At 37.5% G+C, this 116732-nt stretch overlaps 3 protein-coding genes across 6 annotated transcripts; 1 reads left to right on the top strand and 2 right to left on the bottom strand.

Moving 5' to 3' along the window:
* Positions 1–8788: 8788 nt before the first annotated feature.
* Positions 8789–9962, bottom strand: MS3_00000931 (uncharacterized protein). Its single transcript, XM_051208499.1, has one exon. It carries the CDS (start codon positions 9256–9258, stop codon positions 8860–8862), a length of 399 nt encoding a protein of 132 aa, XP_051075240.1. The 5' UTR covers positions 9259–9962; the 3' UTR covers positions 8789–8859.
* A 4052-nt stretch (positions 9963–14014) lies between these two features.
* On the top strand, positions 14015–45487 carry MS3_00002202 (uncharacterized protein). The gene is made up of 5 exons (XM_012943915.3): positions 14015–14125; positions 19613–25304; positions 30379–33139; positions 34243–35492; positions 45191–45487. The coding sequence occupies exons 2-4, from the start codon at positions 19624–19626 to the stop codon at positions 35302–35304; spliced, it is 9504 nt and encodes a 3167-aa protein (XP_012799369.2). The 5' UTR covers positions 14015–14125; positions 19613–19623; the 3' UTR covers positions 35305–35492; positions 45191–45487.
* A 716-nt stretch (positions 45488–46203) lies between these two features.
* SIK2_1 (Serine/threonine-protein kinase sik2) lies at positions 46204–73575 on the bottom strand (the record flags this gene model as incomplete). Of its 4 annotated transcripts, XM_051209776.1 has the most annotated exons (12): positions 46204–47553; positions 49441–50004; positions 52254–52325; positions 52555–52934; positions 57320–57495; positions 57524–57675; positions 63057–63180; positions 65637–65764; positions 68975–69136; positions 72431–72494; positions 72527–72643; positions 72681–73575. In XM_051209776.1, the coding sequence occupies 4 exons, from the start codon at positions 52909–52911 to the stop codon at positions 47326–47328; spliced, it is 1221 nt and encodes a 406-aa protein (XP_051075237.1). In that variant the 3' UTR covers positions 46204–47325. The 4 variants fall into 4 exon arrangements, with proteins under 4 accessions (XP_051075237.1, XP_035588296.2, XP_051075238.1 ...); XM_035731203.2 differs by lacking the exons at positions 57320–57495; positions 57524–57675 and having other exon boundaries at positions 72681–73043; XM_051209777.1 differs by lacking the exons at positions 57320–57495; positions 57524–57675 and having other exon boundaries at positions 65637–65787; positions 65826–69136; positions 72431–73575.
* Between the last annotated feature and the right edge of the window lie 43157 nt (positions 73576–116732).

Genomic DNA, 116732 nt, shown 5'->3' with positions numbered 1-116732 from the left:
ATATGAAAACCATGGAAAGAGTACATTTTCACATCAGACCAAGAGAGTCAAATATAGGAATTACTCAGAAGAAAATATTCAAAATATGAAAAACATGTTTCGTGCGACTAACTGAGAATTATTTACAGACAACTTACTGGGAAACACGACTGATGTCGCTTGTCACCTTGAAGTTTGTTTTGATATTTGTTGTCACACTGAAAACATGGTTTTACGTTTTGATCGACTTGTATCTGCACAACTAAAGCAACTACGGAGGTTAAAAGAAAGAACGTACAAGGATAAAAACCCTGTTGAAGTTTCCAAGCCAAATGTTTTAATAAACCCAGAGATTAGTCGTCTCAACTCTATGTTTACCCTAAAAATCATATTTTGTAAAAGCTCTCAAAATATGTGGAAACTCTTTAAAGAACTTATAAGTGACAGGATTATTAGAAGGGACAACCAGCTGAATGTTTGTGACTTAAATAAGTCTTTTGCACGCCAGCAATCTGATGTCATGCTCTCTATATCCACAGGTTTGAAGAGTAGTTGTGTTCCCAATTTCACTGAAGCTGATGTCCGAAAATAACTCCGCCTGTAGCTCTACCAGAGTTACTGCCGGTCCTAAGCCCGGGCAAAGGAGGAGGGTTGGGCATGGGGTTAGCGACCTCATCCCGTAAAAAACCAACTCGCTAAAAAACGCTAACCAGAAAAATAATTCAAGCCATTTAAACCCTGTCCTGAGAGTTAGAAGGTATTCATTTAGAAGAATTATGACGCTTCATGGTGAAAGCCGAGTTCCTTCGGAAGCCGCGAGGCCGATGCCCCTTCTAACAACCACAGCAAAAATTTTTATAGGTACATGAAACGTTCGAACAATGTGGGAAACCGGGAAGACCAGTCAAATAGCAACGGAAATGAGGAGATACAATTTGGCAGTACTGGGAATCAGCGAAACCCATTGGACCTAAGCTGGACAGAAAAGGCTAGCTACGGAAGAGATGCTGCTATACGCCGGTCACGAAGAGGAAAATGCTCCACACACTCAGGGAGTTGCTCTAATACTGTCCAAAGTAGCACGAAATGCACTTGTAGGATGGGAATCTCACGGATCCAGAATCATCAAAGCATCATTCAAAACAAAGAAGGAGGTAATCACAATGAGTATTATCCAATGTTATGCACCCATCAATGATACCGACGACGACATTAAAGAGCAATTCTACGAGCGACTGCAGTCAATCATAGAGAAATGCCCAAGAAAGGACCTCACCATTCTAATGGGAGATCTAAATGCCAAAGTCGGAATAGACAACACCGGATATGAAGATATCATGGGACGACACGGACTGGGTGAGAGAAATGAAAATGGAGAAAGATTTGCAAATCTGTGTGCATTCAACAAATTGGTCATAGGAGGCACAATATTTCCGCACAAATGTATACACAAGGCTACATGGATCTCGCCAGACCACACTACAGAGAACCAGATAGATCATATTTACATCAATAAAAAATTTAGAAGAACAATGGAAGATGTGAGAGCCGAGAGAAGAGCTGACATAACTTCGGATCACCATCTTGTTGTGGCCAATTTAAAACTGAAGCTAAAAAAGAACCGGACAACTGGACAAACAGCACTACAAAGGTTCAATACAGACTTCCTTCGAGATACTGACAAACTCAGTGAATTCAAGATAGCTCTCAACAACAGGTTCCAAGCCTTACAAGATCTACTGAAAGAAGAAGAAACTACTATGGAGGACAACTGGAAAGGCATCAAGGAAGCATTAACTTAAACGTGTCAAGAGGTTTTGGGTCTAAAGAAACGCCATCATAAGGAATGGATCTCTATAGAAACACTGGACAAGATCAAAGAAAGGAAGAACAAGAAGGCAGCAATTAACAACAGCCGAACACGAGCAGAGAAAGTCCAAGCTCAAGCTGAATACATAGAAGCAAACAAGCAAGTGAAGAGGAGCATTAGAGCCGACAGTAAGAAATACGTGGAAGAATTAGCAACGACGGCGGAAAAAGCTGCTAGAGAAGGAAATATGAAACAGCTACACGATAAAACGAAGAAACTAGCAGGGAAATACAGTAAACCAGAGAGACCGGTCCAAGACAAAGAAGGCAAGCCAATCACTGAAATTCAACAACGGCGGAAGAGATGGGTAGAATACTTCGAGGAACTCCTGAACACGGAATACAATAGACAGCTCAGGACCAGTTAGACGATTTGAACTTCGCAGATGGCCCAGCCCCCCTATCCCATGCACACGAACAAATGCAGATAAAGATAGCCAGTTAGCAGTAGTCTCTGCATCAGTAGGCCTCAGCATACACAAGAGGAAAACCAAGGTCCTCAAATACAACGCAGAGAATAGCAATCCAGTCAATCTTGATGGCGAAACTCTGGAAGATGTAGAATCCTTCACATACCTGGGAAGCATAATCGATTAACAAGGAGGATCTGATGCAGACGTAAAGGCGAGGATTGGCAAAGCTAGGGCTGCATTCCTACATTTGAAGAACATATGGAACTCAAAACAACTTTCAACCAATATCAAAGTCATAATCTTCAATACCAATGTCAAGGCAGTTCTACTGTACGGAGCTGAAACTTGGAAAACTACTACAACCGTCATCAAACAAGCACAAGTATTTATAAATAGTTGTCTATGCAGGATACTCAACATCCACTGGTCGGATACTTTCGTGCCTTAAGGTAACCCTCGTGCTATTGATAGAAGAAACCAGAGAAGTAGTGAATATGTCTTTATTTCGATCTTCGCGCAGTCACAGTGGAGCGTGGGATTATCTGTTCAGACAAACAAAGACTCTCAACATTCAAGATAATAGGGAATATAACGCTTATAAAAAATAAGGAAGTAAATGAATACTTGAACAATACTGTTTTGGCATAAGCTTGGTTGTTTGGGGTCAACTCTTAACCAACCAACCTGAGCTGTTACAATACCATCAGCAACAGCCTTTTGTGGGAGAGAACAAATCAGCTTCCAGCTGAAGAAGAAATTAGGAAAAGACGATGGAAATGGATAGGACATACATTACGCAAATCATCAAACTGCATCACGAGGCAAGCCCTAACTTGGAATTCTGAAGGGAAGCGGAAAAGAGGAAGGCCCAAGAACACACTACGTCGGGAAATAGAAGCAGATATGAAAAGGATGAACAACAACTGGAAGGAGCTGGAAAGGATTGCCCAGGACAGAGTTGGATGGAGAATGCTGGTGAGCAACCTATGCTCCTCCACGAGGAGTTACAGGCGTAAGTAAGTAAGTGATGTCCGAAAATGTCACCAGTCACCTTATTCATCCCAACGTTTATGACCTGATGGAATCTCAAACCTTTTTTAAAAATACATGCTGACGTTCTGTGCTATCCATTCACGAGTATCTTGAGCAGTTCCTTTTCAACTAATCTCATACCGAAAATGTGGAAAAAAATAAAGATACTCCTTATACTTAAGAAAGTATCTGGCGATAAGAATGTGAAATTTGGACCCATAGCAATAACTTCGCCTTTCCTCAAAACAATGGAAAAATTATTATTACTCCCACTTCAATCTTCAATAAAAGAGCAAACTATTCCGTATCAGTTTGCTTACAAATGCAAAAGAAGCAGCTTAGATGCTGTTGTTCTTCTGCAATACGTTATAGTGTTCAGATTGGAAAAGAGTAAATAGCATGTTCGATGCACTTTTCTGGACTATGTTTCCGCTTTCTATTCTACCTCAAGGCAACTTCTGCTTAACAAGTTAATCAGCATCAACACTGACATCTGTATAGCTAATAGGCTATATTCCTATCTTTCTGGAAGAGAACAATGTGTTTTGAGGAAAATGTTTAACGATTTTGATGGAGTTTTGTTCTCTGATCTGGGTGGTCGGATAAGAAAACTCCATCAAAATCATACACCTGAGCTACAAATCTTCTCCACCATCTCAAAACGTTAAACGTCTCTGCTGTCTCATGAAGTTGTGCCACAAGGAGCTGTTCTTTCACCTCTTCTTTTCTCTTTTTCTGCATGATCTGCCACGTTCCACAGAAAACACTTGTCAGATATGCGGACGACTTCATTGTATGTATGCCGATTTCTACCGCTTTACATCCCACAAAAATGAACGTGTTTTTGTCTCGTATTTAATGATGGTCTGTTGCTAATGATCTCATACTTAGTCCGTCTAAATGTCAAGCTGTTAACTTTAGCCTGAAACATGGACAGCATCTAACCACCATTTCGAGATCCCATAATGCTTGTGCCATTGGAAAGTCTTTGGTAAACACAGTGTCGAAGGTTAATTATCTTGGTATTACTTTTATCTCTAATCTCTTTTGGTTTTCCCATGTTTTGCTGTTATTAAAGAAAGGTTTGCGTCCATGCACGCAAGCAAAAGTATAAAAGCTCTATAATACCTTACCTTGTAAATATACTCTGTGACGAACAGGATGTTAGTTAAAGTAGTCAATAGCTTATATTCTTAAACATGTATCTAATTTGAAAATTTGTACAGATTCAGATATTTTTCACATTTTTCCTTTCCTTTCTCGTTGTTTCTGTTTTGTTTTTGTAAAAGAAACTTGTTGAAATACATCGTTCTGAGAATTCTATATTGAGCCAAAATATAGTACTGAATATATGCATTTATAATAATCATAATACTTCTGACGGTTCATCACAAACAGTAAATACCAATCCAGGCTTCAGTCGACCTTGTAAAAGTACTTTGCACATTCCAAGTGCACGTGTTCATACCAGACCAACGGAGATTACTTGCCAACCCATTAATTAAGGATTGCATAGATTGATTATCATCACACAGCAAGACAAATTCATACGCATAATGAGGGTTGAAGTCTTCACCTAGATAACGAGTTACATCACCACTACTTATTTTCATTAGAGCTGTTTCCAGGATGTTGTCGACAGTGCAGTTGAAGAGAAACATTGAGAATGTCCTCACTCTCCCTGAGGTTGGTACACAGGACCTTCAGGATGTTAATAAACTTCTCAGGAACACCCTTTTCCACAAGACAATCCCAGAATAGTCAGTCCTGTTTAACGAATCGAGGTAAGGTACTATACAAATGTGCATAAAAAATGTGATACATGTTCCTCTTGATTTCCACATTAGAATGCACAAGACCATTTTTTAGTTATCAGATAACTGTGCTCAAAACGTACCTTATTAATAAAAAATTAGACTAAGCAGTCCAACCTTCACTACTTCACTACAAATGTCTCAATTTCAATATGCATGGACAATGTATGCTTAGCTTCCCGTTCTTTCTTTTTCTTACCCTCTTTTTCAGCCTTCTCAAGATGACTTTGTCCTGAGCCATCATTAACGCCTCATATGTTCCAAAGAAATATGTGGTCACAGTTTACAGACGCTCTCAAATTTACGTGGATTTACTCCTGACTATCAGTTGCACGTCGCAACGCAACCCCCATCAAGCCCGCCAACTGTCATATTGACAATACGGATCTTAATAATACTATTTACATTTTTATGTGAGAAGTATAACCCCCCATAATTTTATGATCAATGTACATTATAAAATAACAAACTAAGTGACCCACCACATTGAAGACTGTATCTTCTGTAACAATTTGACCTTACCTGTAAACTGGCACTCTTCATGTAACAGACTGTTAATTGAGAATAAATTGTTATCATTAATATTATGATATATGTGGTCAACACATGTGATATATCAAGGCTTGATTCAGCTGCAAAACAATAAAATTGAAAATATTCGTCTGCCTCATACTCATCAAGATAATCTTGGACTCGACTTGAATTGTCTGTCTGTAAAAGCTTCATGTCTAGGCAGTCTTTTCCTCTCATTGATTAGGGAAATCTTGCCATCCCCTATGATTCATCACACCACTATCTAGACACATATTGGTTGTGAGAATATCCAACAGCTGATACAATAATATCAGATTTGTGACCAGAATTCGACTAATTCCGAACATATTTGTCACATTCGTTGGGAATATCACTAGAGATAAATCTAATATAGGAAGAAAATAACATCTGATACGACAAAATAAGGACTGTAATCAGATTTTAAATAATTTAGAACTTGATCCACACATTTAATTAAGATTTCAACAAATAAAAATCAATAATTAGGACAAACCTTATCTGGTAAAATAACATGAAAAATCCGATAAACAGCTGATTGACTGGAAGCTTTTCTCTCACAATAATTATGTTATGTCTTTTTATTGGTTGTAGTGACTGATATGTCAGAAGAACGAACGTGCAGTCGATAGGTCGTATGGAGGACATATTTTCTTGATAGCCTGGATATTTTCAGGGTCACGGCGTCATCCAGAAGTATCAAATATAAACCCAAGATACTTCACAAATCTTAGATAGAACTAACATTGTTCTGGTCGCAACCTAAAACCGTGCTCCTTTATGCGCTTCAGTGCGACTGTGGTTCGGTCACATAACTCTTCTGGCGATGTTTCAACTGAGTATATCGTCTAAATAAACTGTTACACCTGCAGTACCAGTTAATATAGTATCCATTAATCGGTGGAATATCGCTGGTGCCGTCTTCACTACAAAAGACAGTCGATTATATTGAAATAAACCTCGATGTGTGTTTATTGTCAGTAATTCACGGTATGAAGAGTCGACCTCTACTTGCAGATAGCCTTCAGCTAGATAGAGTTTGACAAATTACCTACCACCGTTTGAGATAGTAAAATGGTCATCTGGAACTAGTAAAGGATAATGATATTGTTTTAGAGCACCATTTAATCCCGTTGGGAAGTTTGCACAGATCAATAGTGTACCAACTGGTTTCTTAATGACTACTATAGGAACTGCTCAGATTCAGAATGAAACTGGTAACATAACATCTTGTTTTTCTAGACATTGGAACCGTGTCCACATTTGGTAATGATGTATAAGGAACTGGTCTTTTTGGCCGAAACACTGGACTTGCATCTGTTTTCAAGTGAAGATTTAGCTTCATTGTAGTATAATTCCTCGAACCTTCTGCGAACACGTCAGCAAATTGTTCCATGATTTTTGTGATGTACTGCTGTTTTTCATCTCTACTTACAATTTTGTTGCATACGTTTCTCAATCGAGCATCTTGAAGTTTGATACTACCAAACCAGTCTGGTAGAATTATGATCTACTATGATATTAGTACTGCTCTAATAACAGACCTGATCCTAAAATTGTGGATTTGTCATGATATAACTGCCTAATCTATAAGATTTCACATGGAAGTCACGTCACTGTCTACACCAACTCATTGCACTGTAACAATCACCAATATATGGTGGAGAACAAACTTAGGCTGGAGATGGAGCAATATATTTAATATGAATAAAAGATTATGCTACAATACTCAAGGTTGATCACGCCAGCAAGGTCGAGCCATGCCGTCCGATCAATCCGAATTCACTGTGTTCATTCTTACAGCCTTCTCCATCGTTGGGCTTTTCTCCGCGCTAAATATTGAATATCTAGTTTCCCAGTTGTCTGATGTTCAGCTTTAAGGGTTGTGTGGTTAGGCCCCAATGCCTCTGCAGTCTGAACTTAATAAACCTAGGTTATCACCTGACATGTAACGTATTCCACTTATAGTCATATCTTTGCGTGCTACTAAGCATGATAAAACTCCGATAAGCGTCAGTTTATCATCTGTTGCGCTCACCGCAAACTGACTTGTAGGCTGAAGACTTGGTTTTCCCATCTTAATCCATGTTTTTCTTGAAAGGATAGTTATGTTTGAAGGGGTACCCAATTGTAATTTTGTCAAATGGCTGTTTGTCAGAACTTCAATAAACTAAAAACATGACAGCGAATCAAAGGGCAAAGGTCATGAGGGAAGTCGAATAAGTAAAACGTATGCGAGCCATTATTGTCCCAGTAGTGATCTTAGCCCTTCTAAAAAAATCTGTCTATCCCGTCAACCGCCTTAGCAGATTGTGACTTTCAGCTGCTTCTGGACTGCTGTATGATTTAATACTGTTTTTTGAAATCGTGGAAAAAATGAATGATCACTGAAAACACTCCACTTAATAGGATCGGAATTAAAAAGTTTAGCATTAGTTGCAGTAAAATGAACAGTAATATTACAAACTGACTAAATGTGTCCGATTTCATCACATTTAAATCGTTTGGCATTACAACATATACATGTGTTACACGAGTGAAATTTGCCTCGTGACAAACATTTACCAAACTTGTGTTCATGCTCGTGACCTCCTTTCCAAGTCCTCAACGAATTTTTATCTGCACAACATTGAGTGTGCATCGGATTGAGATAACGTACCAAAGTAGTGAAATTCGTAATAACCTGACGAAACATTTTGTGAAAACCTCCTCATTTACAACATTCGAAATTTGAAAACTTTACGTGGTCTTGAAGTATTTCCTTGAGAAATGCACAAGAAAGTGAAACAGGCTTTTCTGGAAATGCGGAAGATTTTAATAAGCTGCAGGCTTCTTTACCTATGAGAAGATGAGCCACAATGAATAATAACAGCCGTTATTCAGGGAACGTTACCTACAATCTCCTTCCGGGATTACTTAACTGCGCCTGTTACCACTCGTCGAAGAGCATAAGCCGCCCACCAGCACTCTCCATCCAACCCTGTCCTCGGCAATCCTTCCCAGTTCTTTCCAGTTGCTACTCATCCTTTTAATGTGTGCTTCCGATTCCCGAAACAGTATGTTCTTCGGCCTTCCTCCTTCCCACTTCTCTTCACGATTCCAAGTTAACGCTTGCTTCGTGATGCAGTTGTCTATAGTGTGATGCCTCTGTAGTTGTCACGCTTGTTCAGATATTCTTTCATTGTAATCTTGACGAAGTTTCATTTTTTCCAGTCTGTCTGTGGCACTTGTTCTTCCTCCCAAATCTTCCTGAATAGAATGTGGGGAATGTTTGCAGTTACTTCTATTTCTGACTTATGTGCTTCCGCTGGTATATTGTCTGGTTCTGCTGCTTTCGCACTCTCGACTTGTCTGATGGTCATGCTTATTTCTTCGATCGTTGGTAGAGTGACATTTACAGGAACGTTTGTGTGTGCTACTTCGATGTCCGATGAGTTCAGTGGCACTGGTCTATTCAGGAGTTGATCAATGTGCTCTACCCATCTGTTCCTACGTTCGTGAATCTCAGTGATTGTCATGCCTTCTTTGTCTTTGAAGGGTGTTTCTAGTTTACTATATTTCTCTGATAGTTTCTTCGTTGTGTCATATAATTGCCCCATACTTCATTCTGTTGCAGCTTTTTCCACCGTCATTGCTAGATGTTCCACGTATTTCTGCTTGTCGGCCTTAATGCTCTTCTTCACTTGCTTGTTTACTTCTGTGAATTCAGCTTGTGACTAGAATTTCTCTGTCTTTGTATGGCTGTTGTTAATTGCTGTCTTCTTGTTTTTCATTTCTTGAATGTTGTCTGGGGTTTCCGTAGAGATCCATTCGTTATGATGATGTGACCTAGAACCTTCTGCTTTGTTGAAGTTGGTGCCTCTTTGATTCCGATCCCGTTGTTCGTCATAGTAGTTTCATCTTCTTTGAGTAGATCCTGTAAAGCTTGTAGCCTGTTGTTGAGTGCTATCTTGAATTCGTTGGGTTTGTAAGTATCTCGTAAAAAGGTTGTGTTGAACCTTTGTACTGCTGTTTCGCCATCTGCCTAGTGTTTCTTTAGCTTCAGTTTTATCTTGACTACGACCAGATGGTTGTCTGAAGCTATGTTAGCTTCTTTCCAGGTTCTCACATCTTCCATTGACCTTGTGAATTAGTTAGTGACGCAAGTATGATCTATCTGGTTCTCCATGTTGTGGTTCAGTGAGACCCATGTAGTTTTGTGTATGTGTCTGTGTGGGAATATTGTGTCACCTATAGCCAATTTGTTGAATACACATAGACTCGCAAATCTCTCCCCGTTTCCGTTCCTTTCTGCTAATCAGTCCATGTCGTCCCATGATATCCTCATATCCCATGTTTTCCATTCCGACTTTAGCTTTCGTGGCTCTCATCAGGATGGTCAGTTCATTTCCTTAGCACTTCGCTATGATTGATTGCAGCCTCTCATAGAGCTAATCCTTATTATCGTCGTTGCTATCTTTTGGTGAGTTCAGAACTCTGCAGAACATTTATCATGATTCCCTCCTTTGTTGTGAATGGTGCTTTGATGATTCTGCATCTGTGAGATTCCCATCCAATAAGTGCATTTCGTGCTTGTTTGGACAGTGTTAGAGCAACTCCCTGAGTGTGTGGAGTATTTTCCTTTTCGTGTCCGGAGTAGAGCAGCATCTCTCCCGTATTTAGTTGTAGATCACCAACGTAGATGATCTATGTCGAAATGATTGGAGGCCGACTCGAGTTAGACGTGAATGGTGTGACGAACCAACTAACGTCGAAGTCACACCTTACGTGGACTACCCCCATTGACGTAACAAGGTACTATAGATGCTTTGAAGACTGTACAACACAAAGGACGTTATTACAGAAATATATTAGTTAAAGTAGATACAAGCGAAAGTAAGACCACTGCCGCATGGGCCAGTCCATGGCGTATGATTAACTAATGCGCGTTGGTTGTACATGACCTTGGCAGGGAGCGACGATCTGTTCGACATTCAGTGATCCAACTGTCGGATGATTTGGCTAGGGCTCAGTGACATTTCACTGGCCCTACAATACTCCCCACCAGATTCAGCGGCCGTTTGAATCGGTACCAAACATGTTGGGAGCAGTCGCGCGCCGGAGAGTGCCAGACGAATATTATAAATCCTCCAGGTATTGCTTATCTGTAAAAGAAATGGAAAGGAGGCGGCAGAAACTGGTCGCGAAACAGCGAGTCATAATATGTTATTAGGACGTTGGTTAAACGTAAAGCGATTAACCATAGAAATAATGAAAAGAACAAAACGTTTTATTGTTCTATCAAGTCGCGCTGAAATATATAGCCTTGACAAGTAATTCAGTTCCTCCGATGACAAACGTTAAGTCTGCCGCAAGAGTAATGATGCTATAGCGATAGTAGGATAAGTGTATTATCAATCGATATCCATATTTGTACTGTCATTAGTTTAAAGTTGTAAGTCGGACAGTGTCGTTGACAGCTATTAATTAGTGTCAAATTCTAGTTATATCTATATCTAACAGACTAACCGTAAGTACAGAAGTATAACAGTGAAGAGTGGTCGTGATTTCGTTGTGCGAAGCTATTGACCAACTTGTAGTCACAGTTTGAAAAGTCGATGACTGCTGTTACAGTCAGTAAGGGTTGAAGGCTACAAATCGACAGCAAAAGGTGGCACGATGAAGTCTCTAAAAGATGATAAACGGTGAATGCTGCGTGTTTGTTCGGTTAGTGAACAGAAAAATATCGAAAAGAACATAAGAAACCAAGAGTGTCACTCTGGACTCATGTCAATGATACCCGTGAAAAACGCTGTCAGTGTTGGGATAGAGGCGACAATATCGTTTTCAGTTTGCAGGAGATTCGCTCGACTGCATAAACTGATGATTCGCGCGAATGATGTTGTCGTCAGACCACCAATTGAACTGGACAGGTTGCAAATCGTCGAGTAGTTGAACAGCCGATTGATGTACCGGAATCATCTGTTAAACAACAGCCACGAGGAAACAATACTTCATAAAATGAAGTACGGCATCGAAGTAGAACTACAATAGTTCAGATGTGTTACAATGTCAAGTCTAAATAACATCGTTCTTACGTATACTGACAGTTGCACTGAACGTTCGCTTAGGTATGATTAGCGTAACAGTTGGATGTGTGAATAAAAACATATACGAAAACTATGGTTGGGTTCGTGGAGAATTTTCGAGGACGTTTAGATATTTTCTAAACCCGTATCGCATGTAAATAAACCGAAAATAGAATTAAAATGACTGCTGTGTAATAAGGAAATCGAGCCATGATTTACCGTGTGAATTATTAGCAAATACAAGGGGTATAATAAACATTAATTAAAATGGTAACCACCAATGTAACTAAGGTTTAGAGGGTCCAGGTAACGTGGCCATTTCGTAAAAGGATGATACAAAGAGCTTATTACCTAGCATTAAGTGACATATTAAGTACGACAACATGTGTACTTGGGGTATGGACTAAGCGTGCTCGTGTACATGCAATATGTTTTACCACAGTATGTCGACTAACGAGTCATAAATGTACATGATTTCGACTAAAACTTGACGGCAGTGACAGAATATATGACTAGTTTACGTGAAAGCAACTACGAAATGTTATCACGCATCACAAATATAGTACGAAATAATCTAATGAAATTATGAAACTCGCCTGGGTTACTCTTGCCTCTCAGTAATGAAGATATGAAGTAGGCAGTAGTTTGAATCTGGATTATGTACGAGGTACTGTTGATTAAATTTTTCGATTAACACAGCATTGTAGACTGACGAACAGTCTAAACGAGATCTAAGATCGCAGGAAATTTATAGTTCAAACTCACCGTAAATTTATAGCATTCGTATCCTCTGTTTGGCCATGGAACTCAGCAATTGGAAATTAGGCAGGCAGTGGTAAAAAAAAGCAGAACATTCTAGTGGGTAGTGGTTAAGCAGAAACATGAATTTATAGTCGATAGTTATTCTTGTCTTATTTATACCAGTGGATAAGGTACAAAGAGATATGCGTTCGTGTTGCCTTGTGGCTATACTCACGAGTGGTTGATATTTTAACAGACATATTACACAGGAGCATTTACATGCTGCTAATGCTTGTTAAAGAACCACGATAGCCGATTATAATCGTAGTTGATTGGTTAGTTCTGTCGATTGAACGAATTATCTAGGTTTAAATGCTAATCAACATTGACATGAAGCAACGAAAGTTCACAGTAACAGATTAACATAGGCGATGATAAAAATGAAAAAGAATAAGTATAGAATACAATAATAAAGATTATAGTGATAGGTTGCGTTATTCGAAGTCTTGCTCACCAGTGTAGATCACCAACGTAGATGATCTATGTCGAAATGATTGGAGGCCGACTCGAGTTAGACGTGAATGGTGTGACGAACCAACTAACGTCGAAGTCACACCTTACGTGGACTACCCCCATTGACGTAACAAGGTACTATAGATGCTTTGAAGACTGTACAACACAAAGGACGTTATTACAGAAATATATTAGTTAAAGTAGATACAAGCGAAAGTAAGACCACTGCCGCATGGGCCAGTCCATGGCGTATGATTAACTAATGCGCGTTGGTTGTACATGACCTTGGCAGGGAGCGACGATCTGTTCGACATTCAGTGATCCAACTGTCGGATGATTTGGCTAGGGCTCAGTGACATTTCACTGGCCCTACATAGTCTTTGTTGTCCAGATTGGGTCCAATGGGTCTCACTGATTCCGAGTACTGTCAAGTTGTCTCTTGATTTCCACAGTTATTCAACTGGTCTTCTCGGTCTCCCACATTGTCTGTATGTTCTGTGTACCTATAAATATTGTTGTGGTTATTAGAAGCGAAATCGATCTCGTGACTCTCGGAGAATTTCGATTTTCGCCCTAAGACATCATAATTGTTCTGAATGAAGATCGCTGAACTCGGATCATAGAGTTCAAGTGGTTTAGATTATTTGTCCTGGTTAGTGTGTTGTTAGCAAGGTTGTTTTCTACGGAACTGGGACCGGCAGTATCTCTAGGAATTCTACAGACGGAGTTTCTTCCGGGATAACCACCACAGATGAATTCACACGTTTAACAGACGTTTAGAAGACATTTCAACTCATAAATTAAAGGATAAATGTTTATTCAGTATCACTCCGCATTTTCATTCACTTACATTTATACGTTGATGCATTATCGTTTGGTGCTAAATATGTAAGCCTGTCGAGTGGAAGATTTGTCCTTATCCCTCATATTTATGTAAATCAGTTCAGAACCGCTATAAATATGTCACACTTTGTAACGACATCTAATGTGATGGGGATTGAGTAAAGTAATGAAAGATTGTTTTAGTGCGTCCCAAGTTCGCCTATGGCTTCTTTTCAAATGTTAGGCGCACTTTAGTGTTTTACAGATGTTTTTTATCCTTCTGATGGCTTGGTCACAGATAGGAGACCGAATTCATCGTCCGGTAAGTTATTGTGGTTCACGTGTTGTAGTTTGTCTATGATTTTTGACTTCATAGCCATAGAGACAGTTTGGATAGTTGATAGATTTGTGTAATGACGGGAGGCTTACGGCATTGGTATTCTTTTTCTATTATGCTTCTGTAAGTGTCTTAGCTCCTATTGAACCAGTCAATAAAAGATGTGCTCACCACTTCGGGTAACAGGTTTCAAGAATTGATGACCTGTATGCCACGGGTATTTTGTTCGTTCTTGGTTTTTCTACTTGCCTATTTCATCCAAGATGTCCAGATCTAGTGAAAGAAAAAGAGGATATATTGGGATCAAAATCGGATAACTTAATCTGCGATTAGACAGTGAAGATTTCTAGCTTCCCAATTCGTTCATTGTATGGCAAACCCCAGAGTTCTGGAATTGTACGAGTATCTGTCCGCCGTACTTTCTCAGAACATCCGGGTCACCTAAACAGAGACTTGCAACCTGGACGCTGTTTCGAAGCTTAGTTTTCATTAAGGTTGTGTATATTGTAGTAAACGTGGTAGTCTCTAACTTGATGAATGTCCACCTTAAAGCTCATAAGGTTCTAAACCCCTTAGCTGCGACCTCCCGTTAGTAAACTGTGGTCTTAAAATCATGACTCGCTGTCACCCCAAGATCGTTGTGAGATCGGAGCACGAGTACAGGTACTTGTGCTATGCTATACCTATTTATCTTAGTATCCCCACTATTTACTTATTTAAACAAATATTGGTACAAAGGGAAACCGATTGCATATGCGCCACACAAGTCACTTGATTTTTGTGTCAGCTGTGACACTGCCCGGGTGCCTAGACCGAGGCAGGTGATTTTTTAGGGGTCACATTCCGAGCCTTTGACCTGCAGGTGTAATCCATAAGACAGTGGAACAACATTAGGAGATGGAGTCCCATGGTAGCCAGTGGCCAACAACAGGTTTATACGCCATTTGTTCGCCCAGGATCCTAGAGCCCATGCATACCATTGGTTTGGAGTCAGGGTTTTCCAACTCCCCTATGTGTATCCTCTATATCTACCGACCCAGTTAAAGGGTCGGATATTCTCTTTTCGTCCTCTCAATTTCGTAAACAACACTCCGGCCTCGAGAAAGCTATGAGCAGGGTTCCCTGACAGTGGCTGTATACGCGTGGCTATATGAGAGCATTTAGATGGGGAGAACTGACTTACTTCACCCACGGCCGTATCAGGGCATTTGGGAGGGGCACAATCATAATCAAGTTATGCAATCCTCAGTTAATCAGTTGGCAAGTAATCTCCGTTGGTCTGGCATGAACATGTACACTTAGGACGTGCAAAGTACTTTTATAAGGCCGACCGGAGCCTGGATTGTTATTTGCTGTTTGTGATGAGCCGTTAGAAGTAGTTGAGATGTTTATAAATTTGGGTAGTTGTATAAGTAATGGTGGTGGTTTGACAGATGAAATTAATCTACACATAGTGAAAAGTCAGACTGGTTTATGCCAATCTGGGTCACCTATGGTACTGCCATGATGTTAGTGTGACTATGAAACATTGAGTTTACGACACGTCTGTGAGAGTAGTTCTACTCTATCGTTGTGAAACCTGGAGTTATGATCTCTTATTACGACCCAGCTACTGTTGTCGCTTAGTATTCTTCAGACACCACTTCATTCTACAAGTCCCTAAATCAGAACACGGTTGAATAGGAACGTAGTTATATTCCAAATAAACAAGGTAGAATGGGAGTAAGAATCAAAATCGGAAAAACGTTAGTATGTTTATAATTTTACACGAGAATATTCTAGTGTTGACTAAGAAATGGGCAATCAGCGTGCTCCAACACAATCCTGCACGGAACATGCTTTGACCCAACCTATATCCCGCTAACACCTGGCCTTTGTATTTAGAATTTTCGGTGACTCTGTGTTCAACCATCGTTGTCTCCAAAGAGTGACTGACATTCAGTGGCAACACCATGTTAGCCATGATAAGGTTCAGTAATACGACAACTCAGCTGGTGTCACCATCTTAAGACACCGGCTTTGATGACCTGAACGTTTCATGAGTGCCATCCCAGCGGCTTCTATATCGTGGTTTGTTTGCCAACTCTCGGACTAGTTGAAAAAGTCGAAGTGGGTAGTTTATAACGCCGAGTCGTAGTATGAAAGGAAACTAGAATACTGGCATCTATCAATCCATCACGACCCACTGGTTGTGGTCCTAGAGATAGTGCAGCTCAATAGTCGGAGATGTTATCAGATATTGCTCATGGTAGAACTCGATAACGATCTTGCTGTAGGTTCCTTTTACATGCTTCATAAAGTCGAGAGGAACTACCCTAACTGGAAGAAGTCTACCTCGGTTGTGCTGTTAACTGAACTGTATCTCGTGTAATATACTATTCTTGTTCGTTTTTGATTGTACTACACCTTCATATTTTCACAATGTTATCCCTAAATTTTATGTGGCCGATAGACTTGTGGTTCTTAGTTGTATCAATGTTTATGTTTTTTTGAATATGTGCATTTTTGATGACTAATACTCCCGTTTAGCCTGGTGGTCAACGTAGTTGAATGAAATCTTAAGGTCAGGAAATAAGACTAAGATTGAGATTCCTTAAGGATACCTATTTTTCGGAATCTGACGACAGGTGCGTATATGATGAGTATGTCTACGTCGAGGTTTGAAATTAGTTTAGTCTTCCTTAGTTTGCTTTGCACAAGCTCTCGTTAATGGTTAGACGGTTGTTGAGGCTGATACTTTACACACCGTATTCGACTGATTCCCATGTGGTTTTCACGAGGAGATTTTAACTTTTCCATTTAAGCTGGGACAGTGAATGATTGAGATCAGTGAGGTGGGATTACAGAGAGAGTAATTTGTATTCGTAGTGGTATCATTTATATAATGTGAAAGTTATTCCATGATTTGTCCGTTATGCATTCTGATGGTCACAACAGTAACAGCACTCAAGTAAGAAATAAAACCGAGTACACGTGAATTCATGGTACTGAGGGTAGGATAACACATATCAATGTACAAAGCAGTTATCATTCTGTGCAGACATCACACGTTTTCTGTTATAATCTTCACAAAGTTGGGAGGATACCTTCAGTATAAAGTGTCCGAAAATATCTAGGGAGTCGGTGCCGATTTGACATTTCTGAATATTTACAATAATGCCGTGTTTTTGTAGTCGTTCATAAACCAGGTCTAGATTTTTGAGATGAGATTCTCTGTTCATACACGTGATCGAACAGTCATCTACATACGCGTGTATGAAGTTGATGCCTCGAAAGACATGGTCGATGAATCTCTGGAAATTTTGCACAGGGTTTCTTAAACCGAAAAGCGTGTGCAAAGATTTGTAGACACCGAAGTGGGTGGTGATGACGGTTTTATGAATGTCATCTGCAGCCATGGGAGTTTGGTTACATGCTTTAAAAAGTCGATTTTCTAAAAATTGGCTGTACCTTTCAAGGTAGCTCTCAAGTCGTGAGTGTGAGGCAACGAGTAACGATCAGGAATGCTTTCCGCATTCAGTCGCCGATAGTCACCAGTTGGACGCCAATCACTGCTGTGCTTTTTGGGGACTATGTGTGAAGAAGATTTACATGAGATGTTTGATGGCCGAATGTTTCCTAAATATATCATATGGTCGAATTCGTTTTTAATCAACCTCGGCTTTTTGGGAGCTAGTCGGTGCGCTTTCGAGAATACAGGTGGTCCTGTAGTGGTAATGTGATGTGTAACATTGTTGGTTGAACACAGCAATTTTGGTCGTGTTTGGTACAGTTCGGGGTACTTGTCGAGTATCTGTTGATAGAACGAATCGATTATGTGATTAAAATGACTGGGGATAACCTACAGCCAGAAAAAGAGATTACTTAAACAGACAAATTAGCATTCCCGTCTACTAACCTCCTTTTGCGCGTGTCGATGAGTAGATTATGATGTTGTAACAGGTCTATGCCAACCACTGGCATAGAAACGTCTGCCACAACGAAAATCCAGTGAATGAGTTTGCGTAAACCTGCGTTAAGGTAAAAATATCTTCTACCATATGTGGCGATCGGTTTACCACTTGCCGCCTGTAAGTTGAAAACTTCTTCGAGCAGTCGGTCGTTAAAATTTACAGGAAGAACGCTAACTTCTGTGCCAGTGTCGATGAGGCAGCAAACTTTCGTCATTACATCAGTGACATATAACGGATGGCTATGCTCGCCGGCTACGGTTGCCGTTAACGCGTGCCGGCTGGGAGGTTTCCCGAAGTGTTTTTCGTGTCGGTCAGTTTAGAGCTCGGAAAATTGTAAGGTTTCCTGAAATTTTGAGGTTTTCCGTATTGATTATGGCATCAACACCAATCAGGGCTATCCGTCTCTCGTGATCTAGAGACCGGTCGTCTTCGTGAGGAACTCGTTCAAGGGGTTAGGGGCGTCTACTGTCGTGTTAGAGTAAGACAGAGGTCTGTGACGTAATTTCATGTCGTTTGAGGCTTTTCTCTAACTGAATAGACATCGACGTTGGGAGTTCTGGTGATCTCCAGAATTCAATCGGCAGATGCAGCCGGCTCGTCTACAGGGTTGTTTTAAAATGAAACAAGCACTGCTTGCACCTGTTGAGGAAGCCTTGACAAGAACAGCTATCCAAACAGGCCCTCATCAAGGGTTTGTTGGCCAGTGACCTCTTGCATACGTGGCAACATTTATGTTTCTGAGCCACGTTGTACTCAAATGTTGCTGAGGAGTTAGTCTAACCGTTGTCGATCGGTTAGGTCCCTACACTTGAGAATAGCCTGGTTTAGAGTTCCGTAAGGTTCCGAAACATCACTAGTAAAGATACTAGGTGTGACGTACAGCGCAGTAGTGCTTTCACCACTGAGAGGGATTGTGCACATGGGTCTGTCACACCATTCTCGTGGAGGTCAGCTTCTGAGTAGCAAAACCAGACTTCGATATTGTCGGACCAAAATGGCATTAGCAGAAATAAAGGAGGCGAAAGTCCTAATCTGTCCCGTCATGATGAATATAAAATATATCAATGAACGAGAAAAGATATTAAAATTTTTAAAAATATCACAGTATGTGAATATGTAAGTTTTTGTTTAATTCATGTTTTTTCTCTTCAAGTAAACTCGCTTTTTCTTTGCAATTAATCCCTGTATTCTGTGTGACGCGCTCCAGTTTTAACCTACATTTTTCCAGGTTTTATAATCTTCGAATGAATTTATAAATACATTCAACCCATAAATGTTTTCATTTTTACCTGGATCGGTATGGCAGCTAGCGTATTGGGACGGGATTCATGTTGTTTTTGATCGTGGTTTCCATTTATGAGTGGAGAATTTGTCTAAGATACTATTTTTTTCGAGATGTTGGTGAATTGTTTTTTTCGAGATGTTTTTATGATTATAATAAATCAAATCCTAAATATTAGTGTTTTTAAAGGGAAAATAACCAACTATATTCGCATCTATTTTTATTCTCTTGTTTTAGTTCATAAAGCAATGAATGAAAATCCTATTGTCATATGCACACCCACTTCGTGCGCAGCTGTTCCCAATCCTAGCTGCGGGTCTTCATTTGAAGCACCCGTTTGTCATTCAGGTATCTCACCTGTCGCTGTTCCAATCGTGTCTAGTTTGTCTTCAAATGTTCTATGTTCTTCTGCTTTATCTATTACTTCATCAGTTTCACCTAACCCGCCTTCCTCCTTGTCGCTGACGTCTTTGCAAACTCCTGTCAATAGCTTGAACTTAAACGTACCTTCGTCTAGTCACAACCCAATAATTCTACCATCATCTGCGTCATTGTTAATTCATTCAATCAATTCCTCAAACAATTCAACTTCTGGAATTCGTTCGGTCCCTCCAATTACTAGTAGTTCCTTAGCTATAAATGGATTGGGAAATCCAAACATAACCGTTCCTATGACATGTAAAAATGAGTTTTTGTGTTCTACCATAACTAATCCTACTTTTTCGTATGACTCCGTGCTGCCAGTTGAATCATCTACGATTTGTCCAAATCCAAGTTTTTCGACGATCGCTAACCAAACAGTTGAAGTTATTGATCCAACACAAAATTTGTCGTCTTCCATATCTGGGTCCACACCAGTCACGTTAGCTTTACAGTCTAATATGTTAAATTCCAACCATATGCATTCAGAAAATGTTTCAAGTTTCAATGGAGAATGTGGGATTCGTCCTATAAGCAACCCACCTTTACCACCATGTTTTCCTTTGAATTTGATGCCAATTAGTCCAAATGGTGACTTTCCAGCTGCACAAATTAATTTTCCAGGGTTACCACCGGTTCTTCTTCAAGTCTTACCATTACCAGGTGTTAAAATGGGAGAACATTACACAATCAACGTTCCGACGCAGTTAATTTGGGATGGTATATCCAGCGCGTTAGCCAGTGGAGGGACTGTCAATGGTGGTCCAATAATCTTATCGATCACACCTACACCTTTACCGTCACATTCAGTGTCTTCTATGTCTACAGTACCCGCTTCCTCTTATACTATGACAAACCAAACATCCACACCTATCTCTTTATGTGGGCCATCTAATGGGTTTATTAATCCAAGTCTTCCTCAGGTTGGAGTTCCCGTTTCAACAGTGATCCCTTATTCTACACTTTCTGTTGGTCCTTTAACTACAACAGTAACTACAACCAGTGTTATCAATACTAAACTTCCAGGAGTTAATATTAGTCCCCTGCTTTCCAATCCTGTCAGTGCTGTCGGGGGAGCCAAACGTATGAGAGCTATCGCTCCCAAGCCATCAAACGTTAGTTCTGTTGCTACTTTGGGGGTAAAACCTACATCTGCTTCTACTACAATATCAAAAAGTGGGACAAAGCGTCATGGTCTAGTTACTGCTATTTCAAGTGTGAATGGAATTGTATCACACAGCACTTCCTCGCAAAGTAATCATGCTAGCATTCCCAATATTGGAGCAATTACTGGAGTACCAACACCTCCGAAACTGTTGCATTCAGCTTCTAGAAAGGTATCGCTACCTTTAGTTAACTTTAGTTCCTCTTTTGTACGGTCGGGTCGAGGTAGACGTCGCTGTGCTGTTGGGCAACAATCTGTTTCTACCACGTTTGTTACTAGTGCACATGCTTCGCCCATATGTATAACAAACTCTGTTAACTCAGGGATGGGGATCAGCACTGATACCAGTAATGTTTGCTCTTTGCAGACCCCAGTTTCCTTACCATTAAGTAGTCAATCTTCATTATCATCGTTTTACAGCACACCACCCATTTTGGTACCACCGACTACGAATCCCGGACCAGTTTTACCACCTGGACCCATTCCACCAACATTTCTTTTTGGTAATCCATTGCATAACGCACCACCTATTACAATGCCAAACGGCGTGGCTCCCTTTCTTTTTCAACCACCTCTCCCTATATCTAACAGTTGCTCACAATTTCCGAATTCTGTCTTTAGTCCTGTTACGTGTACTGTCTCCATTTCTCCGTCAACGTCATGTCCGTTAGCGGTTGTTCGGTCTCTTCCATCTGTCAGTTCTGCAAATATATTTGCTGCCAATAATGGACCAACAATGGCTTCTCTCGATCCTGCTACCGGGCTTTTAACATATTACCCTTCATCATGCATTCCTATGAATAACCCATATCCCCCTACATTATCTTCTAGTGACTCACCGTCAATCAATATATCAACTGTGTGCTCTCAGCCGAATCAGACAATGGGTATTCAGCCTTCTTCACAATCCGGGCCGGTCATGTATCCTTTTCAGACGCAACATCTCCTTTCCAACCAAATTGTCCCAACTATTTTCCCAAATATACCTACTGATATAGCTGGTGCAAATACATTTACGGATCATACGGCATTCTTACAATCATTTGCACCTAGTTTGATGGATAGTTCTTGCATATCGTCTAATGTACATATATCTTCAGAATCCACCATCGTCCAGAGTCAAATGGCTTGTCAAAATGCTTTTCTTACGTCAGCGGGTAATTTTCATAGCAATGGTAATAGTGGAAACATTCCCATTTTCCCATCACTACCCGTTTCATCGATTGCGTTACCCAGTTTGGAAGTTAGCACAAGCATATGCGAAACCAACGGAATTGTAGAGGACGATGGTTGTTTGGCTAAAGATGACCTCATTAGTCTTGCTTGGCATCTAACACAAATGGAGGATGACTTTGAGACTCACGAAAAACAGAATCCAGATGTTCTAATAAACCAAACAGATGATGAGAATAATGGCATGTTCGAAGATTTCCTCCAGGTTTATTCACAAAATGCAACAGCTTTTAACTTCAATACGGATTTGGGTTGCCAGACTCATATTCTAAATCCGTCTTCTGTTAACCCTGATTCCGACGTTTTAGATAAAGATGTAATTCTTTTGGATAGTGAACCAGAATATAGAACTGATTTCGAAAATCGCGATGATGGTACGCAGTTGTCTTGTCCAAACGAAGAAAGTACAGGAAATGCTGATATTGATGCTTTACTTGCTGCAGCTGCTATGGTTGGTGCTGCGAGTGGAGTTGGAGATGCACAGTCAGCTGTTGCCGTTCCTTTACCTTCTTCTTCTCTCGCATCAGTAACTCACCAAAATACACTTTCCTCAGAACGCGATTCTTCTCATCCGGAAAATAAAGATGATGTCCATGGCGATATCCATGTAACCTTCAGTAGTTCTTTGCTACCAGCTCATTCCACTAGTTGTAAACTTTCACCACTTCTTGATCCTATTAATGTTGGCGACTCAGTTAATGGCTTAAAGGAAACAAAGCCCGACGATCTCTTACCAAGTGATTTGTTTGATGATTTTCCCAAAACGGAGGTAAATGATCAGTTCGCGAATGAAACATCTGATTCAGTTAATGAATTCGATGATGGTTATGAACCCACAAGTTTGGCAGCAGTTCTTGGTTGTAATGCTGAAGATGCTGCGGATTTAGAGTCAGTTTTAGGTCAGGAAGCTCCAGATTTATCCGATGGTGGAGGTGTTTCGGATTCTTTTCTTCATTCCCTTGTTGGTCCTTCACCTACAGTGGATGATTTAAATGTACAGAATAATTCAGTTAATATTTTTGATAATGATTTTCACTCTCCGCATGAATCGAAACAAGAAACCGAAAACGATTTAAGTTTCCATTCAGTCGATGATTTTCCTAGTGATATTGCTTGCGAAATGGTTGGAGATGCAACAAATACATTGCCTGTATCAAGACAAGTTAGATCCTTACTTCGTGATGCCAACGCTATTTCGGTGTCTTCACGCTTTGGATCACCACCGGGAGGAAGCAAAAGCTTCAATCATTTCTTTGAGGCCACTTCGCGGCGTCTTAATAGGTCATGTAGGTTCACATCTGATATTGACGACGATTTCATTGGTGTAGATTTTTCTGATGCAGTAAATGAATGTACAACAGCAGAACAGTTCGATGAAGCCCTAATGTTGTTAGGACCTCAACCGAATTCACCCATTAGTCAGTCCGAAATGCACAGTGAGAATACAATTCCTGTTTCGGTTACTGATTTCGTTTCTCACATAGAGGACAAAATGAAACACAACGAAAATGCGACAAAAGATAAAAAACTGTTACATATTGACTGCACAGATCTTAGAATTGTTGAACCCAATGATATTCAAACAGCTCAGCCTAGAAATGCATCCCCACAACATAAGACCGACAGATCTGTAAGGAGTCCAGTTCTAGTTAAAGAATCTGCTCAACAGGAAGAATATATCCCTTCGATGCTATCATCTCCAGTAAATGAGGTCGAAGAATGCACAATTGAAAGTAGTTTAAGTCACGACATTGCCGAAAATACTAAAAGCCATTTGATCGACTCCTTAGGTAGTAGCGATCCAGTTACATTGGTAACTGCGGAGTCTCAACAAACTGCCATTGACGATAACATTAAAACACATACCAATACCACAATCAATAAAAATGCAGGATTTTTGTCGCCTGACAAAAAAACTGAGTTAGTCGACTTAATTCCATCTATATTGGGAGAAAAATCTGTATCACCAAATAGCTCAACGTTACCTTTACAAGATAAACTTGATACTCAGAGCTCTGTCTCAATGGTAGACACATTTGATAGTTGCCACTACGATTTCTCTAAAATCCCTTCACCAACAAATCCGGTTTACTGTGATCTCACAAGGCGTCCTCAATCTGTTAGTCCGAAGTTTTCATTTGGTGTAGGGGATATTTGTTCTGAATCTGGTTCCAACTTACCACTCCGCCCTCAAAGCTTGCCTAATTTAACTTCGTTTTCACGGTTTGACATAGTTCAAGAGACAGAAAACGTATCAAAATCGTGTGCTTCTAACCCATTTTCATCTTGTGACATTGCCACCTCGACAATATGTTTGTTTAAACCAGATATTTATTTCGACAATAAGGAGCCATCACCAATCTTTTCTTCTGACCAGAATATATCAGTAAATACAGAAGATATGGTATCCAATATTTCTATTCTTGGAGTTCTTGCTTCATCATCTGCCCTAGTGGAGGCAGTTGCAGACTTGGAAGGTGATTCTGATATTTCGCCCATCAAAACAAGCATAGAAGGATTAGCCTCACTTGATCGAATGTTAAAAAGTTGTCAGCGTCGTAGTCAACAAACTTTTGAGTCTACGAAGAATACTTCTAGCGGTTCTGAAAGCGTTATGGTTTCATCTCAAACCTCAAGTATATCTCAAAGCTCAGCACAAAAAACAACAGACACATATGAGACTTCAAATAGTGATGTGTGTAATTTTGAGTTTTCGGATTGGAAAAATGTGGGTTTTTCCAGTGATTCCAAAATAGTTCACAGTGATGGTATTCCTGCAAGTACTTTACTATCAGTTAGCAGTGGTCACTCTTCTAACAAAAGTCTCAATTTCGGGCAGACGCGATTCAAAAACTCAAATAACGTGCATTCCAAACGTGGGAGACGAAAACGTGCAGGCAATAAGAAACCACATTTATCCTACTTAAAAAGGAATCCAATTAAAACCAGTTGTAAATCAGATCCCTCTGCCCATGAAATAAGTTCTTCTCAGAGTGTCACTCCGGCTATAAATGAGTCCCATCATTCTCAAAACCAACCAAATAAATTTACCATGGATATGACTACTAACGATCTTTTAGAACTGGCTACAAGACGTCCTCACTCCTTTGGGTAAGTACAACTTATTTTAGATTATATCATTTTTAAACGGTGTTGTTAGTCCACCCATGGAATTTCTATCAGTCAGTCAGTCAGTAACAACGTAGAACTTCGTACGTACGTACATCAGTTCGAGTTGCCACGCCACATTAGCACAGAGATACAGTTGTCGATTCAAATCCCATAGTGGTAGACGTAATAAAAGTATAAGCAGTAATCGGGAAGATTAGGGTTTGGAGATGTAATTTAAAGAGTATAATCCAGTGAAATAAATTTGGAAAGAGGAAAAAAATGGACATGAAGAATTCAGAAGATTAGAATTTGGGAGAACACAGAGAGTGGATGCACCTGCGCCATTGCAAACGATTTTGAGCCATGTCAATCAGGGTCTCTAACCATCGGTTGCTATCATCTCGCGGTCCCCAACCAGGTAGTCTACACCTACCAACATGACTCAGTCCACTTGTCAGTGACTTCATGGACTTGTGCCATGTTTTGGTTTGGCCGCCTCTAGCTTTCTTCCAACCTACTCCTATACCACTGAACATCGCACGTCGAGGCAGTCGGTCGTTGGGCATACGTAACACATGACCCAGCCATCTCAACTGATCAAGTTTCACTACTTCATCAATTGATTTGCCATCCTTACCTAGTACCCGTTTCCTAACAACTGCGTTACTTACTCGATGGTCCCATGATATACGAGCAATGTTTCGAAGACACCTATGATCAAATACTAGTAACCTACGGATATCCTCTACTCTTACCGGCCATGTTTCACTGCCATAAAGTAGGACGGAACGAACTGCTGCGCAGTAAACACGTCCTTTGGTTGATAGACGGATATTTCGCCTACGCCATAAATGACGCAAGTTGGCAAAAGCTAGTCGAGCCTTCTGTATCCGTGCTGAGATTTCGTCACACACCAGACCACAAGGGCTGATGAGACTTCCAAGATAAGTGAAGCGGTCGACACACTCAACTACTTCACTCCCTATCACTAGTTCGGGTGTCGATGTAACCCAATCCTGAAGCAACATTTTGCATTTCGAGGGAGAGAATCGCATGCCGAACATGCTTGCACTGTTGCTTAGAGTGGTCAGAAGACTCTGCATTTTGCCAGCGTCTTCACCAAATAAAACTATGTCATCTGCATATTCCAAGTCAACAAGTGAATCTCCTGGTAGAAGTTCAACCCCTGGAAATTTAGATGAGGAGAGTGTTATCTCTAAAAGTACGTCGACCACAAAGTTGAACAAGAATGGGGAGAGTGGACAGCCCTGACGAACACCACTTGAGGTAATCAATTCTGATGACAGTTCGCCATAAGCTCTCACTCTACCAGTTGTGTTCGAGTAGAGAGCCTTTATAAGGTTAATGTACTTCTTTGGTACTCCTTTCAGTGACAAACACTGCCATAGAACCTCACGATCAACAGAGTCGAATGCCGCCTTAAGGTCGAGAAATACTACGGTTGTGGGGCGTCTGAATGTGTGTCTGTGTTCTAGAACCTGACGTAGTGTGAATATCTGATCTATACAACCACGTCCAGGTCGAAAACCGGCCTGGTTTTCTCTAATCTGCTCTTCACGAGCTTTGATTAGGCGTCGAAGTATTATTGAAGCTAATATTTTAGACACTATATTAGTCAAACTGATTCCTCTGTGATTGTCACAAGAGGACTTTTGTCCTTTCTTATAGACTGGCACAATCAGTGATTGAGACCAGTCAGATGGGATTACGTCCAGTTCCCAAATTCTACCTAAGACCTCGGTTAATCTCATTGCTAATACTGGACCACCATCCTTAAAAATCTCAGGAATAAGCCTGTCAGGGCCTGCTGCTCTCCCTCGTTTCAGATTTCCTATGGCTTTTTCAACTTCGTAAAGGGACAGAGGACCTACATTAACTTGCCATTCAGGTTGACTAGAGATCGTGGGAAGCCGAAGTGTGGCTGAAGGCCAGTTGAACTGATCCCTAAAGTGTTCTGCCCATCGATCCAATCTCCTGGATTGAGAATGAATAATATGTCCATCATTCTCTGAGATTGTTTCGTTAACGGTCGGGTTCCTAATTCCGGTTTCCTTAACGAGTCTGAACAATTGTCTGCTATTACCTATTGCCGCTGCATTTTCCATCTCTCTTGCTTTCGCTATCCACCACTGTTCGCGATCATTGCGTAGGCTTCTTGTCAGCTTGCGCTTAAGCTGACTCCGCTCTTCATTATGTTCAGAGCCAGGTGGAATGAGTTTCCGAGCATCTATCAGTGAGATAGATGCTGCTGAGATCCAGTGTTGCTCCCTAACCTTCTGGTTTACCTTACTAGCAGATATCACTGCTGTTTCCACAGCTTTTCGGATATCATTCCATGCTGCCTCGGGGTGGGCATCACATACTTGGCTGCCTAACTGTTTTCCTAGTTGTTCCTGAAATATACTCTTAGCTTGACTATCATTAAGTAGGCCCCTAAGAGGTTTCCTTGCAGCGTCTTTCCTACGTCCAGTAAGACGCAAGCAAATACGCGCTCGCACTAGAGCATGATCTGAATCTAAGCATGTGCTCCAGAATGAGCGACAGTCTTCTATCGGGCCCCTCCATCGGTGGCTGATAGCGATGTGATCTATTTGGGTCCAACGTTGGGACGAATTAGGGGTCTCCATGTTAAAAGATGTTTTTCCTTATGTTTAAAGTTAGTATTTGCAAGGAACAGGCGGTTATCTGAGCATAGCTGCAACAGACGGTCGCCATTATCTGTTCTTTGAGCCACGACACCATAAGATCCACCTAGGTGTCTTTCCCCATCGCTTAGTTTACCTACTTGAGCATTAAAGTCACCGGCCACTATTACTACATCCGAGCGCTTGGCTTTTCGGAGAAGATCCGAAAGCTTTCTGTAAAACTCATCTTTTACATCATCTGAGCTGCAGTCAGTGGGAGAATAGGCAGAGACGACGAAGAGGCAACGACGAGTGTCCCTATCTTTCCGGATTCTTACTGTTCCGTTCAGTCGGACAGCGCACAAACGACTGTCTACTGGGATCCACTCTAAGAGAGCTAGTTCTGCCCTAGGACTCAGTGCTATACCTACGCCGGCGAGGCCACGGGAAGCAGAATCAGGGCTTCCAGATACACGAATTGTGAATCGTGTTGGTTCTTTATTTTGGCATGGTGAGGTCAAATGAATGACGCTACTTGGATCCTGTATGCGCGTTTCGGAGACGCAGCACACATCGATGGCGCGAGATTCTAAAGTTTTAGCTAAGGAAGCCTGCTGTCCTATTTGGCAAAGTGTTCGTACGTTAAAAGCTCCTACGTGTAGTTTACAGCGTGGTTTCAGGAGACCAGGAATGGCGTTCCACGTACTCGAATCGTTTGCCCTAGCGGTGCGAGGTGATAAAGAGACGTGAGGAGGGTTAGTCGAGGAGATAAGAGAGGTATTAGAAGGTGTAGGAAAGATTTGAATGTGACCATCTTGGTCTCTTGTGCTGTCACGGGTATGAGGGCTGATATCACTTCCCGGCTGCCCACACCGTGGAAGGGTATTTCTTGAGGAACCTGAAAAGGAAATTGGATTAGTGTTGGTCTTGACGACCTGGGAGCGTGACCGCAGAGCCCAAGGGACAACTGCTTGAGGCCGGTCGCGCACGGCCTTTTTGTGGAAGGTTTTTGACGTGTTAGCTCCGTTCTTCAAAGGGCCTTATCGCCGGAGACGGAAATCCGTGAGGTAAGGTGAGGTGTGACATTTTTAGGGTCGACCTTTTCTAACCCCACCCCTCGTTGTGGGAAGGCAGCATCGCTGCAGATGCTGGTTGTCTGAAGGAAACACCTTGCTGCTGTCACACCCCTCTACAGTCAGCAGTACGACTTCGCCCTCAGACCTTGAGTTGCTGCTTTTAGTCTTACCGTTCACCAATCGACCTGCCTGGCATGGTAGAACCTGCAGGAACATATGTTCCAGCCAATATAGCTCGGTTGGGTCATCACGATAGGCAAGCCCGACCACCGCGTCAAGGTAGCAGCTTCGATCGGGAATTTCTATAGTTAATAATAGTCATAAGATGTAGATGATCAAAACAGTATGTTCACATTGATATTTTCAAACCTTAAGTTAAGGAGCGTTAAAATACAATGTTATGTAGACTTGTTTTTTATGTTATATAGGGAATAATGTAAGTTAGAGATTTACCTGCTCGTTTTTAAGTCTTGTGTATGGAGATAAAAAACTCTACCTGAGAATTAGATATTTGCGGATTTAATCCCATGTCTTATTCGTCAAAACTCATTCGTTTGTATTGATACATACTTTATTGGCTGATCGGTTTTGGCATCGACCTGGAATAATAATATCTATAAGCCAGTTTTGGTCCTGAAAATGAAGAGAAAAATGTACCACTCCCACTTAATAAAACCCCAAAATCAGACAATTCATTTATCATAAATTCCGTGAAGCCAGTGGTACTACCAAAATTGAGATAATTTTCGAGGATTTATTACTGAATCTTTTGTCTTAAAATCTGTTTCATAAAATTTAGAGCTATATGATGAATTACATTTGAATCCTTATCAGTACCGAATGTATGTTCGTAATCCATTCATTTCTTCGGAATTATGGGGCCCTCATATGCACTGGTAAGATATTAATGCTCCCTAACTCTTGGACTTGAGTTTTATGAAGCCATTCAGGAACTTCTTTCTTTTTCATCGAAAACTTTCAGCACGTAAAAATGAGACGTTTTTAAAACTTCGTGCCTCTGTACTATTAAGTTTGTCTATCTTAATAAAATCACAATTCTTAGTTATAATAGGTTAGTATAACGTTTATGGTTAGGATTTCATGCCTCAAAATACTCAACTTAATTTGCATAGTGGGATTGTGGACCTAAGGTTTTTCATCACGCCTCTTCCGTAAGACTTAATTATTTAGGACTGCAGATACTAATCACAGTCTACTTGTCTTTGAAACGTTTATTAGTTGTAAGTGTAAGACATTTCAGCATTGTGTTAGCATTCGAAATTAATGTTACCCAATAAACGTTCATTCATGTTGCATGGTTATACGTTCAGAAACGTGTCTTATTTTATTTAGGTTATCTTTGGCGAATGGTGAGTTATCAAATGTTCCTAATCCTCCCGTTTCTCCGGAGTTCGAATGTCATCTACCCCCTTTGGTACTAGCTACTGGAGCGTCCTTATTTCCAGAGTCATGTTTACATTCTGATGCTTGTTCATCTGATGATTCTTACTCCACGATCCCATCTGTCCGTAAGTTTAAAGTTGAACCAGATGAAACAGCTGTTGTTAAAGCTAGTCATGACGAATATATTGTCTCATCTTCAACACCTACACAACTTCATACTCAAGAGTCTCATAAACGCAAAAAACGTGGAAGACACATCACTGGAATAAAGCCTCATGCCAAAACCCAAGTTGATTTGTCTACAGTAACAGAAAGACATACAAATCACTCGCGTTTCGATTTTGATAAGAATAATTTTATTGGAGTGAATCCTAACTTTTTGAAGCCATTCGAGTCACTGGGTGAAGCACCCTTTGAACGTTTTTTACACGACACAAAACTACAAACTTTTGCTACATTAAAGTCATGTACTGGTGAAACTGTCCGCAGCCTAAAGTCTAACTTTAATTCTTGGTGTGAGCCAAATCAAAATGTTTTGTTATTTAGTAAACAGTGCAATGAACAGTCTACCTCAGGAGACTGCGATTCAGTCTCTACTCAAAATCTGGAATCTGAAAATCATTTCAATGATACCCGGTCTACGACGGAAGAGGTTCCAGAAAGTTCCTCAATCTTGTCGTCGGAAACCAATGGTAACAATCATATTTTTGACGAGCCAGTTTCGACGAGTTACGAGTCAAGCAAAAGTTCTATAGCTTCTCATCAACTGGTTTTCTCCACTCCCGTATCACATACCTTCAGCGCTCTTCCTACACTTGCTTCGTTCTGTTCTTTACCTAAATCGCATAGTCCTTTCCAAAGTCATATTTTGTCTTTACCAATTACCACAGCAGTTAATCAGTCGAATTCTTTGTGTGATAGTAGCTCAAGTCACTCACTTGAAAAAGTGTTTCCAACTGTTTCACCTTTACCAGTTAACAGAAATGCAGGGATCGCTGGTAGCTTTGCTGGGGCTGCTGCCTTCCGAGCAACTAGCTTTAGTGCATTAGCAGCTAAAGTTGAAAAGAAAAATGTTGGAAATGAATTCCACCTTAATAATACCTCGGAAACTCTGTGGAGAAATGTGACTTTCGCGGACTTGGCAAAGTTCGCCTCTTCAGAATGTAAATCTAAGGAAGTTTCACAAACTCCTAACATCGCTACTTCGCTATCGTGCAACTCCTCTTGGTTCATTGATAAATCTATGCAAATCGATGCTTCTGCTCTGCAACCGAAACCATTATTTCAACCCAACCTTCCACATTTAACATCAAGTAAGAGCGCAGAAAACTCGACTTTGCTTCCAGCCACTATCTTTTCGTCTCCACGAGCTTCACCAAATCACTTTAGTAACCAGCTTCCCTTCAATGATGTCAGTAAATCGTCAAAATCATCACCATCTAAGTCTAATGTTTCTGAAACTCTTAAAAAACGTTTAAAACGCATTTCCTCGTTGCCAAGAAAAACGTGTAGGCGTAAACGATCGGCTGGGAAACGTCAGCGACGTCCCTGTACATCCCTTAGGAAGTCTACTACTGAGGTCCTCTTGCATAACTCGGATAATTTTTACACTGAAGGAAATAATTCTGTTCCCAGTATAGATGATATTTCTAATCACTTTGTTACAACAGTAAATAACGAAACTCAACACCATTATTCTGACTCGGAGAAGCCCTCTGTGGATGAGTGTAATAAATCCGAAAAGATTCTTTTTAGCCCTGTTTGCTTAAAACTTGAAAGTACAAATGCACCTTCAGATTTTAGTGTAATAGGACATTCCACTTCTCCCACAATTATTATGACTAATTCATCGGTAATTTCTAATGCAGGAGCTGTGGTTGTTGATAATGCAGATAAAGATAGTGGCAATCACATACCCTCTGCTTCTCCTAGTGTGCAGTTAACCAGTGTTAACTGTGAACAGTCAATAAGCGTTTCTGCTGGTATTGAAGATAATTTATCCTGCTCCGAAGTTGTTTCTTCCGTTGATGAAGGTGGAACAGATCCAATTTATAGGTTTGTGGGTATTCATTCCGAAAATACAGCAAGTAAAAATTCACTCCAATCTGATGTGCTTCAAGATAAAAATGTTGGTTCTTTATTTCCTGATTCAACTTCTGAGAATATCATGACTGACAATGACAAACTACTTTCACATCCCCCAATCAGATTACGTCTTAACCTCAAGCTAGCTGCGCTTAAATCTAAGTCAAAGAAAAAGAAGCGTAAGAAACTCCATATCAATGATCCAGTCATGGAAACTAAATCCAACCCAGTTGTAGAGATGGTAGATGATCCCTCAAATTGTTCGCTGAGTATTCGTCTTGTAAACAAAGTCCCTGTCATTAAAGAAATATCCAAATCCAACTCCAATAATTCAAGCAGAAAAAGAAAAAAGAACGAAAAAACAAGCATCCATTGTAAAGGTCATAGAAATCTTACTATTATAATGGAAAGTAATCTTCAATGTCGAAACCCCCCGAAGTCCTCACGGTTGCATGAGGCATCATCTGTTACTCATAACGTTCATATCACACAATCCACTCAAGCTTATTCACTATCTAGTGTTCTTCCTAGTGGCACGGTAAAGAATATACCTGTGCATTCCTTGTCAACTAAAAAGATTTTCTCAACTGCAAGACAAGAACGTCGAAGTAACTACGCTCAATTGGTAAGTCGACCATGTTCTGTCTTTGTATTATCTCCGTTTTTTGGAAAATGAGATGTCTGTGTGACTGTATTGTGTCATTCATATTTGCTTTTAAAACCTCATCTTTTATTTTAGATAATGTCAATGTTCATCATAAAACTGAGTAACAAGAATTAGTAGTAGCTTATTACTAGTTATTATATTTTAGTAATATTTTCAAAACGAGGTTATGATTATTTACTCTAACTCAATTCACTTTAATCTTTCAAGTTAACATAGATGCACATTTATCGATTGTAACTCATAAAAGTACAATCAACTTTTGCTAACAACTCTTGAGTCTGTACCAAATAACATCACACGAGATTATTTTCAATAGAACTGCTATCCTCATAGTTAAGGATTAATTTCGAATGTATGATTCAGTCAGTCAGCTACAACGTAGGACCAGGCACATATGTGCATCGGTCCAAGTTGCCGTACCTCATTAACACAACAAGATGGACACCGGATTCATAAAAGTAGTTAATTCAGAGGTGGTAATATATAGAAGAAAGATTTCAATAAAGATATAGTACAGGAAGAAAGAATTAGTTGGTAGAAAGAAAGATATGAAGCGATTTTAATCTCTTAGTTTAAGGAAAGATAGATAGTGTATACACTCTCTCTATATGATTCAGAGTTTTTCATAATATATAGTATCTATTACCCCGATATATTGGTTCAGTTTTGAATCCCTAATTTAATTACTGCATTGATAGCTTTTTTCGGATCTGCAGTGTTGTGTACTTTAAGTGCTGAAAATGATTTTAAGGGGTTTGTAAAATACTGTCTACCGGATTTTCAGAATCAAATATACCACTAAGGAAAAAGTAGTGAGAATATTTAACAATTATCTCTGAGTTGATAAATTCCTTTGTTTTTTGTCTGATTTGTCGGGTACCCTCATAAACTATAACATAACGAGTATTACTCCAAGCTATAGTACACAAACATTTAAGCATTTACTTGGTGGATATTCAAAATTGATAAAGGTTTCCTTTAATATTATGCAGTTAGATAAATTACACAATTTCAACTATTCTCATTATATAATTTGAGTGATGTTTATGATTCATTTGTAGACACGGCCTTGGCGTGCTAATCTCTCAACTTCCCCTCGGAAGCGAAACACTGCCAGTTTTCGATCAGTATCTGCTCGTCGGCATGTTGCTAATGTAGCGCGACCCCGTAGCCATTTAATTAGTGCTTGTAGTGATGCATCACTAGCTGACAGTAAGCAGCTGAATATTTCATGTGCTCGATCAATAATTCCAGAAAACGTATTTAGTAAAAAAGCCTCAAACAATGATTTTGATAATTGTTGTGATAATAGTCAATCCTATTCCATCACGAATCTTACTGGTGTACATAAGGAAATTCCTAAAATGGATCGTCCAGAATCTCACCCTTTACGTCTAGTTATTCGTTTGGGTAAGCCTGTGAATGGATCGAAGGATGAACTTGTTTGTCAATCTGTAGTTTCTCCATTAAATGTCCAAGTACCTTCTGATATGTCTTCTAATTCTTCTCAAGCTTCAAATGACGTAGATCATCTAGATGAAAATGCAAGTCTTTCCATATTACCTGAGGAGTTTAATGTTAAAAACGACAGTTCTGTTCAGGAATTAACTGGATTTTGTGTTGCAAGCGAGGCAGAAACTTTTATGGATCCTAATCAGTTTCAAATTCATAGAATCCTGAACCGAGCTCTTCCAATGAGTTCTGGGCTTGTTGGTTTGTACATACCGTCACCTAGCGAAGATGACGATAATGGAGATGGTTGTGGTATGGTTGAGAAAGTGTTTGATTCTGAACATCGGTTACGAATGACAGATCAATCATTTCATTTTTCTCAAGTTTGTCATGAAAACGCAACTCCTGTTGCTCCTCAAATTGGATGTACTGCTGGTTTGTCAAGCAGAAAGAAGATAAAGCCTTTAAAAGGTCACAGACGTAACAAAAGAGATATTAAAAGTACTCGATACCGATGTGGAAGACTTAAAAATACTTCGACCGATGAACGCAACTTGGATCATTCATCGAGATTGCGTGCTCAGTGCATAAAGAGTTTTGAAAAGCATAGTGTTTTAGACATCAACACTGATCTTGACTTCCTTCATGGTCAACCTCTAACATGTGCTTAGCAGCTTAATTATTCGTTCAACAAACGTTTCAAAATCCAACTTTACTGTGATCAAATCTGTAATTTTGTCAAATTCACTCATTCCTCCCCTGAACCAATGAATCCTGCATAAGTTACAAAATATAAATCTGGAGGCAAATCAGAACCTACTCAAATAAATTTCTTATGGTGCGAGATATATTTTTCGAGGTAAGATCATTGATGTTTTTTATTACAATACATAGTTTTAAAAATAGGTAGACTGATTGTATTTAGGAACATTATGCCCAATTCCCAAGTGAAAATGATTAATTTATAGATTTTTGTGACAAATCTTGCCATTCATCCCTATCTATATCATTCCCAGCCACTGATAAAATAAACCGTAACCTTTGAAAGATAAAGCATTAGTTTTGCTCCCTCTCTTTAAAAAATATACCTTGATTTTCATGCCTACTATCAATTATTCGGGTGAAATTTACATCTGTTTCATGAGGTCTCGGTGCCTGACTGGCTAAATTTTCACGAAACATAACCCACTATTTGAAAATTAGGCGTACATGGAGTTTGACGGTATTAATCAGTTATTCTTTTAATGGCTATTAACATTTGATTCTAAAGTATATGTCTTATCCTATACGTGGATCGTAGAATTTACGTCTCAGTAAGCTAATTTATTATTTATTTATTTGAGCACATAAATATTCAGTCAGTCAGTCAGCTACAACGTAGGACCAGGCACATGTATGCATCGGCCCAGGTTGCCATACCTCATAAGCACAGCAAGATGAACACCGGATTCATAGGAGTGGTTAGGTCAAAGGTGGTAATATATAGGAGAAAGATTGCAATAAGGATATAGTATAGGAAGAAAGAATTAGTTGGTAGAAAGAAAGATGTGAAGTGATCTTAATCTCTTAGTTTAAGAGAAGACAGAGAGTGTATACACCGACGCCATTGTGATCGATTCTGAGCCATGTCACCAAGGGTCTCCAACCATTGGTTACGAAAGTCACGCGGACCCCAACCAAGTAGTCTGCATCTACTAACATGGCTCAGACTAGAAGTTAGTGACTTCAGGCACTGATGCCACGTTTTGGTTTGGCCGCCCCTAACTTTCTTCCAACCATATGGAAACCGAATACATATGCGCCACACAAGTCACTTGATTTTTGTGTCAGCTGTGACACTGCCCGGGTGTCTAGACCGAGGCAGGTGATTTTTTAGGGGTCACATTCCGAGCCTTTGACCTGCAGGTGTAATCCATAAGACAGTGGAACAACATTAGGAGATGGAGTCCCATGGTAGCCAGTGGCCAACAACAGGTTTATACGCCATTTGTTCGCCCAGGATCCTAGAGCCCATGCATACCATTGGTTTGGAGTCAGGGTTTTCCAACTCCCCTATGTGTATCCTCTATATCTACCGACCCAGTTAAAGGGTCGGATATTCTCTTTTCGTCCTCTCAATTTCGTAAACAACACTCCGGCCTCGAGAAAGCTATGAGCAGGGTTCCCTGACAGTGGCTGTATACGCGTGGCTATATGAGAGCATTTAGATGGGGAGAACTGACTTACTTCACCCACGGCCGTACCAGGGCATTTGGGGATGAAGGTCCGACACACACCAGTAAGCTAATCCGAAAGTTACAATTCAAATTGCATAATAGGTGAATGTATGCAAACCGAGAAGAATTTAGACACATTACTATACACAACTATATGAGAAATATGTTGAAAGAGAATTTACGCTTTTCTACGTATCAAATTCATCATTTATCTCTATAAAAAATGACACATGCACCTTTGTATTTTGTTCTTTAAAACACGTTTGACGGTTCAAACAAATAGCAGGTATATTCAAGTATGCGACACATAAATCAATATAACGTCCTCAACCGAAAAAAAGGAGACTGATGGGTAATAAATTGATGATACTTTGTGTAAGTTTCTAGTAGTGCAAAATGAAATGAAGTCACATTAGAAGCTGTTTTGATTCTAAATAATATATCATAACTTTTTAAAACACTATATGGATGAATCTATAACACTACTATATACCTCATGGTTGTACATCGACAATCAATTCATGTTGCATGCAAAATATTCCCAATACTCGGGGTTAGCTTCATATGATCACTTCGAATAAGAGTCTCAAAATGCTACTTCATAATTGATGTCCCACTAAACTGTAAGCAGTCTTGCCTATACAGTATTAGCCAAGTTCAGTGAGCTCCCGAATATCCTCAACTGGGAGCGGTCAGGTCTCATAATTATTATACCTAAGTAAAGATATCAAGTCTCTGAACCCTAAAGCATTTCATTTGTGTAATTATTTAAAGCTACTTGTGAATACGTCTGTACCGATCCTACAAAATTCTATATATGTTCTGTAACAAGATGGATATATCACTCCTAATCACCTAATATATTTTTAAGCTAAAATCATTTCCTCTGTTCGGGGTTTCTCCATTCACACAAGTTTAGTATGTTGCATCTATACAGACGTATTCACAAGTAGCTTTAAATAAAGCAGGTAATAACATAAATTGATTAGTTTCCCAATTACAATGTGATAAATGAATAAGTGTTATAACAACGTAATGGTAAGATCGATCCCTACATATACGATGCCAAATTTGACAGTAAAATTGTCAAAGATAAGATCAATATTCATAATCTACAATCAACTCTCTGAAATGACTGAGTGAATACTGTTTTTACTGAATAATCCATCTATACCACTGCAACTTAAAAAAAAGACAAAATGTACAAGGTTTATTATTTCTACTATATATGTTTGTAAAACATCCTTTCCTAATGTATCAGTATCAAACAGAATAACCGATTGTGTCACAAATTTCCTATTACGCTTATGTTATATGGATAAAATCAGTTAATTTTAGTTGATTTTTCCACATACAATCAGTCAGTCAGTAACAACGTAGAACTTCGTACGTACGTACATCAGTTCGAGTCGCCATACCACATTAGCACAGAGATGCAGTTGTCGATTCAAATCCCGTAGTGGTAGAGGTAGTAAGAGTATAAGCAGTAATCGGAAAGATTAGGGTTTGGAGATGTTATTTAAAGAGTATAATCCAGTGAGATAAATTTGGGAAGAGAAAAAAGAAACAAGGAGGAATCAGGTGATTTAAAATTTGGGAGAACACAAAGAGTGGATGCACCTGCACCATTGCAAACGATTTTGAGCCATGTCACATACAACGATCATCTATACATAGGCTTTCATAAAGAAATCATGTTTGGAAAATTTCTCTTGACTGTTACTGTTCGTGAGAATAGTAAGTCCTTATTAATTTGTCAATAGATTGAGACAACAAATACATAAACTCGATAACAGAGACAAGTATTGGTCAGTTTAGAGTACTTCACTCTATTTTGACTTCTTAATGTCACTCTATTGACTTCATCTATGATAATATTTGACTAAAAAGCAATATTTAGGTGAAGTTTTGTTCTCCGAACTGGATGATTTGGTCTTGGAGCTTTCATTGTTATTCTGAACGGAATCCTCGGCACCAACTTCAGGTAGAAGTGAAGTGTTCAAATTTCTCCACATCACTCACAGCTCGTCCTGTCCACCTTGATCTTGATTGGTTATTTCTGATGTTAAGTCTGTCATTGTCTACTTCCTTATTGTGATTGTATCTCCCTTTTATTCGATTCTTGGCTCTATATTTGTTCATGGTTTTTCTGATAGATTGGATCGATTTCCATATGTTTGTTGACTGCTGTTTGACCGAGCTTTTAAAAATTCTCTGACGTTTTCAGTATTCCCTCTATCCAAGATCTGAACATTTTTCTAGTCGAATTTGTGTCCATATGCATTAATGTAAGCGAAGATATGTCGTGGCGTTTGACCGCTAATTGATGTTCGTGCAAACGAAGATGAGGTGGGCTTCCACTTTATCCAATGTAGTGTTTTTCTCAGTTGGAACCGTTTATTTTGTAGATGATGTTCGGTTTATTCTTTTGTCATTTCGTGCTTTCGGTTCCTTAGGATCGATTGAAGTGATTTTGATGGAATATTTGTAACTCATTCCATGTAGTATATGTAAAGTTAATACGGATGATATGTGATAAACTTATATTAAATTTTTAAAAGAGGCTTTGTTAGTGTTAAAGATTATAAAATTTGTTATCTCGTTACACAGCTTCTATTGTATTAGTTGCATAGTTTTGAAGCTTACAAGTGAAACGACTAAATGCCGACAACCACTGTTCATTAAAAGATTGGGGCCATCATCCTTTAGAAACCAAATTTAATCACGAAAGATCATGGTTCCCGGTTAAGTATACAGTTTATTAGAACTCCCTGAAAATTATAATCGGACGACCTTACCAGTTTGGGTTTTCGTCTGAAAACATTTATGCGGAAAACAACAGATATAATAATTTGCTTTTCGCTGACATTAATAATTGTATGATAAAATCGATGGACATTCGAACATCAGTTTCTGTTGACAGACTCGACTCACATTGTCTGGTGTAAATTCGCTCATGCAAACTAAAAGTCATTTTGTTGAAATCATGAAACGATCTAAGTTATACATACAAAACGTTTCATCATTGTATGGGATTCCCTAGCAATGTGCTCTCACGAATTCGCACTTGAGATTGGAGCCATGGACTCTTTTTTGATATAACACTTAATCTATAAACCATTAAACCGGCATCCAACATACTCCACAAACCCAAATCGAGAATCACCATGTGCTGAGTAATGACTGGCTTCGAGAGAAAATCTTCAGAATTGTGGTAAGGAGCCATGACCATTGTAGTTAATCCATGGAGGGTGTGAGACAACTTCCCACCAAAAACAATGGAAGGTGGTTGTTCAATTTTGTGAATTGACCGAGTCTAGATATTAACACCGTTGGATGTTTGCTCAGCAGTTTAGGGGTGATGTGTTCATGCATGAGACAAAACGTCATAGGTCCGATTCTGACTGACTGACGATTCCATTTAGTGCGGGATTGTGGATGCGCACTTCTGAGGAGTCCCATACTAGTGTGAAATAGTCGTTCAGTGCTCCTAGCTTTTTAATGACTGCCTAACTTTGATCAGTTCATTATTTCAATGGGATTCAATAATCAACTATATACAGACTGTTATTTTGATTAAATTTTGTGAAAACAATTGATCTACTTGCAATGTGAATAAGTAGTTAATAAGTTATGTCGATTTCAAATAGACCTAAGTTCAATCTTATACTTCAATACATACATCCATTTGTAAAGGCTGACTTCTGGGTTTTTGCGAAATTATAGTATATAATCTCAAATAGTTGGGATGTTCAGATATTTGTGTTTATTACAGAATATTTTGGGTTTTGTATATGTCAGTAAAAGCCACTGTTGGTTTGATTTTGTAAGGTTTCGTGTACAAAGTTTTGGACCTAGTTATTCAAGTATATACTTGGAAAATCTGGCTACCTTAAGCATAGAATGTTCAAGAGGTATCTGTGTTTATCTACCATTGTTTTCTATTGATTACACCTATTTATTTCCAACACCATATATTATTGAAACTGGGTGTTCATTTTAACTTAGTTGAAGTAATGACTCAATAGTTGTTGATATCTCGAAGAAGTGACGTTTGAATCTTGGAGTGAGAAGTACCTACCTACATTGAGATCATATAGGAAAAATCAAAAGGTAGTTAGTTTACGTTGGTTCATGGAACCCAGAATATTTGTGCAGTACAACGTCGGATCACCACATCATGAACGAAGTATTAAAAGCACCACAAGTCAGTGGATTGATCCTCTACAACTAAAACTAGTGACGATTCTACTGCGATTTTCACTTGTGTCGTTTATGGACAGTAAAGTGCATCTTCAAAATGAATAAAATTCCGATTGTCTTTAGCAGGAACTGTACTTTTCTCAAATAGACATCACATCTTTTTTCTTAGATGATTTCTCAGTTTATATATCTTAACTTTATCAACGGTTTCACTTATGTGACTGACTTCTTTATATCCTTCTGTAACAATCCTTTCTTCACTATATCATTATGCATAGATCAAAAATAGTTCAGTTCACAGACGTTTGTACCTCATAAAAGACTTTTTTCTATAAGCTGATACAACTTATTATGATTCATTTAACTAACATTCTATCGTAATCTGATTAAATAAAATTAATTTACTGTAAAGATAGAACTAAGTTACAATGAAAAATACAGTATCAGATAAGTAACCGATATAATATTCCAATCAAACACATGCCTGAACATTAACTGTATTACATTTTTCTTGTGTAATTTACATTTTTAAAAGTCAAATCACCGCCAAGCTTTGTTAATTATTACTGTGTGGTTAGATAAATAAAGAAATATTGATTTTAAGGAAGTATTGATTGGATTCTCCATAGAATTTGACCTTAGGACATGTTTATTTAATGTTATTGTTCACTCGCTTATAGTGTTGATAAATAACGTAATTATAATATATATTTGTCTAATAAAGATCATGTGAATGACCAAGGTTTATTTATATGAAAGTATTTGTCAAATAATTTATTCGAAGTGATTAGTCAATATCATTTGATAACATTCATTGATAAACTAATCATGAATATTTTGGATGGTTTTTTTTGAGGATCTTCAATTTTGTTAGGCATTACTAAGTAACTGGTAAAAGTGAATAAGAAGTATTTCTGTCTAACTATTATCGAACATTATGTAAAAAAAGATATCCTACATCAAAATTGACAGTCTGTAACCAAGCAGAAACGTGACTACCGATTTTTGTCGGGAGTGCATTTTGATTGATATCAAAGAATAGTGTTCAACAATCTAGTTCCTCTTCATTTTTGAGTTATAATTCAGGTTTATTGATTATTACTATATTATTTTTAGATGAGAATAGCTTTTTATCGTTTCCATTATTTATTTAGACACTTGGTGATGATATTCGTGAATTCACTAAACACTGATTTATTACAGCGACTTTCCATGAGGCTTCCAAAAAACCATTCGTTTTTCGATTATACATCTTTCTCAACGAACTGTATTCTAGCATAGAACATTAAAACTAAACACGTCGCAATGATATTCGCATTCAATATATTATAGATGTTAAGATACGAAATGTAGGATACGGTAAGAAGGAATTAGGAAATACAAGTAGAAAGTTCTATTCTAATTTAGAAGACAAATATTTTATAACCAGACTAAGCAGATTTAGGACGGCTTAGTGATACATAATGGCACAAAATTTAACTAAATTCTAATACTCCTTTTGCCGGATAGGAAAATTTACAACATTGCATTAGAGAGTTAATTTTCACCAAGTAAGAGACTAGGTAACAACAAGTCAAGTTATTTTAAGTTGATAAATTAGGCTATTGGAAAGAGAGGATCCTTGATCATTTTTAATGTTACTGATACTGGTTACAGCTTAATACATGTATACGTTAATTTAACACAGTGAAACGAAGAACTGCATCATTAGTAAAATTGCATAATTAAATTTGTACACAAAGTTAAGTATAAGGTATTTTAGTACTCAGACCAGAATGACTCAGTTGTGTAAATATACATGTGGTACATTCCTGACTTATCAAAGCATAGCGATCGATATCACGTCTCCCAAGTACTTTACTGGCGATCGAATTCTAGAAATAAATTTGCATTGTATTTCACTGGTCCCAGTTATTGGATATCACGTACACTATATGAAAATGCTAGGAAGTTGGAAGTAGTTGGCAGGACTCTGAAGGTGGGTTATTTAGATTCAAATCGCGCAGGGAGAATCGGCACCCCCGAGATGGCAAGTGGACTTCAGCGACGAATGCCAACTAGCATAAAACCTAGATCGAATTCTCCTGCCGATTATCCCCAACCGCCTAACATGTAAATAAGTGTTGTGAAGATCCAGCACTTCACATTAACTGGATTTAAGATGTAATAAAGTTACCAGAAGAATCAACCGTGCTGTCTATTCTGCGAAGTGTCTAATCTAAACTGATATCTCCATTTTGAATGTTTACAAATCTATTGTGTGTCAAGTCATCTGAATTAGATAAATATGTTTTTAAGAATTTGAAATTACAAAACAATTTTCTAATATTAATCTATTACCCATCGACTTTGTCGTATCAAAAATAGCAATCCTTTTTGAACAAATCATCGGGTGCTCGCAAGAAAGGTACAATGGTGTATAGTCACTTAAAAAAATCCCATGACCTGGGGATTGGTATTTTCACTATTTTTCTTAATCTAATATTAAACTTCAAAATATTCGTGTTTGTTCGACTACTTAGTCTATTTAGCCTTTTAATCTGATGTGATTTATGTAACGTTTGCCATACGTACGTAATGAAATGATACATGACGCTTGTTTATATCATAAGAAAATTCTTGTTTACATAAATATTTCACTTTTGATTTGTATTATGCCAAAAACTCAACTTATCGAAACTAATCAAGATATTCATAATTTTTATTCAATTTAGTTTGTCGAAATTAAGTAATTAAATCATTGTTATCATCTTTCTATTCAGACAATAATTTGTCAGATGAATTTAATGACAAGAAATCATATAATTCTGTTGTTATTATGAATGCATCTTGACGTCAATGTTGTTTCGATTTGAAAGTTGAAAACATTTCAAATAAATGTATGTATGTACACTTTTACCTTGCCAAACAAAGATCGCTGAATCATCTAATATAAAATCAAATGAATATTCTATGAAATCCACGTAATATACTATAGATATCTCAGCTGCTAAAAATAAATTCTAACAGCTTATCGATTATTTTACTTGTATCATACAGTAATATACTAAATTAAGATATATCTGCTTATCGATGCGATCAGATATTCTTTAGTTTCTCATTATTCTTCTTACCTGTGTGAAAGTTATCAGTAGATGGAAAAGTTGAGTAAAAAAATTTGCATTTTTGGCAAGTATTGGCTTAATGTACAAAATTTAGCACACATATTTTTCATTTGTAATTTTATTTATGCTAATAGTATGTATCTAGAATTTCCTAAGTTTTATTTAAAAGAAAGTATTCTGAATGCACTGTTCAGCTTTAATCGTGTGATATTTCTGTACGTAAATTTGGGTTCTCCAGTGGGTCCTTTACAGTTAGATTTTCCATAGCTAACATCAAAATTAGCAGTTCAAATACGACAATTACTAAAATTTTTGTATAGAAAGTGTGTTAGTAACACATTCATAATGTGTGATGAACAATCTGGTGTCCAATATATTCTACAGTCTTTTAATATCTCCATTCCACCAATTAAAAATAAGAATGTGAATAAACACTTCTTGCATTTGATGTCCTATTCACTAAAAGTAATGATGGATCAGTACAAAGGTCCATGTATAATCTACTTGGTAAGAACAACTGGAAAATTATCATAGTTGGTTTCCAATATCTACAAAACAAGATCTCATCCATTCTCTATGCTGTCGATATCGTAAAATTTGCTCATTAGACAACTTATTCCTTCTAGTATCTACTGAAAGTATACTCATATGATTCTAATGTGAAAGATAAGTTGCTACAGCTGACCAATATGTGTGTATACCAATCTACCTGCTACGCGTTTCGATGAGAACGATGTCGAATTTGGAAGCACCTAGCAGTATAACTTAAGTAAGAACAGCACAAGTTAATTACGTTATTTACTCTGTGTCATGTACTAGATTCGAAATATTTAACTCCCTTGACATCAATTACAAAAGTCAGGCCAAGGATCCCAAAGTTCACTTTCAAGCCTACTTTAAATTATGGAAGCTTTAACTGTCCTGAATTGAAAATGCGAGTTTTGTAAACAAAAACAAATTTTTATATCCATCTAGTTACCATAGTTCTTGTTTATAGTTTTATTGAATACATTTGTTCTTTTTCTTTCCTTTAGATTTTTCTTTCCCGAATTTTAAAGAATGACTCCATTTCCTTATTCATACAAACGTCGTTACTACTCAGATCTCGTGATTACCGTTCACACTTTATTTCGAATTAACGATGGACAGATCTCTTGTTTAACCTATTGATTGTACGTTTCGCATGTCCTGTAAATTCCCCCCCCTGTAATAACTTGTTCACTTGATGATCATGTAGACAAATTGCACATCACAACTGACTGGATTTTAGCAGACAAAGTTATTCATTGGACCGTAATTTATCATTCATATATATATATATATATATATATATATATATATATATATATATATATATGGTTGTACAGCCTTGAAAATGAACTCGCTAAAAAATTATTTCACTAAATACATTTTTTATGACTTATTGTGTAAATTTACATTACAAACAGTTTAGATTCATAAGTATTATTAATGAATAAATATGTCAATACTAAACACCTATAAATAAATTATTTTCACTGATGTTATCAACACCGAAGCGGTCGTCGTTATCAGATAAATCCCTAGACACCATAGTTAGTCTTATATATTTCAACGACCTACTTTACTTACAGTGATCTGACTATTCATGTCACATCAAAGTTAACCTTAGAAATTCTTGGGTTACATGCTGTTATCGGCAATAGATCACGGAATCTGCTGGCATTGCCAATGAACCTCGGAGTTGAGATTTCAAATTTAATACACATACCGAACATCTTGAATAAAGACTTCTTAAGTGACCCATCATCATAAGTAATCGCCTGGTACTTAATACATTCGAGCATCAAAAAGTGGAAACTATCTTAAAATGCTGATCATTCGCATTAAACGAACCTAAGAATTTTGGAAATATAGCTGTTCAAGAATTTACTTTCTTGATGATAATTGGCTTTATTCAAGCTATGTACTCAGTCGTCAGACAATATGGAATCGATAATATGCGTTTGTTACTTCATAACCACACTACATCTTGCTTTGATCATGTATTGAGTGAATAAAAGAAAATAATATGTAAACATATTCCGTATTAGGACTAGGATGTGAAGAGTACAGAAGTTCCGTGTGTGTGGATAAACATATGTTAAGTAAGACGCTCAAATAATAAAAAATATGGCAGTGAATAGAAAATCAAAACATAAAGCTTAGACACAATCATCCAATCAGTACAGGTATACACAATACAACTTGTTACATAATTAGTAAGCTTTACTCCGGGATTTTTCATAAAATTTACAATACACAGCTTATATGTACACAATGCATGATACATGAAAGATAGACAAATGGAAAATTAATACCAGAGTATTGAGTGAATCTATATCTCTAATAATATAATGAATAAATATATAAAGTCACACATGCAAAACATGAATTATGTGACAAGTGCTGTTTCATTAAAAGTTCAATAGAAACACGATATCTGTTATCTTATTAGTGAGTGTGAATATGTATTCACAATTTCCAAGTCAATGATAATTAGATATCAAAAAAGTAAAATGCTGTATTGAGAAAGAGGACAGTTTTTGTTTGGACAGAACAGAGAAGCGTAGAAATAAGAGCAGGGAAAAATCATGATGAGAGAAACAAAGAAATGGTCAACACTATTGTATTGTGAATGAAATCAAGTTCCACTTTTGCAGTGACAGTTTATGTAAGATGGGATATATCTAGATTCTTTGACTGAGTACATAGTTGCTTTTTACAGAGAAAAAACATGTCACAAACCAATAAAAACTATCTGTGAAACAATGCAAAAATAACGAAAAAAGCAATGAAGTTAAATGACAAAAATTGGGTTTATTATTATATCGCGAAAGACTATGAATAAATAAGGTCCAATGACGATGGTGTATATTCTCTTGTGGGTTTTTATATCTGTCTACATATTTGCTTTGCATTCATCCCATAATGTGAAAAAATAAAATTTGAGAGTAACGGATGGGGTGTGGGGATATAATTACATATTGTTGATAAAAAACAAGAATTTCCAGTGATTTTGTGCTAATTGATTACTTTTTGTTACAAATATTGTGAACAAATAAAATACAATCAATCCATCTCATCATTATTATTTCTTTAGAAAGGAATAGGTATATATATATGTTAGATACTATTTTACTATCAATAATCATGGTAAATCATCACCATCTGTAATATTCCTCTCATTTATGAGTGGTGGTTGGTGTTGTTGTGAAATCAAAGCCTGCTTTATTTCTTCTAAACAGGCTGGTGGACTGCAGATTCCATATTTTCGTCTAGCTAAAACACGATGTTGCGGTCTGCCACCAATAGTAACATTACCAGTACCACCACTGACAATTCTTAGTTCATCCTCCACAGGCAAATAAGACTGAAGCTGTAAAAATACAAAATGAATAGAAGCATGATATCTGATTTAAACAATTAGAAATTGAACTAACATATGACATATGTTAAGAAAAACTCAATTACGTGTATTTCAGGAGACTTATGAAAGACGAGAATAATTGGATGATCGCGTTTCTAACCGATCCAGTTATTTAAAATATGCTATTTACAAGTATATGCAATACTTATACCTTAATCCTGAGGAAATTTACTTCTAGTGAAATACAAACAGTTGTCTTTTGTAATTAATTAGCAGACATCCTAATGTGATCTATCCAATGGAAGGTAAGAGTGAAGAGAAATTTATTATGTTGTGTATACTAACAATCTGTTGCTGCCACTGACCAACTTTCATTAAATATGGATTTGTCTATGATACAATAGGATAAAAAGACATTATTTAGATCAATAATTTCATTATCAGTACATTACGAACTTCGATTTGGGAGACAGGTGTAAACTTTTGTTCAGTGTGACAATTGTATCCCCTACATTAATTCACGTGAACTATAGCCGGTGTGTGGTTTCACAATAACTATATATTTGCCTCTATGATATGTGCACAAATGATTGTACTTTAGTTTAATGAGGATGTGATTTCAGGATTTATTTGAAGACTTGTTTTTGGAGGGCTATTAAGTCCTTATTTCATCAGTTTTTCCTATTTCCAAGTATAAACAGTAAGTCTACGGACCCAAAAGAGTCGAGTGACGACATACCCAGATATAACATTGGCGACCAATCTCTAGACATAGTAGTTTATTATCGTCGTTATGATGCATAATTTATGACTTCCCCTATCCAATACCTTCGTATAAATTTACTGACCCTGATGATTGCTTAGTTTCAAGAAGAACACTATTCAAGTAGTATAGAGATCCGATTGAAATTGCATAAAGTGGAAATTATCATTCGACTAGTTTAATTGCCTTTAGTCTTTGATAGCTTAAATCAACCCAACAGAATTAATGTGAGGCAGTTTGCAGAGATGAACCTGCAGTACAAGCCGACGTTTTATGATAAACTTATGGGATACGTAGTAGTATTATTCCAATGGCATCTGTTAACATATACCTCCTTTCTCCACCACTCATGAATTATATTATTCATATATTTACAAAACTAACGGCTGTTTTAATTTCCTTCCATCTACTTTAAACAATAAAACACAAGACAAACATCCATGGACATTAAACATCAACTGAACTATTTCTGAATGCAAAGGTTCGGCAACGCGTGTTTGAGCACAGTGACGATAATCCAGTTGGTGTGAGCATTCTGAAACACTGACTTCGGTGGCTTAGACAGTTACTAGGAATGTCGTCACAACGAATTTGGTTGTATTTTTCTCAACTGAACTGCTTCCCATATTCTTATTTTCTTCAGTTTTATCCACTACTTCTGATTCATCTTTGTTCTTTTTTTATGCTCACCTTCCTTTCTCTATCTCTTAACAACCACATCTTTATTGTGTGGCGCATGTATATTTTGGTGCTCCCTTTTACAAATTTTTATGCTTTCAAATAAATTTCTGAACTGTTAACTCCTCATTTGAATTTTCGATTTTCCATTCCATATTCATTACACTCAAGTTTATTTTACATAACATTTTATCGGATGATTTGTGTCATCGACAAGAATTTATCGAATATCATTAGTTTTCAAGTTGGCATTTTATCAATAACTATATGTCATCATAACAGACTATAATTGTTCATCGTGTTGAATAGATATTAGAATCTTAATGTAGCTGCTATAGGACATCGCTTTTTTAATTTTGTATTCAAGTGAGATGATAAAATATTGTCATTTTCAATATAGAAAAAAAGTAAAACATTCGCTAATAACTAATGACGAATGAGTTATCAAGACTTACTATAACACGATCTGAAACAGAGTTATTAACATATGTGGACTGTAAAGCAACACCATATGCTGAATCAACAGTTAAATTATCACTTTCTGTTCTATCGATTATTTGCGAAACACTGTCCTTATGATCACTATTATCGATTGAGGTATCGGCAAAACAGTTGATATTATTTGTAGATTCATCTAATTGTTCCATAGATGAAGAGCAACTAGATAAAGGAAGGTCCATATTCATTGAATTTATGGAGGACAGTGGGAAAACTGGAGGTATACTTGTAGGTATAGTTGAATAGTTTGGTTGTGGTACGGAAATCGACGATGATAATGGTTGGGGTGATGGAATAGAATTCGGCATCATAACAGAATCAGGAGTGGTATTGAAACTTTTATGCTCAGGAGCCATAATTGAATAACATGATGTTGTTGGATGGTCACCATTAGGTATAATTATTCCAGAATCTGTAATAGGTGTAGTCGATGAATCAATGTTTAGATTATGCAAACGTAATTTCTCACCCAATAAGAGGTAAGTAGCTGTCAGATGATCGTAAGCACAACGTAGAAGTGACTGTAAAACACAAGAATAAAAATAAACAATGGGAAAGAAGGGAATTAACAGAAGGTATGTTTTAATGAGTTCTTCAGTTGCTCTGTTTAATTATGAAACGTAAATTGATAACATAACCCTAACAATAGAGCTTTCCCAAGTCATACTATGAATAAGTTGGTATGGAGAGTCAATACATTACCATATTGTTTGTTTTTGATAAAATATGGCATGCAAAAAAGATAGTGGGGGATCTTAAAGTAAAGAAATAAAAGAAAGAAAATTCATATCAGTAATCGATAAGAATAGTAGTCACTAATAGTTACAATTCAATTAGGATTTTCATTCAAAACAATTAGTCTTCACAATTGATTGATCACCACCCAGTGATCAATCAATTGTGATTACATCTCAGTCCTACAGGAGGTTGGTCACGGCTCGGATAGCTCAGTGGTAACGTCTCTGTCTGTGAAGCTGGGTGACACGAGATCGAATCCGCCAGGGAGCACCAGTTCCCTCAAGATTACAGGTACACCTTGCTGACGAGTGCCAAGTAGCACGAAACCCGGGTCCAGGGTTTCCTGTTGACTGCCTCCAACCACCATCTAAATCTCAAAACAATTAGTCTATTTGCCAAATTTGGATACTGTGATAAGAATACGAAAATCATCAGAACTATGTGATGAATGATGAAATCAAATTACTCAATAAGAGGAGATGATAAACATTCATTATCCTCTGTTGCTAAACACATAGTTGAAACAGGTGACAACAGTGATCTTAACTCGGCTCTTGTGGTTTTGTACAAAAGTGTTTAAGGACGCATATTAAGGTTTATTGAAGCTTTGGTCACACTAAAATTGAAATCCCTTTTGTTTTCAAAAACAGTATGTTTTCACTCTTAGCCTACCCAAGTAATATTGTTTTATTATCCAGTGTGGTGAGTTTCACATTGCTTTTAACATAATTTTTTCTATTATTTTTGTTTCCTCTAACCTTACATTTGTCTAGTTGACCGTTTAATTTTCCATAAATAAATGTTCCTAACAAGTATATTTGGGATCAGATTGTTCGAAATTTCATTCATTTAATGACGATTCATCTAACTGATAAAAAGTTTTTTTCGGGTGTCGAGATTATTTTAAACAGTGATGATCGAGCACACCGAGTTAACGACTACCCACGGCTGAGGCAGAGGAAGTTTAGCAAGCAAACGAAGAGCTGCTTCCACCGACAGGCTGTATAACAGTCCGTTTATGGTTTTTTGGCCTCAATCCATTTAAAGTATATTCACATAGAGCTTTACGACAGTGATAAAATCCTCAGGTATAGCATTCCTTAAAAGACAAACCTAGAACACTTCCGCTTCATTTATTGGAACGGTCGTCACCGACCAAGGAGGAGCACGGGGCAGTCTGAACGACATTGCTGAGGAAATAAATCAGGCGAACTATTCGAGGAGCCTCTGAAAATTACTAATTGGCATGCTATCATCAAGTTTTGTATAACCTTGTAAATGTAGTTAATGATAATCTATACACTTCCATAAGTTGGCAGTTAGTTTGATACTTGGTAACAATTATGGATGCAACTAATTCACTTGGATTAGTCCGTTTAGGATACAGAGTTTGTTGATTATCATAAAGTAATATAGGAATGACACATGATAAGTTATAACCAAAACCTAGATAGGATTTTTACAAGGACCAATAGTTATGAACACGCTACGCTACTGTAGCTGAATACAATTCAAACAATATGAATTACAGACAGAGGACACCAGTTAACGCATCAGCTGTAAGTTAATGCTGGTCAAAATGAAATAATAATTCACTGAGTTAACGGTTATTAAATGTGAAGATCGAGTTAATTGCTTTAGGCAAATAAAATGAAAAAGTTTAAATATTAGGGACTTATAATTACATTTTTAGACAAGATTTACGCTTATATACTTAATAAAAGAACCAAAATACTTTCCACTTAGGGTTTTAAGCTTATCGACTAAACAGAATAGGTAGATAATATTACCAATTACATAAAATATACCATAGTAAACAGACGATGTTTTAAGATGATACTCGTCCGTGTTTCCGATAATGTTTAATACCACAAGCTTGAAATACATCGCTGAAAATCGCTTGTGAAAGAAATATAAGTTATTTGATAGCTTAAGATTAGGTTCTACATATGTTATCTTAGAATCAGTTACCTAAATGATAAATAAACATGAGTATACTTTTTTTTTAAAAATCACTCGGATGATAACTCACTTTGAGAATTTGAGTGCGACACATTCCATAGGACTCCATAATCATAATAACTAATTCATTTAATTTACCAACCTTTAAAAAATAGCAACAGAATGAAGTCACGAATCGTAAAAATATGATTTAAAAGCATTAAGCGCTGTGAAACAACAAAATACAGTGATCTCGAGAATACTTAAACTTATTTACTTCATTAAGTCACGATACAATACAATGTGGACGAAATTATGTAAAAATAGTAGGGAAAAAAATAACAGAGCCAATTTAAATCAGCTTAAGTGTTAACTTGAGAAAAATGACTTACTTTCATTTCAGCCGCTAAATTAGGCCCAGGACTTTGTAGATCATCTTTACTCCATGAGAATTTCGAAGAGCAATCACAAGAACAATGTTTCAAAACAAACGTGGGTTGAACTAAATCACAGTCTGTGGATTTATTTAAAATATTTGAATTAGCACCACAGGGTGACAATGTATGTCGTAACGTTGTTGGTGTAGGGACAGGTTGATTAGTTAAATGCATTGTGGCCAATGAGTTAGACATAACATTTGCAATTAGTTTATCGTGATAATGATTATGTGGAATTGTTGATGAAGTGAACCATGGAAATTGACTGATACGTTTTGTTGTCGGACGATCGTTCGGTTCTTTCGACAACATACTACGTATTACTTGTTCACAAGCTGTAAAGCAGAAAAAGAGATGAAAGCCTATAGATCTACGGTGCTAAACAGTGCATTCGAAGTTGCAGTCAAAATTTATTTGTTTATGAGTGAAGGATAGGAAATGAATACATATTACCTACACGAACGGACAATCGAAAACCTATTTATGAAGATAACTATTAAACATTTTCAGCTACATATGAATATCCGAAAAACATAATTTACGTCGATGCCAAATCGCTAGTAGTATAGGGGAAACAGTTGGGAGAAATTTTACACTGTCTGCTGATCAATGTGTGTTTATAACTACTCTCAAATATATTATGAACATAGATCAACGAAGATGAAGTATAAACAAGATGAATAGATAAACCACTTTCTGTGACTCAGAATAACCAAATTTAACATGATAGATTGAACCGTAATTATATAAGGTGGTGTACGTAGAACAATGTGAGTGGTTACTATGTTTAAACAATCAGAAGCGAAAGTTCGTATGAAATAGTTTTACCATGAGAACAAACTTAGATATCAACAACGTACGCACAACCTATAAATAGATTTCAAAATATAAGTACGAAAAGATCCGTATGTTTCCGTTACTGATTGGGTTTTAAGAAAGTAAGACAGACGGTTGAATTTCATTGAAATCATAAACCGATTTAGGCTAGACAACCATTTAAAATCTGGAAGCACAGGACGACCGTTTCGTCCTAGTATTGAACTCCACAGCACTATTGATTTTAATGAAACTCAACAATCTCCACAAACCCAAATCGAGAATCACTATGTGCTGAGTAATGACTGGCTTCGAGAGAAAATCTTCAAAATTGTGGTAAGGAGCCGTGACCATTGTAGTTAATCCATGGAGGGTGTGAGACAACTTCCCACCAAAAACAATGGAAGGTGGTTGTTCAATTTTGTGAATTGACCGAGTCTAGATATTAACACCGTTGGATGTTTGCTCAGCAGTTTAGGGGTGATGTGTTCGTGCACGAGACAAAACGTCATAGGTCCGATTCTGACTGACTGACGATTCCATTTAGTGCGGGATTGTGGATGCGCACTTCTGAGGAGTCCCATACTAGTGTGAAATAGTCGTTCAGTGCTCCTAGCTTTTTAATGGCTATCTAATTAAATCAGTTCATGATTTCAAAGAAATATTAACGCAATGTTAAATTTGAAAAACCAACTGTCAATCACGAGTAGGTTGTTTGGAATTTAGAAAAAGGAATGTGAATAGAATCAAGTGGGTTAAACTCACACGCCCTTCTTTTCATTCATAAACTTCAGAAAATAAATTTTGTTGTATTACGCAGACAATATTATCTTGAATATTTTCCACAACTATCATCTTGACCAATTATAAAAAACCTGTTTAAAAAACACTAACTCTGTTTCACATTCCAGACGATCCACTGGTTATTTACAATCTATTTTAAATTGAAGATTATGTTAATAATTGGAAATATGTAAATATTACTACTTTGTATGTTAGCTGAAGAAAAGAAAGCAACGAAATACAATGAACCGTCCTTACTTTGTTCAAATTTGTGGCGCGAATAAATTGTAAGAACATCTTGTACACAAACCAGATTAGCCCATATGACGGATTTATTTAAGGGGTAAACGGAAAGCCCTAATTCTAAACCAACAGTGTAAGTGGACATCAGAATCTCGGAGGAATAAAAACAGCGCATGAATTTGTTTCTGATCACGGCAGATTTTGAGGATACTCCACTACCTTATTGACTAAGCCTTTAGGTTAAAGATTCGGAGAGTTACATACTAACCCAACCACCTATTTTGGAAACTCGAGTAGTACCTTACCCACACACACACACACACAAAGTTCGTGTGGCGTATACTACTTTTGGTGCCCAACTCTGTACCAAATTATATGTGAATTAAATAAATAAATAAGTAAAATAATCACTAACAACTTATGACTAAATAAATCAAAATAATTATATGATTTCAATAAAAGGTGAGGGAACTTTATATGCTTTATCACCAAGAAAACAGTGGACTGCTATAAACCAATAATTCAACTTAACCAAACTAGAATTTATTCTGTTACATCGGTTGAAAGCATCCAGTTCAGATATGAGAAACATAGTGGAAAACGTTTTCTAGTTAATAATAGCAAAGTTCTTTTAAAACAATCTTCAATACTGTAATAAGAAGACGAAGATTATCAGAATTATGTGATATATTGGCGCAATACATTTCGAACAATCTGATCACACATATACTTGTTAAGAGCATTTATATATAAAAATAAAAGGTCAACTATACTGGAAACGGAGTAAGAGGAGATAAGGATAATAATAAGAGTAATAAAAAAGCCTGTCTATATCACCTTACCATTCAGAGGTGATTCAAGTAGCCTTTTATTGAAACAAAGACGTAAATCAGTCGTCAGTAAAACGTATTGCGTAGCAAAGGTCATTATCAAAGAAAGAACAAGGTGCATGCTTCATCCAAAACCAGTAGTGTCACGTCCCACTGTGTCTACCAATTTATATATGTGTGTGGTCACACATACACAGGGAGGAGCAATCGTGATCTCAAAATTAGTGTGTGTGAACATGTACCAAAATGGCTGCAGAAACAAATAGAATCAAGTGACCCAATAAGAGCAGAGGATAAGCATCCATCCACCTTTTATTCTTATACATAAATGCTCTTAACAAGTATATGTGTGATCAGATTGTTCGAAATATACTGCGCTAATATATCACATAGTTCTGATAATCTTCGTCTTCTTATTACATTATCGAAATCTTCAATACTTTGAAGGGTTAATATGTTAACACCATTTATACATGGTGCTAAACTAAATTTTTAACTGTTTGAGACAGACATCTCGAGAAAGTATTGACCATTGATGATGTTTTTTCTCTTATATGGAACATTTGATACATCATCAGCTGATAACAGTGTATAAACTATATAAAAAAATGAGCGTAGACTTGAACAAAGAAATCAGAATACATATAGCTTACAAACACACACGTACAATGAATATAATATATAAACAAACAAAGCAGACGTTTGCATCATAAATACGTAATCACAACACATGTGATTTCATGCGTGAGCTTAGCGTGATATAATCAATAATTGAAGTCTGAAATTAGACGATTGATACAAGAGAGAGAAATACAACAGAGGGGAGAGAAAAGTATGTTAATGACAATGTATTATTACGTCATATAATTGCTTATTAGAAAACATTTTAAAACAATACACCGTTGTTCGAATATCATAAACATGTGTGACGTACGCTTAGAATAAAAATGTACATATGAATGTAATAACGATAGCCCTAACCAAAATCATTTACAGAACAAAGAGAGCAACTCAGTTGATTGATCACTGGGTGGTGATCAATGTCATGTATGTCAGGTCATTTTTAGTGCGGATCGAATCCGTCAGGGAGCATCAGTTCCCTCAGGATTACAGGTACACCTTGCTGACGAGTGCCAAGAAGCACGAAACCTAGGTCCAGGGTCTCCTGTTGACTACCTCCAACCACAATCTTAAACGTAAATGTGTGGTGTTTATACAAGACAGGCCTAAAATAATGATTCCAAATCTAAGAGTATTATGTGGAAAAAAATTGGACTATTCCACACATTCATAATAATAAGTTAAATAACAGAACTGAATGTTTATACGAATATTTGTCAAGATTAGAACGAATAGTTTGACAGAAATTGGGCGCCGAGAACAGAGAAGACATTATATGTGAAAGTGAATATGAAACTGAATGTTACTACTTAGAAACACACGACTTCAAATATTTTACGTATGTGAACCGATTTACGTTACATCCTTCGTGTAAATGGACAGTTAGAGAAGAAATCAACGAAGAGAACAACAGCAAAGAGAAAAGGAGTGATAATATCGATTGTGCTGCAAAATTAACACGATCAGGGATTGAAAAGTATGAAGTTGTAATATGCTTATGATTTAGAAGATAGACATTGGCGAAACTATATCAACACAACTGGTTTTGAACCGTGTCATTCAACAGGTTCGATCGTAGTTTACGACTACTGCATCAGCACAAACAAGAAGTTTACACAACTCATTTTAACAGTCAATTACTTCACGGGCTGACTGTACGAAATGTTGGTATTGTCACAGGATATTTTACCCTTAAAAGGTGAAAGGAGTACAGCTGTTGTAGCTTTCATAAAAGTTGTGTTTCTCAACTAAAACATGTACACTTTCTTATTAGAAATCAGTGATAAGGGAAAAACTGATCGAAACCAAGAGACTACTGATCAATTATTTGAGCATGAATTTACCCTCTTTTATAAGAAAACTAAAGCTGTTATATATATAAGTAAGAAAATTAAATTCATGTTTTTTTAACAATAACGATAACCTACCATACAAATAATTAGGTTTAACACTAATTTCATTTTCTTTATTAATTAATCGCACAACTGTTTATTGAGTTTAAGATGAACCATAGATCATAAAGTGAATTTTCTAGCAAATATAGACGAAAAATTTCATAATATTTACGTCGATCTCTATAAAGAAGACTGTAATAGATAAGGATCTGTGTACGTAAACATAATTTAGCTTACTGTTTATTCAGTGCCGCATAATATTCAGTATTATAGTGATGACCAGTTATTCAATTTCAAAAAGGTCTTGTTGATATAACTATTATCCTCTCTCAGGTGTATTACATGTTAATACGATAATCACACTAGCCATGTTATTTCAGAATCACGACCTAGAATAGAGATCCAGATTAAAACTAGATAATACTTTATTCAACATAGTTAAAAGAAGTGACATTAGATGGGTCCGGAAAAATCAGTCGGATGAAAGAAAATCGAATATTTAATAATCAGCAGACTAAGTGATTATTTTTTCTAATAATCACATTTTACTTTCGCTAACACACATTGCTAACTTGATATGCTAGAATATATATAAAATTTTATCTGAACTCCGCCAGTAGCTCTTCTAGGGCTATTGCCGGTATCAAGCAATGGTGAAAGCTGAGGATTGGCTATCAGTCAATCAGTTAGTTACAACGTAGGACCAGGCACATATATGCATCAGTCCAAGTTGCCATACCTCATTAGCACAGCAAGACGAACATCGGATTCATAGAAGCAGCTAACTCAATGGTGTAATATATAAAAGAAAGATTTCATGTAAGGATATAGAACAGAAAGAAAGATATGAAGTATTTTAATCTCATAGTTTAAAGGAAGATAAAGAGTGTATACACTGACGCCATTGTGATCGATTCGCAGCCATGTCACACAGATTCTCCAACCACTCGTTACGATAGTCACAAGGACCCCAACCAATTAGTCTGCATCTCCCAACATAGCTCAGACTAGAAGTTAGTGACTTTAAGCACTGATGCCACGTTTTGGTTTGGCCGCCCCTAACTTTCTTCCAACACCAGACAGCATTGCGCGTCGTGGTAATCAGTGTTCAGGCATATGCAGCAAGTGGCCCAACCATCTCAGTCGATGAAGATTCACGACCTCATCAACTGATTTACCATCATCCCATAATACCCTGCGTCGAACCTCACTATTACTTACCCGGTGATCTCACTAGATGTGAGCAATATTTCTTAGACACCTGTGGCCAGATACTGGTAGCTTACGAGTGTCTTCTACTGTTAATGGCCACGTTTCGCAGTCGTAAAGTAAAACAGAACGACCTGCCGCGTAGTATACTCGTACCTAAATTGATAGATGGATATCTCGCCTTCGCCATAGGTGACGAAAGTTAGCAAATGCAAAACAAGCTATTCGCATCCATGCTGAGAGGATTGACTATGGGGTCAGTAACCACACAAAGTAGAAAACAATGCTGCCAAAAAACGCGAACCAGATTAAACAAATTCAATCAATTAAACTCTTTTCTCCAAGTTCAACGATCTTCATTCAGAACAATTATGACGCCTTATGGTGAAAGACGAGATTCTACCGAAGTGTCCAAGATCAAACTGAAGCTAAAGAAGCAATGGACAACTGGGAAAACAGCATTACAAAGGTTTAATACATACTTCCTTCCACATACTGACAAGCTCAACCAATTCAACATAGCACTCAACAACAGGTTCCAAGTCTTACAGGATCTACTCAAAGAAGAAGAAGAAGAAGAAGCTACTATGGGGAACAACTGGAAATGGATCAGGGAAACACTAACTTCGACGTGTCAGGAGGTTCTGGGTCGCAAGGAGCATCACCAAAAAGGAGTGCGTCTCTACGGAAACCCTGTTTTGGATTCACGAAAGGAAGAACACGAGGGCAGAAGTTAACGACAATCGAACAAGAACAGAGAGATCCAAGGCACAAACTGAATACACCGAAGCAAACAAGCAAGTGAAGAAGAGCATTAGAGCTGACAAGCAGAAATATGTGGAACAGCTAGCAACGACGGTGGAAAAAGCTCCAACAAAAGGAAATATAAGACAACTATATGACACGACGAAGAAACTGGTGGGCAATTATAGTAAACCAGACAGATTGGTCGAGGACAAAGAAGGCAAGACAATCACTGAGATTCGAGAACAGAGGAACAGATGGGTAGAACACTTTGAGAAACTCATGAATAGGCCAGCTCCATTGAATTCACTGGACATCGAAGTAACACACACAGACCTTCCCATAGATGTCACTCCACCAACGGTCGGAGAAATCAGTTGTGACCATCAGACAAATCAAGAGTGGGAGAGCAGTGCGACCTGACAGAGGAGGAACAAGTGCCACAGACAGACTGGAAAGAAGAACACCTCACCAAGATACCAAAGAAAGGAGATCTGAGCAAATGTGAAAACTACCGATGCATAACACTACTATCGGTACCAGGATTGTCAAAGCAAGGGCAACATTCCTATAATTCTACAACATATGAAACTCAAAACAACTGTCTCTTAACCAATATCAAAGTGACAATCTTCAATACGAACGTCATGACAGTTCTACTGTACGGAGCTGAAACTTCGAGAACTATTACAACCAACACCAAAATGGTACAAGTATTTATAAACAGTTGTCTACGTGAGATACTCAATATCCGTTGGTCGGATATCGTCAGCAACAGCTTACTGTGGGAGAGAACAAACCAGCCTCCATCTGAAGAGGAAATGAGGGAAAGACTCTGGGAGTAGATAGGACATACATTGTGGAAATCACGAATCACCAAACAGTCAAATATCATTCTTAAATTTATATATGTCTAAAACTGGACGATTTTACTGGGATTAAGATAGCAAGGATAGCAACTGTTAACCATACGCTGTAATTATACGAATTCGAAACCTATTGAATCGTGCAAAATTCGGACATGTGTAACTGAGGGCTGAGCGTCAGACAGGATGAAATTAATCGTCCTTTTAGTGACTGACTGGTACTTGGTGTCAACGATTTGACTAATAAAATATTGTTTTGGATAATTATCTCATTATTTTATTTTAACACATAGATATTGGTACAAGGAGGCACCAAATACATATGCGCCACACAAATCTCATTCGATATGTGTGAGGGCTGTGATACTACCCGGGTGCCCAAACCGAAGCAGGTGGTTTTCTTAGGGGGCCACACCCCGAGCCTTCGATCTGAAGGTCTGGTCCACAAGGCATCGTAAGGAGATGCAGTCCCATGGAAGCCGGTGACCAACAATTGGTTCACACGCCATTTGTTCCCGCAGGATATTGGAGTCCATGTGCACCATTGGTTTGAAATCCGGTTAAAGCCCCGGACATTCGCTTTTCGTCCTCTCATTTTCGTAAACAACACACCCGTTACGAGAAGGCAGTGGGTAGGACTTCCCTGGCAGAGGCTATATACGCGTGGCCATGTGAGAGCATTTCGAGAGGGAGAGCTGACTCTCCCCAGTCTCGGCTGTACCAGAGCATTTGGGGGCTGTTTTTGGATAAAGTTGTGGCTAATTGTTCAAAATCTCTAGTTAATGAATCATTCTCTTGCTTTCTTATGAAATCCGAGGGTAAAACTACTACTATTATATAAAACTACGTCTGTGAATCCTAATACAGTTATCATGTGCAACATTATATATATATATATCTGAAAAATTCGTTCGTAACTGCTATCTTAACGAGGTAGTTAAACTTGTCTATGGTGAGGACTAAACCGAGATATATCATCTTTAAGGTTCTACTGAGCAAGATAGATCAGTTGAAGATAGTCGTAAGACTTAAATGCAGGATGACAATCCCGAACAACGATCGAAGGCTTTAAGTAAAATGGATTAAAATCGGACGCAGTTGCAAAGACAAATTCAGTTTGTCTTCTTTCACAGATCAATTACTTCTGTTTTTCTTTCCTAAACCATACTTTCTATGCTTAATATCTCTTTTATTATAAACAACAACAATTAGTATTATTATCATTATTTGAGTACTTCGACTCTAACGCTGTTTATGTCTAACCAACTGTAAGTTTGAAAGATTAAATCATTTATCAAGTAAAACCTAATTTTATTTTACTTTCAATTTAATATTGATGATAATTATTTTTTATTTAAAGGGAGAATACTTATTTAAGTGTTGTATCTACACTCTAAAACAACAATGGTAATAACCATAATATGAAGTCAAAATCGATTAAGTTTATATATTTGGAAGTATTAGAGTCATACTGTATGAAATTGAAGCTAATATATTTTTAATGTATATTAGCAAGACTGAACAAATCAATTAAAAGTTATCGCGTTATGTTTACTTCATAGGTCATCTAATCACATAAAAAATAACCATGCTTACTATGAATACTAGCGAATATGTCGGTGGCAACCATTTTGTAAACTTTTAATGATAAAAAATTGTAAGGTGGAGTGGAAACATTTCGATAAGGATGACGATACTACCCAGATACCATAACTCTGAACAGTAATTATTCAGTTTTCTAAATTATACCTTTTAATAATAAAAATGATTAACAATAAATTGTGGCTGAGACATCTAGACACTTGACTCATCAAACAACATTTTAAATTTCACTTCGTCTAGTGAAACTAAGGGAAATAGATATTATGCTCACTCTTAAACATTATACACAATTTACAGCGTTTTATGTGTAACTAGAACTAAGGAGTGATACGATCATATGAATATTTGTGTAAAATAACAGTGTCATCTAAAAGTATCAATAGAATGCTAATAACAATGTATATTTTGCAAACCAGTACATCAACGGTCACGGAATATGTATACATTTATATAAATAAATAATTAGCATTTAGTAAGTAGAGCTTGTATCATATCGAAGTATGTGCGGATGTAGATTAGTCCTGAAATATCATTTTAGGTTCACTAGATACGAACCATTTCAGAAATTATCACGCTTAACTACAAGTCACTTAGAAGACCCAACATTTTTCATCAGTCTTCGTTTAAGAGGATGAATATATCCCTATATTTTAATTTCATTACAGAATCTGTATGCAGGGAAAGATCCCATGGAGGTCAGAGGTCATCAATCGCACATCTTTCAACATGTCTACAATAAAGTTGGGGAGGAAGAATGACAATCTATAACGCAGAAAAACAATGTTTCAGCAGCTACGTCAACGCAGTAGTCAGTTTTGAACAAGTAAGTTGTATTAGTTGGGATACTTTTTCCTTGAGATTTTACCATAACATGCAGGTACCATGGAAAGTGGTAAAATGAAAAGTATTATGATTCATATCTGAAGGTTAAGTTTTACAATTGAGTATAGTGAGAAGGTATTTCCTATAGATAACCAGTGGTAGCACTTCATGAAAAAGAAAACGAGAGGTCAGTAATTGTCTACTGAAAACTATTCACTCGAACACAATTCGTTAATTATTGTCTGAAGTGAACTGCTGTAAGAATGGATAACACCAGGTGATAGTTAAATCGACCGGTGTTGAACCAGTAGGTTACTCTATCGATCTTGTTTAAGCCGTAATAATAACGGCGTGCGTTATGCCTGTTCATTTCCTACACTTTTACTTAATTTTGGATTTGAATTCACAAGGTGATGACTGGGATTCAAGTACGTAAATAAATGAGGAATAAACCTCGTTGACAGATGTCAGAGAATAAAATCACAAAATTATTGCCATCACCATTATTACCAAGCCTGTTAACTTACCCATAGAAAGCCAGTACGGAACACGAAAACTGGCGGAAAGGACTTGATTTTTCAAATGGGGAAGAGATTGGGCATCGAATGGAAGAGCACCACACACCATGACGTAAAGAATAACACCTAAACTCTAAAGGTGAATAAAGCAAGAGTTTACAAGTTAGGTTGGATTATGAAAGTATTTTATAGAGAATAATTCCTCATCTCACAAATCGTAAATTTTAGTTAAGAATAATCTGCTGTGATTATGAAATGAATAAATGAAGATAGAACTAAGGAAGAGTAGCTCACACTAACGGAAGAATGAACAATTTGAAGTAACTAGTTACAATAGTCAACGATCAATTAACAAGATTTTATTTATTTTTCGGCCATTCTAGTAATAAACAGCTTATTAACGCTCCATAACTCGAATTATAACAGCACTACAACAGGTAACTTAATAAGAAGAGCAAAGCTATGTTTACGTGGTATAAAACTGTAGGTTTACAAATAACACTAAGATTGTCACACATCCAGGAAGCAAAGACACTAGTCCACACACATAAGAATGTGACTCAAAAGCAAAGTCTAGTACATTATTTCATGTTATTGTCGACCAACATTCTATTGGCAAGTATACAGTCAAAATCGTGTTTATATCATAAGTCGACAAGTAGCTCACCGCGATTCATTACCAAATACATATTTTGTACGTAGCTTCGAGCTAAGTCTTTTGTGTGAGGGCTAATAATATTAACCACCCACATAATCCGACGTAAGTAAAGCAGGATATTGAGACCAATTACTTCAACTATAGAGCCAATGATCTACCTATGTCATCGGATCCTGGTCAAATATTGCACCATTTCCAGTTGTTAGTAATTGCCGAAATTCGACAATGTTGTTGCCATTATTAGTATATCTCATATACTGACTAAACTGATGCAAAACTTTGTCACTCGACCTGCTACTTTTATAACTAAATTATGTTCAATCAGTCAGTCATAAGTATTATTATTAATTCATTAGCAGGTATGTGGTCGTGTACCCGGCTTCAAGCCACTCAAATTATGGGAGCTAATGACACTACCCGGTTGTCCAAACCTAAGTAGGAGGAGCGGGGTTTGTACCTTACGACTTAGTGGCTGAAAGTCAAACGCATCAGCCACCACTTCATAAGCAATGTAAAACCTGATACCTAAGTGTGTCGGTTCAAGTTACAACACTACGTCAGCACAGAAATCGAATTACCAAGATGAATACTAAAGTGGTAGAAATGTCAGTAAAAATTTAAAAACACGGGATAGGAAATGTGAATCGAGAAGAATGAATGAATTTGTATCTACGAACACAGCTTAGTCCGACAGGTAATTACCCCATGGACTGATACTAAGTTCTGGTTTGGCCCCCACAAGCTTTCTTACGGTCTATTTCTACATCTAACCTTAACATTGTCTACTTGGTGGTTTCGCCATAAAAACAAACCGATGTTCAAATACATTTAGCCTTTTGTTACAAAACCTTAATGATCTTTACAAGACATGCAAACGGTGTGCTTATAATGGACCATCAAACTACAAATGGTTTATGTCCCGGGCGAGACAAAAAAACAATTATTGGGAATCGATATTTCAACAATAAACACAGACAACTGAGATTGTCGTTTTGTACTAGTTGGTACTATAACATATTTAATATACATCTTTCTCTGAGTGGATATACGATATATTCAACAAAAAATGAACGCATGACTTTCTAATTCTTCAAAACTGAAAACATAAGGCTCATTGTAACCAATTTTTAATGAAATTAAAGGGGAAGAATGTATTTGTAAAATCTCAGAGAATGAATTTTGAAGTAAATCCAACGTTTTGCCTGGCAATTTGGTCTAAGCTTTTTCAAGGAAATATAATCAAACATCAAAATTATCGAATATAAATAGGTACATGGTTCTCCGGTTTACTGTTTACTGAATACGTCATCCAGTCAACGTTAACAATGTTTAAAGTGGGTATTTACATTAGTGTGTAAGAAACATGTGTGAAAAACGAAAAGTGTTAAGATAACAGATTATGTGTATACGTAAGTGAGAAGAAATTTCATTCGCTGAAATTTTACAAATACATTCTTCCTCTTTAATGTTCCACATTAACTCGGCGCCCAAATACTGTGAAACCATTCGATCAAATTTAGACGAAAGTTCTTACTCAATTTTTAATGACCTTATACGACTTGGATATTAATCAGTTCAATCATTTTTGTTTCAGAATGCTTATTTCAGTCCAAATTTAAGTTAAAAAGAACTCGAAATCTACGTCATTTCTCGATTGCTTCCGCACTGGTCACAACAAAACTATTTATTGTTAATTTTACCATTATTATTATACAGTGAAGACTGAACTTTAGATACTTAATTGAATCCTATTTAACTAAAATGCAAACAAAGTACAGATTCATATGATTGAAATAGGATTACGACTTGCTTTTCTTGATCAAAAGGTAATGAGATATTTAAATTACCAAACAATCTACGCACCCGATATAAATCTTAATAGACGAAGAGATAGAGCCTGGCATAACTGTTATTAAATAAGCAACACCTACCCAGATATCTGCTTTGACTCCAATGTATGGTTCGCCTAAAAATATTTCAGGTGCAGCATACGGAGGACTACCACACCACGTAGTTAAAAGGTGATTAGGTGAGTTGAAATGTGTGCCGAAGCTAAAATCTAGAATAAAAATAGTTAAAAATCTGAACGTAAAAAACTAGAATAATTATTTATGACATACGTAAAAACGGAGTTTAGGTTTATTTGACTTTTTGTCCATTGAAATGAAGTTGTAGTGTATATAAGCAAATGATTCGATCCATTAAACTAAACTCAAACTTCGCCCCACATTTAAACTGAACAAAGAAAACATTGAAAAACAATAAAGTGGAGAATACTGTATGCATCATATTTGAAGATTCGCTTTTAATAGCGTAAAATTGTTACTTCTATGAATAATGTTTTGTTCATTGATTTCGATTCTAAAATTTCGTCTAACATTTTCTAAGTTGAGTATACATGTACCTAATAAGTTTAATTTTCCTATAAAACAATTTTCTGGTCACATATCTAGTGGATACATAGTAACCATTTGTCTGAATTATACTTTACATTTTAATTCTATGTGAATGCATTTATGTGATTTTTTATTAAACTCTAAACATTAATTTTACATTCCAACGAGATCTTACACCAAGTATCACAGCTTAAAATAAAATGGAATTTCCATTCAAATTAAAATTAATGTAACTTAGTAATTAAATATACATATTCGTACACTGGGCTTTAAAACAGGATTTATGCATGTTTGCTGGGCATTTTGTCTTCAAACGTAGAAACGTTAATTATTTTTTAAGACCAAAGAGGGATTCAGACTCGTAAACAAATGCTAGAAAGCTAATCACTGAAGCCATAGTTTTCCAGTTAATGAAAGAACTTTTATTTTATCATTTTCACGTACTTCTATGATGCATAATTGTGTTGATTGATAAACGCGATTTCGTTTAACGTTTTTCTGTACACAGAAAAACACAAACGCATTAACAACTTTCAACATATATGGGGGGGGGGCAACATTTTATGGAAACTAGTGTAAAAAGTGGCTTTTAATAACATATCCCATTCTAAGTAACTCAGTTAAATCAATTAGGATATTATTCTATTTGGTGCTATGGCAACTAAATCAATACAAACAATTTGTTTTGAAATACCAAGCGGTTAGTACTTTAAAGCATTTATTGAAAGTGAAAATTCGTTAAAAAATTTCGGCTTGCCTCAATGTTACATAAAGATTTTATTTCAGTTTAAAGTGAATTTCCACCAAGTAAATTGTTTTGATTAGGACACATCTACCGTCTGACGATCCATAGTATTTTTAGCAAAATGGAAACTTTTAAAAGAATGCAAAACTATAAGAGGTTCTTCCCTGACTTCTATTCTGAGCTATGGCTAGTAACGCTTAAACCCAATACGTTGCGAAATTTCCGGAACTCCAACTACAGAGTTGAGGTGGATGCTTGACCTATACAATGACCTTTCATATAACGGGGCCATATCATAAACTGACCAGCTCTCCGATTTCTCGACTAGTCCCAACGTCGGAAAATGATGAACGATGTGGAGGCTGCTGAGATGACATCTGTAAAACATATCTGAACCACTGAGGGCGATATAGTATGCCTACTAAGGACCAGTCATCATTAGAATAATGCAATGATGAATTGTTTGACTGATATGTGAATTTACATATGCGAAGAATCCGTATCTCCAAAGTTCGAGATATGTACAGCTTATGATGGCTAACGAGAACAATACCCAAGCTAAGGTTTATATCCAAACCATCCCAAACCAACCAGCATTAAATAATAATCCATATAAAAAGGACCACTTCAGGATTTTATTCGTGCTTATGGTCGAATTTAGGCATCTGAACGGTGAAATACAAGCCATTTTTATGTGCATACTTAACGTATTTACTAGATCTCTATTAACAACATACTGATCTCATTATTATACCAACAACCACCATAGATAGCTCAAACATGAGTTAAAACAAAGATTATAAAAGTTCAATTTCCTTGTGAACTACCGGATGAGTATTAGTCAGATGACTGAATGAAAAAAGACCATAATAACAATAATCTTAAAACATAATTTATGGCATATAAATAACTAGTTGAAAATATTCATTAAAGAGATCATGTCCTTTGCGTCGCTATAGCGAAGCAGAAGCACTTAGGGTTGATTGGCTTATCCATTTTTTCTACAATGCTAGTACTTTGTTGATAACAAATTTGGAATGTCTAAAATACGGTTTATCGTTTCTTATTATGAATGCTCATGACTGGTCTATGGTGATTTGATAAAAGTTGCACGACAATCGTTTGTACATTGAAGCTTAATTTATCATCGATCGTGATACCCTATCTGGCTTATCAGGGTGAGAAAGAGAGCAGTTTTAGTGTCATGACTAATGAAATTCATAAACAAAAACCTGTTCATTTTGAGCATCACCGAATCGCCATATCCTGTAACTCCGGATCTCAACAGACTGCTACTGTCTAAAAAATATCTCACCACTACCGTTATTCTACATTTTTGGAGCCCTGTGTTTATATTCATGCCACTGCATTTAAGTTAGTTCACTTCATAATTACATACCCACAGCTTTTTGTTGGTTATTGTACTTCAGATTTGCACTTTGATCTTCTAAATTTTGAAGTAGATATTATTTTAGGACACAAAAAATATGATCTAAAAATATGAGAATGACGCACTGTGAGGATGACAAGTGTTGTGTACGAAATGAAAAAGTACATTTGAAGGTAATATTGTTCTTTATCAAGACCCATCTTGTTTGTTCATATCCAACCAAAGTTAAAACTAACGACCTGTCAGACTGCCAGCACAGAAGTCGTATTTTTAACAGACAGAAAATAGAACTGTACACTTTAATAAACTTCCATGGTCACTAATATAAATATCTACTTAGTACAATCATATAAAAACTAACAACAAAACTTTGAAACGTAACTCCTGATTTGTGTTTTCATGTATATTTGGAATATATTATGGTTTCATGTAAAGCTGTGATAAAATTTTACTAACTACCATACCTCATTATTTAGTGCTTTCAGACAGCCAACCTAGAACCTGTACGTATGTACAGGTTGTAAAGATTAATCTTTAAGACGTTAAGCAAAATCAGTGGTGTTGGATCAATGGCTTCGACTTTTAAGAATTAACACAGTTTACAACAAATCAACATTGCACCAATAAGTCAAAAATCAAATGATTATTAATTAGTATTCCATATCTTAAGATACATAAACAACTCCAGAAACCGCGTCAAAATTTCATAAAACAACCAGTATATTTGGCAATATTTACCCGCTAATTTGATATTCATTTCTGAATCTAGCAATATGTTCTCAGCTTTTAGATCTCGATGTACAATACCACAAGAGTGGGTGTAATCGACAGCCGAAAGTACATCCAGAAATTTGATCCGAGCATCAGCCTCAGAAAATCTTCCATTTGTGGCTATGTAGTCTAAAAAAAACGCAATATTCAGACTGAAAATAAGATGAACATGCAAATCGGAGCTATTGATGACAGTAGACTATCTACTGATAACTAAAACTTCTGAGTGAATTATCGCTACCTCACCGGCTACAATCACATATAGCCATATAGCCTAACAACAAATAGCTAAGGACGATCAACATAACGAAAGTGTATAACTATTATGATAAAAAAAATCTACACAAGAGTATTTAGTAACAAGGCAAGTGTATGGTTTTTATTTGCGGCAAAACAATGAACTCAATAGCACCATCAGTATTAACATATTTGTTAAAGCCATGTATAGAAGTGAGGGTTAGACATAATTAAATCATTATTCCTCTTCCATCGTGCAGGAGCATAAACCGCTCACCAGCATTCTCCACACAGCTCCGTCCTCGACAATCCTATCCCGTTGTTCCCACTTGCAATTCATCCTTCTTCGGCCTTCCCGATTTCCGATTCCCTTCACAATTCCAAGTTAGAGCTTGCTTCATGATGCAGTTTGGTGATTTCCACAATGTATGTCCTATCTACTCCCAGAGTCTTTCCCTCATTTCCTCTTCAGATGGAGGCTGGTTTGTTCTCTCCCACAGTAGGCTGTTGCTGACGATATCCGACCAACGGATATTGAGTATCTCACGTAGACAACTGTTTATAAATACTTGTACCATTTTGGTGTTGGTTGTAATAGTTCTCGAAGTTTCAGCTCCGTACAGTAGAACTGTCATGACGTTCGTATTGAAGATTGTCACTTTGATATTGGTTAAGAGACAGTTGTTTTGAGTTTCATATGTTGTAGAATTATAGGAATGTTGCCCTTGCTTTGACAATCCTGGTACCGATAGTAGTGTTATGCATCGGTAGTTTTCACATTTGCTCAGATCTCCTTTCTTTGGTATCTTGGTGAGGTGTTCTTCTTTCCAGTCTGTCTGTGGCACTTGTTCCTCCTCTGTCAGGTCGCACTGCTCTCCCACTCTTGATTTGTCTGATGGTCACAACTGATTTCTCCGACCGTTGGTGGAGTGACATCTATGGGAAGGTCTGTGTGTGTTACTTCGATGTCCAGTGAATTCAATGGAGCTGGCCTATTCATGAGTTTCTCAAAGTGTTCTACCCATCTGTTCCTCTGTTCTCGAATCTCAGTGATTGTCTTGCCTTCTTTGTCCTCGACCAATCTGTCTGGTTTACTATAATTGCCCACCAGTTTCTTCGTCGTGTCATATAGTTGTCTTATATTTCCTTTTGTTGGAGCTTTTTCCACCGTCGTTGCTAGCTGTTCCACATATTTCTGCTTGTCAGCTCTAATGCTCTTCTTCACTTGCTTGTTTGCTTCGGTGTATTCAGTTTGTGCCTTGGATCTCTCTGTTCTTGTTCGATTGTCGTTAACTTCTGCCCTCGTGTTCTTCCTTTCGTGAATCCAAAACAGGGTTTCCGTAGAGACGCACTCCTTTTTGGTGATGCTCCTTGCGACCCAGAACCTCCTGACACGTCGAAGTTAGTGTTTCCCTGATCCATTTCCAGTTGTTCCCCATAGTAGCTTCTTCTTCTTCTTCTTCTTCTTTGAGTAGATCCTGTAAGACTTGGAACCTGTTGTTGAGTGCTATGTTGAATTGGTTGAGCTTGTCAGTATGTGGAAGGAAGTATGTATTAAACCTTTGTAATGCTGTTTTCCCAGTTGTCCATTGCTTCTTTAGCTTCAGTTTGATCTTGGCCACAACCAGGTGGTGATCTGAAGCAATATCAGTTTGTTTGCTGGTTCTCACGTCTTCCATTGGCCTACTGAATTTTTAGTGATGAAAATACGATTTATCTGTAGATGAGGGTTAAAGCATGTGAGATACTTGTAATCTATGATTGGTGATTGTATCAAATTACTTGAACTAACATCTATTTCTGTGACGCCCCAAGTTGCTATTGCTCGTTATTTCTTATACTTTTACTCCAAACTAAGTTGTTTATAACCTTTGACTAGATGTGGCATTTTATCAACTCTAGGTTTTACGACTGAGATATCGCACTCCAAGTTAACTGTTTTCAGTCTACACAACGCCTTTTCGCTTTGCTAGAAACACTTTAATGTGGACAGCTTGTGGAACATATTTCTTGACACAATGTGGCTGAAAGCTAAGCATACCAAATTGTATGTGGGAGATGATTTAAAAGGCAGTTAGTCATCGCAATGAATTTCGGAAGAAATTGAATGATTAAAATCTACCTGATAGGACCTTACACTTGATTATTTCCATTCAATAAACCAAATGAAATACGAAATCTAAAATAGTAAGACAATGAGACGCCATAATAAGTAGTCTCTGCTTTCAATTTTGTCATTTGATCTTAAACCACACAGTCAGAAAATTAGATTCTAACCAAACCTATTTGCGACGTTATATCATATCAAATGCAATCAAACTACTAGGGCTATGCGCACTAAAATAATAATGTCTCAAGCAGTTATGTGGTTTCCAGCATTTTATTCACACTAATTTTTAAATATCCCGGAAGCTTCTTAGTTACCAACAATAAGTTTGTCTTATTACTTGGCACCAAGTAAGCATAAGTGAGCTGACCAAAATGTTTGCAACCTTATCCATTAGAATTTTTATCATCAGGAAGATGAACAATTGTTTGAGTGAAACAATTTTCATGACTTGTGACCGCCAATTAGAGGGCAGTGACTTATCGATCGGACCAAGGACGCATAAAACACGTGAGAGCAGCCTAGGGTCCTGCTTTCTGCCTAGCCCAGCCAGTCTCAGCCTCTGTAATATGAATCATATTTTAAACATACTGAGTTTAGATACCAGTCAAACAGACCACAACGTACCAATAATTAGCCAGATGTGGCTGTGAATGAGGGAGGTAGTAATTAATATACTGGGTATAACTCAAAAACGGTAAAACGTATCATAATAGTTTATGAGTCAAAATAAAGCTTATAATAAGAGGAATATGAATATGCATAGTTTAGTTACTTAATAATTATACAATAGAAATATACGTTTAGTATTGGTCCATCAATAGGTGCCAAAAGTTACCATCCATTATTCCTGTCGGGACATAACAATACTATGAAGCACACATATGTTAACGAATATTAATACCAGTGGTTAAATAATTACCTTTCTCAGTTTTCTAGTGAGATTTATAGAACTTATTTGTCACCTAGCATTTAATTACTGATAAACACAGACCATTGACATGGAAACACTGAAATGACTATCATAATTACAAAGTTTAAAAGCATGACAAGGAGTTGAGATGTACAAAGGGACTTACCAAATAGCTCGCCATTTGAAACATACTCCATTACCATACAGAGTAGTCGCTGAGTTTCCATAACCTGGAACTTATCACTACAAAGAATGTGTTTACCTGATAAAGTTTTACGATATTTGAATGATGAAGCTCCTTTAAAATATCAGATTCCCTGTATATTTTTTTGAGATTTTCAGGACTTAGACGGGATTTGTCAATGATTTTTATTGCAACCTACGAAGTCAAAAGAGAGGGAACTAACATAAATTACGAATATTCCAGTTATGGTGTGCTTGGCGAGCTTGACTGAAGAGAATATCCCTTTCCCAATGGTTCTTTCAATAACATACGTACCCAACTTCGGTTTTGACGTATCTTGATGCTGATCAGGGAAGTTGGTAGTTGAGGTACTACCTATGCTTGGAGCCAGCTCAGCGATGTCCGATTCCATATTATGACGGTTAGTAACTTCCCTCGTACTACAACCAGGTGCACCACACACACAAAAGTTCCCCGAATCTTTATCCTGACAATAATCAGGTGATGTTTCGGATGCTAGAGAACACTCAGTAGTACAGGAATGTCCATCAGTCACTCCATCTAGGCCAATACGACCATGTTTGCATGCGTTCATTTCCCTTGCAGATGACTTAGCATTGAAATGTGTGCATAGAAATTATAATCCGAGGTAACCGAAATAGGAACAATCATCTGGTTCCTCTAACCCATAAATTTGTGGAATAGAGACCAAAAAAACGCATAGTATGCAGCCGATGTACGGCAGCAGTTAAAGATTAATGGAACAAAGATCAATTAGTACCTGACAGAATGGTTAGGAAGATAAAGCGTACAATATCTCAAACAGACAATAAAGAATTAACGCCAAGATAGAATTTAAAATGAGTGGTCCAGTTCAACAGTAAACGAAGACGAAATAACCATAATAATAGTCAGTAACATATGTTACTGACTACACGTTGCAAAACAACAGCCGAGACGATCCAGAAAAATGATTGGTAAAAATAATGATATTCCGGAAAATTAATAACTAACAGAGCCGTATGACAGAAATAATAGACATTAATTTGGGATCCAAGTGACAATACCCAACAGTGAATCTGCACCCCAACACTAGACTCGGAGAAGCCGCCAGATCTTTGAGATTTAGAGCACAAATTTCATTGCATGATTTAAACAAACATCAAAGACTTCTGTGATGAGCCATGTGTCCAGATAATTTGATGAATCTGGATGATTACTGCATATTAAAGTGTAATTTTCACCAGTGACTCCAAACCATGTGTTTGAATAATTCTCAGTCGTATGTTATGGAGATGTCACTGTAGCGTAACCCATTATGGAAAACAAAAATAATATATATATATCGAACTATGGGACCCTAAAATCATATACTTAACAACTAAAACAGTCCTGTATTCAGGATTTGTTTGTCGTACAGAAATTAACCTAAAGTGCTACATATAATATATTGTTTAGACATTAAAAACGTAAAGAACAACTTCAGACGACAAAAACGAAACCATAAGGCTGCCTTGAAAGCATTTTTATATAGTTCATTGTATTTTTCTTGAGTAGGTAAGCGGAATGCGGTCTATGAAAACTATTTTTATAGGGCGACAACAGTGCAGAGGTCAATTAATCCCAGAAATAAATAATTTTGCAATTCTTTTGCTTTGACTCTGTTTTAGATAGTTTTATTAAACATCTCCAACTAAATACGTTCGATCAAGTATCCGCCTCAGACCATTTTTAGGTATGCCATTTCGAAGATCTTTTCTGATATGTCTGATTAAGTTGCATGCGCTTAGACACCTCCAACGTTATTCATATATATATCTTTTCATCTCTATGTTTTCGACTTCTGGACCCCCTGGTTTTACAAATCATTGCAAGAGAGGAATTACTGTACGACACTGTTCTGAAACGCCATACACTCAACATCATCGTTGGTAAGTTCCGCAAGATACAGCACACCAAACGCTACGCCTCAAACTTGTTCTTCCTTTTAATGTTTTACATATATTTTCATAGATTGTGACATAATCTAGTGTTTTAGACCTACTTCCTCGCATATTTACAGATTTCATTATTTTTCATTATATCCAAACACATTCATAGTTTTAAGAAAAAAATAAACCGAAACCTCCAGCCTGCACTAAAGTCATTCTGGACGAATAACATCAAAGTTTTGTTTTGCTGTCCAGAAGCTAACCCTCAGAAGTGCGGCGTGTGCAGTTTCTATTTTCGGCTAAGCCAATACCACACGAGTTCGGTGAAAATCGTCCTCTTATACCTAGTCCTTATACACTAAATCAAAGGAATAGTGCTCGAAAATGTTATATATTGGAATTCTTTTGAAAACTGGAATTAGGATAGCCTCACACCAAGGGGGTTATTCCTCAACACAACAGAAAGTTCGGAAGACGTTGTCAGGGGTTCAGCCAGTAGTTCCACATAAACATTCTTGAAGATAGTAAGTTTTCATAGGACCATATATATCACTCTAAATGTTGAATTAATGACAGAAATGTAAACTGATACGTAAGGTTACCCTGTTATATGCTGGTGAGCTCCACAAAACAGCCTCAAAGCAAGATTTCTTTGCTTTTTTTGGAAATATCACTGATATAATTATGAAGGAAGGCTATTTCGTTTGTTACGTAATCAAAAGTCGTTCCCTCAAATTTCACCAACTGTTGAAAATGGCACATTTACATGAGAATGCTTATTCTTAAACCGATGTGTTGTAACGTGTGGATTGCAGATTATGGAGCAGCGTATTTATCCATCGATTCAGTGACACGTAAAACACGTACGGACGACCTGGAGTCGCGATTGGCCCTGCTTCGCTGTCTGACCCAGCCAGTCGAGTCCAGAACACAAGTCACAGCCTCTGAGATATGAATCGTTGTATTTCAAACATACTCTGTTTATATACCAACCAAACAGACCACATCGTACCACAAAAATAGAAAACAACATCTGCACAATATTTAACGAGTGAAATAAATAATGGACAATAGGGAATGTCCATTTAAGGTCCAAGGGCATCATTAGACTTAACATGATAATGATTGGTATATTCCTCTGCATCCCTAACACTATGGACTCGGATTTAGTAATTCTGTAAGTTCCACAGTACGTCAGCAACATGTGTTAACGAAGTGGTTGTATCAGAATTGTAAGTTTTATTTTTTTGTATAGGGACTCACTACGTCGATTCAAGCATAAATGTACATTCAAACTTGATTTGATCACGTCTAGAAACAAATGAAAGTACCAATGATTTTCATTACTAGTATTTTTAGTCGGAGTCAGACCTATAGGTACCTCTTGCTTTAACCACTACACGACTGGTACTAACACAACCAATGTACTTTCAGGTGAATGGGTGACCAACATCCATCATTTACATTCAGTGCTAAGTGAGTCAAGGAGTTGTACAAACAGAGACCCAGTTGACAAATAAACATCGTCATTAAACTGATTGTTTAGGTCCTTCACCCACAAGTTCCATTCAAATTCATTCATGTAGATCAATACAAGTGTAGAGGTGGTCTCTTCTGCAGTAGACTTCAACATACACAAGGGAAATACCAGCATCCTCAAATACAACACAGAGAACACCAACCAAACCAATCACACTTGATGAAGAAACTCTGCAACAGGTGGAAACTATCACGTACCTCACTGGTCAGCATCATCGATGAACATGGCGGATTTGATGTGGACATCAAGGCGAGGATTAGCAAAGCAACAACAACAACCCTACAATTCCACAACATATGGAACTCAAAACAACTGTTAGTTATGTCCATGACGAACAAGTCAAATAGTTGTTTAAGCGCCCACCACGTTGATCTGGTCTGATGTGTCTGTAAACTATCCCTGCTGCATGTGACCTACCAATCGAAAGACATTATTGTCCTATTATGTTAGTGTGATTCATAATTTTTATTCATTTCGATTAGACACGCAATGCTAATCGGTATGTTTGTGTGTATCACTTAATGACTGTGATTCCTTTAATTATTGAACTATTCTATTTGTTTTTAGGTTTAGAAACAGATAACGTTTAAAGCCGAGTTGTCCTTGTTCTGACCATAGCTTTCACAAAGACTCTGGGTTCGCCAGTATCGCGTTTACGGTCTTAGCAGTATATCTGTAGGACAAATTAAATCCTACAACGACTGTCTTTTAACCAATATCAAAGTGACAATCTTCAATACGAACGTCAATACAGTTCTACTGTACGGAGCTGAAACTTTGAGAATTATTACAACCAACACCAAAATGGTACAAGTATTTATAAAAAGTTGTCTACGTAAGATATGTGTAGAATTATGGTCTACTATGATATTAGTACTGCTCTAATAATAGACCTAATCCTAAATTTGTAGATTTGTCATGATATAACTGCCTAATCTATAAGATCTTACGTGGAAGTCACACCATCGACTACACCAACTCACTGTATCGTATCAATTACCAATACATGATGTAGAACAAGGTTAGGCTAGAGAAAGAACAATATATTTAATATGAATAGAAGATATAAAGTAACATTGAGATGGACCACGCCTGCATGGACGAGCCATGCCATCCGATCAAACCCAGTCCATTCAATTCCTTCTCCGCGCCTTCTCCATTGTTAGGTATTTCTCCGTGCTAAATATTGAATATCTATTTTCTGAGTAGTCTTGTGTTCAGCTTTGAAGATTGTGTGGTTATGGTCCAATGCCACTACACTACTCTCCCACCAGAATCAACGTGATGTTGGTTCGATACCAAATTGGATGGGATCGTCGCGCGCTGGAGGTTACCAAGGATAATAAGAATCCTCCGGGTATTGGTAAGCTGAAAGATAAATCAAAAAGAAAGCAGCAGCATCTGGTCGGGAAATACATGTAATAATTTTAAAATATCTGCCTTCATGCTTAACATGCTTGAAATGAAAATTTGGGTGAAGATTATTTGAGCTATCAAAAATGGGGTTACAATAATAATAATAATAATAATAATAATAAAACGATGCGTGTAAATAGCCGTTGGTTAATAACTTAACGTATAGGTAGTAAGTATTTTGTGTTTAGAAATAGTAAAGTGATGAATATTGTAGAAATGTTAATATTGGTATTAGTTTTGGTTTAAATTATGAAATCAAATAACGATTATGCCGGTAAGTTGTCCATATGAGTTGAATTCCAATTGCATTTGTATTAGTAGTGTAGCGGTAAATAAATCCCCAAAATAAATAGCATTAAGTTTCCGACATTGGATGCTGACCATATGTTTTAGTGGACTCACCTAGCTGAAGGCGCTCGGTCAGGCATCCGCACCAGATCACGTGTGGTAACGCCGTGCTCAACATCAACCGCAATCGCTAGCCAGATTAGATCAGAGAATTCCGATATATTGGTCATCGCCAAATATACTCTTCCGATCTCCTCGACTCTGTCTTTTGATTTCTCTTGGTGGGAACGAAATATATTAGAAGGTGTTACTGGTAGAAGCGTTGTCAAACACTGAATACCTGTGACATCATCATTGGTGAGACCGACGTGATCTGGTACACCTAATTGTAACTGTGAGTCTGTTCCTTTTTGGGATTTTTTATATATCATTGCCTTATTTTTTATTTTTTTTTTAACATTGTGATTTTTTTTTCGTGTTTTTTCTTGGATATATATATATTTTTCCCTCGTTCATTATCGTACTTCATACTTCATCATGACTGAACAGACACCTAAAGTACTCAAGCTTAAGACTTTGTCCCCACCTTCGTTTCAACTGATGCCTTTCTGGCCCGACAACATCGAAGCCTGGTTTTGCTACGCAGAAGCCGACTTCTCCGAGCACGGCGTGATCGACACACGTGCACAATTCCTCGCAGTAGTCAAGGCACTACCGCGCGAATTCAACAGGTACGTAACACCTAGTATGTTTACTAGTGATGTTTCCGATCCTTACGAAATCTTAAAACGCTCGATTCTTAAACGAGGAGATCTAACCGATCGACAAAGGTTAGATCAACTCTTCAATAACATCGACCTGCAACACGGTTCTGCGACAGACATGTTGCAACGGATGAGAGAGGTTATAGGCCTAAGAACTTTCGACGAAGGTCTATTCAAACAACTCTTCTTGTCAAAACTTCCCCAACAGGTGCAAGCAGTTCTGGTCTCGTTCCAGAACAACGGCTTAGACGAGCTAGCTGCATCTGCCGACCGCATTCTAGAAATTACGAAACCTTCTACTACCGAGGTATTTTCAGTCAAAGAAAAGCCTCACACGACTCAGAATGATATAACCGACTTATGTCACACACTCACGCGTTATCTTAGTCTTCGTACCGACCGTAAGAGATCGCGCACACCACGTAGAAGCATTTCTAGTAAGCGATCTGTCTCTAGACCACGAGAGACAGATAACCCCGACTGGTGCTGGTATCATAACCAGTATGGAAAGCTTTTCAGAAATTGCAGAAAACCCTGCAATTTTCCCAACACGAAACCGACTGATTCGAAAAACAATTCGGGAAACTTCCAAGCCGGCACGCGTTAACGGCAACCGTAGCCGGCGAACAAAGCCGTCTGTTATTCGTCACAGATGTGACAACGAGAGTTCGCTACCTCGTCGACACTGGCGCAGAAGTTAGCGTTCTCCCAGCAAATCCTAACGACCGACTACACGAATCGACCCTAAACTTACAGGCGGCAAACGGAAAACCGATCGCTACATATGGCAAAAGGTACGTTTACCTTAACGTGGGTTTACGCAAACCCATCCACTGGATTTTCGTTGTTGCAGATGTTTCTATGCCAATCATTGGTATGGACCTTCTACAACACCACAATCTGATCATCGATACGCGCAAACGGAGGCTAGTAGACGGGAACACTAATTTGTCCGTTTGCGTAACTTCTTTTACTGGTTGTAGAGTATCCCCAGTCACAGTTAAACATATGATAGACCCACTCTATCAACCACTACTCGATAAGTACCCTGGGATACAACAAACTCAACCGAAACTACCGTGTGTAACCAGCAACGTTACACATCACATCACGACTACAGGACCACCTGTATTCTCTAAAGCACGACGACTAGCTCCTGAAAAGCTAAGGTTAGCGAAAAACGAATTCGATCACATGATGGACTTAGGAATCATACGACCGTCAAGTAGCCCATATGCATCTCCGTTGCACATGGTCCCTAAAAAGGACAGCAACGATTGGCGTCCAACTGGTGACTATCGGCGATTGAACGCGAAAACCATTCCCGATCGTTACCCGTTGCCTCACATTCACGATTTGACAGCTACCTTGAAAGGTACAACTGTCTTTTCGAAAATCGACTTGGTTAAAGCGTATAACCAAATCCCTATGGCTACTGACGACATAGCGAAAACAGCTATCATAACTCCTTTCGGACTCTATGAATTTTTGCGAATGCCTTTCGGTCTAAGGAATGCTGCTCAAACATTCCAAAGATTCATAGACGACGTTTTTCGAGGTCTCAACTTCGTACACGCGTATGTTGATGACTGTCTAATCGCAAGTCCGGACAGAGAAACACATCTCAAGCATCTGGATCTTGTTTTCGAACGACTTCAAAAACATGGCATTACTGTAAACGTTCAGAAATGCCAATTCGGAACCGACTCGTTAGACTTTCTGGGACACACTATCGATGCTCAAGGTATCCGAACCCTTAGAACCAAAGTGGCGGCCATTCTGGATTACCCAGAACCGACCACCGTCAAGCAATTACGCACGTTCAACGGCCTGGTAAGTTTCTATAGACGTTTCATACCCAAATGCGCATTACTTATGAAACCTCTGACCGACCAACTTCGTGGAAATGCGAAATCCATTAATTTGGACGACACCGCACGAAAAGCATTCTCCACAGTTAAGGAACTGATTGCTAAAGCAACAATGCTCGCACATCAGGACACCCGAGCACCCATTAGCATCGCAGTAGACGCATCCGACTCAGCAATCGGAGGAGTCTTACAACAATGGGTTAACAACTCCTGGCAACCCTTGGCATTTTTCTCTAGAAGGTTGCTAGACACCGAATCGAGGTACAGCACATTCGGTAGGGAACTCCTAGCTATGTATTGTGCTGTACGGCATTTCCAACACTACATCGAAGGTCGTGAATTCACTCTTTTCACGGACCATAAACCGCTCACTTTCTCGTTAAGCTCTCCTTCTGACAAGTACTCTCCCCGTGAGTCTCGACAACTGGACTACATTTCGCAGTTTACTTCAGATATTCAACACATCTCTGGAGCAAACAATGTAGTTGCAGACGCTTTATCTCGTATAACTTCCTTGAACAGTTTCCAAGGAATCGACCTTCTTAAACTCGCCGAGCTTCAAAAGAAGACAGTGATCTTCAGCACGAGTTATCGTCCACAACACTTAAACTACGCATCAAACAGATGGGAACAGGTAAAGAAACCTTACTTTGTGACACATCTACAGGTAGGGATCGCCCAATCGTGCCGAAACATTATCGACGCAATGTCTTCAACACATTGCACAAACTTTCGCATCCAGGTGTTCGTGCAACCATCAAGCTTATAGCAGAAAGGTTTTGCTGGCCTGGAATGAATAAAGACGTGAGGGAGTGGGCACGCTCCTGTGTAAGCTGCCAAAAATCTAAGGTTATCAGACACAATAAATGTCCCTTAGGCTCGTTTAAAACTCCCGATGCCCGTTTCGACCATGTTCATCTGGATTTGGTAGGACCTTTACCAGATTCAAATGGATACTCTTATCTCTTAACCTGCGTTGACCGTTTCACTCGATGGCCAGAAGCAGTACCTATTAAAGACATCACTGCTGAAACAGTGGCCCGCACCTTCGTCGAACGATGGGTAGCAAACTTCGGTTGCCCTTCAACCATCACCACAGACCGCGGACGTCAGTTTGAATCTGATCTTTTCCGTCGTCTGACCACACTTTTAGGAATCACTCGCTTCCCAACGACCCCTACCATCCACAAGCAAACGGGTTGGTAGAACGTTTTCACCGACAACTGAAAGCTTCGCTATCAGCAGCAAACGTTTCACAGTGGACCGACGCTCTTCCACTCGTCTTACTAGGTATCCGCAATGCAGTGAAAGCTGACATTGGATACACTGCGTCTCAACTCGTTTATGGAACGACACTTCGACTTCCAGGAGAATTCGTGGATCCTTCATCCTCTTCAATGAACATGGATCTAACCTCCTACACGAACAGGCTTACAAACGCAATGCGTTCAGTTAAACCTGCTTTCACTCGACCTCAATCAACTGATGTTTTCGTTCAACCTGGCTTACGATATAGTACACACGTTTTCATTCGTCGAGACTCGCATCGACGACCATTCGAATCAGCATACGAAGGACCCTTCAAAGTTCTTCAACGTGAATCTAAGTACTATATAGTCGATAAGAACGGAACAAACGATAGCATCAGCATCGATCGCTTAAAAGCAGCGTATTTAGAAGGAAATCCTATCCACGTGGATTTTCCTTCGGTACATTCGAACGACACGACTCCGACACTTACAATACCTCATCCGACAACCAACACACACGAAGATACTTCGACAGTATCCGAAAATAAACTTAAAACGACGCGTTCTGGAAGAAGGGTGAGATTTCCAGAACATTTAAACGACTATTGCACGTAAGGCATTTCTCGACATTTTATATTATTTTTAAAAAAAACAATTTTAATATGCTTATATATTTTTATTTCTATTTAAAAAAACAAAACAAAAAAAACAATTTTTTTAATGCTATTACGTGTTCATGAGTTTATTTTCCATTTTTCTCCGACATTGTGTTTTTACGCACATACGAGTGTATTTCGACATGCACTTACATCTTCTTTTTTCTTTTCCAGGACGGCTGGAAAAGAACGATGACGTTTATGAGGATCCGAAATTTTCATTGTACATTTTCTTTTTTACTATGTTGTACCTCCGTCCCATATAGTAAGGAAAGACGACCAGACGCTGCTAAATTTAGCAAGCTATCAGAAGAGTGTTTACCAACGACAAACTCGTTGGGTTTAAACTTCTGGCTGGCCACGTCTTAGGGTCGTCACTGCCCCACTAGGGGGAGTGATCTGTAGCGGTAAATAAATCCCCAAAATAAATAGCATTAAGTTTTCGACATTGGATGCTGACCATATGTTTTAGTGGACTCATCTAGCTGAAGGCGCTCGGTCAGGCATCCGCACCAGATCACGTGTGGTAACGCCGTGCTCAACATCAACCGCAATCGCTAGCCAGATTAGATCAGAGAATTCCGATATATTGGTCATCGCCAAATATACTCTTCCGGTCTCCTCGACTCTGTCTTTTGATTTCTCTTGGTGGGAACGAAATATATTAGAAGGTGTTACTGGTAGAAGCGTTGTCAAACACTGAATACCTGTGACATCATCAGTAGGCTAACTGAAGGAACAGAAGTATACCGTGGAGAAGAATTCCAACTAGTGTTCCAGTTAGTTTGATACGGTTTATTTAGTTACGGGGAGATTTTCTCAACCTCATTTTTACTTGGCCGTGATAGGATTTAGTAATACTACTAATACACATGAATGTTCATCAAAACAAAATTTAAATACGTGAGTGATGGTTATATGAATTTTGGACAGATAGCTAGGAACAAATCGTTAAACATGAGTGTATTCGTAAGAGACATGCTCTAGACTCAATGTTCTGATCTGCGATAGACTATTTATTTGTATTTATACTTGCCGGCTGATTGGGCATACAAGTTAGTTGCAAGTATGCAATTTATCATAAGGCGGAACACGAGTTAACTGAGATATAGTGGTTATAAGTTATTGAAATCAGTTAAGCCTATGTGTCATATTACTAAGTGATGTGGTGTTGCAAGATGGACTTGGCTAAATAAGTTTTTACAAGATGATTAATAGTGAGTGATGCTTATGTGATTATCAAAGAGAACATAAGTTGTAACCAGGGGGAGTACACTCCCAACTCATGTCTATGATAATGGCTTGAACCTTAGTCAGTGTTGGGGTAAATTCGACATTGATGTTTTCAGTCTGCAGGAGATTTGCTCGACTGCTTATACTGATTATTTGCATGCATGATTGTGTCGCTAAACCATCAATTAGACTGACAAGGTTTTGAGATATTTACTGAATGAGCAACTGATAGAGAAACCTACTGTAATCATCTGTAGTGAATGAAGATAAAAGAAAAACAACACTAGTGATAATTATAAGTCAATTTACTGATCGATTTTGTTAATAGTTTCATTAATTTTATCAATCATATTACGTGATTGTCAAGTCATGACAATGCTTTATGACGATATCCTGAAACTATTATGTTTAACTAGTTATAGTGTTGAATGAGGATTAGTCAGTGGAAAAATAGGTATTGTTGCTTTAGGTGATTCGAAATTATCAGAAATTTGTAACGTTAAAGAATCCGAGACGCCTAATTTAATTATAAATTTTATATCAGAAAGATTCGTTTAGTGTTAATTCTAGTAGGCTACGGAGTTTTGATTTTAAACGTTTATTTAGCCAACAGCTACCTAGGGATTTAGTTATTTTACTAGTGCAGTTGATAGTACCTAAGTTTTTAATCTTATTATCTAAACTATGTTTGCATTTTAGGCTGCTAATATGATAAACCAATCCATAAACCCAAATACGATTAGCAACAACGACTATGATGGGTTTATTGATAAATGTTAAAGGCGATTCAGATGATTTCTAAATTCAAAAGATATGAAGATATAGTGTAACGTATGTACGGGCCAGGTTAACATGCAGGTTGTTGACGTATATAAAAATTTAAAAATAATGAACATGACCAGGAAAAGTAATTTTAAAGTCAAGACTGCTTATGAAACTTCAGGCAAGAATGTAACGCGTTATAAACATTCCATAAGAAGTTACTGCATTTAGCCTAGGGACACTTACAAATATGTGGCAAAAGCAACTGGAAAGCATATACATGTTAAGTACAAAAAATCGTTAAGTAAAATAGTTGAACTCGCCTGGATTATTTTTGAAAATTATATTATCCAGTGGACGACATATATATAACGCCATTCGTGAGGAGTAGTAATGATCCAAAAGTATCCAGAATAAAACATGCAGTATGGCAATTAATTCCAGAGTCCTTGATGCTGTTGACGTTTTTGCCACTCGCTCGGATCAGAACAACCGGATGAATCCAGATAATTGTGCGGTCACCATTGAACGAGCCATCTAAAATGACCTTATGATTGCAGAAAACTTATGGCTGAAACTCACCGTATGTTTTTAGAGAAGTGTCATCCTTGTTGTTTGGCAATGGAACTCGAAAATTTGAAATTAGGCAGGCAGTGGTGGGAAGAAAAGATATTACAGGATAGTGCATAGTTTAAAACAGGATGAGGTGATAAGATAAGGAACACTGAATATTAGATCCAGGTAACTATTTAGTTCTTGCTACATTGTTAGTCAATGTATATTTGCGTTATTTACAGGTCATATTTGCTAGAGCTTGATGCTTAAACAAGTCTATGTCGCTGAAGCATGTAAATGCTATTAAAGCTTGTTAACGAACCATCAAAGCTAATTAATTAATATAGACGACCAGTTTTTATTGTCGATTGAGCTAGTATGTCATGAGAACTAATCAATATAACATTACGATAATACATGTGAGCATTAATCAGGACTGTTAGAATATTGGGGTAACATAAATACAAAGTAGATCAAGAATTTAGAATGGAAGTAAGATTAAAAATATTAGGTTGCGTTTCTCTAGTCGGGCTTACCAATGTAGAATTATGGTCTACTATGATATTAGTACTGCTCTAATAATAGACCTAATCCTAAATTTGTAGATTTGTCATGATATAACTGCCTAATCTATAAGATCTTACGTGGAAGTCACACCATCGACTACACCAACTCACTGTATCGTATCAATTACCAATACATGATGTAGAACAAGGTTAGGCTAGAGAAAGAACAATATATTTAATATGAATAGAAGATATAAAGTAACATTGAGATGGACCACGCCTGCATGGACGAGCCATGCCATCCGATCAAACCCAGTCCATTCAATTCCTTCTCCGCGCCTTCTCCATTGTTAGGTATTTCTCCGTGCTAAATATTGAATATCTATTTTCTGAGTAGTCTTGTGTTCAGCTTTGAAGATTGTGTGGTTATGGTCCAATGCCACTACATATGTATGTCCTATCTACTCCTAGAGTCTTTTCCTTATTTCCTCTTCAGATGAAGGCTGATTTGTTCTCTCCCATAGTATGCTGTTGCTGACGATATCAATTGTAGTCGAAGTACAAGATAATAATTACGTAAGCATATGAAAATTAGACAGTCTATAACTTGCTGAAAACAATAAACCTCCCCAGCTATAGGAAAAGAAGTTTTCATTCCTTATGGATAGATAAAATCAACCAAATAGGAAGAGACTAATCAATAAATTTTTGCCAAAAATCCGGACCTTCAGAATGTTGAGCTTAGCAGAACAAAACTAACACAGTCAGTAAAGAAGAAATTGAACCAAAGAAACGGCCGAAACTGAAAGCTAGAACGAATGGAACAACTTCGATCAAATTAAACTGTGGATGTAATGTTCATTTACTGTAGAGGTTTAGGGGAATGCTGTTACACATGTTGAGACAAAGTAGTTACATTAAAAGAATACATTAAGAGATTTCTTTATGCATACACGTGAATGCTTACATTAAAGGATTTTACGGTCGATATTCGGGATGTATCTTTTGTAGGCTTACAAGACTAAACATTCTTATTCAAATATATTGCACATCTATATGCAGTTGAATTAATGGCTGCAACCGATATCTTGAAGTCTAGTGTAGAAAGTTTGTAAAGTGGAGTGTACATTGCTTTTATTAACAATACTCTTCATTCCCATTGAATAAGAGCGGAGCAGAGTCTATTAAGTCACCGAATAATATACATAAATACTCATATATTTCTCCCTTCTAAAAAAGCAATCGGTCTCTTGGTCAATGACAAGCATGTGTATTTCATTTCAACTCTGATTGCAAAAAGTGATTGTTAGGTCCCAATAAACATAATGAATGGTAACTTTGGGACCCTTTTATGGACCAATACTAAACGTATATTTCTATCGTATAATTGTTAAGTAACTAAACTATTCATATTCATGTCCCTCTTATTACAAGCTTTATGTTGACCTATGAACCATTATTATCCGTTTTACCATTCTTGAATTATGCTCTGTATATTAGTCACTGTCTCCCACATTCACAGTCACATTCGGCGAAATTTTGTACAAATGTTATTTTATGCTACGTTGTGATCTGCTTGATTGGTATATAAACAGAGTATGTTTAAAATGCATTTTTCATATTGCAGAAGCTGAGATTGGTGTTCTGGACGTAACTGGCTGGGCTAGGCGGAAAGCAGGGCCAATGAGAACTGCAGGCTGCTCATACGGGTGTACGCGTCATTGTTCCGATCGACAAGTCACTGCTCTCTAATCGGCGGTCACAGGTTATGACAGTGATCTTGTCTGGCTACTTCTGATTGGCTCACTTTATAAGCTACTATTACGAAAATTTCAAAATGAATCTACCTGAACCATGTTTTTTTTTTCCGAAGTGTACATGTTACGTCCTTGATCTTTCTACTCGACAATATACAGAAGACAGCGTGTATCAATTTAGATTAAGTCCTTGACATGATAGACTAACCGATTTAACCTTAACGCTAGAAATGCGTGGTCTGTATTGAGACTAACTACTTTGGATAAGAAAGATGCAAACTACTCTATCACCCGAATGGTTGGTAAGCGCGCGTGGGAGAGAAAACGAATCAACTGGGACACTACTAGATTAATTCCCGATTACGAATTCCAATTCAGATTGGAAGGACGCTGTAGTTAGTCCTATATTTAAGGACGGTCAGCGACAGATAGTATCTGACTACCGGCCTGTCAGTCTAACTAGCATAGTCGTTAAGTTACTTGAAAAGATAATTCGGGTTAGGTTGCTAAGCCACATAGATTTACACAATGTTAGCTCCTGGGCAACACGGATTTCGTAATAAGCGTTCATGCTTGACTAACTTGCTTATTGCGAGGGAGGATTGGACAGAAGCCCTAGATAACGGTCTGTCTGTCGATGTGATATTCATAGATTTTAGCAAAGCATTTGACAAGGTTTCACACGTAGGTCTTATGCAGAAGCTCACGAGCTTCGGAATAATAGGTACTGTACATGAGTGGATAGGAAATTTCTTATGTGACCGCAGACAGAGAGTTAGGGTCAATGGAACGCTATCCGATTGGAAGCCGGTCAGAAGTGGTGTACCCCAAGGCACCATCTTAGGCCCTCTGCTCTTCCTTCTCTACGTTGATGAGTTACCGCTGTTACTTAGGTCGTCGACATTATTGTTTGCGGATGATGTAAAAGTCTGGAGAACAATAAAAAGTGTGGCTGATCATGTGGATCTTCAAGCTGACTTAGACGATTTAGTTAGATGGGCTCGAGAGTGGGGCTTAGAAATCAATGCTAGGAAGAGTGTACTAATGCACATCGGTCACGGTAATAGTTACCGTTACACTATTGAGGGTAAACCTCTTCCATGCGGTCAAGAGCATAAAGACTTAGGAGTAGTATTAAGTCATGATTTAAAAACAACTACGCATTGCAAAGCAGCTGCTGTCAAAGGTTTTCGTGCGTTATGGTCACTTCGCCGAGTGTTCAAATCTTTTGACGAGGAAACGTTTCGAATTTTATATCCCATATATGTTAGACCACATTTAGAGTACTGTATTCAAGCAGCTAGCCCGTGTCTGGCAAAGGATACTAACTCCCTTGTGTGTGTGTCCAGCGTGTAGGAACGAAATTAGTGAAGGGTCTTTCTAGACTCCCTTACGATGAGCGTTTAAAACGCCTAAATCTTTTCCCCTTGTCTTATAGTAGGACACGAGGTGAACTTATACTGGCATTTCGTATCTTTAATTATGATTTGGGTGTTAATATGTCTTATCTTTTTGCTCCCTCCAGCACTAATAATCTCCGAGGTCATAGCAAGAAGGTTCATAAACCACGATCTAATAAACTTAAAGTGGGGTCCCGTTTTTTTCATAGAGTAGTCAATGATTGGAACGCCTTACCCGAACAAGTGGTATCAGCCCCATCAGTGAACACTTTCAAGGAAAAGCTGGACATTCACTGGAAAGCAATGCATCAGGATTAACACAGGTTCATCATCCTTATTACTGAAGACTGAAGATACATGAATAAATAGACGACTAACATGACCACAAAGTACAAACAGTTATAAAAATATCAGAATAGGGATTTGTGGAGATTGTAGTAATTTTAATGGTTGAATTCATCAGTCACTCTAAGCTGGGCATCTAAACTGAGTACAAAGGTTACGTCTAAATTACAATAGCTTTGGAACAACGAAAGGTATGACAGTGAATCATGCATCGAACGAAAGCTTGTGTTTTGTAGAATAAACTGAATATTAGCGTTTTGCAAGCCTTAAATTAAGTTAAATAACGTTGCCCAAAACAGCTTTCGTTGGTTGTCATGGTTTTGATGATGTCACAGGTATTCAGTGTTTGACAACGCTTCTACCAGTAACACCTTCTAATATATTTCGTTCCCACCAAGAGAAATCAAAAGACAGAGTCGAGGAGACCGGAAGAGTATATTTGGCGATGACCAATATATCGGAATTCTCTGATCTAATCTGGCTAGCGATTGCGGTTGATGTTGAGCACGGCGTTACCACACGTGATCTGGTGCGGATGCCTGACCGAGCGCCTTCAGCTAGATGAGTCCACTAAAACATATGGTCAGCATCCAATGTCGAAAACTTAGTGCTATTTATTTTGGGGATTTATTTACCGCTACAGATCACTCCCCCCCTAGTGGGGCAGTGACGACCCTAAGACGTGGCCAGCCAGAAGTTTAAACCCAACGAGTTTGTCGTTGGTAAACACTCTTCTGATAGCTTACTAAATTTAGCAGCGTCTGGTCGTCTTTCCTTACTATATGGGACGGAGGTACAACATAGTAAAAAAAGAAAATGTAAGTGCATGTCGAAATACACTCGTATGTGTGTAAAAGCACAATGTCGGAGAAAAAAATGGAAAATAAACTCATGAACACGTAATAGCATTAAAAAAATTGTTTTTTTTTGTTTTGTTTTTTTTAAATAGAAATAAAAATATATAAGCATATTAAAATTGTTTTTTTTTTTTAAAAAAATAATATAAAATGTCGAGAAGTGCCTTACGTGCAATAGTCGTTTAAATGTTCTGGAAATCTCACCCTTCTTCCAGAACGCGTCGTTTTAAGTTTATTTTCGGATACTGTCGAAGTATCATCGTGTGTGTTGGTTGTCGGATGAGGTATTATAAGTGTCGGAGTCGTGTCGTTCGATTGTACCGAAGGAAAATCGACGTGGATAGGATTTCCTTCTAAATACGCTGCTTTTAAGCGATCGATGCTGATGCTATCGTTTGTTCCGTTCTTATCGACTATATAGTACTTAGATTCACGTTGAAGAACTTTGAAGGGTCCTTCGTATGCTGATTCGAATGGTCGTCGATGCGAGTCTCGACGAATGAAAACGTGTGTACTATATCGTAAGCCAGGTTGAACGAAAACATCAGTTGATTGAGGTCGAGTGAAAGCAGGTTTAACTGAACGCATTGCGTTTGTAAGCCTGTTCGTGTAGGAGGTTAGATCCATGTTCATTGAAGAGGATGAAGGATCCACGAATTCTCCTGGAAGTCGAAGTGTCGTTCCATAAACGAGTTGAGACGCAGTGTATCCAATGTCAGCTTTCACTGCATTGCGGATACCTAGTAAGACGAGTGGAAGAGCGTCGGTCCATTGTGAAACGTTTGCAGCTGATAGCGAAGCTTTCAGTTGTCGGTGAAAACGTTCTACCAACCCGTTTGCTTGTGGATGGTAGGCGGTCGTTCGGAATCGAGTGATTCCTAAAAGTGTGGTCAGCCGACGGAAAAGATCAGATTCAAACTGACGTCCGCGGTCTGTAGTGATGGTTGAAGGGCAACCGAAGTTTGCTACCCATCGTTCGACGAAGGTGCGGGCCACTGTTTCAGCAGTGATGTCCTTAATAGGTACTGCTTCTGGCCATCGAGTGAAACGGTCAACGCAGGTTAAGAGATAAGAGTATCCATTTGAATCTGGTAAAGGTCCTACCAAATCCAAATGAACATGGTCGAAACGAGCATCGGGAGTTTTAAACGAGCCTAAGGGACATTTATTGTGTCTGATAACCTTAGATTTTTGGCAGCTTACACAGGAGCGTGCCCACTCCCTCACGTCTTTATTCATTCCAGGCCAGCAAAACCTTTCTGCTATAAGCTTGATGGTTGCACGAACACCTGGATGCGAAAGTTTGTGCAATGTGTTGAAGACATTGCGTCGATAATGTTTCGGCACGATTGGGCGATCCCTACCTGTAGATGTGTCACAAAGTAAGGTTTCTTTACCTGTTCCCATCTGTTTGATGCGTAGTTTAAGTGTTGTGGACGATAACTCGTGCTGAAGATCACTGTCTTCTTTTTGAAGCTCGGCGAGTTTAAGAAGGTCGATTCCTTGGAAACTGTTCAAGGAAGTTATACGAGATAAAGCGTCTGCAACTACATTGTTTGCTCCAGAGATGTGTTGAATATCTGAAGTAAACTGCGAAATGTAGTCCAGTTGTCGAGACTCACGGGGAGAGTACTTGTCAGAAGGAGAGCTTAACGAGAAAGTGAGCGGTTTATGGTCCGTGAAAAGAGTGAATTCACGACCTTCGATGTAGTGTTGGAAATGCCGTACAGCACAATACATAGCTAGGAGTTCCCTACCGAATGTGCTGTACCTCGATTCGGTGTCTAGCAACCTTCTAGAGAAAAATGCCAAGGGTTGCCAGGAGTTGTTAACCCATTGTTGTAAGACTCCTCCGATTGCTGAGTCGGATGCGTCTACTGCGATGCTAATGGGTGCTCGGGTGTCCTGATGTGCGAGCATTGTTGCTTTAGCAATCAGTTCCTTAACTGTGGAGAATGCTTTTCGTGCGGTGTCGTCCAAATTAATGGATTTCGCATTTCCACGAAGTTGGTCGGTCAGAGGTTTCATAAGTAATGCGCATTTGGGTATGAAACGTCTATAGAAACTTACCAGGCCGTTGAACGTGCGTAATTGCTTGACGGTGGTCGGTTCTGGGTAATCCAGAATGGCCGCCACTTTGGTTCTAAGGGTCGGATACCTTGAGCATCGATAGTGTGTCCTAGGAAGTCTAACGAGTCGGTTCAAAATTGGCATTTCTGAACGTTTACAGTAATGCCATGTTTTTGAAGTCGTTCGAAAACAAGATCCAGATGCTTGAGATGTGTTTCTCTGTCCGGACTTGCGATTAGACAGTCATCAACATACGCGTGTACGAAGTTGAGACCTCGAAAAACGTCGTCTATGAATCTTTGGAATGTTTGAGCAGCATTTCTTAGACCGAAAGGCATTCGCAAAAATTCATAGAGTCCGAAAGGAGTTATGATAGCTGTTTTCGGTATGTCGTCAGTAGCCATAGGGATTTGGTTATACGCTTTAACCAAGTCGATTTTCGAAAAGACAGTTGTACCTTTCAAGGTAGCTGTCAAATCGTGAATGTGAGGCAACGGGTAACGATCGGGAATGGTTTTCGCGTTCAATCGCCGATAGTCACCAGTTGGACGCCAATCGTTGCTGTCCTTTTTAGGGACCATGTGCAACGGAGATGCATATGGGCTACTTGACGGTCGTATGATTCCTAAGTCCATCATGTGATCGAATTCGTTTTTCGCTAACCTTAGCTTTTCAGGAGCTAGTCGTCGTGCTTTAGAGAATACAGGTGGTCCTGTAGTCGTGATGTGATGTGTAACGTTGCTGGTTACACACGGTAGTTTCGGTTGAGTTTGTTGTATCCCAGGGTACTTATCGAGTAGTGGTTGATAGAGTGGGTCTATCATATGTTTAACTGTGACTGGGGATACTCTACAACCAGTAAAAGAAGTTACGCAAACGGACAAATTAGTGTTCCCGTCTACTAGCCTCCGTTTGCGCGTGTCGATGATCAGATTATGGTGTTGTAGATCCATACCAATGATTGGCATAGAGACATCTGCAACAACGAAAATCCAGTGGATGGGCTTGCGTAAACCCACGTTAAGGTAAACGTACCTTTTGCCATATGTAGCGATCGGTTTTCCGTTTGCCGCCTGTAAGTTTAGGGTCGATTCGTGTAGTCGGTCGTTAGGATTTGCTGGGAGAACGCTAACTTCTGCGCCAGTGTCGACGAGGTAGCGAACTCTCGTTGTCACATCTGTGACGAATAACAGACGGCTTTGTTCGCCGGCTACGGTTGCCGTTAACGCGTGCCGGCTTGGAAGTTTCCCGAATTGTTTTTCGAATCAGTCGGTTTCGTGTTGGGAAAATTGCAGGGTTTTCTGCAATTTCTGAAAAGCTTTCCATACTGGTTATGATACCAGCACCAGTCGGGGTTATCTGTCTCTCGTGGTCTAGAGACAGATCGCTTACGAGAAATGCTTCTACGTGGTGTGCGCGATCTCTTACGGTCGGTACGAAGACTAAGATAACGCGTGAGTGTGTGACATAAGTCGGTTATATCATTCTGAGTCGTGTGAGGCTTTTCTTTGACTGAAAATACCTCGGTAGTAGGTTTCGTAATTTCTAGAATGCGGTCGGCAGATGCAGCTAGCTCGTCTAAGCCGTTGTTCTGGAACGAGACCAGAACTGCTTGCACCTGTTGGGGAAGTTTTGACAAGAAGAGTTGTTTGAATAGACCTTCGTCGAAAGTTCTTAGGCCTATAACCTCTCTCATCCGTTGCAACATGTCTGTCGCAGAACCGTGTTGCAGGTCGATGTTATTGAAGAGTTGATCTAACCTTTGTCGATCGGTTAGCTTTTCGTGCCTTAAGGTAACCCTCGTGCTATTGATAGAAGAAACCAGAGAAGTAGTGAATATGTCTTTATTTCGATCTTCGCGCAGTCACAGTGGAGCGTGGGATTATCTGTTCAGACAAACAAAGGCTCTCAACATTCAAGATAATAGGGAATATAACGCTTATAAAAAATAAGGAAGTGAATGAATACTTGAACAATACTGTTTCGGCATAAGCTTGGTTGTTTGGGGTCAACTCTTAACCAACCAACCTGAGCTGTTACATTAGCTTTCCCCTAGAATCGACTTCCGTAGGAACGTCGGTTCGATTAACCTATCTATCGAAAACACCTTAGTTCTATTTCTCATCCCAAGGGAAAATTATCAACTCGCTCACTATTTGACTTACAATCAGTGACGACTAACGCTGTCAACGATAGTCCATGGATGTCTCCTCATTTACTAGCTTGTCATCTTATTTTGTAGCATGTGATCTATTCTACAACTATCGCTGACGGTTTACTGCGTGCTTTCAAGAGAAAGAGTGTGAGAATGTGGAATAAGAATATCTGAGGAAGTGCCGCGAGCGGGCTACCCAACACCATGTTGGTGAGGTACGATTTTTCCATGCTCAGACCGGCTATCAGGTGTTTACTCACCTGCCTCTTTAGTCGCCCTCAAGTAAAAAGTAAAGAAGAATCTACTTCAAAGGTAATGGTGAAAACCAATCACACCTGAAGAACTGCTCCACTGCCTGCATAAAAATAATAAGATACAAAATGGAAATACAAAAATATAATTTATAATTGTTCGGTTCCACGTAAGTGATTGGTCTCCAGAAAGGATTGGTATTCTGGAAGAAAATAGACATAGTGTAGCCATCTTATGTACGAAAAGGTATGAACACAAAAAAATTTTTTATAATGCATATATGTAAAAGTGTAAACTTGCTAGAAGTTGGACTCATTGTCAAACCCGATCAAATGTATGACCTTGGGCCTATGACGACCGCCTTTTATAACCAGGTACGTAACCAAGGGTGCATAGTTGTACTCCACAAAACGGAAAAGAATATACGGTTAAGGAGGAGAAAAAATTGTGTAGATTATGAGGATTAAGTACAATTGTGTCAAATACTCTTTTCTGGTTTGATCTAAGTATGTATGATATATTGAAGCAATATTTCGTCAATTCATCCAAGTAACGACTTTGTCTGCACCTTAGAAATGTGTAAGTCCTATTACTCGTTAGTATTATATATGATTAATCGGTAAAAGGAAAGATTGCAGTCATTCGCCCGTGGTTTGATGTGGTCTAATGGCTAGGCACACGGTCTAGCATCCAGGAGGGCAGAGGTTCGAGTGCGTGTGGGGCTAGTGTTTTCGTTCACCAAAACCCCTTCAATACGATGTTTGTTGGCCATATGTTGCTCAGATATGAGAGAAAGATAACAGGAGGACGGATTGATATGTCAAAGTGCCATATTGGAATAGTACAAGTTCTTTGTTTTTATTAATAATAATGCTATAGAAAAAAAACTACAAGTGTGGTAGATTTCCATTTTACGTTATAATTAAACCAACGAGAAAAAAAAGGTATATATATATATATAAGTTATTGACATAACATGTTTTTTTATAACGCTAGTGTTAAGTTCCAGGATTTTGTATGGACCACTAATAATAATTGGTTTAACGTTAGCATAGCTGTGATATTCATATTAGTTCAATGTTGTGATTACTTAACAGTTCCCTTATAAGTTGTGTTTAAAATTAGGTATGTGGAATCAATGCGGCTAACATAGTAACCTTACAATAACGCACTGTACTATATCTTCACGGTTATTGATTCTTAAATGTCAGAAATTTAAAAAAAAATTTGAATATTGCCAATAATGATGGGTTATATGATCACACTAAAAAGCATGCTGTAGGAAAACTGGTTAAGTCATTATGTAAGTTTCCTAAACATGAAAAAAATGATGAGAACTTTAATAAGTATTTGACCATGGTTTAATCCAAAATGTTTTGTCTAGAAAACCACTTAATAATAGTAGTATTAAGCGTATCAAGCTACTGAACACATCTTCGACCGAAAACTTTTAGAATTAGTTCATATGGTATATATGTATAGCCAGTCTACGTGAAAAATGTATATAGATATATAAGAAGTACAGCCAACATAGTTAATTAACCAGAAAAAGAAATTATAAAACTCGCCTGGGTTGCTTTTTGAATTCGTTGTATTTGCCAGTGTTAGTTGTATGAGTTTGATTAAAATCCGCAGCCATCGTTTCGGAATACCTAGCTTGTGTCCAGTATTTAAAAAAATTTAACATAACACTTATATATCAAAGGCAAAAGGTCTGGGGAGTTGTAGGTGAGGCGGAATGAGGAGAAAAGTTATTTTTAAGTAGATGCAGGGTCTGATTAGCTACGTGGTTAGATTTTATCCTGCAGCTGAAACTGTCAACATCCTTGATTGGCTAATCGGATGTGCCCAGCGAACCGTTTTAGTCATTTGTAAAGATTTATCGTTTTTGCATTTCGATTCCGTAATGGATTTGTCAGTTAAACGATCTAACAACACGTATGGTGGTTCATGATCTAGATAAGCCGGCTTTAGCCTATCAATACTTACTGTGTCGATGTTTCCATGTTTTTCTATCACGAAATATTTAGATTTTCTTGAGACGACTTTGAAAGGACCTTCAAATGGAGGGCTAAGTGGTGCTTTTATTTTGTCACATCTTATCCAGACGTGCGTGCAATTGCTTAGGTCTTTAGGTACATATACGGCACGCGATTGTTCACGAGTATTAATCGGCTTAATTTTAGACATGTGGTCCCGTAGTTGATCTACATAATTTTCTAAATTAAGTTTTTGACTGTTAGTATTAGGGTTAATAAATTCACCTGGTAGTCTCAGAGTTGTTCCGAAAACCAGTTCCGCAGCTGAACACTGTGCGTCAGTTTTGACAGATGTTCGTATTCCCAACATAACTAATGGTAGGAATTCTGTCCACTGATTGGGGTTTGAGTGAGATATAAGGGCGGTTTTTAGCTGACGGTGAAAACGTTCTACCATCCCATTAGCCTGAGGATGATATGCAGTGCAGCGTATCCTATTGGAGCCTAGAAGTTTAGCCAAGTTATTAAATAGTTCGGATTCGAATTGCGCTCCTCTATCCGTCGTTATTGTTATGGGTGTACCAAAAATGGTTACCCAGTTCTGCATGAAAACTTTGGCTACTGTTTCCGCTGTGATGTCCGCTATCGGGATGGCTATAGGGAATCTGGTAAATCGATCTATGCATGTAAAAAGATAATTGAAACCGTTTGAACGTGGTAAAGGACCTACCAAGTCGATATGCACATGGGCAAAACGTGCATCTGGTTGCGAGAAAACACCTATGGGTGAATTTGTGTGACGATTAATCTTTGATTGTTGACATGCTGAACACTCTCTAACCCATTTGTGTACATCCTTCTGTAAATTCGGCCATATATATCTGGCATTGATTAGTTTTGTTGAAGCTTTCGCGCCAGGATGAGACAAAGAATGAAAGTTATTATATATCAACTTTCGCATATTTTTGGGAACGAAAGGTCGCGGCATTGCCTTGGTCGTGTCACAATAAATTAGAATACCATCGATAGGTGATGGGAATTGTTTTAAATTAAGACTTGAATTGTTTGTTTTAAGTAGGTTTTGCAATTCTAGGTCCTGCTCTTGTTCGTGTCTTAACGTCTCGAAGTTTACTGTAGACTGCTGTAGCACGTTCATTTCTAGTCTGGATAAAGCATCTGCCGCCTGATTGTCCTGACCTTTGACATGTCGGATATCGCTTGTGAACTGTGATATATAGTCAAGGTGTCGGACTTCTCGAGGTGAGTATTTATCGGCTCTCGCTTTTAAAGCATTCGTCAGAGGTTTGTGATCCGTAAAGACTATAAATTCCCTACCTTCTAACATGTGTCGGAAGTGTTTAATGGTCAGGTAGATTGCAAGAAGTTCTCGCCCGAAGGTAGAATACCTTGTTTCGGCTGGAGCGAGTCTTTTCGAGAAGAAAGCAATTGGTTTCCAGGCGTTTTTAACCAGTTGGTTAAGGGTACCGCCTACTGCTTTATCTGAAGCATCCACCATCAAAGCAAGTGGGGAAAGAGAATTCGGATATATCAACGTAGTTGCTTGAGCCAGTTTATCTTTAAGCTGTTTAATAGCTTCGATGGCGTCAGAAGACAGTTTGAATTCTTTTGGTTTTCCTTTAAGTGAATCTGTCAAAGGTTGCATTAATTGTGCACAACCTGGTATGAATCTGCGATAAAAGTTAATTAGGCCTAGAAAACTTCTCAGTTGTGTTAGAGAACTAGGTACGGGGTATTGTTTGATAGTATCCACTTCTTTTTTATAGGTTTAATCCCTTCTGGGCTTATTGTGTGACCGAGAAATTCTAAAGTTTGAACACCGAAAACACACTTACTTTGATGTATGTTTATTCCATGTTCATCCAGTCTTTTCAACACTGCTTGTACATGCTGTTCGTGTGATTGCAAATCGGGGCTGGCAATTAACAAGTCGTCTATATACCCCTGCGCAAATGGCATATCTCGAAGTAGGTTATCTATGAATCTTTGAAATGTCTGTGCCGCATTTCTCAGGCCGAATGGCATGCGTACAAACTCGAATAAGCCAAAGGGTGTAGTAATAGCTGTCTTGGGAATATCTTCATCAGCCACCGGGATATTGTGATATGCCCTGACTAAATCAATTTTAGTGAATATGTTCATACCCTGTAAACCGTTGGTGAAATCTTGGATATGAGGTATTGGGTACCTATCAGGTACGGTTTGACGGTTTAGGGCTCTGTAATCCCCGCACGGTCGCCAGTCACCTTCATTCTTCTTTGGGACCATATGCAAAGGGGATGCCCATTGACTATCAGAGGGACGGATAATACCCAGTTGTAGCATATAATCAAACTCGGCCCTAGCGATTTTGAGCTTATCTGGTGCTAGTCTCCTGGGTTTTGCAAAAACCGGTGCACCTTCGGTTTTGATAGTGTGACTTACTTTTAGTTTGTCTTTAGAAGGCTGTGGGTTTGGTTTAGTTAAGTTTGGAAATTCCGCGAGTATATCTTGGAATTTCGCTGTTGTTACTGGGGGAGTTTGAATCAAGTTAAGAGAGCTGATGTGACTTTCTTTGCCTTTTGTGTAATACGAAGTTTCTTTTAGTGTTAATCGCCGTTTCTTGGTGTCAACTAGAAATTCGTATCTCTCTAGAAAGTCCATCCCCAGTATTGCCAGATCTAAGTCGGCTACCGTGAAAACCCAAGGGAATTGCCTCCTGAACCCCAAATCTAGGGTTAATGTTTTCTGCCCAAATGTCGCAATTTTAGTTTTATTTGCAGCTTGAAGTGTAATTGATGATGTTTCTCGACTAATCTCAGTTTTATTTCGAGGGATGATGCTAAGAGCAGCGCCAGTATCCACCAAGAAATTCAAGCCCGAGTTTCTGTCTCTAACATAAAACAAGCGACTGTTTAGGCGCCCCTCCTCAGTCGTCGCGACCTGGGGAGGGGTTACTCGTTTCCCGCTGCCTTAGAATTATGCTTAGGCCAGGCGCATGGTTGCATGCACTTGGTTGAGTTGACACCAAACTTCCAGTGGTACCAACAAAACTGCCCAGATTGTCTGGACATTTGTGACCTGTTTTGTGACTTGGATCGTGGTCGTTGTGGTGACCTGCTCCTGTTTCTATGACCCATTTGCATTCTGGTGACAGCCTCAGTGAGACTCTTAACACTCGCAATGAGTCCTTCTATTACGGGGGCTTTTGCTGATTCTACTTTTTGTGTGTGATTTATTGTGCCTGATCCAGTTGGAGGACCTCTTTCCATTATTCTGTCGGCTATACGCGCTAAGTGAGATAATGAGGTTTCAGGATCTTGTGCATCCAAACAGTGTTGGACGTAGCATGGGAGAGCTTGTATCCATCCTTGTTTTAGGACTGCTTCACCCACTGTGTTATCACCCACTAAGACTTGGAGGTGACGTAAAAACTGTGACGGCGACCGATCACCTAGTGTTTCACCTTGAAAAAGTCTTTGGATTCTTTGACTATCTGATAATGATAAACGGTTCATTATCTCTCGTCTTAAGATGGTGTATGGTTGTGGTGATGGTGGACTTAAAATCAAGTCACGGACTTCTTTGGCGACTGAAGGAGGAAGGATAGAACACAAGTCTCTATAGCGAATCCCTTCAGATTTGATATTGTGTCTCGTAAAATAATGCTCTAGTTGAGCAAACCACAACTCAGGATCACTACGATCAAATTCTGGAAGTCGGGATTTCGTAGTCATAACAGTGTCTATCTCCACTGGTGACAAATCATCCAGATTATGGGTTTCTATTGAGTCTGACATGAGGTATGTGACAAATATAGCAATAAAGTTAGCACAAAAAGTGGTTACTATGACACGAATAACTTAAGATAATACGGAATAAACTAGTTATATACTCAAATTAGTTTACGGATAATCAGGTCTACTTTTACGATTGAGTAAAAAAAAATGTTAATAACAGAAATGAGGTTAAATTTGTGTTCAAAAGGGCTCACCAATTTCGTGCCTTAAGGTAACCCTCGTGCTATTGATAGAAGAAACCAGAGAAGTAGTGAATATGTCTTTATTTCGATCTTCGCGCAGTCACAGTGGAGCGTGGGATTATCTGTTCAGACAAACAAAGGCTCTCAACATTCAAGATAATAGGGAATATAACGTTTATAAAAAATAAGGAAGTGAATGAATACTTGAACAATACTGTTTCGGCATAAGCTTGGTTGTTTGGGGTCAACTCTTAACCAACCAACCTGAGCTGTTACAAGCTCTCCTCGTTTAAGAATCGAGCGTTTTAAGATTTCGTAAGGATCGGAAACATCACTAGTAAACATACTAGGTGTTACGTACCTGTTGAATTCGCGCGGTAGTGCCTTGACTACTGCGAGGAATTGTGCACGTGTGTCGATCACGCCGTGCTCGGAGAAGTCGGCTTCTGCGTAGCAAAACCAGGCTTCGATGTTGTCGGGCCAGAAAGGCATCAGTTGAAACGAAGGTGGGGACAAAGTCTTAAGCTTGAGTACTTTAGGTGTCTGTTCAGTCATGATGAAGTAAGAAGTACGATAATGAACGAGGGGAAAATATATATATATCCAAGAAAAAACACGAAAAAAAATCACAATGTTTAAAAAAAATAAAAAATAAGGCAATGATATATAAAAAAATCCCAAAAAGGAACAGACTCACAGTTGCAACTAGGTGTACCAGATCACGTCGGGCTCACCAATGATGATGTCACAGGTATTCAGTGTTTGACAACGCTTCTACCAGTAACACCTTCTAATATATTTCGTTCCCACCAAGAGAAATCAAAAGACAGAGTCGAGGAGACCGGAAGAGTATATTTGGCGATGACCAATATATCGGAATTCTCTGATCTAATCTGGCTAGCGATTGCGGTTGATGTTGAGCACGGCGTTACCACACGTGATCTGGTGCGGATGCCTGACCGAGCGCCTTCAGCTAGGTGAGTCCACTAAAACATATGGTCAGCATCCAATGTCGAAAACTTAGTGCTATTTATTTTGGGGATTTATTTACCGCTACACACGCTTATTAAACTATTTACGTATTTCGCGTTTCCTTTGGTTTTATTTCTCTATTTTTTCCCTTTCCTTCATTAAAGTCAACTTGGTATTCTTCTCAATTGCAAAAAACCTGTCTTTTAATATGAAAAACATTACGTTGACGTTATTGAAACGTGTGTAATATTACATTTCTGAAGAAACCTAAAGTGGTTTCTCCGCAACACCGATTTACCTACAAGCTGTTTGTGAACAATAACTTTTATTATCAATATGAGTACAAAGTGCTTGTGCTTTCCAATTAATCACCGGCTATCAAAAGAAGGGCTTCAGCTTCAGTTGTTCAACTCATGAAACAGTTACTAACAAATCAATGATGTCATAGGGTCAGTCAAATTCAGAATCCGTAAACACTAAAATAATATGTAACTCCAAACAAGTCCAAGATTATGGACGTAATATACGTGAATACAGAGGACGACATAAGAATCATAGCATATGAAGTGAAACAAAAAGGGGTTGGTGTATAAAGTTATTGAATGGGGTACTTTCCAACACATACAAGGGAACACTTACGAATATTTTGAATATCAATATTGAATTCCTGAGTTAGTTTATAACATCTTGTTTCAGTGAATGATCCAGCTATTTTGGTCCTACTGTGATTGAAATCAGAATTAGTTGACACGACAACATGGTTGCCAAGTACATCTAAACGTCATACTCGAACATAGTGCTTCAACCAGACAGCTAGTAAAGCAGACAATATAAACAGAGACAATCAAGAATGAGACTGTCAGACTGTCCATCATGTAAATAAGGAGAGCGTCTCACACTATTGAAGACTACTTCAAATGCTGCTAAACAATTGATTTTTATTCTGTTATTTAACACCCTACAAACATAACCAACAAGACTATTTTATTAGTTAAAAGTCTATCCATAGAAAAAGAAAGTAATATGAGGACATTTACAAAATATATTTGAAAAGCTTAACTTGTAGCGTGGTGTCGAGTCCCAGTTGACTATGAACACCGCTACTGAGAAATACGTGCCAAATAAATCAGAAGGCGGAATAGAACCAAGTTTATTTGATTGGCGATCTCGTGATATCGAATGAATACCAAGATCGTGCCAAGAAGTGATACAAGCAGAAACAGCAGAAGGGAGTACGTGCGAGTAGAGTCACTAACCGCGAAACAATAATGGAGAATAATGGAAGCACAATATGTCTGTCATCAGCACAGTTAAACAAACGAGCACAGTAAAACAATCACTGGTATAATTGGTCATAATAATAATAGTTTTCATTAAACCAGTCGTGTTCTCGTGATAAAAGTAAGTCACTACAAACTCGCAGCACTTTTCAAAAACGTTTGTAGGGGATATAGAAAACTAGTAAAGCATATTGAGCTGAAAAAATAATCGTTATCTTTAATTCGATGACTGTGGATGAGTTCACTAGGTAAAAACTCTGATAATAATGTTCTTCAGTGTAACTGAATTGAGTGGGATACATAACAGTAATTAAAGGAATGGAAGTACTATAGAATTGAATGGTATCAACCATATTGAAATAATAGTATTAATGAACAAATTACGCCGAGAAAAGGAGACAGACATGAGAAAAATGGATAAAAATTAGACAGAACTGGAAAGGAAGACCCTGGACAGAGTGGGTTGGGGAATGCTGGTCGGTGGCCTATGCTCCATTGAGAGTAACAGGCGTAAGTAAGTACGTATTATTGAATTACTACCACAACTAGACCTTCTTGTAATTAGACTGAACTTTTATCGACAATGGATCTGGAATCACCAGTGATTGTATCAGATTGAAATTAACTCACAACTGCATTAGACTGGTCGTATCTGCATTTTATTGAAATGGGATCAAACTGACTTTAAATAAACATTTGTTTGGGGTTTTGGAAAGAATGTTTCCTCAGAACAACTTAAAACACCTTGTTGGTTTCACGTTTATCAGTTTATTAACAAATATTTTTTAAAAATTTTATGAAGACGTCAAAAAACTGGCCATATATAGATATTTTTTGCCAAAACATTCATCTCTATGATTGTTTACATGAATAAATGATCGTATAGCGTTTACACCAACTTTTGTGTACTGAATGTACTACCCACGCTCTTCTTAAACGTTTTTAGTGCACAATCAATACAAGGATCTTAAAAAAGGGAAAGATGATTTGTTGCGACTATGAATTAACATTAGTTACTATGAATCACTACGAACGAGCCATAAAACTGATTAGATATTTCGAACTACTTTATAAATAAAAAGTAGTATGACGTAAAACTAAAAACAAATGTCTTACGGTAATACACTCGTTAGAAGCAGTAAAACGTTTATTATTTGATTAATTATTTAAGAAGCCTTTCAAGGAGAAGATTTATATCAAATTCTAATCAGTTTATTTTTAGCCCTTAGTAACCTGTGCAAAATAGTTGTCTATCTGTCTTTGTCTTTATACGAAGATCTTTAAAACCACTTTTCATATGTTTATGAGAAGTATCACAATCCAACCAGTACTATTGATCCACACTTAGTCAAACAGTGAAAAATCAAAAGACTTTGGTGTAGATGTAAGGTAAAGTATATTAATAAAACGGTGTTATAACTAGGGAACTGAATATGAGACTTGTGAAAATAAAACTGTTAGGTGGCTCGACATTAAAAAGAAGAGGAAGACCGGTGAGATATGAAGATATATTTCACCCTTTAAAAATGCAATAAATGGTTTTTAGCCAAATGCACTCAGTTATACAAAGATTTTAAATGCAATAATTAGTAAACACCGGGTATCATACATAACTGAAATAGCTAGCGTACAAATGGATTTTAAAGCTCATTAGTATAAAAGAATGTTCTAGGAACGAATGTTACAGAGAACGAAATTCACATCAAACCAATATCTTATTAATTGCTTGATCTTTTTTTATGATGAAGGTGCTCAAAACTATAAAAAAGTGACTAGTTACTTAATAACATTAGAAATAAACAAACAATGAAATCGGAAGTTATACAGTATTGTTATTATATTGGTTGCAGATTGTGTTATATAAATTAGCACGTATATCTTCTAGAGACGCTGTCGGTACCAAGCCCAAACAAAAAAGGAGAGTTGGATATGGAGCTAGCAACCATATCCCGTAGAAAACAACCGTTCTAAAAATGCTAAACAGACTAATCAAATTCAACTATTTAAACTCTGTCCTCCGAATTCAGTGATCTTCATTCAGAACAATTATGATGCCTCATGGTTAAAGGCAAGGTTCTTACCAAGTCAACAGATGGATACCCCTTTTAACAACCAGAGCAACAATAAGTTTAGGCATATGAAACGTCAGGACAAAGTGAGAGACCAGGAGGACCAGTAAAATTGCCACGGAAATGAGGAGATACAACTTGGCAGTACTCGCAATCAGCGAAACCCACTGGATACAAGCTGAACAACAAAGGTTAAATACAGGAGTGATGCTTCGGTACTCTGGTCACAAAGAGGAAAATGCTCCACACACTCAGGGAGTTGCTCTGGTGCTATTCATAGGAGCACTAAAATCACTCATACAATGGGAAACTCATGGATCCAGGAACATCAAAGCATCCTTCAAAACAAACAAGGAGGGAATGACAATGAATATTATCTAATGGTACGCACTCACCAATGATAGTAACGACGACGACAAAGATCAGTTTGACGAGAGGCATAAATCAATCATAGAGAAGTGTTGAGGAAAGGACCTCACCATTCTGATGGGAGATCTAAACACCAAAGTCAGAATAGACAACACCAAATATGAAATTATCATGAGACGACATGGAGTGATTGGGAGAAAGGAACGGGAATGGTGACAGATTTGCAAATTTATGTGGACTCAATGTTAGGATGTTCAGAAAAATATACCAATAATTATCGTGTTAAGTCTAATGGTGGCCTTGGACTTTAAATGTACACTCCCTATTTGTCGATATTTATTTCACTTGTTAAATATTGTGTAAATGTTGTTTTCTATTTTATGGTACGATGTGGTTTGCTTGTTTGGTATATAAACAGAGTATGTCTAAACTACAATGATTCATATCTCAGAGGCTGAGATTTGCGTTCTGGACTCAACTGGCTGAGGTAGACAGCGAAGCAGGGCCAATCGGGACTCTATATCGTTCATTACGTGTTTACGTGTCACAGAAGTGATCGATAAATACGCTGCGCATCTAACCTGCAATCCACCCGTTACAACACTCAACGAAATGGTTATAAGCGGCACAACATTCCCACGCAAACGCATACACAGAGCTACAAGTGTATCACCGGATCACACTAAACAGAATCAGATCGATCACATTTGCATCACTAACGCATTCAGTAGGTCAATGGATGACGTGAGAACCAGGAGACAAACTGACATAGCATTACAAAGGTTTAATACATACTTCCTTCCACATACTGACAAGCTCAACCAATTCAACATAGCACTCAACAACAGGTTCCAAGTCTTACAGGATCTACTCAAAGAAGAAGAAGAAGCTACTATGGGGAACAACTGGAAATGGATCAGGGAAACACTAACTTCGACGTGTCAGGAGGTTCTGGGTCGCAAGGAGCATCACCAAAAAGGAGTGCGTCTCTACGGAAACCCTGTTTTGGATTCACGAAAGGAAGAACACGAGGGCAGAAGTTAACGACAATCGAACAAGAACAGAGAGATCCAAGGCACAAACTGAATACACCGAAGCAAACAAGCAAGTGAAGAAGAGCATTAGAGCTGACAAGCAGAAATATGTGGAACAGCTAGCAACGACGGTGGAAAAAGCTCCAACAAAAGGAAATATAAGACAACTATATGACACGACGAAGAAACTGGTGGGCAATTATAGTAAACCAGACAGATTGGTCGAGGACAAAGAAGGCAAGACAATCACTGAGATTCGAGAACAGAGGAACAGATGGGTAGAACACTTTGAGAAACTCATGAATAGGCCAGCTCCATTGAATTCACTGGACATCGAAGTAACACACACAGACCTTCCCATAGATGTCACTCCACCAACGGTCGGAGAAATCAGTTGTGACCATCAGACAAATCAAGAGTGGGAGAGCAGTGCGACCTGACAGAGGAGGAACAAGTGCCACAGACAGACTGGAAAGAAGAACACCTCACCAAGATACCAAAGAAAGGAGATCTGAGCAAATGTGAAAACTACCGATGCATAACACTACTATCGGTACCAGGATTGTCAAAGCAAGGGCAACATTCCTATAATTCTACAACATATGAAACTCAAAACAACTGTCTCTTAACCAATATCAAAGTGACAATCTTCAATACGAACGTCATGACAGTTCTACTGTACGGAGCTGAAACTTCGAGAACTATTACAACCAACACCAAAATGGTACAAGTATTTATAAACAGTTGTCTACGTGAGATACTCAATATCCGTTGGTCGGATATCGTCAGCAACAGCCTACTGTGGGAGAGAACAAACCAGCCTCCATCTGAAGAGGAAATGAGGGAAAGACTCTGGGAGTAGATAGGACATACATTGTGGAAATCACCAAACTGCATCATGAAGCAAGCTCTAACTTGGAATTGTGAAGGAAAACGGAAATTTGGAACGCCGGAGAACACAGTGCATCGGGAATTGTGAGGAGATATGAAAATGATGAATTGCAAGTGGGAACAACTGAATAGGATTGTCGAGATCAGATCTGTGTGGAGAATGCTAGTGAGAAGCCTATGTTCCACTGTGAAGTATATCAGCGTTCATTACTTTAGTCAGATTGCTCTGTATCACATAATGACTCATGTTCTATATACGATTTTGATTCAGAATCGTCAGGATAAAAATCCATTTCTGTATTTTATAAGTACATTGTTTATCTACTCATTGTTCACTGAAATTCATTTAAAGGAAGACAGCTCAAGTTGAAATTGTTCTTGGAAATACATACCGCCTTGGTAGAAATTAATTTGCAAAACTAATATTATTTATTTACATATATATGTGGTGAATTCCTCATATTATTTAAAGTTTGACGATATTCCTATTGAATGATAAACATAGAATCGTGGTTAACAAAATGATATGAATGGGAATTTATTTCCGTGATCTATTAAACTTCAATATTTATATCGTAATATATTGGTCATAAAATGACCCTCTTTAACTTTATTATACATTTTAAAGAATCAGTTATAATATCCTGGTCTCATCTATTCTTTTCAAATATATATCTTCTGTAATTAGTTTTTCTATAAAATGGAAACCATTATTATTATTATTATTATTATTATTATTATTCATTGGATTACTCTACATCTGGATTAATTTCCTCTCTGGTTTTATTGGTACATATTGTAACCAGTTAAACTGAGACCAATTTATGCCTAATTCCATATTACCTACAAGTGATTAATTAATTGAATACCTAGTCTAGTACGTTTCAATAATGTTAATCTTTATTATTATTATTATTATTATTATTAAATATTACCAGTAATGTTCATATGAAATGTTACAGGTGAATTAGTTGGACAGTGTTAATTAAAGAACTTATATAGGTTAAAGTTATAAGAAAGATATAACAATGAGATGAAATTGTTAACAATAAACATGTTTAGTCAATATAAAATGTTAAATTGTAAGGAATAAGAAAGAGAAATTCACATAGACAGAGAAAATTGGCACAAATTACTTGATCAATAAATTGGACACAAGTGTCTTTGAATTCTTTTTTCCTTTTTTTTGGACTTCATAATTGATTCAAAATTTCTAGTGGTATAAAATTGAAATAATAAACATTGAATAAACAATTATTAAATGGAAATAGATGCAATTGAATAGAATGGATGAGAATTTATAAATTTTTATATTGTAAATTAAAATGAACTAGTGACTGTTTACTACAATGAAAGTCCCTAGTATGAGACTACTTAGCATTAATCATTTTCATCACTCCGTATTCAGTAATCAAACTTAAGAAGTTTTGTCTGTCAACACAACCTCCAAATCATTGGATCAGCATTCAGTAGTTAATTATTTCGATAATGTAATTAGAAGACGAAGATTATCAGAACTATGTGATGATATATTAGCGCAATACATTTCGAACAATCTGATCACACATATACATGTTAAGAGCATTTATATATAAAAATAAAAGGTCAACTGTACTGGAAACGGGGTAAGAGGAGATAAGGATAATAATAATAATGTGGACACAATTCGTAACCTAATCACTCTGGATAACAAGTCAACATTACCAGGGTGGGTTTAAGGTAAGAACAAACTGTTTTTGGACACACAAAGGGGGTTTGAATTTTCGTATGGCTAAGGTTTCAATAAACCTTAGTATACTCCCTTTTACACTTTTATACAATACCACAAAAGCTGAGTTTAGATCAATCTTGTGACCGTTTCAATTATATGTTTAGCAATAGAGGATGATGGATGTTTATCCTCTGCTCTTATTGGGTCACCTGATTGTATTTGTTTCTGCAGCTATTTGGGTACATGTTCACTCATAATGGCTTTAAGGAGTACTTTACAGCTTGAAACTTATCGATCAAAACATAAGTAAGTGATAATTTTGTCAATTATGTCAGTAATAAGGCTAATCCATTTTGAAAAAAACATTTGTCAAATAGTACATCGAATTGTGAAAGAAGTTCAAAAACATTACTTCACACATTTTGAAAGTATATCTACTTAGCGAGTTGATTGTATAAAAATGAAGCCTCAGTGGTTGTATATATTTTGTGTAAATGTCCTTTAGAATAGAATTTTACTTCTAGTTTAAGTTAAGAGAAATTATCTAAGTAATTACTTTCCACAGAAGTCTTATTAAATCTAAATAACTTACCTGTAATCATATTAGACCTACCTTTAATATACTGTGTCTATAGTTAATTTATGATTTAACGAGAAGTGATATTAAATGTATTACAACATTCTTAAGACATACTTTTATAGAAAATAAACTGAATTGGAAACTGCATTATATTTTAAACAAGACATAACCTCAGCTACGAATACAACTTACAAACAGGTTACATATATTCTGTAGTAGATGTCAATTAGCTATATGTATACGGCTGTAATATAAAGTAATGGGGTTGAAGTTGTGTGTGTGTGTTGTGTGTAGATTATGTGGAAAATAAATATGGTCATATGTGGTTGTTTGGATAAACAGTCCAGGTTGTACGAATATTCAGGCTTTGGAGTTGCAGATGGATTGAGAATAATCTGAAACGCTATGGCTACTCACCTCTCTTTATAGTTGGAATTATTTTGATGTTTTTAACATCAATTTGGTGATTACTAAATATAGCATGTACTGCTATTAATCATTTAACTTATAGATTTTCCGATTCTACATGGTTATTAGGAGGTCCTTCTGTGTAATTTACATGTTCCTTGTCACGAGTAGAGATCTCACGGGAAGACTCTCCAACGTCACAAACGGTTAGGTTCTAACGGAGTCATTTAACTGATTGAATGTTTGGTTAAGAACCGAAAGGATATTCCATACAAAAATACGATGGATAAAGAGGTAGATGATAACAGAAGAGTTGTGAAAGAAAACCTATACTCTCATAAGTTTCTTAACAAATTAACAAAAAAACTAGTCAAATAGTAAGCGTGATATATGTAGAAAATATGACGCTAAAAGTTTTCAACAACAGTCAATGATGTAGACTTTTGGCAACATCTATTCCAACATCTGTTTCAACTAATAAAATCGAAAACAAAGCGATTTTCTGGTCATATTATTTTAAATCTATGTATACATACAACTTAAAAGGTATTTTTGGAGTTATTTAATCAGGATATAGAATTATGAACTTTCTTACTAAACATATGAGAGGGAAAATTGATATAACTGTCTGTCTTCTACAAAACTTTCATCAGATTCAAGAATTACTAGTAATGTAATATTATTAAGTATACGGTAAGAAATAAACATTCATTAGATCCAGTTTTGCAAAGTGTAAAGTTTAATGCTTATATGTCAAGTTAACTCATTTGGAAATTAAGGTATACATACTACATTATTCCATTAATTTAGAATAAATAATTAAAACATACAACTGATAGGTTTTAAAAAACCATTTGTTTGTTTTAAAATATAAATCCATTACAGAAAAATCTAACGAGTCTCAAGTAGGACGAAACGCACGTCCTGGATACCACTTCTAGTCACTATCCATCTTTTCCTACTGTAGTAACGTTCAAGAAAAAGCTTCTTACATATGCAAACATTAGAAAACCGAACACTGCCATTAAAATAATCAGGTAAATTTCAATGAGTTATTGACACCAATGAATTTTTATTTGACTGGGGCCCAAACTAAAGGATAAAATGAAAAAGAATTATTTTGACCAGAAAGTCTCGGTTTTCGAAATTTAGTTGCAAATTACCTTGGAAATATGCACAAAACAACTTTACAAAACTTGTGGTTCGTCAAATTATAAAACGCTAGAGAATAACTAAAGCTCACTCACTGATGCCAAATTGAGTTTTTAACACTACTAGTGGATTACCACTGATTTTCATCGTAGTTTTCATAATGAAACTCATTTGGAATTATTTGTGAAATCTTGGTATGCTTCTCGTCACTAATTTGTTCTTTTCATCTGTTTCACAAGTTGAGTTCCCTATGATTAAATTATACTTAGCAGTCAAAACGTATGTTGATTACGACGGTGATCTATTCAATAATTTTCATCTACAAACGAGTTTATTTTGATAGAATATATTAAAAGGATCTAAATCTGCCATCAGTTTATATAGCCAAAAGGAAAACCATTAAACAAACATGTGAAGTATTACTGCTAATTGTTCTGAAAATCTGTTGTGATTGATTTTCTCCAGCTGTTCTCCCTACAATTACTCCAGTGCAACAAACCTACAGTGAATAATATCAATACAATCATAATTGTGAGTGATTCCGGTTTATTATCGATTTGTTTTACAATTTGGGTCATACGATTCGACTTAAGCATATGTCTATATATTAGCACACATTCTTCTAGTAAGAGACAGAGAGTCAAGAATTAATAACTTCACTTAATTATGTAAATTTATTACAAACCCTGTATATCCGGAAGTGTATGTAGTGCACTTAATGAACTGTAATAATCAAAGAAATGTCATTTATAGATCATTAATTCAAATGTAGATTTTATTGTTGGTTAATTGATAGACAATGATCAATGCGCAACTACATCTGAATAATAAATAAATAATTAAATATTATTGAATATGATCATCATTCATTATGGATTAGAATATTTTGAGTAATAACCGTTCATGAATAAACTGATCAATCATATAAAATTAGATCTACTCAGTTAAATAACACATAAATGTCTAAATTATATGATCAGTTAAATAGATAAGTAGTAAGGAATCACAACAGTTGATTCTATCACATTAACAATATGATATTAATTTGTTTAAGAATTATTTATTTATTCATTTGAACACATAAATATTGGTACAAAGGAGAACCGAATACATATGCGCCATACAAGTCACTTGAATTGTGTGTGGTCTATAATACTGCTCGGGTGCTCAGACCGAAGCAGGTGGTTTTCTTAGGGGGCCATACCCGGATCCTATGACCTAAAGGTCTGACCAACAAGGTAGTGCAGTAACGCCAGGGATGCAATTCTATGGTAACCGGTGACGGAGATTAGGTTCATACGCCATTTGTTCCCTCAGGATCTTGGGGCCCATATGCAATACTGGTTTGGAATCAGTGTTTTCCAATTCCCCTAGGTGGAACCTCTATATTCACCAACCCGGTTAAAGCGCCGGATATTCACTTTTTGTCCCCTCAATTTCGTAAACAACACCCCGGCTGCGAGAAATCTATGAGCAGTGGCTGTATACGCTTGGCTATGTGAGAGCATTTTGATAGGGAGAGCTGACTCTCCTCACCCTCGGCTGTTTAAGAATACAATTATTTTCTTTCCTTAAATGGTTATATCAAGAAAAGTATTTTATTTTAATGTTTCAACAAATATAACTTAAAATTTTAGAAGCACTAACGTTATTAACTTAATGAAACAAGTGAAATTTTTTAAGGTCAATTTGAAATATAAATGAATGAACTTAACATGGTAAAGTAGTTTATTAAAGATGGATTCATCCATATTAAATATTCAATATTAAGAATTCTCTTCATTCATTTAACAATATATATTTATGACATTTTGTGTTATTCCAGTCACGCATACTATTTCCAAAATAAGTGATGTGATAATAGTTGTTACATTGATTGAGATATTCATTGTGATATAGAAGTCAATTAAAATTCAATTGTTTACTTCTTTTATTTATTGCTGTAGTGTATGTAAATGAGGAGACCTGTTCTCCAAATACCATAAACGTGTTCATGTTTGGTAAGCGATTAAATCACGAAAACAATTGTAGTCTCCACATGAATCATGTTTTATGTCATCTAGCAACATATTTAAATAGTCAGAATTGATTCTGTCCACTTCGAGAAAGTAACATCAATCAAAGCAATTACTTGAGATAAAAGTGTTTTCAAACACTTCTCATCATAACTAAATCTCTCATTGCTACACAGTGATCATTAATAAAAAGTTAGCACCCTGAAAAAATGAACACTAAGGAACAAAAAACTGACCAGTAAAATTTATTCATCCAATTTAAATAGTATGATAGCTCATATATACTAAGTCGTGTGTAAGTGGCAGTTTACAGATGTATTCCAAATGAAGACCGGTGTCAGACAAAGTCTCCCCCTTTCTATTTCTTCTGCTGGTTGATTGGATTATACCAACACCCACATCTCAGAAGAAACACGAAATATAGTGAACAGGATGAATGTAACTGAGCGATTTGGAATTCTTCTACGACCTTACCCTTTTATTTCATTCTCAGTAACAACAGAGTTCGATGGATATATTTATCTCAAAGATAGTAGTTCATGTGATATAACTACTCTACAGAAGAGAAAATGTATGAAAATCAGTTAACAGTGACAGATGCAACCAGTATTTACATATAGTATTATTGATGATAAGCAGTAAATACATTCGATTGTCCCTTATATCAAGATTTAAGCAGTCCAAAAGTGGTACAACTCTTCTTAACTAAACTTGTTATATTTGCGCTATACATTTCGAACAATCTGGTCACACATATACTTGTCAAGGCATTTTTATATGAAAATTAATAAAGGTCAATTAATAAAGGTCAAACAAATAAAAGTACAATTAAATAACTAAGGGGGGAGAAAGAATAAGAATTTGTCGCGTTATCCTAGGCCATAGAATGACTTAAGGATTACCAAGGTAAATTCAAGGTTACGACAAATTGTTTTTGTACACATAAGGGGGGTTTAAATTTACGAATAGCTAAGGCTTCAATAAACTTAAGAATTCGACCTTGACAATTTCTATACAACGTTCTAAATGCTGTATTAATGTTAATTTTGTGTCCCGTCTCAATTATGTGTTTTGCTATCGATGAACTTGGTTTTCTACCTCCTACATTAATCGGATCATTTGACACACACTGATTTTGAAGCCATCTGGGCACATGTTCATTGACCCTTGATTGCATTGTTCGATTACTCCTCCCTATGTATGTGTGTCCACACAAACATGTAAATTGGTAAATACAATGGGATGTGACGTAATCATCAGTGCATTGTTTGGGTCTATTAGGAATCATGGCCTTAGACTTTTCAATCACTACCAACTGAGCAGCACAATACGTATTCTCGATGGCTGCTTTCAATCTCTGCCTTAAAACTATACTGTCTATATCAATCTACCATATAGAGGCGAATCAAACAGTATAGTTTTAAGGCAGAGATTGAAAGCAGCCATCGAGAATACGTATTGTGCTGCTCAGTTGGTAGTGATTGAAAAGTCTAAGGCCATGATTCCTAATAGACCCAAACAATGCACTAATGATTACGTCACATCCCATTGTATTTACCAATTTACATGTTTGTGTGGACACACATACATAGGGAGGAGTAATCGAACAATGCAATCAAGGGTCAATGAACATGTGCCCAGATGGCTTCAAAATCAGTGTGTGTCAAATGATCCGATTAATGTAGGAGGTAGAAAACCAAGTTCATCGATAGCAAAACACATAATTGAGACGGGACACAAAATTAACATTAATACAGCATTTAGAACGTTGTATAGAAATTGTCAAGGTCGAATTCTTAAGTTTATTGAAGCCTTAGCTATTCGTAAATTTAAACCCCCCTTATGTGTACAAAAACAATTTGTCGTAACCTTGAATTTACCTTGGTAATCCTTAAGTCATTCTATGGCCTAGGATAACGCGACAAATTCTTATTCTTTCTCCCCCCTTAGTTATTTAATTGTACTTTTATTTGTTTGACCTTTATTAATTGACCTTTATGAATTTTCATATAAAAATGCCTTGACAAGTATATGTGTGACCAGATTGTTCGAAATGTATAGCGCAAATACATCACATTTTTCAGATCAACTCCGTCTTCTTATTGTTCTATCGAAATTTATAAAAGGGACTAATTGCTTTGAAAACTTGTTATACCCATTCGTCTATTCATATCATGCGTGGACAAAGTATATAAGCACGTAATAAAACAATACAGTCATTATTCGTACACGAAATATTCAGACAAAATTATATGACTATTAGTAAACTGTGAATTAACAAATCAATGAACAAGTATAGAAATAAAGGTTACAAAATAATTCATAATTAGTTACGTCTGTAATGCATAAGAACGCTTACCAAATGGCTTATTCTTACTGTTTACTATACAAGCAAACAATGTTTGTTTTTAATTAAGGAAACAATAATGAAGTATTGAATTTAACAATATTCTTTATTGTTTACTCTTTGTGCTATCAAAAACAAACAATATCTGCACTATTAAACAAAAATATTTCTATTGAAGAATGTATTCAGGATATTGTTGAGGTCTTACGATTTGCTTGTAGTACACGTGGCATTGGTAAATAAGCCAACCAATTGAACTCTTAAATATCATTTCAAGTAAATACAGATAGAAGTGGTGAGATCATATGAACACGTTTAATTTATTACTACGGTATGATAATTCTGTTGGTCAGTGTTAAATATGTTCACATGACAGTGTTTGGAATTCAAAGAAAGTTATATTTAGTTTCTCTTGAGATTATCATTATTATCTACTATGGATTGAGTAGACTAAGTAGAAACATACAATTGTCAGCTGATCCTAAATGGAAATATGTTGAATCACCATATCAAACAAACTGTCATAAACAGTTGTAGTTATATGAAAGAATGGATTTCTTTATAACTGTGACATTGACATTTCACATTGTCTAATGAGTGATACGGACGATTTATCTTGATATCTGGGTTGTGTTCAAGTTTTCAATTATTCCTTTCAAGCTATTGATAAACTTGTTCTTAGTTCAAACAGAAGATATTTTTGTAAGATATTTGTAAGATGAATGGGTATGATCATACATAGCAACCTTTGAATAAAAAAATGATTATAACATATTTATTAAATTACAGTTACAATCAAGGAAATATTTGTTTCAATAGTTGAGATCATAAGTCAATTGGATCTGGACCATCATGAAGAACCTGGAAGCACTGGACGGCCGTTTCGTCCTATTGTGGAACTCCTCAGCAGTGCACATCCACGATCCCGTCTCGCGAGATTCAAACCTAGGGCCTATCAGTCTCTTAATTATTAGATCACTGAGGTGGCATCCAATGGTGTTAATGTCTAGCTTCAACTAATCCACAAAATTGAGCGACACATCCACTATTGTCTTTATTGAGTGTTATAACGCTCGGTTTCACTTCGTCCAATGTTATAACGGTTAGTTTTCCATGTTTACACGTATGGGACTGTAATTTACCTTAGACGAATATTTACACTAGATTCCCTCCCAGTGTCTATTCTACAGGACTTCAACACAACTCAGATCAAGAACACGTGATTGGCCTGACCACAACGTGATGTATTTCCTCACCAAAAACCCGACACAATCCAACAACAATTAATAATCAATAATAAGTGAGTAATAATAATAATAACAATAATAATAAGGATGGGGGGATACATAACTCATCTGACACCTCTCAGACTATCTACATGTTTGACTAAGCAGACAACCAGTCATTATCATTCTCGCCCACACATCAGTGAGTTACTATCTCATAACAGATCCGCGAGGCGGGATCGTGGATGTGCGCTGCTGAGGAGTCCCAAAATAGGGCGAAACGGCCGTCCACTGCTTCCAGGTTTTCCATGATGGTCTAGCTTCAATCGACGCATGATTTGAACTATTGAAATTACTATAATATTGACAGGAACCCCTTCTGATACAAATATTTATTTATCAAGTCATTTTGAAAAGTATCCTAATGTATGAATTAAAAGTCTTATAATTTTGAATTTTATTGTTCATTTTTTAAATTGACTTTCATGAGGCTTGACTCTAATACACAGTAATATTTGTGTGCATATAAAAAAACTTAAAACAATTAAAGCAGTTTATCTTTTGGTTGTAAATTCTGTGATTATAGACAAAATTAATCAGTCTGCGTATTTATTTTCTTAAATAACAAACTTGGCGCCTACCTCATTCAAGAAAATGATTCAAT

Source organism: Schistosoma haematobium, chromosome 1 (assembly GCF_000699445.3).
Source record: "Schistosoma haematobium chromosome 1, whole genome shotgun sequence".
Lineage (NCBI taxonomy): Eukaryota > Metazoa > Platyhelminthes > Trematoda > Strigeidida > Schistosomatidae > Schistosoma > Schistosoma haematobium.
The sequence above is the reverse complement of the archived record's forward strand: the minus strand, read 5'-3'. Positions and strand labels throughout refer to the sequence as shown.

What these genes read in the sequence shown, in the direction of transcription:
- MS3_00000931 (XM_051208499.1), bottom strand. Translation starts at nt 9,258, where the DNA reads ATGGGGCAATTATATGACACAACGAAGAAACTATCAGAGAAATATAGT.
- MS3_00002202 (XM_012943915.3), top strand. Translation starts at nt 19,624, where the DNA reads ATGAATGAAAATCCTATTGTCATATGCACACCCACTTCGTGCGCAGCT. An exon ending in AGACGTCCTCACTCCTTTGG is followed by an intron (nt 25,305 to 30,378) that starts GTAAGTACAACT and finishes TATTTTATTTAG; the next exon opens with GTTATCTTTGGCGAATGGTG. An exon ending in GAAGTAACTACGCTCAATTG is followed by an intron (nt 33,140 to 34,242) that starts GTAAGTCGACCA and finishes ATTCATTTGTAG; the next exon opens with ACACGGCCTTGGCGTGCTAA.